The following is a 144,179-nucleotide window of genomic DNA, read 5'->3' as shown; positions in this document are numbered from 1 at the left end:
TCATCCATAACAAACGCTCGTCTAGCTACAACAACTATCAACAATTTCCCCCACACTCTAACTGTGTCTAAAATTGAACGCAAATTGCTTGAACAAAGTTTCTTTTCTTGAACTGTCTGCATGTGAAACTATCTCGTTACTTTTCAGCTGACTATAATATGGTGGTTATTAAGTAAACTAGGGCGTTTGTGCAGATAAGTAATTTTTTTTTTAAATAAATCATTTCAGGAGAAAACATAATAATACATTTACATGCCCTGGCTAAATTAGTATAAATTCCAAAATTTACGAAATATTATACAGTAGATGTGGTAGATGTATTTTTACCACACGAACACACCAAAAAAATCATACATAATTACACTCTGATAATTTTGTGCTTAAAAATGGTGGTTTTAATGCGGAATAGTTGCGCGACAAAGTCTGTATGACAAATTGATTTGTCTCCCTTTAGTTATATATATATATATATATATATATATATATATATATATATATATATATATATATATATATATATAACTCATTTTTTACCTGCTTTCCGCTGAACATTTTCCTTTAAAATAACAACTTTTATGAGTTTTAGGTATGCTGAAAACAAATATCACATTTAATTTTTTCAGAAATAAGTATTTTGCGGATATTAAGCAATGCTATTTCTTAAGTTATTGCGTTGGCGCTTGTGCATAGTTTCTCTGAGTTGTGTTTATATGCACGGTCGCCACCACTACCATAAGAAATTACATTAATTAATATCCGAAAACTACCTATTTGCGTTAAATTCAAATCCGATATTCTTTTACATATTACTCGAAAACCTTTAGAAGTCGTCATTTTAAAAGAAAAATGTTAGGGTTGAAACCGGGTAAAAATTTACCAAAATATATGTGAATCAAAGAAGATAAGTCCGTTTTGTAATACAGAATTAGTCGTACAACTCTTCCGCATTAAAGCATACAACAAAACTAGATATTACGATAAATTCCATTTTTACTTTAATTATTTATATTCTTTTCTCGAGAAAAACCTTTCGTAATTTTTAGAATTTATACTAATCTCGACATGACAGGTAAATATGCAAGAAAATTGTCACCTGGTTTAAAATATCACTAATCCGCACAAGCACCTAAAAATCCTACTGTATCACTCTCTTAAAATAATATAATTCTACCCAATTTCCACCGTCATTAATCCTCGAGTGGACTACTGACCTTGATAAACGATAATTCTGTAAGTAACTGTGGAATTTCCTTCTTGCTACCTACTTCCATGACTTTACTGATATGCAGAAGTCTAAATGTAACGTAAACAAACATCTTGTGAGTTTTTCCTAGGCATAGTCTGAAATAGTAGCGCTTTAGGTTCAAGTCGGTAAATGTAAGTAAAAAAAAAGTTCCTTGTCAAAAAAAGAAAAAGAAAAAAACAAATCCTAGTAGGAGATTGTTACAAGGCTCCTAAACTTAATATTCACGGGCAATATGAGCTAGGACACATGAATTGAGGACAGTGCGAAGGCTGCTGCAACGAAGGTGGGTTCCCTTTACCGAGCTAGAAGACTACTCAGACCTGAGAGTATCCTGTACATCTACAAGGTCACCATTCGTCCATGATGGAGTATTGTTGCAACATTTGGGCTGGTGCATCTACCACTAGCCTCTCGCTCTTGGATAGGGCTCAAAACATAGTTTTAAATCCAAGAGGCCACAGTTTGTCAACTAAGCTTAAACACCTGTCCCATCGCCGCAATGTTGCATCTCTGTGCCTGTTTTATAAACATTTTAATGGAATGCGTTCTGATGAACTCGTTGCACTTTTGCCTCCTCGATGTAAATATCCCCCACAAACCTGCTTAGCAACAAAATCTTACCGCTTCATTATTGAGGTCCTTAAATGCTAGTAAGCTTTCTACTCTAATAGTTTCCTCGAACACCTAGACTATGCAAAAAAAGTTCGCCCCCAACCGGCCACCTTTACAAATGCCTTTTTATGGTATATTTTTTATCACGAGAAATTTCAACCACCTGCCCACCCCCGCGGGAATTGCATTTAAAAATAAACGACTGTTCTTTCCTTTTTCAGTTTCAGAGAGAAAGTTTGTGTTTGCCTTTTGTCTGGCACGTGTCAGCCAAACTCACACCCATACACCAAGACGCTTGGGTCTGAAAAACTAGGCCAAATTTATAAGGCTGAGAAATGCACTTAATTTATTTCTCTTCTTTCTGTTTTATCAAGAAAATAATAAAACAACGTTACCAGCACTTTTTAAAGACCAAACAGCCGCGTTTAATTTTCTCATGAATTTTATAACAACGTTTACTACATTTCGCAGGCAAGCGTCGATGGTGTAAACGGTTAGCAGTTGCCTTCCCAGCAGTCGCTCCGGGTTCGACACCCGGAGGACGTACGCCCAACTTTTACATATATTTTAAAATATGCTGACTACCTATGCATATTCTATTAAAAACCATTGTCTACCCACAGTCATAATCTTCTCAGTATATCTCTTTTCCCGAAATTATGTAGTGTATGTGTATGTCTGTCTGACAATACGTCGCAATAACACGACAAACACTCACAAATATGTTATTTATTAATTTGATTTTTTTTTTCTTAGAATATGTTTTTGAATGACTGTAATTATTCATACGAAAGTGCATTTTTACCTAAATGCGAGTTGGGAATAATTTTCCTTTTACAAAATTAGGGAGTGACTTCAAAACAATATATATATATATATATATATATATATATATATATATATATATATATATAAAATAAAAATAATAATAATGGATTTTTTATCTTCCACCAGACTATCCATTCATGTGTAATCACCTTTTTCTTCACCATATTCCCTCTACTTCACTTTTTTTGTTTTCAAGTAAGATCTTTGACTTCTGCATGCAAAATCCGATTTCGCATTTTGCTAATTCCTACCCTCTGATGAGAAGGAAACTCCGCGGATTAAGGACTATCCATTTATCTAGTGTTTCCTTTTCAGATTAAATATGTTTTTAACTCATTTCAAAGTGTTTTTAACATATTTTATTAACTGTTTGCTCATATATATATATATATATAGTGCGTATATGTATATATGTATATATATGTACACATATATATTCATATATATATATATATGTATATATCTATTTATATATATGCATAATTATATACTAATGTTGGGATGATTAATCGGAAATTATATGCTAGTCTTGGGACTAATCGGAATCGGAATCCAGAATCGGAAAAATCGGAATTTTTGGGGGTATCGGAATCGGAAAAAATATGGTCTAATTTCCGATTCCAAAGCGATTCTTTAAAATTAAAAAAAATGAAACAAGCATAAATTGTTTTTGTTTAACTAGAAGTTGTTCCTTTACAACATACGACTGAGAAGGCCCACAGAATGAGTTATGAATTTAATTTACAGATTTAACATTGATTAGCAGATGTTAATTTATTTTATTTATTGGTCATTTATTGGGAGACAACTTGCCTATTGCCTTTGTAATCGTTTAGCATCTATGCAAAACGCATGTGTGCTCTCATACGAGAGAGTTCATATGATTATTAAGTTGGATCAAGTAAAGATTAGATACCTCGTGGCAGACGAAAAAGATAGGCTAACAATTCAAGGGGTGCCGGTTGTTCGACCTTGACATTGCCGTTAGTTGTTTCTAAACTTACAGATCAAATAGTAAACATATTCGAATGTTTGTGAAAAAGATTTTTAAAAAATATTTACAAAACATTTTCTTTAATACTAAATATTTACAAAACTTTTAAGGATTAAAAAAAGAATTCTATTTACGCAAAACTTTTTAATGTAAGTAATAAAACGAACGTATTTAAACAAAATATATTTAAATAAATGGGTGTTTTTCTGAGTACTTTCTTTTTATATATTTACAGAACTTTTTAAGAAAAAAAAACACAACAACAACAACAATAATAACAATAATAACACTCATAACAATAATAACAATAATAATAATAATAATAATAATAATAATAATAATAATAATAATAAATGGCAAATTTTTACGACGTGCCCCAGCAAACACTCCAACCTCCTATGTTTAGAACGGCTTTCGGAATAAACACCCGCAACCCCAAAACATAACATGGGGAGGTTGGGAGGTATTTATTCCGAAATCCGTTCTTAACACGAGGTGGTTGGGGTGTTTATACTACGCTGGGGCAGGTCGTAAAATAATACCAAATAAGTGAATAAACCGAGGTAATAACTGAGAATTTCGGATGATGTCAATTAAAAAATACATAATTAAAAAAAATGAAATAAAATTATTATAACCAAACTTTTTATGGCAGAAATAAATATAAAATAACTGACTTGTTCGGATTTTTGCGACCAAGATTAATTTTTATGTACAGTGTGTATGTGTGTGTGTGTGTTTATCTTTCTTCGTGCGCTATTAATACAATTCAACATTTATTTAAAGTGTGATGTATGTAGGTAGTCAGTGGAGGAGAAATCATTCTATACCGAGGCAATTTTTATGAATAATAAAATCAAAAGTACCAACAATCGATATTTAAAAAAAAATATATTTTATTCACATATGTTATACAACTTTTATTTTTATAAAGATGAATTGTAGCATCACAAGATACAAATCTTTTTAGAATTTTTATTTTTATTAAAAAAAATTGCTATTTGCTTACTTCTCCATAAAAACAAATTAAGTGCAAGTAAGTTTAGCGTCCGAACATTTCATTTTCCAATGTTTTGCAATTAATATAGGTCATTCATTTTATTTTTTTATTTTTATTATAATTATAATTATTATTATTAGGTTTATTAAAGTTCTGTAAATATATTTAAAAAAACTCACCCAGAAATACACGCATTTATGTGAATATATTTTGTTATATTTACGTTCGTTTTGTTACACAAAATGTTTTGTGTAAATAGAAAAAAAACGTCTTTTAATCCTTAAAAGTTTTGTAAATATTTGATATTAAAGAAAATGTTTTGTAAATATATATTTTTTCTTTTAAATCTTTAAAAGTTTTGTAAATATATTTAAAAAAAAATCTTGCTCGCGAACATTCGAATATGTCTGCTATTTGACCTGTTTACAAGTTTAGAAACAACTAACGGCAATGTCAAGGTCGAACAATCGGTGCCTCTTCAATTGTTCGCCTATTTTTGTCGTCTTCTACGGGATATCTAATATTTTCTTGATTCGTACTGTTATACTTAGATCGCTGGTTCGAAGCTGTCTCGCGAGATTTTGAACTTTGATAATTTATTCTATTGGCATTTTTTCTTTAACTGGATTTAATGATACTGTTCATTTTTTTTTTTTTTTAGTTAATTCACGCTGAAACAACTCCGAATCTTGTAAGTAGACTATCGGTTATGTGTTCCCATGATAAATCAGTTGATTGGGCGGGGAGTTGTTGTTCGTGGTATTGTAATCCTTAAGTCAATGGTTCGAATCCCTCTTGCGAGATTTTGCAGTTTGATAATTATGTCTATTGGCATATAATTTCTGAACTGGATTATTTGCTACATCTAATATTTCATTTAGTTTAACTTTTGAGCCCGTACACATCTCGTAAATACCTGTGCAGGTTATAACTTCTTGTGTTAGTTGAGTTGGTAGAGCGGGCCATTGCATTTGATTGTACTCTTATACTTACTTCGACGGTTAGACTCCGTCTCGAGAGTTTTTTTTTATTTTGATCATTTATTCTATTCGCATTTATTTCCATTACGGGATTAGTTGCTACTTCTCATTTTGTTTTTTAAAGTTACTAAACGTTTTCGTCTTACATAACTTGTAAATACCAACTCCGGTTATCACTTCTCTCTCTAGGTCAGTTGGTGGAGCGGAGGACTGTAATTTTTACTCCTTTCGTCGATAGTTCGAAACCTTCTCGCGTGAGTTTTAGTTCTCATAATTAATTATATTGACATTTATTTCCTTAACTTGATTAGTTGCGACTTCTCATTCTTTATTTAGTTAATTAAGGTTTAAGTCCGCACAAATCTTGTAAATACTAGGGGAGGTTATAACTTCTCCCGATAGCTCAGTTCGTAGAGCGAAGTGCTGTAGTTGGTCATATTGTTATCTTTAGGTCGAAGGTTCTAATTACTTTTGCGATATTTTTAGTTTTGGGACTTTTTTATTGGTATGTTTTCCTTAACTGGAGTAATTTATACTTCTCATTCTTTATTTAGTAAACGTTAACGTTCGAACAAATCTTGTAAATACCACTCTTGGTCACCATATCTCGCGATAGTTGGTAGAGGGGAGAACTGTGGTTGGTGGTATTATTATCCCTAGGCCGATGGTTCGAATAGGTCTCAACGTATTTTTTACTTATGATAGATTTTTCTGTTTGCATTTTTTCCTTAACTGTACTACCTGCTACTTCTCATGCTTTATTTACTAAACTAGCGGGGGACCCAGCGTTGCCCGAGTGTTTGTCTCCGGGACGGGGGGGGGGAGTTTAAAAAAAATGTTATGGTAGGTAAGTAGGAAGGATCAAACCTGGAGTCATGAGTAAAAGTAGGAAAATAAAGTGTAAAAAAAAAAAAAACATCTGCAACGTTAACAGTTCGGCCACCAAGAAAAAGTCCATTCCAGTTGATTAGGAAAAAAAACGACTACGGTAGGTCGGCGCGAACGTCAAAATATAATGTGAATTGTCCAGAACGCTAACCACTACGCCACAGAGCACTGCAGCATAGTTTAGTGATTTTAAATAACTTCACATGAAAGAACTACGAAGCCAAACCGGTGTTCTCTTCTCAACTGTTCCTTGTGAACGATCCCCAAACGGTGTTAAGTGGTGGCAGGGGGAGGAGGAATTTATAAGAAAGAAAATATTTTTCCACTTCCATTGATCTTAACCGATTTTGGCCGTGACTTCTCAGCAGAAAAAGTATAGAAATCTAAGATTATCGAGGAATTTGAGAAATAATAAGCCTATAACACACCTCAGATATTGTTCTGCCATTTGGGCATATTATATTTGCATGAAATATCTTGATTTTTAATCCTATTAATGTCAAAATCAGACGGGAAAAAATGAGTTCATTTTATTTATATAGAGAGAGAAGAGAAGAGAAGAGAAGAGATAAAAGTGAAAGTCTGTACTACTCTTGTAAATACCAGTGCAGGTTAACCCTTCTCGTGACAGCTGAGTTGGTAGACTGGAGGACTGTAGTTTCTCGTAGTGTTATCCTTACATCGATGGTTCGAACCGTCTCACGAGATTTGTATATTTTATATTTTTTATTACCATTTATTTTCTTAACTGTATTAGTTGCTACTTATCATTCTTTATTTAGTTAATTGACGTTTAACTCCGTACAAATCTTGTAAATACCAGTAGCGGATATCACTTCTCGTGAAAGATCAGTTAGTAGAGACGAGGACTGTAGTTGTTTGTACTGTTACCTTTAAGTCAATGGTTCGAATCCGTCTACAGAAGTTTTTACTTTTGATAGTAGTTTTATTAACATTTATTTCCTTACCTGGATTTGTTGCTTCTTATCATTCTTTATTTTATTAATTTACGTTTAAATCTGTACACATCCTGTAAAAGCCATTCTCGATTGTCACGATAGATGAGTTGGTATGTGGTCAAACTTATCCTTACATCGATGGTTCGAATCTATCTCCCGAGATTTTTACCTTTGATAATTTATCCTATTGTCATTATTTTCGTTAAGTTGGTTAGTTCCTACCTCTCATTCTTTATTTAGTCATTTTTGCGTATAAGTCAGTACAAACCTTGTAAATACCAGTGCAGGTTATAACTTCTCGGGTTAGCTCAGTTGATAGAGCGAGGAATATAATTAGTTGTACTGTAATCCTTAGATCGATGGTTAGAATCCGTCTCCGATGTTTTTGCTTTTGATAATTTATTCTACTGGCACTTATTTCGTTAACTGGATTAGTTGCTACTTCTCATTCTTTATTTAGCTATAACTTCATGCGTTGGGACAGTTAATAAAGCGGAGGACTCTGGGTGGTGGTACTGTTACCTTTAGGTCGGTGATTCGAATCTCTCCCGCGAAATTTTTACTTTTGCAAATTTTTTCTATCGGCATATAATTTCTTAATTGGATTAGTCGCTTCTTCTCATTCGTTATTTAGTTAATTTACATTTAAGTTCGTACAAATCTTGTGAATGCCAGCGCCGATCGTAACTTCTCGCGATAGCTCACCTGGTAGACGGAGGACTGCGGTTGGTCGTTCTCTTATCCTTAAATCGATTGTTCGAATCCGTCTCGCGAGGTTTTTACTTTTGATAACTTTATCTTTTGGTATATACTTTCTTATCTGGATTAGTCGTTGTTTCTCATTCTTTTTTTCTTAATACAAGTTTAATCCGTACAAATCTTATAAACACCAATGCCGGTTATCACTTCTTGCGATAGCTCAGTTGGTACAGCGGATGACTGTTGCTTGGCGTAATTTTATCCTTTGATCGCTGGTTCGAATCCGTCAACCGATGTGTTTACTTTTGATCATTTATTGTATTGGCATTTATTTCCTTTACTGGAGTAGTTTTACTTCGCATTTTTATTTGGTTAATTAACGTTTAAGTTTGTATAAATACTGTAAATATCCATATCGCTAATCACTTATCGTGATATCTCAGTTGGTGGAGTGGAGGACTGTAGTTTGTTGTGCTGTTAACCGCAGATCGATTGTTCGAATCCGTCTCACGAGATCTTTACTTTTGATAATTTATTTCCTTAACTTAATTGGTTGCTACTTCTCATTCTTTACTTAATTAATTAATGTTCTGGTTCGTTCAAGACTTGAAAACACCAGCGCCGGTTATCGCTTATCGGGAGAGCTCAGTGTTGTTGGTCGAACTGTTTTCCTTAGGTCGTTTGTTCGAGACGGTCTCCAGGGTTCTTTACTTGCGATAATGTATTCTAGTTGCATTTATTTCCTAATCTGCATTAGTTGCTACCTCGCATTCTTTATTTAGTTAATTAACGTAAACATTAACTGAAATCATGAAAATTGGTCCGTCATCTGAAAAAAATTATAACAATAATATACTTAATTTTCAAGAGTCTACTACAATTTGAAACACCTTTACATAAAAGTTTTCACATTTTCCATTGTCTTAAACAGTTTTAAAAAGCACTGCTTGATTATGATGTAACGAATAAAAGAGAAAGTATTCGATAACAACAGGGAAACTGAACAAGAAACCCTGGTAAATGGGCTATGTGAACAAATAAAAAGCCTGATCAAGCGTACAACTAACAAATAAATTTTACTATATACAAAGACACACATAAATACTATAATATATGTGTGTGCTTATATATATATATATATATATATATATATATATATATATATATATATATATATATATATATATATATACTAGCATTTCAGCCCGGTGTTTCTCGGGTGTTTGGATGTGTATGTTGAGTTTAAAAAAAGGTGTAGTAGGAAGGCAGGCTCGATCCCATACCGCGAAGGAGGAAAAGAACGGGGTGAAAAAACCTGACGTCTATGCTGTTAAAACCATGCCAACCTGGAAGTGACAGATTTTACAATTAAGGCTAGACAATCGAAAGGAGAGGATGACTTTCACAAATATCGGCGAAAAAAAGCGATCCCTCTGTTAAAAAGCTCCCAGTTTAAGGTGAAGATATTAATGTTTTTAGCCAATTTTTCGATATTTGTCGGCTGAATGGTCGCACTTCAAAACGATACTAATTTTGGTAAAATCTGTCGCCTCTGTCAAAAGTTTTAGGCAGACGTGAAAACATACATACCTTTATATATTGTTACCTAAACATTTTCGACCCAAACCAATTAAAAAGCTTGTCGTATTTCTGAATACTCTTGATATAAAATTTCAAATGTTTAGACCAGAAATTGTCTGAGTAATTTGGTAGAGACCGCAGAGGAAGCAGTATCAGAATTTTCAGCCGAGTCGCCATAAGAAACATTTGTTTGAATAGACACCTATCCGTCTATCAGATTATAACAATATGAAAACGTAATTTACACCCGTAAATTTTATTTCAATAAAACGAGCAAAGACCAAATTTTAATATCATAAAAGCTTTAATAGAGAAATAAACAATTTTATTTATTTTTCCTTGGATTTCTTCACTTAACATTTCACGGAATGTCGAACAAATAACACTAGTTGAATCTTACGATATTTATTTTAACTGGCAAAATATCACTTACCTGGTCCACATGAGTAAGATATGCTTTCTTTTAATCTTCCTGTATGAGAATTTATTCATATTTATGTATTATAATCCATGTATTTTTTAAATGGAAGGATTTTTCCAACACATATCACGACAAATCGTGTCTTTAAAGAAAGTTTAAAGAAATCGGATGTTAAGATTCTCACTTTGTTATCTACGGAAGCCTATAAGTGTAAAAAAACACTAATTCAGAAACGTTAGTAATCTCGATATGGGATTATATTCCTCCAAATCTTCCACTTTTAAAGGTTTTCGGGGCGCTGAAAACGGAAATAACCATTTATATATACGGCAAACGAAACTAGTGGTTTCCAAGATAAGAAATTTGACAAATGGTCACAAAGTGGGGGGTCACTTTTCTATAATGATGTGACGTCAAATGGGCACCCACTTTATGACCACATTGCGGGTTTGTTTTGCAACATTGTTGCATTAAATAAAGACACTAAAATATTATCCAGTTAGGTAGAAAAGTAACTTATCTTGTCTTTGATAACATTTATTTGCTATATTTTTGTTTTTAGACCACTTTCTTTTTAATCTATGTGTACAGACAGCCAGTAATAATACAAACGTAGTAACTTTTACTTTATCGCCGAAACATTTTCGGCGATAAAGTGTAGAAATTACCTGAAAAATTAATGTTTTTTACTCAAATAAAGTTTAAAAAGTCAAAATAAAATTTAAATACAACTTTCTCATCAGTTACAGAAAGTAAAAAAATACGTGTAGTAAAAAAAATAAACTCACCATTATTCCAATAAAATTCTTTAAAGACAAGTAAATAAGTCTGATTAAAAGAATGCTTATGGTTTTTCTGTCCGACTTATAAATATCAAAGGGAGATAACTTATCGTCCTTTTTTAATGTTGGCGTGTTTATGCTATCGTACATTAAAACTGGGATCTTTTATTTTTGGATTTACACGGATTACGGAATAACGAGCATATGAAATGTAATTTTTTTTTAATATCTTAAAGAAATACCTGAATTTTTTTATTTATTATACTATAAATCTGCATTATGGGGTATCGTCTTTTTTTATATCGAAAAAAGGAAACCAGGAATTAGATATAAAAATATACACTGACCGAAAAATATTGACTGGAAAATTCTAAACAAAAAATAAGCTTCCACTTAAAAAAAAAAAAAAAAAAAAAACACGTGGTTATCGAAAAAAGAAGGATTTACATTTTGGACTTTACCGGTAAATTTACAGATAAGTGTTCTTTTTTTTTGGTTTTAAATTTGAGTATTTTATTTATTGATGTTTTATCTTCAATTTGTGATATATAAAACGTGTGAACAAAAATTAATTATTAAAATTCTCATAGACATTTCAAAATGGGGGGAGGGTGAATTTATAAAACAAAGTGTGTCTAAAATATTATATTCAGTTTATCGGAAAGAGCATAAAATTTTACATTCACCCTGAAAAGAAACGTAACAATTGAACGAATAGGAAAATTTTGATAGATTTTTAAAGTTTAAAAATTGAAAAATATTCATCTCGTAGAAATCAATTGATTTCACTACGTAACAAAATGGCTGCCTGAGCGCACGCACGCACTTTGTAAACACTGTTTTTTAAAAAATGAAAAATAATATTTCTATTATTTTTTAAACAACTTAAATAGTTTATTTTGGAAGTATATTCTATAAAGAAAATAAATAACGCACTTTAGAAAGAGAAATTACGAGTTTTCTATATTTTATTCGCAGTTTTCTGTTAGGGGTGTCAAAAATTCCCCCAAGATTTTGATACACCTACCGCAGAGGTCCATTATTTTTAAACATTTACTCCTATTATGACCACTTAACATTTATTGTTTTGGGCTCGAATCGAGTTATCAAGTTAGATCCATGTCCAAGGAACCTATATCTATAATTTCAAGTGTTTAGACCCAAAATTGGCGGCGGAGTTTGGTAGAGTTCTCAAAGGTCAAATCGTTGAACTTTCACCCTTTAAACGCCAAATTTGTCTGAAAACCGATCCCAAAGATTTCCCCAAATCTCAGTACCGTGTATATCAAATTTCGAGTCTGTAAAATAAATATAAATGTATGTATGTATGTTTGCATGTCTGCTTAAAACCTTCGACAGAGGCGACGGATTTTACCAAGATCATTATCGTTTCATGTTCGACCATTCAGACGAAAAATATCGAAAAATAGGCTAAAAACATTAATATCTTCACCTTCAACTGGGCACTTTTCTACAGCGGGGTCACTTTTTTCGCGGATATTTTTGAGAGTTATCCTCTCCTTTCGATTATCTAGTCTTAATTTATACCTACGTCACCTCCGGTTAGGCTGTGGTCGTAACAGTAAAGACTTTTCCCGTTCTTTTCCTCCTTCGCGGTGCGGGTTCGAGCCTGGCTTCCTACTACCACTTTTTTTTTGCTCAACACACACATCCAAACACCCGGGAAACGCCGGGCTAAAATGCTAGTATATATATATATATATATATATATATATATATATATATATATATATATATATATATATATATATGTGTGTGTGTGTGTGTGTGTGTGTTAAGCCTGGCTCTGCTCGGCCCCTATGTATTGTTCATAACTTTGTGTGCATATATATATATATACACACACACACACACCCACACACACACACATATATATATATATATATATATATATATGTATATATATATATATATATATATATTTATATATACAGACACATACACACACATAGATATATATGTATATGTTTACCTTATGTCCACGTTAGACCCAAAATTGGTGGAGGAAATATGTAGAGTCTACAAAGTAAATTTTTTCAACTTTGGCCTTTTGGCAGCCAAATTGTCGCCCCTCTCAAATTGAAAACCTGCTGCATGTCTGATTACCCTTCATGTAAAATTTTAAATGTTTAGACCCAATATTTACTGACTATTTTTATAGAGACCGCAAATGTCACATCCTTTGAACTTTGTTTACTTGGTTGCCACATTTACGGCCAAAACAAAATAAAAAGTTTGCCTTATGACTCAATTAACTTTCAAAGGTTTAAACCAAAAAGTTAGCTGAGAGGTAAAATTTGTTAAAACTTAACCCCCAATTTAATCACCTTACATTTATTGTTTTGGGCTCTAATCAAATTAAAGTTTGATCCATCTCCAAGAAAACTACATTTAAAATTTCAAGCGTTTAAATCCAAAATTCGCTAAGGAGATTGATAGAGTCTGCAAAGTAAAATTTTTAAACTGTGACCTCTAAACAGAGAAATTTTCGTACATAACTGATTAAAAATCTTGCTGCATGTCTGAATAAGCCTAATGTAAAATTTCAACTGACCCAAAATTTGCTGAATAATTTGTTAGTGACCGCAAATGTCAAATCTTTTATTCTTAAACGTTTCGAAAACAAAATTTTCGTCCCAAACCCGATTAACAAGCTTGCTTTATTTGTGAATATACTTTATGTAAAATTTCAAATGTTTAGACCGAAAATTGACCGAGTAATTTGGAAGAGACTACATTTGTCATTTTTGTAATCTGCCTCCAGTTTTGCCCCTTTAACATTTAGTGTTTTCGACTCAATTCGAATTAAAATGTTTAATCCATGTCGAAATATATAAAAAAAAATCAAGTAGTTAAACCCAAAAGAGTTTTCAAAGGTCAAATCGTTGAACTTTGGCCCCTTGACAGCCAAATTTCTGGCCGAAAACCTATTAAAAAGACTTTCTCAAATCTCACTACCCATTATGTTAAATCTCGAGTGTGTAGACTGAACATTGACTGAGGAGTTCGGTAGGGAAATGTACACACACAGACACACACAGAGACAATGTTACTTATTTAGATATACTGACAGTACATCCCGGCGTTGCTCGGGCACTATGTACTGTTAATAACTTTATATGCATATGTAAATAAAAAGTTTGTACCCATGTCTGGTAACCTACATCAAAATTTCAAGTGTTTAGACCCAAAATTGGGGGAGGAGTTTGGTAGAGTGTTAAAGCTCAAATCGTTGAATTTTGACCTCTTGACAGCCAAATCTCAGGCCGAAATCCAATTAAAAATTATCACAAATCTCAATACCGCTTATATCAAATCTCGAGTCTTTAGACTAAAATTGGCAGAAGTTTTCTAAAGAATGGTACACACACAGAGAAAGTTTCACTTTTATGGATATAATAGATAGATTTAATCACTCTTAATGTCAAAACCAACATTATTTGCTATTAATTTACTATTACTCTTAACTCCATAGTTATTTACTATTTATTCACTATTAATATCAAACTCGAAAATTTGCTATGAATTTACTATCGTTCTCAACTATAAACTTATTTACGAATAATTCACTAATAATCTCAAACCAAAAATTATTTGCTACTAATTTACTATTACTCTTTTTTAAATCCAAATGTATTTACTATTAATTCACTATTAATATCAAACCCAAAATTATTTGTTATTAATTTACTATTGTTATCAACTTCATACTTATTTGCTATTAATTCGCTATTAATCTCAAACCCACATTATTTGCTATTAATTTACTATTACTCCAAACTAATTCATTATTAATTTACAAATTAATCTACTAATTTACTATTGTGTTTACCTTCGAACTTTATTAATATTAAATCACTATTAATCTCAAACTAAAGATTTTTTGCCATCAATATACTATTAGTCTATACTCGAAACTTATTTACGAATAATTACCTATCAATCTCAAATCCAGAATTATTTGCTACTAATTTACGATAGTTCTCAACTCCAAACTTATTTGCTAATAATTAACTATTTATCTCAAACCCAAATTTATTTGCTGATAATTTACTAGTACTCTTAACACCAATATTATTTACTACTATCACTTCTTCCTAGCTTCGCGCGAGTCTTTTGTACTGTTTATAACTTGCCCAATCTGTGAATACCTTTTTATGCAAAATTTCAAATGTTTAGACCAAAGATTGTCTGAGTAATTTGGTAGAGACCGCAGAGGTAATTTTTTTAAAAACTTTGACCCCAATTTTGACTCCTTAACATTTATTGTTTTGGTTTAAAATCAAAACAAATGATTTATTTATTTCCAAGTACATTGCAAGTGTTTAGACCCAAAATTGGGGGAGAAGTTCTCTAGAATCTGCAAAGGTCACCTTTTCACCTTTGACCTTTTGGCAGACGAATTTTCTGCCTCAAAACTTATTAAAATGCTTGCTGCCTATCTGAATACCCGTGTGTAAAATTTCAAATGTTTAGACTAAATATTGACTGAGTAGTTTGCTAGAGAACGCAAAGATCATTTTTTAAAACTTTGATCCCTTGGCAGCTCAAAATTTCGACCGAAACCGATTAAAAAGCTTGCACTATCTCTGAATACTTTTTATGTAAAACTTCAAATGTTAGACTAAAAATTAACTGAGTAATCTCATAGAGGCTGCAGAGGTAATTATTTTTTTTTTTTAACTTTGACACAATTGTGACCCTTTGTCGGTATTTTCTTCGAGTTAATTTAGACAGTTTGTAGTTTCTTGTTGTGTCGTGAGAATTCGGTATTAATATTTCTCCGAACCTAAAGAGATGAAAAATAAGCTTGGAAGATCGAAAAAGGGACCAACGCCCCTAAATAAGGGGAACCCTCTTGTTCGGTAAAATGAGCCTGAGTAGCCCCGTCGGCATTAATCTATGGGTACGCTTCAAACAACAAGCAATAATCTTGATCCTCCCAGGAGCCGAGAGACAAAGCCTCGTAGTGTAGACGTCCTAAGTCTACCAAGAAAATTTGTAACAGACAGCAAAAAGGCCACTAAAATAACCCAGTTTCTGTCGGATTAATTGTCGAACCTTCTGATATCGGGTCACGATAATTATGTATTTGCATCGCTTCCACCGCGAAGCGATACGTCACAAGTTCTGAAAATTGAACAATTGGCCATCGTCTCAAGAAAAGGGAGCTCTAAGGTCCGGTAAAAGTAAGTTGTGCTAGCTCTATCAGCATTCCCCGCTGAAGCTGCTGGAAACAACAAACGATAAACTTGCTCTTTAAATAGGAACGCAAAGCCTATTAGTGTAGACGTCCTAAAGCAACCAAAAATGCTTGTATCATTTTGACACCAAAAAAGCCGAATAAACCCAGTTTCTGTCGGACTGATTGTCGAACTTTTCAACGTAAAGGTTTCGATAATTCCCAACGAGAGTATTAAAGGCCGGTTATTTAAAATGATTAGAAACGCCCTTTACGAGTGAATGGTTGTTGAATCGTTCAAATCATGTTAAAAATATTTAGGTTTGAAAACAATTTTTTATAGATGGTCTAATGGTTATCGTACTTAACTGACTCTATTAGGGTTTTGGTTTCAATTTAAGCTCGAATATTTTTTTACTTACAAGAAATGAATTGTTTAGAAAAAAATGTAGTCGCATGCATATCTCTCAGTTTCTTTCCATGCTTTTTAGTTGACTTTTAAAGAAATTTAACATTACGTTTAATACCAGGCAACGCTGGATACACTTTCTAGTATAGAATATGAAAAAACAATATGGAAAATTGAGGTTCAGCAAGAACATAATCAAAGGTATCTGTATATATATTAAGACATAATATAAAGTCTGGAAGAATATTAGAAGAATTGAGTTAAAAGAAGACAATCACCAAAGGTAATAATTTTATCGATCTATTTCGCAATTACGTATCCTTTTTTCTTTCACGTAATCAATATTATTTCTCCATTCGTGCTTATAAATTGCATAAATTCTGAAATAATTTAATTTTTGTACAACCGATTCTTGTTACCTCATGAATTTATGAAATTCTGGTTCTATTTTCTTCCTCAGAGATTATGCTGTTAATCAGCACAATAAGTAATGGACATTTATAGCAAGACATATCACTTTGTAAAAAAATCAAGCAATTCAGGTAGTAGACAATGCGGTTGTAAAAGGAAATATAACCATAAGATATACTGTATAAATTTTATCCAGCCTATGACTAACACACTTCAATTAACCGTAATAATCTCTCATATATCTTTGCTGCAGAGACTCGAAACCGTTAAACAGTTAAGTGGATGATTATATATATATATATATATATATATATATATATATATATATATGTGTGTGTGTATATATATGTATATATATATGTATAAATATGTATATATATGTATATATATATATATGTATATATATGTATATATATGTGTATATATATATATATATATATATATATATATATATATATATATTATGGAGTCTCCTGTCGATTTCGATGTATGATGTTTTTACAATTTCGTTTATTTAAACTTGTGTGTGAGTCTCAGATGATATTTCAGTCCAGCCAATAATCTACAAGGAGTCCACAATTATGCAATAGTGTCGATTGTTGAAGAATATGGTTAGGTAAGCGAATAATACAATATTTATTTCCCTACTGAGTTTGACAAAGTGTGATGCTGCATTTTTTCAATATGCTTTTGACATAGATAGACCCTCCCCATTAATTACGATCAGTTTTCGAGGGCAGGGGGGTTTATTTCAGCAGCTAGGAGATTTATTTTTTACTTGTGCAACAGTAATGATCGGTCAGTGTTCTGTGGCCACTATTAAATTAATTATACATCACAATTTTTTAAATTATTTCCTCTTGCATACGCAAAACATGGCGAGTCTAGCGCAACTGTGAGAGTTCTCAATACCACCTGTGAACGGATCCCGCTGCGCCGAGAGAACTCGTGAAGAATTTCCAGTGAAAGGTTGGTGACCTTTCAGGGTCTCTGGTAACAGATATGAACCCTCACACGCGCGTGGTGATCGTCTTTCGCAGGAAATTCTTCGCGAGTTCTCTCGCAGCGGGATCGGTTTGGTGTGCCTCAGCGTCGATTTCACCGTCGCCTTGATATGCTGTATTATGCTGGAACTGAAGAGATTTCATGCACACAAAAATAAAGACTAACTCAGATGTCTCTGTTCTACGAATTATTTCACTCAAATTTACAGAATATAATATAAGATATATAAATGTCCAAGGTTAATTTTCTTACACAACACACTATTGAATTTTGTTCTCCGTGTTTTCGGTAACGACGGCCGAGAAAAGGGGGGGGGGCGATAGCGTCTCTTTGATTAGTGTTAAATTCTCTCGACTCAACAAAATATCCGAATTAACAAAAGCCATACAGCTTTGCTAAAGAGACTTGAAACGGTGAAACAGCTAAATGGATGCTCAACTCACTGATTTTTTGGCGCGAGCATTCGCTTATATTGGAAGGTGATAGGGTAGGTAGGGTAGATTACTAGTACAATCACCAATCAGCACGTCATTCCAGGAAACTCACGATCTAATAAGTGTGTGCTGGTGAATTTTCGAATACTCGCAGGTTTCAGTTCCAACGACCAGAGTGGTCAATCCCTTAATCTCTCGTCTGGCCCCAGAATCGAAATCATATCCATGATGATTTCAAAATACTATCGGATTTGTCACTTTTCCCCAGCAATAAAACATAATGTCTGTTTTACAAAACACAATAAATTCATAACTTAACTCTTCCTTTCAGCCAGATTACCCGCCGCTGCCCGGGCACTCAATAATGCTTAGCAGTAAATATCAACATAGTTGTCCGGTTTTACTCAGTGTTTCGGGGATATTAATCTCCCCCTAATGGGGAGCTCTACTGCTCCCAGAGGCGGTCAGGCCACGCTACCAACATCGCACATAGTAAAAAGGTCAACATTTGCAATCCTGCTGCTTAAACTAACTTCACAATTTTTTTTAGACAACGTTTGTGAAAAACATACAACTATTGAATTTGTCTTCTGTACAATGTCTAAGACTCTGCACCATAAAAGCGTGTTGTGAAAATTACAGCCTTGTAGACATGTATCTACGTTTGAAATCTAATATCCCGAATTTCCCAAAGTCAATGGCGAAGTTTCCCAAAGGCACTGCGGGCTTTTGCAATTTTATTTCTTATTACATCATCAAACGTTCCATTAATGTTTACTTTACTTTCGAAGTAGTTCTATATATTGTCATGACCGTCAAATTTAATGGACAACTCGGGGAACGCATGCTCATACGGGTTCTGTTTGACACCTTCTATTCGTGTCGAGGATAGGGCTGGCTGATGAACACTTTCAGTTTTGGTATGCTTATGGTTGATACTTGCAGGCAGCAGAACATTTTTATAAGACCCTAAACTTCCTCGAACAGAATAGTCACAAGTGCAGTGCAATCTGCGAACAGTAAGTCACAGATTATACTGGTCCTAGTAAAAGTTTTGTCTTTTAACCTCTGATAAATAAAAAGGCCACCACTTGTCCTATATTGACTTTTTTACTCCATGCTCAATTCCAGCACATGCATGTTTCAGCATTACGAAAAGTAGACGGCTAACAGCACACGGCCCATGGCAAATCTTTGTTTCGTGCCGTTAGTGACTCACATATCTCATCATTTGAAGCAACATTTGCGTTCATCCCCCCTGGATATACACACCCACTTGCAACATATTTTCGGATATACCAAGCTTTCTCAACACTTTCCGCGGGCTAAACCAGGTTACAGTATCGAATATCTTTGTGAGGTCCACAAACACCATACACATCTGATTTTTTCACGAACTTTCTCTGCAAACTTTTATTTTTTAAATTCAATTTTCACCCCAAACAAGGCACAGTGCCACTTTGAAGTAGGGGCTGCTATCGGGGACATAAGTTGCAGGGGTATTATGAAGGGAGATTAGTCGTATGATATATGTTCACATTACATTTGAACTTCTGCGTGTCAGTACAGTTCAGAAAGCAGAATCCTGGAAGGGAGTTCAAAAATCTAGCAGTTCTGGAGAAGAAACTATTGGAGTAGAAGGCCTTCTTACACCTAGGGATCTCTACTGTGAAGGGTGGGATTTAGCTGCCTATCCCAAAGAGTAAATCATGGCTATGGTGAAGCGACCTGCAGAGTAAGCAGCACACAGTCATTGACTCCGGATATTATCAACAACAGGCTTTATGATCTGGTTCAAAATCAAACTTTTCATGTACAGAAATACCTCGGTGGTTACCACATACCTTCCTATTACAAAAGAACGGGTCAACCGGAGGTCAACTAGGGCTTTGCCCTGTAAGTGCCTGCTCAGTGGCTGATTAGGAAGGGTGCGTTGGATACTAGAAAGCTGATTGGCTAACTAAAAGAATCAATAGAAGGTGTAGCTTAATCGCCATATATATTTTATAACTTACTAACTAGTTCTACCTACGTATTGAGCACTTTTGAAGTAAATACTTAAAGTGTACGCATAAATTTATACTTTCGTATATTAATTAATGTGAGTAAATGAAGTAGTTATACATGTATATATTTACATATACATATATATATACATACATATATATATATACATATATACATATATATCAGGGGCATGCGTGTATGTTTTTTATCAAAGTTTCCTGTATACATATATTACGACATTATTAACTATGCATATATATATATATATATATATATATATATATATATATATATATATATATATTTGGTGCGATATTCATGTTAACAATGCTCAATGTATGCAAAGTTGATGATTTAAAATATGCTCCTGGAACGTTTCACAAAATATTTAGAACATTTCAACTTTTGGAGAATCAACACCACCCACTGCTTCCTTATTACGCACTTACCGGTCACATCCTAACAAACTAGCTTACAGTATTACCTCACATGCATTTTTAATACCTAACAAAAATTCCATTGTTTGTATCTGTGTCACTTTCCAATGCATTCTCCAAAAAGTTTTCACATGCAGGAAATATATGAGAATTAGTCCCTTTTTTATTATTCTTACTTAGCTTGGACGATTTTTACTTATTATTAATGTACATCACCTTAGTCCTTTTATTACTGCTCATTACTCAAATTGAAAACGTACTACTTTCCGTGTATAACGGCTTAAGCATAAACAATTACATAGGCTTAAGTATATATCAAAATATTTTTTATTCTACATTTGCCTAGCACAAGAGTATGTACAAAAATAAGCTTGTTGCATTACATTTTATTATGGATAAAGGTTCCTTCTGATTTTCTCTCCTCTGATCTTGAGCACGTGATATAATGCGGAAAGAAGTGGCTAGTTACTTTTTATACATCTAAACCAAACTTCTATCTTTACATTATCAACACCCTGCCCCCCTCTTTCACATCAGTTGAAATGAATGGCCCTCTTCTCTGGAGGTGCTCCATGTTTTGACAAGCTTCTGAGCTTGACATTTACTCCTGATCTGAAATGGAGACTGTACATAATATTCGTTGCCAAGTCGCTGGAAAAAATGATGAGATCCTTCTATCGATCAAGTAGATATGTAACTGCTGATGCAATTCTCTACCTATATGAGCCAAGTACGTCCAAGCATGGAGTATTGTTACCACATCTGGGAAGCAGCGGCTAGAAAGTTTATCCTGCCTTAATAGGGTTAACAACAGACTATTAAACAACTTCTTAAGGAGGCTTTTCCCTTATTTTATTCCAGTTTACAAAATTAACATTAATAACGATTACTATGAGATTGTCCCATTGACTACTGTACACTTTTTAATCCTTATACTTGAGTCGCCCCTGAGCCTTGATGAGCGGTGTCTTCTATGTACAAAAGAAACGAAAAAAAAATCAATTATATGCGCAACATTTTTGTGGCATCAAAATACACAATAATATTGATCATTGTAAACTATTTTTTTCCTCTGAACTTTATTTGCAATAAATAATTTTACAATTTCTTCTAATAAAAAAGTGCTGTAACAAAGCTGTACACTTATTGTAACAGCGTGCCCGCGAAGGAAATCGATAGCTGAATAGCGAAAATATCATCAGCAGCAGTCGTTTTAGTGATATGAAAATTAGCAAGTGTGCGCAAGCTTGCATCACAAGGAAAGGAGAAAAAAATGACAGCACATGGTCAGGAGGATAATCAAGCCGGAGTAATATGAACGTGTAAACACGAGAACGAGAAATTGCTGGCAAGTACAGACGTGAGGAGACAGGAAGAGAAATTCTTAAAAATGCACATGATACCCGTGTGCGTAAACATTTTGAAAGATAATCAAAATCGTTTTGTGGGAAGGACCACGAATAATTGCATTCAATTTGTACTTAAAAAAATGTCCACTGGGGTTTTTATTTCTTTTTTGTGTTTGTCCGTTTGCGACGAAGTATCAGACAGTGCGTGGGTCCGAGTGATTGAAATGTATCGACACAGTTAAAGTGTAATGGTCACGTTACAGTACATGTATTACCAATACATTCACAATAAACTCTCATTTATAAAATTACAAATTTTAACTAAAGTGCCATCGCTTATTAAGACCCGGAATGACTCAAATAAAAAAGGTGAACGAGTTTGAGAATTCCTATGAAAAAAACAAAAAAATGATAATTTTCGGTAATTGTGAAACTTGGGTAGTAGTTTCTTATTATTTAAGAGCTAAACATAAAGTTGACTTGAAAACAGTCATGTTATAGTCGTCTGGAGAGCAGCTCCGCCGTATTGTGTCCAACAAACAGGTACATCTTGGAGATAAATTTTCCTCATTTTAGTTTAGTTTTAGGTGCAGATATATGAGGCACATTGTTCGCAGATTTTTATAATTAGACGTGTATAGAGTTCGAATATTCAACACGTAGCATATTCCATGAAAATAACAATATAGCAAGATAGACTCGATAGAGCTGTTCTGACAAAACTAGATTTCGAATCCTTTTTAAACACCGTCAAATTAAAAAAAACGGTAATTTAGCAGCTTCCCTCCGTGTCTTGGTGTGAATGCGGGCTTGTTGCATATAGCCGTTTCACGTGCCTCATCGTGTATTGAAGGCTACTTGGGTATAGCCATACATCAAACGCTAGTTGCGTCTAGCTGTATATGGGGGGCTAGTTTTGCCTGCTCCTGTATGGGGAGTTACTTGTGCGTAGCCGTGTATCGAGGGCTAGTCGTGCCTGGTCCTGTACGGAGGACTATTTGTGTCTACCGGGTGTGGAAGGCTAGTTGTGTCTAAGCGTGTTTGAAGGACTAGCTGTGTCTGGCCGTGTATTAGAAGGCAGGTATGTCTGGCTGTTTGTCGAAGCTAGGTTTATTTGGCCGTGTATGGAGGCTAGTACAGTCTTGTGTATGAAGAAATAGAGATGTAAGCTCTATATGATATGAGATGAGCTTTGAAGAAGATGGGGATGTGAGATTTTAAAACATAATTTGCATATGAAAGGAGTTACTGAGATAAAAAAAGCGAATTATGGAGGATAATGTGTCGCGTGTTTGAGAGCGAGAACACTTCGAAGTCAAGAAATCGAGCTAATAATGTGAATATCGTGAAACTGTTGTCAATTTCATTATTTGAGATTTGCAATATTACTCCATTTTGGATAAATTTTGCTTTCATATAGGTAAAAGATTGCCACAAGAGTGATAGACCGTCTGAAGCGGTTAAATGATCATATTATTATTATCTTGGCAATGGATTTCTCGACAAATCTGGATATTTTAAATTAGTTCATTTGCGAGGCGTTCAGGTTTGCATAATAGATTACATATTCATGAATATATTCGGAATATATAAAATATGATGAGTCAGGAAATTGTTTATAACTAATGTTTATTTACATTAGATTTAAAGATTACCATGTAACAGCCAAAGAAAGTAACATTGTGATAAAGCGTTCCACAGATGGTAATTATTTCAACGGAAAATATATTTATAGAAATTTCATTTGCTATTAAGACTTTTATTATTCTAAGAATTTGCATCCAGTGTACATTATCGGCGTCTGCTTTCGTAAGCAGCTGCATGATACGGAAACACGTAGCCAATTGGTTGTCAGCAATCGAAAACTGTCCAGCACAGCGTGAAATCCGGTGAAGACCATATAATGGTTCAATTGTACTCTAAACAGAAACAGTCATTTCGAACACGCTCCTGTTATATCAAAACACCTTCTGTTGAGTTTATATACCGGGTCTTTCTAATTGTGCGTTGATAATATTGTAATTTAAGTTTAAAATGAAAACTGAAAGTTTAATTGTGCTATAAACAGGAATATTAATTTCGAACAAGCATTTGTCATATAAATAACCTTACTGTTAATGTAATATGCCGGTCCTCTCTGCTTGGGCGGTAATAAGGCTTCTTAAATTCATCTTGTAATGTTAGGCTGTATAAGGTGTTAACTTTAATGGAAATCACATGCTCATTGTTTCATCGAATGTCTCGATAATCTATTATTGATACTTATTGAAGACATTCTATATCTAAAAATGCTTCCGAGCACATTAAGCACATCGTTTCAAATTAAAAAAAAAATATCCGTTCGGTCGGATTGCATAGGTAAATATCTCTCTCTCACACACAGTCGCACGCACTCACACAAATTCATGTTATATTATAATAGATAGATAGATAGATAGATAGATAGATATATTTCTTTTTATTATATACTAGAGAATGCCAATATATAATCGTCTTTATTATAGACTGGATGATGCAATTTCTAAGCAATCAATTGATTTTTTCTCCGAATAATTTCTACGGTCGATTTGGTGCATTCTTCTGTGTTTTTTTTTCTTCGCTAGCTCCATTTGACTTGCGAGGAATGCTGATAAGGATGTTCTTTTTTTAATTCCTTTTTATTTTTCTCACGTTTTTTTCTTGTTTCGCCATTAGAAGTCACGTTTCATTTGTGGCGAAAATCGATATAGTTTTTTTCTTGGGAAAGGTTAACCAGGTTGCATTACACGATACACTCCCACCAATATTCTAACCTGATTTCCAAGTCGAATAACAGAAAACTTGGCCAATTACAACTGAATAGTTCCCCTCGATAACAAGGTGCATTAAGATGGTCTTGTGTATTAGGCATCACAAAATTGTACAATAAGCGACCATTTTCAATTATATATATATATATTTATTATTATTATTATTATTATTATTATTATTATTATTATTATTATTATTATTATTATAAAAGAATGGCAAAACTTGCTTTCTACGACCCCGCTTCCACATACTCAGCAATTCTTCATTTTTATTGATCTAGTCTTCGCTGTTATCTTTTTTACAAATAGTTATTGCTGGCAAATAATAAAAGAAAAAATAATTATCAAATAAACTAAAAGACAATTTGAATAGAAATCATTAACCTTTCCTCAACAAAAAAACAGCATTTTTGGCTTAAAAAAATAGGAGGCGTTACTTTAGGAAAGATCTTTGTATATATTAAAATGGCACAAATATATTTCGTGATAATTGTTCGTCTAATTATTTCAGGAATCTAACTCTGGTATCAATCGCTGAAGCTTTTCTTTGTTGAAACCGTCCTTACGCTGAAACTAAGTAATCACTATACATTTCGAACACTACTTCAGGCATTTCTGAAGTTATGGTACTATGAGGATGTCGATTATTATTATAGCTTACACCAACGTTCCACATAATATTTAAGTCCGTCGGCTCACATGATCCTAATAATTATCTTATAACCAATCTTGGTTTACCATAGATGTGTAAGATGATCCAACGTTCTACCATCATATCCTTCATATAATCTGGCCTTAGCATCCATTTTAAGGACCAGCTCACATTCCATGATGTACTTACATCGAAAAATGAACTTTATAAGTCGAATGATATTAATCTGGCCAATTATAATGTAATAAACCCCATCGAAAACAATCGGCATTAAGAATTGACTTTATAAATATTTGACCTCATAGAATTGAACTATAAGCGGCCATATTGCAATGTGAAGCCAACTGATCGATTTTTAAAAGAATTGTATAAAGATCAGAGAATTAACAGATTTCCATGTAGTTTTACATTGAGTACGTTTTTCATTAATATTACCGACGTAAAATTATTTTAACGGAAATACGGGCATGAATCTAGACTAAAACCACTTATTTTGCTTTATCTACTATTTTGTGATATATTTGCGCTAAAATATATAATGTTTAATTATATAGTGTTTAATATTTAAAATAATTTTAAAGCAAATTTATTCGCTCACAGTTTCTACTTACAGAAAATTAAATCGTAAAAATTTAGCATAAATATTTCCTTTTTTAACGCGTACGTAAAATGACAGGTATTGTATTATTATTCGGATTGTTCGTTTCATCTCACCTGCTCTTATTGAAAAGATTCCCTAAAAAATAACGTGTGTTTAAATCGATTTTTATATTAGACATCATAAAAGTGAACAATAAGCGGCCATTTTGAAACTTAAAGGTAATTACCAGAATTTTGAAATACGTGTAAACGGATCAGGAGATGAACTGATTTTTGTCACAACAGTATTACGGATGTAAACTATCTTAAGGGAACGAAAATCGTGAACATAGACAACATTGGTTACTTAATTCCTTATTGTTGTGGAGGCGCCCACTAATTAGCATACGTGGGTGAACAAGATATAGATAAAGGTATCAAGTCAGCAAGACCGGGAAGCTGTGTTCGAACGCCGGATAAGCAAGACGCATGTACCGGTTGCTCCATGAAAGACTTTAACACGCCCTCTGCCGGACAATCTTCCAACTGCAGTACAATGACACCTTTGTAAATATGAATTATCTTTTCGTCTTAATATATTTGCTTTACCTTTACTTTCTGCGTTCGTGTTGTTATTGATACAGACACAACACTTATAATTGTATTTGTTGAACAATTTTCGTATTAGAGATGTAAAAACATCTCTATATATTTCGAAGTGTTGGTTCTTCCTCGTCGTTGAGCTGATCCACTTGAATATTAAACGTATTAAAAGCGATATATATATTAAGAGGAATTGGCTTATTTAAAATTCTCAGAGACTCAATCCTTGTTGAACTTTTAATACATACACACAAACACGCACACAAACACACACACACACACACACACACACACACATATATATATATATATATATATATATATATATATATATATACCCTACCCCTTTGTCATTGATGTTGGAGAGACTATAACATGCTTCCACGGTTTCAAATGATCTGAAATGAGCAAGGGGAGATTAGATTATTTATATTCCTCATATGTTATAATTCCCCTTTTTAAATATTATTTTGACGTTGTATAATTTTTGTGTTGTCGACAAGGACTATTCTAAGATTGAACGTGGGACAACGTGAAAATAATTTTAAAAAATTAAGAATTCTTGAAGCGTTATATATTAGAACTGATCACCCTACTATAAATTATATTACATTCGAGAAAAGCAATGTGTCAAAATGTCTTATGTAGCGCGTAAGTTACGGATTTTGGTGACAGTGCCCAGGAGCTTGGTGATTTAAATACTCGAATTTTTAATTGACCTATATTTTAATCGACTTCTCATCGACTTTATACATTTTAACCTTCCATCAGCTAACGCAATTTAATTTATATTTTACTTTTAACGTTTTAATTAATAAAAGTATATAATTTGCTCTCTTTGATTGAGCACTATTAACGACCCTTGTTCTAACGCATTTATTTTTTTTTGGATATCTTTCTATCTGGAATATATATATATATATATATATATATATATATATATATATATATATATATATATATATATATATACAGTAGAATTTCGAAATACGGTGGGCCTAGCATAAGTTTATTTAGGTTATGATGTGAAATACGATGTTCTTCGGCCCCTGGTTACTGCATTTGCCTCGACTTACGGTGTCATTTATTATGCTATTTGATTATATACATGTGTATTGTATACTGCATTTCATTTTGTTACTAATTTTTAATGCAGTGTCCCGTCGTTCTTCCGTATATATATATATATATATATATATATATATATATATGTGTGTGTGTGTGTGTATATATATATGTGTGTGTGTATATATATATGTGTGTGTATATATATATGTGTGTGTATATATATATATGTGTGTGTATGTGTATACATGGATTATATTTATATTTAGAACACAGTGAGGAAAACTAAGTGATTTAAAATGTTCTGCTCTAGGAATCATATTATCCGGGACAAACATGTATTATTTATATCATGGCATATATGTGTGAGCTCGTCCCCTATGGAGTCGGAAACGGTTGGGTAGAATTTTCTGAAAATGCAAAAGTACTTGTTTCTGAAGTATTTTACGTAGATATTTGTATCGAAATGCTTCCAGCTTATAAAAAATTTGGTCGTCTTCAAGTTCAACGTAAACAAATTCTTGTTTCACCGTCCCCTTTAGCAATATAATTTACCAAATGTCCACTACTAACGATTACTACAATATAATTTCATTGACTGTTGTACACTCATTAACCCTTATGCTTGAGTAGCCTCCAAGCCTTGATAAGTGATGTTTCCTATGTAAAAAAAATAAGTATCATTTACATCTTCTTTTATATAATAGATACTATTGTAAATGGTTGAGAAACCGACTCCCTCACTGATAGAACCCTTACAGCAATAACTTTAATTTTAAAAAAAATATTATTCATGCAGGGCAACGCCGGTCGGAAACATAAAATGGTTTGTGTATTTGTTTTGCACAATTTTACTTTCAGTTAGCTATTCAGAAAACTGCCCTTTATATAATGAGTTATTTTAAAATTCAATTTATAACATTATGTAATCAATTCTTAATGCTGCAATATCTAAGCTATAAATTTACATTTTTTTACTAGAATATCTTGTCCTTTTGTATTCCGGTTTTAACAACTTGTCCTTTACTTTTCCATGTGTAAGCTTAACCATATTACTTTTCATGCTCGCATTTTTCTATTGTAATGCATAATGTACGTGTGTCTATATGCATGTATGTAAAATATTATTGTATATGTTTCTTCGCATGCGAAAAATCAGTGTAACTTCAGAAGAGAGTATAAGCGTATTGCGTGTGTATGTAGAACGTGTATTCCGAGTGCTCGTCTGTACTTCTCTGAGTAAACATGTCTGATACGCATATAAATCAGCTAGCAGGGCAGTATTTCTAAATTTAAGCCACTTACGTGAGTAATAATGCATCGTTTACATCTTATCAAATACTATGACACCGGATACTATTTAACCCTTATTGTACAGTGGCATAACCTGTAAAATGTGTTTTTAAAGTATGTTACCGATCTGTTGGTCTATATCGACATTGAAATTGCACATGTTTACATCATAGAGGTATTTAAATAAGATTCGAGCCTTTTTTTTACATAGTCATCACCACTTATCAGGGCGGAGAGGCCACTCTAGGATAAGGATTAAAGACTGTACAGTAGAAATTGGACAATATATTAATCGTTAGTAAATGGAAATCTGGAAAATTTGTTGACAACTGGAACGGCTAATCAAGAACTTGTTTACGTTAGACTTGAAGACAACAATATTGTAGTCAGCTTGAAAGAAGTAAAACGGAAGACAATTCCGCAGGCGCGCAATTCTAAGAAAGAAGCTTTGTTCATGGAATCTACGTTTAGGTTAAGGTACAGATAAAGAGTGGGTGAATTATTAATAGTGTTTTCAGCTAAACGAGTGTTTCTTTGAAAGTTTGGCGAGGTGGGACCATAGACTGGAGCTCAGTCGAACACTTTCCATGAAAAAAATACCGCAGAGACAAACTCGCAACATTTCTTCTGTGAGATAGAGGTTGCAGGGAAGAGAAAAGGACATCTCCTACAAGGCTACGAAGTCTATTTTGAACTCTATCAAAGCAAGACAAATCCTTTCTAGCAGCCCCTGCCCAGATGTGGCAACAGTATTACATCCCTGGAGTACCCGGCTCTTATATAGATAGAGAATTGCATCAGCAGTGAGATATCTACTGGATCGATAGAAGGACCCCACCATTTTTCCAGCAGCCTTGATAACAGTTTTGATGTACGAGTTCCATTCAGGATCAGGAGTAAAGGTTAATCCCAGAAGCTTGTCAAACCTTGAAGCCTCCTCAAGACGAGAGCCATTCATTTCAATTGATGCCAGATGTGGATCAGAACGTTGATAATGTAAAGAGAGAAGCTTGGTTTTAGATGCATTAAAAGTAACCAGCCACTCCCTTCCCCATTGTACCACGTGCTCAAAATCATAGGAGAGAGAATCGGAGAGAACTTGGTCGTTTACTGTCTTAGATGTGCTAACATAAATGGTAGTGCAATCAGCATAAATACCTACAAATGATGAACCCATGTGATTTGGAAGATCATTAATGTAGATCAGGAAAAGAGTTGGCCCCTGGATGGACCCCTGAGGGACTCCAGCATTAATACTGTAAGCTTCTGATTTTTGCCCATCAACTACTACTCTTATGAATCTATCAGAAAGAAATGACTTAATAATTGAGAAGACATTTCCAGCTATACCATAGCTAGAGACCTTGTGAAGTAAACCTTTATGCCATACCTTATCAAAGGCCTAAGTTATGTCAAGAACAATTTCCTAGAAAGGTTTCCTCTATCAAGAGATTCGCTAATCCTATAAGATATAACTGTAAGCAAATCTGCTATAGATCTAGCAGAACGGAAACCATATTGTAACGTAACTCCCCATTGATGAGCGTTAGAACTACGCTGAGGTAAATTTGTATTCCCGGGTGACGCCAGATAACCCAAGGATTTAAGATAGAGAAGATAAATATAGATATATTTTAATTCACTGTCAAAATGGATATATTTGTTTGTTTGGGGGTTGGAAGACCGGAGATATTTTGTTATTTGGGAAACACTCAACAGCAGGAAATGCGAGAATGTTAGACGGACATATTGTACTGGCTGAGTGATTGTTGTTGACCTCGAGGTTATGTGATTTTTAGTCTTGAATGGGGTCTCAGATCGTTGGGGCTTAGCGTGATTTGATTGGATGGGGAGTCTTCCACCCCACCTACATCAGTCGAAGCGCTCTAAAATTAAACAGATTGCTCGTTGAATTCGGAGAGAACAGGTCGTATAAACCCGCCGTTCCCTGGAGAGAGGACCCCTCCCACACCATCCATTCGTCCGTCGCTGTCTGTGAAGAGAGTTGAGACTTTGAAAAGAACTTACAAAATCTGAATGAGAACTGGAAAAAAATTGGTACATAATTTTATGAGAATTAAGCTTTTGTAGATAGACTACAATCGTTGTCTTTCTTGCTGCCTGTCGCTTCGATATTCGCTTTCAGCATACCAGATTATGTAACAACCTCCGAGGAGCCTAGACGACACGTGCCGAGAATCAAAAGAAATAAGAGTCTTAGCCATCTCCTCGAGGGAGGCGTTACAATATTGTGTGTCACTAAGAAGGTTATTTTTGCTGAGATAGTTGATTACTTCTGTATTAAACACAGATTCCAGCAACTTACTCATGACGCGAAGGAGACTTATTGGCCTGTACTGAGAGGGGATGAGCGATCACCTGAATTCTTAAATATAGGCCATACTGATGAGATTTTCCAGGGTGATAGGAAGCAATTCTCCTTAAGACAACGTTTAAACAGTTTTGTAAGTATGGGCGCTAGTTCTTGTTGAAGTTTTTTGAGTACTCTAATTGGAATACCGTCATGAGCAGTTGCTTTACTCGAATCAAGGTTTTTGATTAGCTTGGCAACATCACGTAAATATATGCATATCACATAGCGTGTTTTCTGAGACAGGAGGAAATATTGGGGATTGGCGGTCTTGGTCGTAAAGGGTAGAATTAGCTGCATAGTTCTTGGCAAGGAGTTTGGATTTTTCTGATGCTGCGAGATTACCTCAGGTCTATTGATGATAGCTGGGATAGAACACACTCTTCTGTTCAGGATTCTATTTGCTATTTGCCAAAGCTGGTGGGAAACAAGCCGCTTCTCAGCTACTTTTAACTTGACGGACTGAGCATACACCTCTCTTGCATTCTTTATTACTTTCTTAGAATGGTTGCTCGCAGTCCTGAAAGCGGCTTTAGTTTCCATACATCTATTACGTTGGAAGCAGTGGAAAAAGTGATTTCTGTGCGCAATGGCAGCAGCACATTCTGGAGAGAACCATGGTTGGCTGTTGGGTTTTTACTGGAACTTTTTCGAGAGTATTAAACGGTCTATACCTACAATTAAACATTCCGTCAGGTCTGATACTATAGAGGACATATTTTTTAAACATAGAACGCAGAGGAATATCCGATATAAATGTACGGAAGATATTCCAGTCAGCATTAGTGCATCTATAGACTGTACGATGGAGAGGTACGTCTGGGGACTTATTACATTTCATTTTTATCTTAATTTATACAACAGAGTGGTGGGAAGATCCAAGAGGAGACAGAACAGGAACTGAACATAATTCAGGGCAATTTGTGAGAAAAAGGTCTAGTGTACTCGCATACTGACCGCAATTGTCGGGAACATGGGTGGGTTCGTGAACAATCTGAGTGAGGTCATAAGCAATGGAGAAATCATGACAGAACCTCCCCTCATCATCAGTCTTGTTTAGGTGGGTCAACAATTCCACGTTGTGAACATTGAAGTCTCCACATACATGAATGTTTGCTGAAGGATAATCAGATAGGACTAGGTCAATTTTCTCAGCTATGATTTTAAATATAGTAACTCCGCTGTTGTGGGGGCGCTAGAGAGTAAATATAAATGTAGTAATGAGCTAGTTCAACCCGAAAGTACATATAGGATAAGTTAGGATCTTCTCTGGAGATGTCTCTACCATCTGGACAGCCATTTTTAATATAGGCATATATTCCATGCCCATAGCGATTTTTGGGGTCAGATTTAGAAGTTAAGTTAGAGTATCCTTTCATTGCGAACTCATCAAGGGAAATAGCCTGTCCAATGCCAGTTTCACTTAAAAATAAAAGGTCTGGTATAGTCTCCTGTAATTGGGTTTAAACCTTTGGAAGGTTAGTGTAACAGAAGTAGCAATAACTAAAATGAGGGGAAAAAGAGCTTACCTCGGGTACGTCTGTTGTGTCACCGGTTGGGGGGAAAAGAGAATTCCAAGATGGCGTCCGGGGGTTTTTATTAGCGTTTACCCCATGCAACTCTCGGAAAATCACGTTTCTTTCTCATGTGATTATGCAAATAGATAATTCCCGGCCACTATAAAAGCAGGAGGCTCGAGACGAGTCGGCAGTGTCCTGCAAATTGTGTGTGTGGGTGTTTCTGACGATTGGAGTGTGTCTTCTTTTACCACGGTTATCACGGACAGGAATTCCCTCTCTTCTAGAGGTGGGCGATATTGACTATTTTGAAGTTGTACTGTTGCTGACAGAACATTTATTTTTTTTGCCTACTACATTTTTGTTTCAAGCTATTTCGGCCCGAATATGGCGAAGGTGCGGATAAGTAGTGATATTATCAAGCCGTTCTCTGGCGAGGGAGACGTTGTAGCATGGCTGAAAAAAGTGAGACTTGTCGCACAACTTCAGCAGGTGGATGACGTAGCGAGTCTGCTACCTTTATACCTGGAAGGCGATGCGCTGGCCCTCCACATGGAAATGGAGGAGGACGATCAAAAGAAAATAGACCAGCTTGAGGCTCGATTAAAGGAGACATTTACTGATGACGCGTTTGCAGCATATAGAAAAATAACTATGGTTAGATGGGCTGGTGAACGTGTGGATGTGTACGCCAACAAAATCAGGCAGTTGGTTGGATTGGCCGGATTAACAGGAGAAAGCTTAGAGAGACTCACAAAATTAATTTTTGTCACTTGATTCCCTGACACCATCTCAATTGCTCTTCAACAGGTGCCGAACATCAAAGCCCTGACCATGGGGGAGCTAATGTCGAGAGCGAGAATTTTGACGACGACTGGCGAACAAAATCAGGATGTGGTTGCGGCCACACGCTCACCCAACAACAGGGCCCAGAATAATCCTGTTAACGTGACCTGTTTCAAATGCAATGTTAAAGGCCACCTTGCAAGGGACTGCCGAAAACGTGGAACACGGTGTTACCGTTGCGGTGAGAGTGGACACTGTGCTCGGAACTGCTCGGGAAACGAGCAAGGGGAGGACGCATAAGCGCCAGTCTCCTTCCCAACCAAGATGTGAACACGACGCTCCCGGTGATAAGCATCCATGTTGACGGGACGCGATGTTTGGCGCTTATTGATACAGGATGCTCCAGGACAATTTTACATGCAGACCGGTGCCGGTCTTGGAGAAAAACAAACGTAAATGTCAACACAATTGGTGGAATGTCCCATGCGTGCTGCGGTGTTGGAACGGTTTCTGTATCCACTGATTAAGGTGTGTCTGCCAGAGTAGATGTGTTGGTGGTGCATGGCAAGCCACTGGGATTTGACTTGCTTCTAGGGATCGACGCCATAAAAGCTCTAGGAGGTGTCGTTGTCAAACCTACAGGATCAGTGCGGCTGGGCGCCAGGAAAAGTATTAAATGCGCAGCCATTTCTATCGATGAACCAGATTTCACTGCTACCTTTGACCATCAAAACCGAACGTGGACCGCATCGTGGAAATGGTCTGTGGACTCCCCCCCCCCTGAAAGGCTGCATAATCGAGTGTCAGAGTACCCAGTGCCAGCAGAAATTCGTGAAAAATATACGCAGGAGCTCCACACCTGGATAGATAATGGTTGGCTCGTGCCATACCCAGAGGATAAATTGGGACCCCTCAAAGGTCTAATTCCCCTGATGGCTGTGATACAGCAGAACAAAGCCAAAGTGCGCCCGGTGATGGACTACCGGGAGCTAAATCATTACGTAGACGCATTTACGGCAAACGCAGATGTTTGTGCGGCTAAGCTGCGTGAGTGGAGACAAAAAGGTGCTAACGTGTCTCTACTGGACCTCAGAAGAGCATACCTACAAGTCCGGGTCCATGAGACACTGTGGCCATACCAGACTGTGGAAATCGATGGGAAAAAATACTGTCTGACCCGTCTGGGGTTTGGTTTGAATGTGGCTCCCTTGATAATGAGAGCTATTGTCAGCGAAGTACTATCTCAGGAAGAAGTTATAAGCCGCGCAGCATCTGCTTACATTGATGACATTTTTGTCAATGAAGACGTGGTGCCCGCGACGCGTGTTAGAGAACACCTCGCGCAGTTCGGGTTGGATGCAAGAACCCGGAGCAGTTGAAGGACGGTGCACGGGTGCTGGGATTGGCAGTCAGGATGGAACGCAATGAACTGCGGTGGAAGCGAGGAAATGCAATTCCGGAGGCTCCCAGTATTGTTACGCGACGAACAATCTTTTCCCTGTGTGGTCGACTTGTCGAGCACTTTCCGGTGTGCGGTTGGCTTCGTGTGGCTTGCGGAATACTCAGAAGGAGAGTAAGTTTGGTAACGAAGGGCTGAGATGATGAAGCAAGGGACGCCGTACTACATCGTATGATGTTCGAAACCTTAAAATCTGCGCAGCAGAACGATCCGGCACAGGGAAATTGGTGTGTGGACGGCAAAGAGCTGAATGTATGGGTCGATGCTAGCTCCCTAGCAATTGGGGCAGCCTTGGAGATGTGTGAAACTGTGTTGGAAGATGCATGTTGGCTGCGACCTGAAGATGACTCTCAACATATCAACTTGGCTGAACTGGATGCCGTATTGAAAGGCATCAATTTGGCTCTCCAGTGACAGAGCAAGGTGCTACACATAAAGGCAGATTCTGTTTGCGTATACCATTGGGTCTCGGAAACGCTAACTGGAAAGGCGCGAGTACGCACCAAAGCAGCAAGCGAGATGCTTATTAGGAGGCGATTAAGCACTCTTAAGGAGCTCTTGAAAGAGTACGGGCTGACAGTGGATGTGACGCTGGTTCCATCAGCACGAAACATTGCTTACCGACTGACACGAGTGCCACAGCGGTGGTTTGAGGCAATGAAAAAGAAAAACGGTCATGACCCAGTGATAGGCGCGGTCCACACAGACGAGCTGGATAAGAGTCAAATCATGGCTATTCACAAAGATAGTAGACATCCGGGGGTGCGACGCACTACCTACTTTGTCAGGAGAAGATGTCCAACCACGACAAAAGCAACTGTCAGAACGGTCATACAGAAATGCGAGGAATGTCAGTCCATTGACCCAGCGCCAGTCAGGTGGGAAAAGGGAAAGCTAGAAGTTAACGAGAATTGGCAGAAAATTGGAATGGATATCACGCATTATGGCACCTTCCATTTTTTAACTTTAACAGACTGTGGTCCATCGCGTTTCTCCATTTGGAGGAAATTGGCAAGGCAGGACTCGGCAAGCGTGATTCATCAGTTGGAGGCAGTGTTCCTCGAGCGTGGCGCGCCGCATGAACTCCTTTTAGACAATGACACAGCTTTCTGCAGCAATATGTTCCAAGCATTTGCATGTAAATGGGGAGTTCACTTGCGATTCCGTTGTGCATACGCTCCAGCCGGGAATGGCATAGCGGAGCGATGTCACCGTACAGTGAAACGAATAGCGGCTAGAATGTGTTGTCCCATACAGGAGGCTGTCTACTGGTATAACATCACACCGAGAGACGACACATCTCCCTCCACTGCGCCTGCCAACAGGATTTATCAATACGAAGTTCGAGTAAAGGAGACCAATCTCGCAACTGCGTCCCCAGGTCCCAAGAACAGCTTTTACCAGGTTGGAGATCGCGTATGGGTCAAAAGACCGCAAAATCGATGTACCACGAGGTTTGGCAAGGGTGAAGTAACCAAGGTGATCAGCCCTCAGTCGATTTTGGTGGACGGTGTGCCTCGTCACGTGAAGGATTTGCGCCCTCGCCATTATGTTGTTACATCGGAGGAAGAGGGAGACTCAGACAGTATGATGTCTTCTGAAAAGACAGAGAGTATGATGCAGGACGACGGAGAGGATTTTCAGCCATATAATGTACATACTGAAGAAGCGGAGGAAGGACCACCCGTCTTGCCTTTACGAAGGAGTACCCGACAGAGACGAATACTGCCCCCCCTGCCCTGATTGTGAAACACCGCCTATGGAGCAGACTGGTGGCTATAATGGCGATGAGGAGGATGGCAGGGAGGAAGTGCTGCCTCCGGTTCTTCGGAGAAGTACCAGACAGAGACGACTGCCCCCTGCCCCGTTTGTGATCATGAGATCAGGGGGGCGTGTAGCAGAAGTAGCAATAACTAAAATGAGGGGAAAAAGAGCTTACCTCGGGTACGTCTGTTGTGTCACCGGTTGGGGGGAAAAGAGAATTCCAAGATGGCGTCCGGGGGTTTTTATTAGCGTTTACCCCATGCAACTCTCGGAAAATCACGTTTCTTTCTCATGTGATTATGCAAATAGATAATTCCCGGCCACTATAAAAGCAGGAGGCTCGAGACGAGTCGGCAGTGTCCTGCAAATTGTGTGTGTGGGTGTTTCTGGCGATTGGAGTGTGTCTTCTTTTACCACGGTTATCACGGACAGGAATTCCCTCTCTTCTGGAGGTGGGCGATATTGACTATTTTGAAGTTGTACTGTTGCTGACAGAACATTTATTTTTTTGCCTACTACATTTTTGTTTCAGTTAGAACGTAGACTCCTGATGTTGGAGAAGGAGCCACCGTAGTGGGGTTCTACGTTGGAAGTTGGAAATCCGGGTTTTATCGTGTATTTTTTCTTGAAAATTGTCATGCTGAATTTTGGAATTTGGGGACTAGGTCGCCAGATTTGCTTAGAGCAGAACAGAGATGAGAAACTAAGAGAGAAATAGAAACGAAGATTTTCTTATAGAACATGATAAGGTAAAGCCGTAAGAATTACCCACTCATATGGCATCGAGAGACCCCACCAGAAGCTATTGCATGGTCCAGACTCGATCCACCAAATGGCAATACAGCCTCAGTACTTTGCACCTGCTGACAGGACAGCTCCTTAGTGGTTAATCCAAGTTTCGGGTCCGTGACTATCAGGCGGAAAACGTCATCACAGAATAAAACGTTTACCTCCAGCACCCTTACTAGTGACATGGCTACAAGGATAGACATAGAAACAAAAAGAATCCGCCACCTCTGCGGACTGTTCGCGCAAAATACTGCCAACCTAGAATACAGCTTTTTCTTCTCCCTTCGTCAGAAAAATCACTCATTTAAAAAATGAGGACTGAGGGACAAATAAAGAGTAGTGAGAGTAACAGTAGCTGCCGATAACGCATCCACAATGCGTTTTCTACTCTCCATTAAAAAATATTAATTATTGTACTTAATAAAAGTCCAACTGGCGTGTTTTAGGGAAAGTATTACAGGCGTTTAAATTTGTCGTAGACTCTGGAAAATTCAGTATGTAATTGCTATATATTTCCTGAAATCACTGACCAATTTTCATGATTTCACCTTTAAAGGAACCGCTACAGCAGAAACTGTAATACACCTTATTAAAACCTGATTATCACAGTTGATGAATTTCCAAAATAAAATCTGGACGTGAGGACAATTTAGAATAAGGATCTACAATGAAATTCTGTTTTAAACTTGGTAAAAATACTTCACTTACGCACAAAATGCACCGGATTTATTTTGGACCATCTTGCATAAATCTAGCATTAGATTTTAGTTGCATAAAAGATTCAAGGAAATAACGAAGTCTGTGAAGGATGATGAGAACTGTAGGAGTAAGGAAGTCACAACGTCAGAGTTGATTTGTCAAATAAAGAATTTCACGGATAGGGACCGTCATGCGTCTATAGAGACAAAAAGTGCACAGTTCAATGTCAGTATGGTAACTGTACATACAATTATTCGCGAGGAACTGAAGATGCAAAAAATTTGTAGAACGCACCAGTCCACCACTCCGTTCTTGTCACAGACTATATGACTAAGATGGGCATCAAGACAGGTCCTCACCCTCCCTATAGTCCAGACCTTGCTCTCTATAAATTTTACTTAATCCATAAGTTCAAGAAATGTGCTGACCGTTTCGATCAATGTTGATCTCATTAGGTAAGAAACAATCTAAAATTAAATAGCATTAAAAACGTTTTTTAATTTTAGAGGAGAAAAGTATTTTACAATTGAGGAAATGAAAGAGGGTGTGACGAGGATGATTGACATGCTCACAAGAGAATATTTTCATAGGGCCTTCCAGAGTTTGTTGGAACGGTAGAGCAAGTGCATTGCACCTGGAGGAGATTACTTCGTATGGGACTAGAGCTTTATGTGTGTACTATCAATAAAAGTGCCTATACGAAAAAAGTCGGGAAACTTATTGATGACACCTCGCAAGTGTATTTTAAGATCGATTACATAAGTGTTCAATAATTACACGTCTTTTGATATGAATTATATCAAAGTTCAGTAGTTAAGCTCTTGACATAAACATCACAAGAATCTTCGTTAATGATATATAGAGCAGAAATTATTTTCTGCTCAAGTTCGACAAGATTAGCATAAAAATTGGGCATAAACAGCTCATTCAAATATCACAATAGGAAGAAACCATGAAGTTGTCTCTTCATCTCTAATATACTCGTTCTATCTCGCCGAAAGGTTCTCATTTAGATAAATCCTTATGTCCTCTTCAAATAGGATGGAATTCCACAAAAATGAAGTTAGCTTATTCACTGTGACTGAGCTCACTTTTCAGTTAGTCCTAAAGCATTTGATTCCATGGATTTTAGTGACGTAGATGGCTCATAAGGCCTTAAATTTAGCGGCTTACCTTCAGGTTAAATTGAGGCAATCACTAGATGGGTTCGCATGTGTCTTATAATATGTAAGCAATTATGTTACGGTGAGCTTGTAACGTAACGTGGCGCTACACTTTACTTTAGTAATTCATAAAATAAATCTGGAAGGATGAAAGAAAAAAAGAAAATCCGGGTGGGCATTTTTGTTTTTACTTACATAAGTCGTTGATTACCGTTTTCATTTTCCCCTTCTCGACACGCACTTCCACATGCCCGTTTCATCTACCTCGCCTTTCTCTTCCGAACGCACGTTAGATACCACCAACCCATGTTTGCCTTCACTTTCGAATTTGAATACGCGTCCAATCATCAGCTCCTACTGCTAGTACAATCGCTTATTATCTATTCTTCAGCTTCTGCTAATGTTTTCATACGCGCTCATAATCGTAGTGTTACAAGCTGTATGACTGAAAACTTTCTCAGTATGTAGCTATAGATGATTAGATTGTGGCAGACATTTATTAATGAGAAATAGCTAAAGAAACGAGAGTGCATATTTAATGAAAGTAAGGGAAAAAGAAGTAAACACGTATGCGGATGATAGTGTAATTTAGAGGAATGTGGAAATGTGGACGAATATTTTGCATATCAACTGTTTCTAACGCCGGAATTAGATGCAGATGAAAAGGATACTTTCAATTGCTTCATCAGTATAAGCTACACTATCATTCAAACAATCTGTGCTTCTACACCTGTTCGCTTTGTGGATTATTTGGAGTTTGACAAGTGTTCTTCTGCGAAACTGATTAACTTTTCTTAGTAAGATTGATGATGGCCAACCAACCTTTTACCCATATATATATATATATATATATATATATATATATATATATATATATATATATATATATAAGCGAAAATGTGTGTATGTATGTTTGTATGTGTGTTTGTGTGTCCGCTAAAAAACTTTCGACAGACACGACAAAAAATTCACAAACGCGATATCATATTGAACCCCCATCCTTCGCTCGAAAAATATCGAAAAATTGGCCCAAAACTTTCATTTTTTCTTCCCGAAATCGACAATTTTCGACATATGGTGTCAACAAAAACGGTCCTCTCGTGACGACGACCGGTTCTACGCATGCGTCAGATGACGTCATGACCTGATTTACTTTAAATAGTTCAAAAACTGACTAAAGTTCATGTACGTCGCGTTAGCTCAGTTGGTTAGCGCGTTGGTTCGTTATCTGAACGTTTTGGGTTCGCATCGTGGTGTGAGATGTCTTTTTTCTCGATTCTTTAAATTTAAATATTGAACTAGTGTTATTTAAGCCATTTTTCACGTAACGTTCGTGTTTCTATTCTTTTTTACTTCGCTTATCCACCTACGACCACAGACCCCAAAACACCCGGGTACCCACCGATTTTTTAAATTTTAATATCAAAACAGGCTTATTTAAGCCATTTTTTACGTGTTCGTTTTTCTGTTTTTTTTTGTTTTTTCAATTTTTATATTTAACATCGTTCGTTTGCCTTACGTTAGTTTGTTTTTGTGTTTTTTTCGATGTTTTGATTACCCCCCCCCGCTTAAGTTTTAACGTTCGTTTTTATGTTTTCTTTTTTTACTTCGCTTATAACAAACAACCTGGTCATTGGCCTCATTTGCTGAATAGCTATTGCTTACGTCTTCGTCTTTGTCCTCGTCGTCGTAACGCTCTACGACTTCCGTGCGCTCACCTGTCAATTTGGTTCTTACTTAAATAAATTCAAATATCTTTCAGAAACTCATTCTGGCTGGCCGATTTTATTTTCAAACTTCGTCTCAGGGGTTCGGGTTCGATCCTATCAATTTGTACCGCACTGTTTCTTTTTTATTTAAACACACACACACCTCCAAATACCCGGGCAACGCTGGGTATCCCTCACTAGTATATATATAAGGCTGAACGTCTGTGTATGTATGTCTGGTCACGAATAGGCTTCTATATGGTTGACTATTATAGAAAACCGAAAAACCGATCACATATAATGATAGAAGATGCATCGAGACACAGAAATGGGTATGCTGGATCTGGCATAATGATGATTCATTAAAATTGTGGAAATAAAAAAAAATTAAAAATTAAAAAAAGAATTACAAGTGTTTTTAATATAGATGTACATAATAATACTTTAATAAGTATGTTTTAAGGTAAATAGGGATGGTATAATAAAATTGTGGGGTCTGCGTTCGCGCCTGGCCTCCATAGAATGGAAATAGGCACAAACTTTAATAAAGACTTTTCATATCTATCTGCGTAAGTATACTTTGATAATTATGTTTCTGTTTGAAGAAATATGGTATAATAAAATTATGGGGTGTTCGTTCGCGCCTGACCTCCATATAATGGATATATGTCAAAAAGTTTAACAAGGTTTTTTAATATAGAACCACATAATATTGTGACAAGTGTTTCAGCGTGAACAGATATGGTATAATAAATTATGGGTTTTACCTATTTTATTTTTACTTTCATCATATTTTCCTTTGGTTTTTATCCCCCCAAATTCGAAGCTATCTCTTTACAACACTTCCTTTGCATAACCTATAATACTTTCATAAATCAGTCCATTTCCTGAAGGTTGTTTTTGAACCCAGTCAACGAGGAGTACTTTTGCTAGTATATATATATATATATATATATATATTTATATATATACATATGATCATGTATAAAAAAGAATACGAAAAGTATAAAAGCTTATAACTTTTCTTAATTCGTTTTCTATTAGTGACGTGCAGGAATACAAAATATTATTACAAAAGTTTTTAAAATATTGTTTTTACAATTACATGATTTAGACCGAGCCTTCAGTCTTCATCAGTGTAGTGAAAGTGATGAGCATACACGGGGAAAAGGAGACCGGAAGAGGAATGAGGAGGAGGATTAGGAGGATTAGGAGGAAGAGGAGGAGGTATAATCAATGAGAAAGTGCCACGTTAGTCTTCAATACAAATACATATAAGTATGCGCATACAAATATGCACACAGTATATATATATACATAGAAAAGAAAAACTTAAATCAAACAGTAAATAAACATGGCAAAAGGCGCCTATGACTGTCCAATAACGTTAACTCCAACGATTGTGGGTTCATCAGCTTTTTATCATTTTTTTTATTTAAAAATATTTTTATAACGCGTTTGAAGCCTTGTTCAGCTCTCTTCAAATATTTTTATATAAAGTTGTTTTTTAAGTGAAAGGTTGAAATATTATTCTGGAGAACATTTTATATCTGATAACACAGAATTTTTTTTTGAGAGAAATGCCAGTCTCAGACTTTCTGTCACCAATAGTCAGTGTGTTGTGGAGTCCAATCAGAGTTATGTTCTTTTGGTGGGGATGGGGTGTTTGGTCCATTTAGTGAAGATTTTTATGTTTTCATGAATTTCTTTCTTTTTTGATATATATACGCACACACACACGCATACACAATCACACAGAAATACCTATGCATACACACACCCACATATATATATATATACACATATGATGATTGCAACATCTTGTCAGACGAGTGCCACTTCCTCAGACTTTAAAGTCCATGAGCCCAAAAATGAGTTCCATCGCCACAGGACCATTTTAATAGACAAATGCCTGAGGGAGTATCTATACACAGATGATGTTACAGAGGCTTAGCTTTGTAATACAGCTAAGTCTCTCTCTCGGTTCAAAGTGTGTGAGATCCAGTAACAAGCAAGAGCAAGATAGCCAGCAACAAGTTAAACTACAGACCAGCTTAATGCGGGTAATGTCTCCGGCTTTATAGTTTTTTAAATCAGAGATTTGCTTCTTCTATAAAGGTTGCCTTCACCACAGCTTACGGGAGCCCTTTCCACCCCAATACACACATACATACACACAAACACACAGTGCTAGTTGGCCGTTGACCCCGAAAAAGTGTTCATTCACCCTTTGGAGGGTCTTGTTTTCAATCTTTCAGGGAGACTAGACACTCTCCAAGCAAGTCTGGTGGGAGAACCAGTTTAGTCGCCGATGACCCGACTATGAGGCAGGTACTACTGGGTTACATGGTACCAGTAGCATATAACATGACCTGACATACAATACATACATATGTATATATACATCCACACATACACGCGTATACGCATGTAGGCACACGCACACATACTCACGTATATACACAGAAATACATGCAGGAGCACACACATATATACCCACTTAAATATACACATGTACACACACGCATATATCCACCCAACCATAAAAAACTACGCACACACGTACACACACACGTGCTCTCTCTCTCACACACACACGCCCACTATCTAAACACCCAATCTAAATACACATGCATATATGTACTCAGTCACCCAAACATAATTACATACATGCACGCACACAAATAAGATGGAAAATAGGTAATAGATGGTATATACACATCCACATGGACACCCAATCACACACACATACACATACATACACACATACACATATATATATATATACATATGTGTATGTATATATACAAACATACAAACGTATACGCATGTAGGTACACACACATACACACACACATATAGAGAAATACGCAGGGGCACACGCATACACACACATTCATATGCACACATACACACACGCATACATCCACCCACCTATATATATATACATACATATATATACACACACACATACACAGGCGCATGCACCCACCACCCATATATATATATATATATATATATATATATATATATATATATATATATATACACGCACCCACAATTACACACACATATACATACACACTCGCCCCACATAAATATTGGACAAAGTTTTCTTTGTCTTTCCCAATCCAAACACATATGCATACATATACTAAGTCACCCAAACATAAGTACACGCACACACACACACACAAACAAGATTGAGAATATATAACAGATGATATATATACACACACCCACACGCATACACAATCACACACATACATACACATACACACATATATATACATATATGCATACACACACATATATATATACATATATGTATGTATATACACAGACACACACGCATACGCATGTAGGTACATACACACATATACGCATATATATAGAGAGGCATATGCAGGGGCACACCCATACACCCACATACACATACACACATGCTACATCCACCCACCCCTATATGCACATACATATATATAAACACACATATATACACGCGCATACATGCAGCCACCTATATATATACGTATGTATATATATATATATATATATATATATATATATATCCACACATACTTATAAACACGCACCCGCATACACCCACTCACTCACATACCACACACATATTGATTAAGGTTTTCTTTGTTTAGAAAGAATTTCTTTTATTGCGTGTGGGCAGAGTGGTGTATTTTGTGTCTAATTGTTTGTTTAGCTTAGGGAAATGGTATTATACTGGATATGGATTTGCGCGCCCGTGAAAGTGTGCGCGTGCTTCATTGTGCTTGTTTTGTTCCGTGTGTGATGGTGCATATTTGGCTAAGTATGCATGCGTGTAAGTGTATTTTGTGTTTTGCCTATCTATGTGTATAATTATTGTGAGATGTTTAAAACTGGGTTGAACTTTGCTATGAAGTGTTTTTCTTGTGTTAGTAAGTAGAAGTGGTTTTCAGTTTGGAAGATGGGCATTATTTCGAATTTGCCTCCACTGCATGTGTGTATGTGCTATGATACATTCAGGTGTCTATTTTCTGCGATTTTTATGTTGGATCGATGTAGAGCTACTCTATTATTTAGTTTTTTTTGTGCCCCCTATGTAGGATTTATCGCATGCTGCACATTTTATTACATAGACCACATTTTTTAATTTTTTAATTTTGAATGTTTGTACGAGGTTCATGAATGTGTACGTGTTTCCCTCTAATATTATGTCGCAGACTCCACATCGCTGTTTGTTGCATTATTGACTCTTTTTGTTGTGTCTCGATTGAGTTTGGTTAAAATAGGACGATGTTTTTCGTTATCTCTGTGAAAACCTCTGGGTTATTTAATTTGTGTGTGGAGACGTATGTTAGGATTTGTTCTTTGTTCCTTTCTTTAGGGGTTCTTAAATCTTCTACGGGTATATTTATCGCAAGTTGGATCCCTTTGTCTATAAGTTGTGGTGGGTATTTTCTTTTCCTTAGATTCATTCATAGGTCTTTGAGTCGGATTGTCCTAAGATTTTTGCTCGTGATTATTATGCAGATTATACGTGCTAGGGTGTACGGGATGGCTTTTATCCAGCTTTAAGGGTGGTGACTTTTAAAGTGTAGTTATTGTTGGCTGTCCGTGGGTTTGCGGTAAATGCCTCTGATAATATTATTGTCTTTAATCTTTATCAGTATATCTAGGAAGGGTAATTCTGTAGACCTTTATTCTATGGTGAATTTAATTTTGGGGTGTAGGTTTTGGAGTATTGTGTGTAAGTCTGTGATGTCCTCCCATGTGGGTTTCCACAGGATGCAGCAGTTATCAAGGTATTTTTTTCAGGATTCTATAAACACTTTTTTAGTGCTGTGGCTAAATTTTTGTTCTATTTTGTCATATTAGGTTTCTTCTAGGAAGGCTAGTGTAAGGGTTGCGTATGTTGGTGCCATTTTCTTTCTCATTGCTGTACCTAGTGTTTGAATGTAGTTGCCATTGTTGAATTCGAAGGAATTATTATTTAAGATTATGTCTATACTAATGAATGATGAATTGCTGATGAATTGCTTTGTGAATCTAGGGTGTAGTGTTTGTGCGTGTCTGTTGATCCAAAATTTTATTGCTTCTTTTCCTAATTCATGGGGTATGTTACTATATAACTGATATCGTCAAAATGTAACTAATAGTGTCCTTTTTTCTACTGTATGTGGTAAGGTAGTAAGAAAGTGAATGTCGTCCCTTATGTAGTTCTTAACTAGATCTGTGGAAGGTTGTAATAGTGTGTCTATTAAGTTGCTAAGTCTTTTTTCGGACAGGCTGGTTCTGCCACAATGGGTCTAAATGTAAGGTTACTAGGGTTTGGAGGGGTAATATATTCTGAGTTTTTTGTATCGATGGCATGTTTTATTTCGTCGGATGTGTGTATTTTGGGCAGTCCGTAGAAGTTTTTTGTCTTTGTAATTAAATTCATGAGGAAGTCCTTTTCTTTCTTTTTTAATATTTTGTTGTGTGTTGTACAAAGTTTTGTATTTTTTTTTAAATGGTGGTGTTAGCTATGTTAGTACTAATGGGTTTAAAGTAGTGTTTGCCATCTAGTAGTTCTCTCATTTTTATTTCATAATAAATTTTGTCCATGATGACAACGGCATTGCCTTTGTCTGCTTCTTTTATAATTATGTTGTTATTATTACGGATCATTTCGAGTGCTTGGTTTTGCTTGTATGTGAGGTTGATTGTGGTTTCGTCTTTTTTTAGGTTGAGGTTTCAGAGATTTTCAAAGATGGTGTTTAGTTCTTTTGTGTTGTTCTGTTTGCAATGGAAATACGTTGATTTGTTCTTTACTAAAGAATTTTCTGTGTCCCCTGTGTTATCTAGAATTTCTATTAGTCTAAATTTCCGTTCGAATTCTTTAAGGCTCTTTTTTAGTTCCGCTATATTGCTTTTAGGAGTAGGGACAGGATTGGGGGCTCAGCTTCAGTATTTCTGTTTCGTTTTTTTTATTAGTATGTGGATAAGTTGATCATTTTGGGTCTAATTCTTTCTTACCTGGAATTGTTGTTCCGTGAGGGATTCCTAAAAAATGGTGGGATTGTTGGTTTCCTTGTTTTGAGAGGTTGTGTGTTTTAGGGTGTCGTGATATTCCCTTGTAAAATAAGTGTTGTGTGCATTATTGTGACGGTTGAGTGGCAAATGATTGAATGGGTTGTCATTGTATGTTGTTTGTGTTGGATAGTTGGGTTCTAGTTGGTATTAATGTTGCCGTTGAGGATATATGTATTGTTGTATAGGGTTGTGTTGCCGGGGTTTGTTGTAGGGTAGGTTTGTTCGTTGGGATTGGTATTGCATGGGATATTCTAATTGTGTCCGTTGATGAGGGAGGTGTCTTGGGGGTTTGCTTCTTTGTGTGGAATATGAGTGGTGAGTGGTGTAGGCATTGTTTTGAATTATGCGATGTATGTGGTAGTTATTTTGTATTGTGGGGATATTTTGTTAAGGCTTTTTAGTAAAGGTATTTTTGGTTGTTTGTGTTGGCGATATAACGTCTGTGGAAATGGATTTTTGATTGTGTTTGCTGATGTGAGTTGTAATAGTTTGGTTTGTATTGTTTAGGATTGTATATATGGGGGTATTTTTATGGAGACGTATTGTGCGGTATGTTGTCTGTGTTGTGTTTGTTAAGAGCGTGGGTTCTTGTGTAATTTTGGTGTTTTTAATGTGCGTTTTGGTTGGGTTTGCTGTTGTGAATTTATGTATGATATAGAGATATTGTGGCTGATTTTTGTGTGGAGTTGTATCTGTTGTGTGGATGTGTTTGTGTATGGTGTAGTTTTGTTTCTTACATTTGTTATGTGATCTTTGTGTTTGTGGATATTATACGGGTGTTCTGCTGCTGGTTGTCCTTGTTGTAGGTGGTTGCCGATTGTTTACTTTTTTCTTTGTCCGGTAGGTCTTTTTGCCCGGTTATTTCCCGTCCAATGATTTCCCTGGATTTTTACTCCTCTATCTTTGCATACAGATTCCTAGAGTTCCAAGGGTGGTTAGTGTGTTTCCTTAGGACAAAGTGCCTTGATGTTGTTTAATATTTTATTTTCATTTGTTCCTTTGTATCTTGTGGTGTATTTTCTTCCCGTAATTTATATGGAATGAATTGGTTCTCCATCATTAGAAATGCCCTGTGCGTTGATGCGTTGTCGCTGCATTTGACTGCATGGTAAAAAGCTATTTTTCTTTTTTTTAAGGAGGATGATCCAGTTTTGAAGATTCTGTTGTTTGGTTTTTCGTAATTCATTCTGTATATACGGTCTCTTAAAGTATTCCAGGTATTCTTGCTGTGTTTTGATTTGTTTAATGATTTCCTCAATTGTAATTTCTTTCTTATCCTGTTGATTGGATATGGTATATATATATATATATATATATATATATATATATATATATTGATTTATATATATATTAATTTATATATATGTATATGTATGTGTGTATACACATATATATGTATACATATATACCCAAATATATATGTGTGTATACACATATATATGTATACATATATACTCATATATATATGTGTATGCACACACACATATATATATATATATACACATATATATAGACCAATATATATATATATATATATATATATCAGCTTTCTTTTATTAAAAAACTGCTTCACATTAAAATGTGTTTGCCAGTTAGTGAGGTTTTCTGAGTTTTTTAGCTGATTAAATAGAATCCCTTATACGCTATGACATTGGCGGACAGAACGAATAAAAGCAATAAATGGAACGCTAACAACGCAACTGCCTATTGTTGATGATCTTTTTTCGTGTTAGTCATTCTTTTTTTTTCTTTTCAAATATGTACTCGATCAACGAAGTTCCGTTTTGTATTATTTGACTTCCAGGGGCATCACCAACAAAAACAAGTTTGTTTTTCAATTCTTTGTAACTCGTTTCAATGTATCTTGTGTAATTTTTATGTTCTACCAATTAAAATCGCATTTTCTCTTTGCAAATATATAGCCTCACGATTGGTATATATTCGTGAAAATAACCAAGGATTAACACAGTACTAGCCTTGTAAACAAACTTTCGCATGCAGCGTTGAAACGTCGCTCCTACGCTCGTATACTTACACTCATGTACCTGGCTTATACCTCCGACATTATTTCGTGTGGCATCCTGGTCTTTTAACCATTTTCAAGATAAGAGTTACACATAAAAAATCCAACATTCAGTGAAACGATCATTTATTAAATAATTTTTCATTTTTTATTATTTGAATGGTTTCATTTAACTATTAGGCGGTTTATGCACAGTTTCTACATTTTGAATAATTGCATAAGAATTTTAGATTAAAGAGTTCTAGCCTGCGGACATGTTTACATAAGCCCACGCACACACGCATACATATAATATATATATATATATATATATTCATATATATATATATATAATTATTATATGTATGCGTGTGTGCGTGTGTGTGTGCCCCTCCTGCTGCTAACCCTAACCGTACACTCGTGTTCTCTATCATTCAGACTGAGGAAGATCGAAGGATTGGTCGAAAATTATGTGCTATTGGAGGCTTTTGGAGCAATTTTGGAAGAAACATTCTTCTTTTTTTTTCAAAAATACTGTTTGTATTCCTACTCGTAAACACATAGGAAATAAATACAGAAAAGATATAAACATTTATATATTTTTCGTATTGATTTTTTATTCATACATATTTAAATATATGTTTATATATATACATATATATATCATAGGAATTTAAAAAAAATTATTTGAAAAAGTAAAATTTCAAATATATTTTAAATATTATTGTATGCAAGACAAAAAATTAGCAACTATTATAAAAGGTTTGCACCGGATTTGCTAATGGTAATAAACATAGAAAATTGAATTAAATGTTTTTAAAGTTTTAAAATCATTTCAGCTACATTGAATAGAGAAAATTGTACATTGATTCAGCAAAAAAAAAATATGGACCTTCAAATCTAAAGTGTATACTAAATCCTGTAATGAAAACTCTTGGTATTTGGCAGAAAAAAAAACATCCAACGCGTATTGTAATAAATCCAAAGCTGGTACTAATCCGATATATACATATTTTCCAACGCGTATTGTAATAAATCCAAGGAAGCTGGTAATACTCCAATATATTCATATTTCTACAGCTTTTCTTTAGTTTGATTAGATATACGGAAAACCTTTGATTATATCAATCCGGTTAAATTTTTTTTTCATATATCAGTTTCAAAATTCAGTTCAAGTTTTCAATCAATTTGTGAATAAAAACCAAAAGATATCTGTAGACAGGCAAATAAAATAAAATTATAATTAAATGAAAATAAAAATGGAAATAATCAAATAAAATGGAAATAATTAAATAAAGGAATTGTTTATCAAACCAAAGCAAAATAGTCTTTAAAAATCAGATGCAATTTTTGTTATCAAGATTATATTTGTAAGTCAGCACAAGTGAAAATATTATAATGTTGTTAAAATCGCAAAATTTGAATTCTATTCTCTAAAAGTAAGGAAGTGAGAGGGAGAAAGGAAAAGAAGAAAAAGAAAAAGTAAAAAATAAAGGAAGCGTCTAACTTATTAAACTTGAATATGAAATGTCTAAACTGGATTTGACACGATTAAAAACTATTCCAAAAAATATGCGATTTTAACAACATTGTAAGGTTTTCACTAGTGCTGACTGACAAATAGCGCTAGACCTTGGATTACCCTTCCGGGACCCTGTTTCCCCAACTGTACTGACATGCAGAAGTCCAAGTGTAACGTGAACCGACATCTTGCTGGCCAACTCCTTACATAGTACCCCTGAGCTTATGTCCCTGTTAGTAGCCCCCTACATCAAAATGGCGACGGGCCTTGTTTAGGGTGAAACTGTAATAAAAAAATAAATGTCCCCAGTCGCATGTTTATCCCCTTAAAGGGAGATTACAACGTTAGGGGTTTGCAACTCTAGCCGGGAGGTTTCTATGTCCTGCTACATACAGCGCCTGGAATTCCCAAATTTGTCGCCCATTTTAGTAACTTGGTTAACTTCGGTACCGGTGGTTCAACGTGATTATGCCGTATATTAGATAGGTGCTACTTCTTGTGAAAATATTACAAAGTTGTTTAATGAAATATTCATTGATAATCGATTATCTAAAAATCCAATGAATGAATGAACGGACGATTTTACTAAAGTTAAGCCTTGTATAACCTAACATCACCAGTGCATTTAAAAAATTTTATAACCACACAAGCCGAAAGGCTCGACATGTTAAATCAACATTAGGTTCTTTGATATGAAAGGGGTCCGTTCAAAATTAATGCTTCTTTTGAAAGTACATGATGCTTCACTTTTTCAAGATATTATCTATCTATTTTATATATAAAAGTGAACGTGTATCTGTGTGTGTGTCTGTGTGTGTACATTTTCCTACGCAATAACTCATTTTCAGTCTACAAACTCGAAATTTGATATACAGGGTACTGAGATTTGGTAAACTATTTGTGATTAATTTCCGACCAGAAATTTAGCTATTAAGGGATCAAAGTTCAACGATTTGACCTATTAGAACTCTACTAAACTCCTCCAACAATTTTGGGTCTAAACACTTGACATTTTAGATATAAGTTCCTTTGACATGGATCTAACATAATAACTTGATTTGCGCCAAAAGCAATAAATGTTAAGACGTCATAATAGAGGTAAAAGTTAAAAAAATTGACCCTTTTTTTTTGTTCAACATACACCTCCAAACACTCGGGCAATACGACTTTTATGGGTTTGCCGCTATGCTGATTAAGAAACTCTGATTAATATTTTTTTTCCGCATACACGTAGTTTCTCCATATAAAGCCTGTATTATGAACTGTCTATCACTGGCCATCAGATCAGTACGTATGGGCAAAGATCAAATCTAATAAATCCGACCAACACTCCCCCTATAACTTCTTTGTAAATTCATAGAATTTACGCGTATAGATACTGACAGCAACTATCATGATTTAAATGTTTGGCAAATATTTTGAAAGTCACTAACACTCACAAAATGGGATGTCTATTCCGAAAGCCATTTTTTACATTGTAATTTTGCCGATAAACACTTCAAAAGCCGTTCATCACATAGGAATGTTGCTGGTGACGATTACGAAAGCCGTTCTAAACATAAGTAGGTTAGGGGAATCTATTTCGGAAACCTTTCTTAACTTAATGAGTTTGGTTATTGGGCAACAACAACAACAACACAACCACACATGTCTTTTAAACGACGAGAGAAACAGGGTGTGCTTCTACCGGGAAAAGTCGATTAGTGGATTCTGCTAATATATATATATAAACAGGAAATCGTATACGGCATAATAGCGTAATAGATAAGACGCTGGACTGGAATACATAAAGTCCAAGGTTCGGGTCCTAATAACAGTCAAGCTACCCTGAAGAGGTGTAGGGCCCCGAAACATACATGTACGTAGATTGCTGTTTTAAAAATAAATAAAAATATAATTTGTTTACGTTTGGGCAATTTCTAAAAAAAACATCCGATCGCCAAGGTGAAGACGCTAACCTCAATATCGTTTTAAAAAAATCAACAACAAAAAAACTACATACATACATACATATATATATACATATATATATATATATATATGTATACGTATATATATTTATATGTTTTAGTATATACATATGTATATGTATATATATATGTATGCATATATATTTGTATATGTGTATATATGTATATATATATGTATATGTATGTATATATGTATATGTATATATATGTATATATATGTACACGTATATATATGTATATGTATAGATATATATGTAATGTATCTATATATGTAATGTATCTATCTATATGTATATATGTATATATATATGTATATGTAAATAATATATATGTATGTATATATAAGTATATATATTTAAATATATATATATTCCATAACGATGACACATCAATGAGGTGTGTTCTCACTTACCCTATACCCTGGTTGATTTTTCAACCTTACTGAATAACTGAATAAATATCTCTCTGTCTCTCTCTCTCTTTCTCAACCTTCCTCTCTCTCTCTCTGTCTCTCTCTCTGTCTCTCCGTCTCTGTCTCTCTCTCTCTATATATATATCATTGATAAATGTCTTTCTGTCTGTCTGCCTCTCTCTGCCTCCCTCTATATATATATATATATATATATATATATATATATATATAGATAGATAGATACATAGATAGATATGCGTATATATTGTCGCTAAAATCAACAAAAAATATCGACATAACTTTTAAACCACTGAAAATAGATACACCTCTTGCGTAACAGTATACGCCCTCGTTCAGAGTACGTATGGTCCGAATCGTGATACAGTAAAGCTCCTAAGCTGTTGTTCAGCGAAACAGATGTACGTATAGTACTGTTTCAAAATAAAAATAAATAATATATATATATATATATATATATATATATATATATATATATATAACATTTGAACAACGTCGTGTTCAATCACATTATTATTTTTTAGGGATAGTTTATATAGTTTAACCATATATTATTCAAGAAGAAAAATAATATGATTAACCTATATATATATATATAAAATCAACAATTGATAATAATGGCACTGCGCCCAGTGTTAATCAAATGTTTAATAAAATTCTGTAACTATGAAAATCTTCATATATATATATACGGCATTATTTTTGCACCAACCTTAAATATTCACCGGTTATGTATTTTTTAATAGATATGTTTGGGCGATACTTAAAGAAAAGATTCAAGCAAGCACGCCCGCACGATCCAGAGATTCATATAATTATATAGATACCTCGCATAAAGCTCATTTATATGTCATTTGAAAGTACTCCAATATAAAGTTAAGGTACAAGGTTAAGGCTTTTATTAAATTTTAATGTGCAATGAAATGACGTATACGGATATAAAGATGCGAAATCATCAAGTGAAAATTAAAAATGAAACGAAAAAATCAAATATAACTTGCACTTCAAAAAGCGTTATCCTCTTCTATAGGGAAAAAATCTCGCTTGAGGCGGCATTATAGCATTAGTTAAACCATTTAAAATGAATCCATCGCTTGCACACACTTTGACAATCTGAGTCTAATAGCGCCAATAAAAATGTTTTTTTTTTAACTTTAGGTTTATTTGAGGGAATGCACATTTAATTGATGTCGCAAAGTGATTTTAGATCAGAATGACATATTGTAGTTTTATTTTAATATTACGTCAGATTGGCTCTGTTTGTCTGATATTACCTCGGGCATATTTGTGTTAAAATGAGATCCAAGTTAGAAAACTGGTCCAGACTTTCCAAATTGTCTAAATATCAGCTCTTTCGGAAAATAATTATAGATTTAAGGATTAAACATGTAATTTTGAGCTCAAACGAGAGACATTCTCAATTAGTCAAAATGATTGGACAGCATTAAAGCCATCGTTTCTTTTACGCTAGTTTCTATTTCTGCTGATGCATTAATGGATCAACATTTATCAAATCTAAGGAGCATTCGAGGATAAAGGTTAAAAAACCACCTTCATGAAATGATTGTAAACAGTAAGCTGAAGGAGTATTAAATCGACTTGGCTTGATGCAAAGTGTAGTATCTGTTCTTATAGTACACTTTATTTTTTTTCATTCTTGCTTACTAAAGAAGAGATTCTTTAAATTTTCGGCAACTTTTAATTTTGTTTTAGTCAAGAGCGACCATTCGGATGATCTGGATTTTTAACTGCACTTTCCGGTGTTAGTTCTCGTGAGGAGGCAAGTAAACAGGAACGCTATTTCGTGTTATCAATATTCAAGCACAAGGCATACGGTATCGGTCTATTGTATACGAATTATTGAACACAACGTGATATTTTTACTAACAAACCTTGTGTTTATCATCTTATAATAAGGAAAGGCGGAGACCAGCTTGTTTAAAAATATCTATTCAGTTTAGGGCATATATCTCTACAATTATATGAATGCAACTTTTTCGAAATTTCTTAATTTTTTTCATTAACTGCAAAGAATTTTATAACACTTGAAAACTTACGTGTTTTTTGGTTGCTTTTTTTTTGCATGACGTGATCTATGTTCAAACCCCGCAAGTTAATTTTCTAATGTTTTTTCCGTTAACTTGAAAGACGTTTATATAAATTAATTTTATTAAAGAAACAATAAGATCTCAAGAGTGCAATAAAGAATAACATATATTTTGGAATAAGTTACTGCATGGAGGCATGTAAAACCTTCTCCCGGACGATATCACGGATTTCGATGACAATAAAAATATAGGAGTGTAAACTATTTGTTTAACATCATTCAATACTTGGCAACGTCGGTTCTCCCTGCTTCACATATATTTCAGTATTTGTGTATATTAATCCTTTTTGTTCAATGTATCTAAAATATAACAGCACTGCAGGTATAAAAGAAAACATATAGCTGCATTCAAGATTTAAATATTTATTTTCATGCATAATAGATGGCAGAGCAAACAAGATATGAAATCTTCTATGAATTTTCTTCCTATTTTCTTTTTTCCGACATGTTGCAATGTATTTTTTAAATTTTATTTAAGAAAAAAAATCTATTTTTTCTTAAAAGTATATGCATGAAAATAATCGCTATTGACATAATAATAACCGATTCTTTCTGCGTAACAAAACATATTTATAAAAAAAATGTACCGAAATTTATACATGCTAGAGGAGCTGTTTTGCACGGAAAATAAATATTTGGATCATAGAATGTAGCTATACTGTTATTCTTATATAATTTGTACACACACACACGTATATATGTATGTGTGCGTGTATAATGCTTGTATATATATATATATATATATATATATATATATATATATATATATATATATATATGCGTGTGCCTGCCTGCGTATGTGGTTGTAGTCTAAAGAAGCTTTGGGTATTTCATAGAAAAATTATAACTTAAAAAAAGCAATTATTCCCTAGAGATAACTAAATTCATATATCACTTTTGCACAAACACACTTTACGCCATAAAATTCACATGTATTATACGGGATTTAATCAAATAACGTTGATAACAAAATACACCAAAATATAACTGTTTATGAGAAACAAGAATCATTAGCTGTTTACTACGTCGCTGTTTCAAAACATTTAATATCAGTACCGCTGATTTCAGTGTACACCATTAGAAAATATTATTTCTTAATGCAATATGTAAACACATTTCTGTTATCATTTTTACTAATTTACGAGCGGGAGTGGGCGCCCAGCTTTGCCCGGGCGTAAAATAAGCTTAAATATTTTTTCTGTATTTGTCCAGATTTCGTATATGTTATAGAGTCACGATTTCAAAACTAAAAAAAAATAAATATTTAGTTGCAATCAGCTAGAATTTAAACCAAATCTATAACAGTAACAAATATTATTCTGACAAACATAAGCCGATTAAAAAAAAAAAATGCATGTACAACGTGTTTATATATGTTTTTTTGTTAATTTTGATCAATTGTGCACCTTTTATAAACAATTTTTATCGGCTAAAACACCTATAAATAAACGGCCCGTAAATTTTAGATTTATATTTAGATTATAATATATTAAACCTTTGGGAAAGGTTTTCTAATATGTATATATATATATATATATATATATATATATATATATATATATATATAAAATATTGTAATAACTAAAAGAAACATAACAATTAATAATCATTTCTACATGGGCTAAGCTGACACACGTGAACAATCTGCTCCGCGGATTTAATAAAGGTTTTTGGAATTCAGTATAGGTTAATATTTCTATACAAGTTAGAAATCATGTCATCAAACGCATGAAAATTGTTAAACAAAATGTTTTTACTACAGGCTTTAAAATAAAGGTACAAGATTCAATTTGAAATTTATTTATCTTCAAAGTGCACTTTTATAAATTTTACAAAGTAAGGTATAAAATTTTTATACCTTCTTCGTAAAATGTATAAAAGTGCACTTTGAAGATAAATAAAATTCCAAATTGAATCTTGTACTTTTATTTTTAAAGCCTATAGTAAAAACATTTTGTTCAACAATTTTCATGCCTTGGATGAAATGCTTTTCTAACTTGTATCGTATCTTTTTAAGATTATATTTTTTTTAATTTATTAATTTTGATTTAAGAAAAATAAATGTGGATTTGCATGTATTTATAAAAACTCTCCTACTCTCTATTCCAGTTTGTATTTCTCCTTACACCACAACTCATTTTTGCAACCCCCTCTTTGTATTATTACAGATGTGAATATTCTCTCTGTTTCAGTTTGTATTTCTCCTCACACCACAACTCTTTTTTGCAACTCCCCCTTATTCATACATGCCTGATTAATAATAAGAAAATCTGACTTTTTTCACAAAAACTTTAAAATAACTTTTTAGATTAAATTTTTTAAAACGTCTTTCTGAATAGAACATCTTTACAATTTAATAAGGAACATATTTTATATATGTTTCATTAAAATATTCCGTAGATAACGAGAAAAATAGGGATGAAAATTTCAAAAAGACTGTATGACTGGTTACGCTCAATAGTAGTCCTCGCCAGCGAACGTCTTTGTTATTCTATTATTATTATTATTATTATTATTATTATTATTATTATTAGTATTATTTAAAACATTTTGTATCCTGCTCTTTCGCGCGAGGACTAATACGTAAAGTTCGAATAGAACCTAAAGTTACATCGACCGAAATGTTAGAAAATAACAACCAGAATTACGGTATATATATATATATATATATATATATATATATATATATATATATATATATATATATATATATATATATATATATATATACCAGCAGTTCAGCTCGGCTTTGCCTGAATACATGTTATGTATAAATTTAAAATGTTTCGACAAAAAATGGGCTGAGTAGTTGTCTAGATACCGCAAAGGTAAAATCTTTTGGACTTTAACTCCTTGGCAGGTCTAATTTTCGACCCAAACCGATTAGAAAGCTAGCCATATCTCTGCACACCCTTTATATAAAATTCCAAATGGTTAGACTAGAAATGTGCTTAGTAATTTGGTAAATACCACAAAGGGAATTTTTAAAAACTTTGACCCCAATTGTGATCCCTTAACATTCATGTGTTTGGGTTGAAATCCAATCATAAACTTGTATCCCTGTCCAATAAATCTACATTAAAAATTTCAAGTGTTTAGACCCAAAATTAGAGAAGGATTTGATAGAGTTTTTAAAGATCAAATAGTTGAACTTTGACTCATTGATAGCCAAATTTCTGGCAGAAAACCGATTAGAAAGATTTTCCCAAATCTCAATACCCCTTTGTCAAATCTCAAGTCTGTAAGCTTAAAATTGACAGTTATTTGATAGAGAAATGTACACAGACACGCACAGACATTTTCACTGAAAAAAAAATTCAAATCCAAGATAACTAGGAATCTGAAGATGTTTTCATTCTGTTATTAACGGTATCAAGAAGTGTGACTAATTTCGTCATGTTTTGATAAATCGTCTTCCGGTGGTTATGAAATAATTGTGGGCTCTGTTTTCGTATTTCTGTTTTAAATTATGGTAATACAATTGTTAAGCATGAACTATCTTGAAACAGGACACGATTTGGAATTAATGAGATCTTTAGTTTATTAATTTAATTTATTAAAGATTGTGTTTTATTTGTTTTTTAACTTTAATTAATTTGATTGGATGTCACGTTTTATCTCTGTTCTAAACTCTCCCGTTAAGAAGTTTTGTATCTAGTGCTCTTTCAGTGTTACATTTCGATTTTAATTTTAATCTGAGAAGTGTATTGCTCTTCCAAAGCTACTACAATATAATTGTTTCTGTACAATAAACGAAATAAAATTAGATGAAATAGAATAAAATAAGTAAATTCATATTCAATACTAGTAGCTTAGGACGTTAAAGATTGGTATTTATTATTGTTATCTGTTAACATTTCGGAGAAATAATCATTAAAATGCTGGTCAAGGGGAATTTGTAATTTTATTTATTCAACGATATTTGGCGTTTTAATTATCTTAATCGCAAAGAATTTACACCTAATTCTATTATAAGTCATCTCGAGTTGTTTATTTATTTAGTTCAACTTGTTTTATATCTTACTAGGTTTTGAATGTTAGATAGTGTCTTATATATATATATATATATATATATATATATATACATATATATATATATATATATATATATATATATATATATAAGTGAAATTGTCTGCGTGTATGTTTGTATGTGTCTTTGTGTGTACATTTCCTTACCAAACTACTCTGCGAATTTTCAGTCTACTGGTACAGATGCGGTATTTTCCATCCAGAAGAAATTTCTTTAATTTACGACTAATTTATTTTTCGAGGGTGCTTAAAACGGAGCTTACAGTAAAAATCTCAAGAAACGAGTAGTTTCCAAGATATGAAGAAATTATAAAGTGAGAGATGACTTTTCTATATTAATTAAACGTGTGAAGTGGGGGATGTCTTTTCTATATTAATTTAACGTAAACTGAACATTCACTTAATAGAAAAATGGTCATAAAGTGTGTGATCATTTTATGTTAAATTAATATAGAAAAGTGATCCCTTACTTCCTGGAACAGTAATGTGCGACTTTAAAAGCATATGTCACAGAGCGACTATAAAATGCAGGTCATTAGCTTAACACCGAGCCTTCGTTTGTTAAATTCTGATCATTAGTTTCCAATATTTATGACTTATAAAATTGCCCTGGAAGTGGTATATCTATATATGTATATATTTATACTCGTGGCCAAATTGAATATTGAAATGCTTATATGTTTGGTTCTATGGGCTAAAACTACATGAACATTCGAAGGCTTTTAGAAGATTATAAAACTATTCTATAGTAAAGATTTTACGACAATTGATTAAAAGAACCTATACTTTCAATCTAATAAATTATGCCCAAATAAGAATACATTTGTAAATATAGTGGCTTAGCAAGCCAGTTTGAGTTTTGCTGCTTTGAGATGAATTTTGCTTCGGATTTTTTGGCTTGGTTGTCTTCCCTCTGGCCTAGCCAGAGCATTTATATATATATATATATATATATATATATATATATATATATAATAAACCACACTTCTTCTTTCAATAACAAAAATTCAAATAATAACCAGGGAACTTCTGTAACTACACTGGTTAAAAAGCTTAACTCTGCCAATACCCACTTTTCAATTAAATGGACCATCCTAAAAAAAGTTAAGTCTTACACTCCAGGATCTAAGTCTTGTCCCCTCTGTACATATGAAGCTATAACTATTATAACCTCCCCTCAAAGTAGTAATATAATAAACTCTAAAAACGAACTGATCTCCTATCGCAAACATATGTCCAAGTTTAAATATGGCAAATTTGAAATCACATAGCTATTAATTTAACTCTTCAAATATATATCTTTTCCCATAATTTTTATTAAAATCTAATCTTACCTTCTAAGCTTTTTATATTTTTAATTTTATTTGGTTTTTCTTTATTTCTTTGGCCGGTTTCCATCTGCTGTCTCCGTTTTATGGTATATGTATACCTATTAATTAAATATATACATCAACCTACTCATTTTTATTCTATGTATTTGTTTACTTATATTTTACTATATGCATTTACATACACATTTATTTGCCTTATTCCGGAGTTTGTAGATACCGGCCTATCCCTCCCCTTATTTTGTATGTAAGTATGTATGTTTTTGTTTATCTTGTATATGTTTTTGGATATGTGTATATATTTATGCATGCGTGTTTGTTTGTATATATATATATATGTGTGTGTTATTGTATATGTATACATATATTTATATATATTTATATGCGTGTGTGTATGTATATACATGTATGTGTTCATTTGTGTGTCTGTATGTATGTATATGTATATATATATATATGTGTATGTGTGTGTATATATAATTTTCTATTTTTTTTATTTATTTACTTTCATTTTTTTATATATAACAGACGCCCATTTCATAAACTTAGCCATTTATTTGTTCTGATCAGTTTTCTTAATTTAATTCTGGGACTTTCACGTGCATATCTAAGATGACCTAATTATTAACGCTAATTTTCGCGCTTCTTGTCTGGGTCAGTTTGAACTTGCTTTTCAAATTTAAATCTTCACCGCTTTTCGGGTGTTTTTTTTTAAACCTTAATTTTTTGATTCATCCAGCCTTGACAAACGTGTCTTTAAATATTCTCTCCAGTACTTTTCTTTTAATGATTTGGAATTCATTCCATTTGCGCTTTTTTCCAAGGAACTCTGCCTTTTGGATTATTTTGAACCGTTTGGAATTTACCCATTGGATTGAAATTTGAAATTCGACCGTTTTGGATTTTCCCATTTTTGGATTTTTACCCTTCACCAGACTGTCCATTCATGTGAAATCTTTTTATCATTTTTGTTTTGCCTCCTGTTCCCCTTACCTCACCTTTTTTTAACCAAGTACGATCTGTGACTTACTTGTAGTTTCATTAAATACTTTTATATGCTAAATCCGATCCTGCATTTTGCTAATTCCTGCCCTCTGATGAAAAGGAGAGTATTTCTTCGAAACTCCGCAGATTAAGGACTATCCACTTTTCTTGTGTTTCCTTTTTTAAAATTAAATATGTTTTAAACTCTTTTTCAAGATGTCTTTTAACATGTTTTATTAATCATTTGTTCATATATATATATATATATATATATATATATATATATATATATATATATATATATATATATATAATATAAAGCTGAATGTCTCTGTGTGTATGTCTGGTCACGAATAGTCCCCTATATGGTTGACTATTATAGAAAACTGATCACATATAATGATAGAAGATGTTTCGAGACACAGAAATGGGTATATTTTATCTGGCATAATGATGATTCAATAAAATTGTGGGGTCTTTGTACGCGCCTGGCCTACAAAATATGGAAATAAAAAAAAAATTAAAAATTAAAAACAAAAACGTTTACAAGTGTTTTTGATATAGATGCACATAATAATACTTTAATAAGTATGTTTTAACATAAATAGGGATGGTATAATAAATTTGTGAGGTCTGCGTTCGCGCCTGATCTCCATAGAATGGAAATATGCACAAAATTTAATAAAGACTTTTCATATCTATCAGTGGAAGTATGCTCTGATAATTATATTTCAGTTTGAAGAAATATGGTATAATAAAATTATGGGGTGTTCGTTCGCGCCTGACCTCCATAGAATTGAAATATGTCACAAAGCTTAACAAGGTTTTTTAATATAGATCCACAGAATATTGTGATAAGTGTTTCAGTGTAAACAGGTATGGTATGGTATAATAAATTATGGGGTTTATCTATTTTATTTTTACTTTCATCATATTTTATTTTGGTTTTGATACCCCAAAATTCGAAGCTATCTCTTTACAACCCTTCCTTTTCATAACCTATCATACTTTTGTTATATAGCGCCAGGACCCCATAGGTTGGGAACGATCGTAGTTAGCAAGTTCTCCGCTGCAAGAAAACCAAGTAGCCGTCTCTTATTGATCGTCTATTTTGTTTAGTTTTATGGTTGTTATGGTAACGGCCAAGACGGCAGAGTTATTTCCCCTTTGACTGTGCATTTTTCTCTCTCGGGGGTCTTCAGCTGTCATTCGCTTGTCATAATAATGATTCCAACTGAAAGAGAATTAACATGCACACAAAGATCAGACGTAACTCAGCATACCAAATCAAGACGTAAGACACGCTGGCTTTTTATATAAAAATATATTTTGTTTTGAAATTATTTTTCTCGTTCTTGCACATCGAGATTTTTAATAGTTCAAAATTTAACGGTGTGGCTTACTGTCGTTTCAGTGATGGAGAGGGGGTGAAAACGTTATGCTCTCGACAACGCACGTCTCCTATCGGCGTCTCTCTCTTCTCTACCTCCCTCCTTCTCTACCTCGTCTTCTTCTGCTTCTCCTCTGCTGGACTCAAAAATCACCTCTTATATTAGCATGTGTTTTTTGCTTGTTTTTTTCACGCCACGCTACTTGTCGATCACACTACTATCGATAATGGAGCACGCGTCTCCTGGTCACGTTTTGACAATCTTTTGCCGCATCTGACCTAGCGACATCTTGAACCATTTCTCTTCAGCTGACCGACTATTGACTTTATTTATACACGTGAATCCATCTCTCATGCTAACTTCATATACATTCCAATCTTACAAGGAATGTCACGTTTCCTTGTTTTGTAAACAAAAAAAGCATCGTCCGATTTCTCTGTTTACGACGTAATTATTTTTTCGTTTCGACTGGTGGACAATCGATTATTTGATGCCCACCTTTCGAATCTTTTATTATCTTTTTTTTAAAGAAGTTGTTCTTTTCAGTTATGTATCGGATGGTTCCAGCCATCCATTACATAGCACCCCACCATTAACCATTTTTTAAAAAATCTTCAATCGTCTAACGGTTTATCGATATTTTCAATACAATGTTCTAAATGTCACAATTTTTTCGATGGATTCCATACGGACACAAAAAAAATTAAAAAAAAATAATAACCAAAAAATAATAATAAAAAATAAAATAGCAACACAAAAAAGCACAAGGTCTCCCTTCGGTATAAGTGCATCGTCCGCACTTAACGCTGCAACTTTACTCGTTTTACCGAATTGGTCGATTTGTCAAATATTTTCCACTACCTCGGCCCTTTAATTAATTGACTAATTAATTAAATGTGAGACTAACATTTTAATTACTTTTTTTTAAATGTGGGCAGCATATAGTACAAAATTTTGACTAGAACGCCAGAATCCTAAATGTTGGTTGCAACTCCGAACTCCCATAATAAGGATTTTGCCTAAAATCGACAGAGTAACTTTCTTACCCAGTCCAAACATCCTGTTCCGCATTCTTGACCCGCAGCTTGATTATAATTTGAGTTTCCAACCCTCGTGCTAGCCCTACCTACGGTTGGCTGGTCCCTATTATCATAATCAACATCGCACGACCTGGGCACTAAGTTTAATATATCGTCCTCCGATATCTCATTAATTTCCTTAGCCCTTTCAGCCGTCATGCTGCGTGTTATTATTTTCCATTCCATCAACGGGACCCTGTTTTCCTGACTTGGGGATTTCCGTTGATGGCGATAGCTCTGTTGGGGATAATTTTCTTCCTCCCCACTAGAGGATTCCCTATCGGTACTACTATCCTCTACCGGTGCTGACAGGGTAGTTTTTCTACAGCCCTCTTGCTCGTTGGGGATATCCCATTCCTCCAGTTCTGCTTTTCGGAGGTGTTCCCCATGGGCTTTCGTTACTGCCCCTGTCAGTTGACTCCTAATCCTATACGAGACTGGCCCCGTCTTCTCTATGACTACATAATATGGAGACCATCTTACGTCTAGCTTTCCTTTTTTCCTATTATTTTTATAATAAACTGAATCGCCAACTTGAAAATCGACTGCTTTCGTTTTCTCATTAGCCCTATCTATCATTTTCTTCCTAGCTCTCTTTACATTGTTTCTGACTAATGTAAAGGTCCTATGCATGTCCTGCAGAGCGATCTCATGATCCGTAGTAAATTCTACACGGCCTCAGTATGTTGTCTAACGGCAAGACAACGTCTCTATTATAGAGCAAGTAATAGGGGGAGTACTTCGTTGTTTCGCTGACATGGAACCTTACAGCAGCCAGCATCTGGTTCAAGTACATGTCCCACGAACGATCATTGTCCCCTATTGTCTTTGCTAGTACGTCATGCATCGTCCTATGGAATTTTTCTATTTTTCCGTTACTTTGCGGGTGGTAAAATGAGGTGGTCACGCGATCAACATTAAGCTCTTCTAACGCCCTTTTCATGATCCCATTGACGTTCTCCGGTCCGTTATCCGTAAGTAACTGCAATGGTGCACCAAATCTGGAAAATATTTCCTCAATTAAGAGATGCACCACTGTATCTGCCTTTTTATTAGGCACAGCGAAAGCCTCAGGCCAACCACTATACATGTCGATGAACGTGACTATGTATTGATTGCCTGACAAAGTCCTTGGATAGGGTCGGGAAATATCCAATGCAATCTTAGCAAAAGGAAAAGAAGGCATGTCTGTCTTCTGCATTTGAGATAGTTGCTTCCTCAAATTTCTGGTCTGGCATGGGACGCATTTCCCTATGTGTTTGTTCACCTTCTGGAACAACCCAGGCCAGAAATACTTCTGTTTAATGGCGTGGAACGTTTTCTCCACACCCATATGACCATTCTCATCATGGTATTGATTCAATACCTTCATCCTCAAATGTGACGGGATATATAATCTAACTAATGGATCGTCGTCGGGTTGCGATAAATAATATACGATATCGTCCATTATGATGTACTTTTTTCTCCCATCTTGGACGTTTTACCGCTTCTCATTCGTTGCTTTAATTCGACGATCTGACTATCGGCGTTTTGTTCTTTACACATATCCAAACCTGATAGTGTAAGACGCTCGCTTTCTACTGGTGAGTCTTCGTCATCCTTATGAGATACAAACTCTCTTGGTTCAAAACGATTCGAGTTTATCGCACTCATCGTGTAATTCCTATCATCTATTTCTACTAGAGGATTGTCTTCATCCCGACTCGCATTTACCGCACGGGATAAGAGATCCGCACAGACGTTATCCTTTCCTTTCAGGTACTATATGGTGCAATCATAGCCAGCCATACTCAAAGCCCACGTCTGTATTTTTTTTATTCTGTATCGGAGATTTCAGCAAGTACTCCAATGGTCTGTGATCCGTGTAGATGGTGAACGTAGCACTGTGCAAGTAGTGATTCAACTTATTTAAGGCATAGTGAATCGCATATGCTTCCTTCTCTATCGTTGGCCATCTAGTCTGGGTATCTGACAACATGAGATAGAAAATAAATGGGTTTCTCTATCTCCCGACCCTTCTCTGGGTCATAGACCATTTGAGACAAGGATGCTCCGATCGCATAATCGGAGGCATCTGTGTATAATCTGTATCCTTTGCTAGTGTCCGGGTATGCCCGCGTCACCATCTGTGCAAGCTTCGATTTCAATCGATTAAAAGCAGACTGACATGCATCATCCCAACAGAAACGTGCAAGCTTCCTAGTTAACTGAATTAACGGTTCGGCAATTACGGAAAAATCCTTGATAAACCGCCTGTAATAGGATGTCATGCCTATAAAGTATCGAACCTGCTACACAGTGGTCGGGGTCGAAATTGCTTGAATCGCTTTAACTTTGTCCCCATCCGGCTGGATACCTTTCTCACTCACTCGGAATCCCAAATATTGCACTTCCTTGCCGAAAAACTCACACTTCGTCGCCTTTAACCTTAACTTATGCTTACGTAAGCTACCAAGCACCTTTTCTATATGCCTAACATGTTCCTTCTTTGTTTTGGAGAATATTAAAATATCATCGAAATAAGGCACGGCGAATTCTTCCTGTCCCTGTAATACTACGGACATTAGATCCTGGAACACTCCTGGAGCGTTAGCAAGTCCGAATGGCATTACATTAAATTGGAACAGTCCTCTATGACAGGGGAACGCGGTTTTCTCTTTATCCTTTTCGTTCAACTTTACCTGCCAATACCCTGATTTCAAATCCAACTTTGAGAAGTATTTTGCTGACCCAAGCAGAACTAGTATATCATCAATTACTGGTAGCGCTCGGGCATACTTCTTTGTTATCTTGTTCAGATAGTTACCAAACAGCCGATATGTGCTTAATTAATAGGATTTTCATGTTGTTGAACTTATCAAGATATAAGCATATGCAGTCCTATATTATCGAATGTTATGTAAGACATATATTATTGCCCTATCAATGAATGGAAGTTGAATCTGCTATACACACAGTCGCATCTTTGAATATACATGTACACTCATACGTCAGAGATAAGAATCTGCTAGACAATCACACGTATATATAAACTGCATTACATACACGGCACAACTGCACTGGTCCATATAAATATATACCTATCATATAGATAAATTTGTATGACGGATACACTCATTCCCACTATGCAACAATACAATTCTGTGATTTGTTTCAAAGATAAATGTTTGGCATTTATAATTTATATAAAATTTCGGACCCATAGGCCTTGCACCTGAGTCGTATATGATATAAACTAAAGATAAACATGTCACAACCTCTATACATTAAATTAAGATTAATTCGACAATAACAAATTGAATGTTGTTTAAATGGGCTTTTGTACTTGCTTTATCAGTGTAGACAAGGAACTTAACATATTCACGGAGAGAATAATCTAATAAAGTTTAATCGCACCAACGAGTTAGCCCGTTGACAGTTCCGTTTCGTGATAATTATGTCTTAATCAAGTGTTAATTATTTGTAAAGAAAATAAATTTACACAAGTTGTCAAAGCTGCTCATGATGTTAAGCACTTCATGATGAATTGCCGAAAAAAATGAACTCAAACTAACCGAGAGCTGCCAAATCAGCACTTAACAAAAATATAATTTTTAATTCAAAGTTTATCACTTCAAAAAATAGACACCCTATATAAGCTAATATTGTTATCAATTTCGAAAAAAATCTAATAAAAATAGTAAACGTTTTGCTATGGCACAGCACTTTCCTCACTAGTCAAGAAACGTCGACTTCCACGTAGTTTCTATGGTCTTCTTCTCTTTCACTTTTTTCTGGTTGTGTCATTGCATCTCTCATATTGTCAACTACTAAGGGAGTATCACAAATAAAATAAATCAATGCACAAACTCGAAAGAAACTAAAGTTTCAATACATTTTGTGATACTTATGCACTTATGTTTCCGTGCTGAAATAATGACGTTATCATTTTGAAAGCCATTCTTAAGATATATTTCGTTTTACATGAAAACGTGAGTCGAATTATTCCTTTTCTTTGCCTCCCTTGCAACGTAGACGACATACAACATGATGGTCCCGTGTTTAAACAGGTGTACAACCATACAAACATAAGGAGAGACATATAAATAGATTAATAGATAGATAGATGTAGGTGCTTTATGGGAGAATCCACAATTATCTATTTGGATAGAATAATTCTCTACTTATATATGGATATAAAAATTTAACAACATCATGTATCTGGCTAGTAATTTTTTTCAATTATTTGATTCTCAGCATAATCTATCATTTCTGAAAACACTAACTTTTCCAAATGCAGGAATAAAAATCTGAGTAGTCAAAACACAAAGACAGATGTATATCTCCACTTAAAATATCTTTCCAACTATATTTTAAGAAATTTTACAATACTACTTTTTCATGCTGACTTGTAAATCCAGGTAAACATACCTTTCAATGGAACACAATCTTTGAGATACACAGAAATCTAAATAAAACCCACTGCATCTCTGCTGAAATTTAAGTACATATTACTGGTACTTTTTAGTGAACCACCCAACCATACACTTCTATAGAAAAATATGCTGCTAATCTATGGGCATCAAAAGGTGATTTTAAGCTTTAAAAGAAAGTATCATATTTGCACCAGAATGTTAAACAATCAAACTGGACAATTAACTGAAAGAACATATCATTTGCCAGAGATAATTGCAGTCAGCAAGCAGTATAGCTGAACTAAAATTATTAGTGAATACAGACCTAATTTTCTATCAATTTAATTATGAAAGCTTGTGTTGAGATTCTAATTTTCGAAGAGATAAGGATGATCACATTTAATGCCTCGCAATTCTGTTGAGTAAAATACACATTTCCTTGAAGATGATTTAATGCAATAAATGTTATTTCATTTTTTTAATGCGATGCAGTTGAGATTCAGCTTTTCCTTGATCATTTTTATGATGAAGTCAAATGTAAAATTAAATAAATATTTAGCGATATGGCATAAATTGGTGATTTTAATCAAATTTGCTATCACGGTATTTAAGCAGACACACACATATATGCATACATATAGGTGTACAAGTAAGTGTGTGAGTATAACGAAAACAATATTCCTAATATAGATATACGCATATATATATATATATATATATATATATATATATATACATATGCTCGATTAGTTTCGTATTATATAACTCGAAAATGTATCTCCCAGATTTAAAATCTCTTTTACATATATTATATAGTAATTATGAGTTAAATTGTATAAGGATTTGTATATAAAGCAAAAGCTTTTGTAATCTGCAATCAAAAATGAATCTTATAGAATTTAAGTCAATATACCTATTAGTAATGTAATAGTTTTTATTTATAAGACAATATGATGACCCAATATAAATGGAACAATGCAAGTTGTTTTTATTCTTTTAGAATTTTAGATATTACATAGTTATGCATTCTTCTACCTTTTTCTAGTGAGACTACGGAAGAAATATACATTACTGACATACACATGTTGGTTTTCCTTGTAAAAGGAAATGGATTAGTAAAATGACCGATGCGGCGTCCAATCAACATGACCACGGAAACTGTATCAGAAAGAAAATAAAAATATTGAAGGAACACCAAGCGAAAAGAAACAGCTAAACAGTTGATAAACTGCTTCCCCTTTAAGAACGCATCACGTTTCGCTAATATCACAAAATATTTATGAAGGTTCAAGAACAATAAAAGATAGAGAATGGGAGATGGACGTACACACGGATAAACTCATCCAAGAAACACTCACGTAAACACAACCAGTGGTTGATAGTAAGCACTCTCTGATAATGCCCTGTGTGAAAAGTCTAAATGAATACCAATAATAATAATAATCATAATATGATAATAAGACAAAAAAGAACAACGATAACAATGCCAATATTAATAACAATAACAAAAATAACAATAAACGATAATAATAATAATAATAATAATAATAATAATAATAATAATAATAATAATAATAATAATAATAACAATAACAATCATGGAATTTAGCAACAAGGAACAACCTTGCAAGATTGTAGATTTTGTCGTTTCAACAGGCCACAGAGTAAAGATCAAGAAAAGGGAGAACAGAGCAAATACACGGGGACTGGGCGGAGAGTTTAAAGAGATCTGGAAGATGAAGGAAGTAAAGATAACATAGTAAGAGCACCAGGAACAATACTGAAAAACTTCGAAAAATGGGAAACATTGGAATTAGAAAGATGAGAAGATACAGCAGATAGCAATATTGAGAACTGCTGAAATCTTAAGGAAAACTCGTGAATGCGGAGTCAAATACTTATGAGCTACATACACAAACTGGACGTAAAACACAAAGGAACATCATTTTTTTAATAAGCACAATTGTGTAAATTTTAGCCATTTTATCACAAAAGGCACCCCTAGGGGTCTACCGAACTTTTCCCGGAAAATCCGTTCTGTTATTTTTTTTACTCATATCATGTTTAATTTTTGTGCAAAATTTCTAAAAATTATAAGGCATAGTTATATTGAGAAAAGTACGGACAGACGAACGAACGAACGAATGGACAAGGGTGGATTTACAGGCAGGTCCACCCTCCTTTCATCGGGGAAGAAATAATAATAATAATAATAATAATAATAATAATAATAATAATAATAATAAGGATACTCATAATAATAAAATATTAACGATAATAATAAAAGATTCAACAGCACAATCGCCAAAGGTACGATCTGTATCTTGACCTGAAGTACGATTTGTATCTTGACCTTAACTTAATATGTGCATGGAGTACAACGTCCTTGCGGAAGCTTATTGCTATATAAATTTGAGTGAAGCTCAATGGTCATTGCTAGCGAAGAATAAACGGTAAGTATCAGTTGCGTCAAGGGAAATTTATTTGCCAAAATGTGGAGAGTACTTGAAATCTTGTGATACTTGTCAACCAGACCAGGGGGAGCACCATCGAATATTATCATTGAGTAATCTCTGATTAAAACTTATGTGGGAATTCCTTGTAAATAACAACAACAACAACAACAACAACAACAACAACAACAACAACAACAACGATGACGGCAATAATAATAATAATAATAATAATAATAATAATAATAATAATAATAATAATAATGTTGTTGGCGTCCTTCCATCTAGAGAGACGATGGAGAATCGCGCCTGAATGTTGTCATGAGTGGTGGCAACTGTTGCTGCGACTGAGCAGACCGATGCGGGAGCGGCAGATTGCTGCAGGGATACCCTATGTCATGCTCTGTCGATTCTACTGCTGATGCCGTCCTTTTGCGCCTGCTTCTCTTCTCCTCCTACTGTTCATTTCTTCTCTCTTCGTTCAGGCTGATACATTTCTTGACTTTCACGTTCTGCAGCATAAGATTCGAGGTCAACAGGGTTGATGTTGCCGGATTCTAATTCTCTTTTGCACACATCCTTAAATGTGAGGAGTGGCCTACCGATAGGTCTGCTCGCCATACAGGATGTCTTTGAGGATTCGACCTTAGCCAGCGTAGACGGCTCTGATAGAGGAGAGCAAACATGCTTGGAAGATCTGCTTTGGCAAGAACATCTTTGCCGGCCTTAATGATTTCAGTTGGAATGCCATCACCACCTGGAGCTTTACCACATGCAAGGGTGTTAATGGCTTCAGTGAGTTCGTTAGGGGAGGTGGAATATCCAGCTCATCCAGGGCTGGCAAGGGTGGGATGCCTTCAATTGCAGCGTTAGTGACGATATTCTCATGTCATATAGTATTCAGCCCATCTCTCCTTTTGCTTTTTGCAGTTTGTGATGATGTTGTTTGATTCATACTTCAGTGGTGCAGTCTTAACTATAACTGGGCCGATGGCCACCTTCAGTCCCGCATACATTCCACGAATGTTTCCGCAGTCAGCAAAAATTTAGATGCTGTTACATATGTTCAGCCAGTATTTGTTGGCGCAGCGTATGGCAGTCTTCTGGACATCATCATTATCAACAACAACAACAACAACAACAACAACAACAACAACAATAATATTAATAATAATAGTAATAATAATAATACCCTGCGCCCCCCCCCCTGAAAAAAAGAGTAAGACCGAGGAGAGCACTGTCATGGACAAGTGCGAAGAGAACTGGGAGCTTGGGGATGCTTATTGTCACTCAAATTGTAATGAAGACAAATGGCCGCTGCCAGTGCGAAATCAATGGTAAGCGGTTGTTGCGATAATGCAAAGTCATTCGCAAATGTTATTGAAAGAAGTGGAGAGAACTGGAAATCTGGGAGGACTTGTTGTCACTCAGCTTCCAGGGAATAACACAGGTTGTTATCATAGAGAGATCTTTGATGATCTGTTTAAAGGCTCTTTGTGAGCCAATAATAATAATAATAATAATAATAATGATAATAATAATAATAATAATAATAATAATAATAATAATAATAATAACGGATAAACTCATTCACGCAAGATGACCGGATGTTGTACAAGACAATTTTTAAAAGGACTGGGGCCTTGGGGAAGCTTCTTGCCACCCAAATTTCAGTGAAGACCAATGGTCGCCGCCAATGAGAAATCAATTATTAGCAGTTCCTATGATAAGGCAATTCCATCTGCAATTGTTATCCACAAAGGTGAAGAGTGCTGGAAAACTGGGGAAACTTATTGTCCCTCAGATCCAGTGAAGACCACAAGTTGTTCTCAAAGATAAATCTTTGAGGATGGCCTGTGTGACTTTCCTAGTGAGTAAATACTACTACTACTACTACTACTACTACTAATAATAATAATTATTATAATAATAATAATAATAATAATTATTATTATTATTTAAAGTCAGTCTTTCGATAATTATGTAAAAATACTTTATTTTTAACTTGTAAAAATCATCATTAGTAAATTTATTAAAATAACTTTCCCATTTCATTTCGTAATTGCCATAGTTTTGCTGCATCTCTGAAGCAAAAGATCGCATATTTTAAAAGGTGGATGCAGGAAATGATAGGAAATGATATAGCCGGGCGGTTTATCATTTGTATGGCAGCTGAATTCAATTAGAAACTAAAAAAATCAATTCAACTCTCAACTAGCTTTGAGATATATCACTAAAAAAACAACTTTCTGTCTAAAAATACAGGAACAAATAAAAAAGACATCAAATTACACTTTTCTTTATAAATTCTGTAATGTTTTACGTTTGGTATTTTTTAGATGAGAATAAATATATATATTTTTTAATTATTTGAATGGACTCATGTTGCATGTTATTGTCACAGCCTTTCGCCTGATGTAACCTTCGATCTTCCCAAGCTGCATATTCCCAACCACACACAACTTTTCTCTCGAACTCGGGAATACGAGGGGCGTGTAATAAGTAATGCCCCTGACCCACTTCCCATAGTTGTAGAGCAACGAAACTTGGCACAGTTATTAGTCTTTGTCTATATAGGAACCGCCCAGACTTATGCATTTCTCCCATCGTTTGATGCAGCTCTGGAGACCGTTTTTGTAGAACACCTCAGCTTGGTCCTCCAACTACGACGTGACTTCAGAAATCAAGGCTGCATTAGCTGGGAAACGCTTTCCTTTCAAAAACAACTTCATAGCTGGAAAGAGGTGAAAGTCCCTTTCATAATTCATAAAGGTAGTTAAAACGCTTTTCGATAGCTTTGCATTGCTATCTGGAAAATACCTTCACATTTTATGATCATTCCAAAAGAAAAACTCCTATATTTTTTACTCCAAAAGTTAAAACACTTCGAAGACATGAATTATTAAAACATACGAGCTTGTGTGCTTGAGAATTGTTATTCTACATAGTCGTCAGCATTCTCAAGACACTTTTTCTGGTAATTTTATTACGACTATCTCATGCACGTTCATGGTAGTAGTCTAGTACCATCATTATATGAGACGGGTGTATGAAACTGTTCGTCGGTAATAGCAACAGAAAGTGAGTAAGCTACGGCATGGAAATATAAAACAATTCTGTACAAGTACCAGTCGAGAAATCTAATGATAAAATCTAAGAGAAATCTAATGATAAAATATACTTCATTCAATTAAACAAATTTGGTCATTGTATCCAATTTCCTATTTTGAAAAAAAAAACCTAGCTCGTCTTTATAAATAAAACAAATATTTAAAGCAAAATTTGTTTTGTGCATCTATTAAAGTTATGGTTATTTATGTACTCTAGCAAAATCGATGTAAAAAATAATGTTTGCGTTAGCTTTACACTTTCTGAAAAATTTTTATTCTTTAATTTATATCGCGAGTGACTTCCCGCATGTAAGTATTGTCTGTCGAATAAGAACGATAAAACTGAAGCTGAAATAGATTCCTAAACGTACTTGATAAAGGAATTGGAAAAAATAAAAGATAATAACCAGAGGAAAGTTATTATTCAGAGATTGAAAATGCGAGTAAATTATTTTCCTTCGAGATATGCTTAGTTAATTAGTTTCTGTCTCGTCGCTTTTGAGCCTAGCGAATAACATGTGTAATTTAACGAGTAATGCATTATTAAACAAGTTTTGAAGGTTGTCGTTTATGACGTGACCGTCTAGAGGAGCGATATGGCTCCTCGTAACACACTGAGTAAGACCGGGTATACATGCTGTCTGTTAAACGTTGATTGACTCCCAGACAGCGGCGGATGACATATCGAAATGGATGAATTATTGTGTTTTGTAAAAAACAAACATTTTCTATATAATTTTGAAATCCACCTGCCTTGATATCACAAAATCTTATGTATTGCAGACATTATTTTCTATTCATTTATATATTTTTTCAGGTTTGACTACATTTCTGAGCATTTCAACTGCATTTATCTTTCTTTTGCTCTTTTTTTTCTGTTTTTTTTTCTCCAAATTATATTCTGCAGTATTAAACAAACACTGGAAAATACTTTTTCTCAGCAGTATGCACAATTTCTTAACCAGTCTAAACTTAGTACCCAAGCCAAATTGCTCTACTCTTAACCAGCTTTTAAACGGGTTAAATTAATACAAAAAAAAACAACAAAAGAAACGACCTGACAAATTGAAAGTTCCATTTGCCTATCGTATAAAGGTAAAGCTCGAATGCTCAAACAATTCTCTATCGAGGTTAGATGAAGCCAAAAAGAAAAAAAATATATTTACGCATAACTATGTAAGGGAAGATTATTTTCAAATATTCTCATAAATTGAGAACGGAGTAACAGACTTATATTAAGTAGATATTTATAAGTCCTTACATTTTTATTTTATTTTTCTCTATTTCTTTATGTATTTATTTATTGTTGTTTTTTAAATGGAGAGTAGATAATACACTGGGGTTGTGTTATCGGCAGCTCCAGTAACTCTCGCTTCTCCTTTTTTGTCCCTCGGTCCTCATTTCCAATGAGTGATTTTTCTGACAAATGGTGAAGAAAAAGCTGCTTTCCAGGTCGGTAATACTTTGTGGACAGTAGCCTGAGATGTCGGAAATTTTTCTTTTTCTATGTCTATTTTTGTTGTGACGTCACTAGTAAGGGTACTGGAGGTAAACGTTTCATCAGGGCAGAAGACCCTAATTTACCTTATATGTGCTTCCGGGTTGCACTTGCTTACACCACCGCATTCATATTTGCTCTCTATCGCCCCCACAACAGCGGGGTTACTGTTCTTAAGAGTATATCTGAGAAAATTGACCTCATCCTGTCTGCTCATCCTTCGGATACCATTCACATTTGCGGTGACTGCAATGTCCATAATGTGGAATGGCTGACCGACCCAAATAAGACAGATGAAGAGGGGAGGTTCTGTTATGATTTTGCCATTGCCTATGGCCTCACTCAGACTGTCCATGAACCCACTCGTGTGCCCGATAATACTGGTCAGTATGCAAGCCTCCTAGACCTTTTTCTCACATCTTCCCCTGAGCTATGTTCATGTTCCGTTCTATCTCACCTGGGATCCTCCGATCACACAGTTGTATAAGTTAAGATAAAAATTAAATGTAATAAGTTTTCAGATATACCTCTCCACCGTACTGTATATCGATACTCGATGGCTGACTGGGATAGCTTCCGTACATTCATATCTGATCTACCTCTGCATTCCATGTTTAAAAAGGATGTATCCTCTATAGTATCAGACCTTACCGAATGGTTAACTGTAGGGATAGACCGATTCATACAATCTAAAAAATTCCAACAAAAACCTAACAGCCAGCCATGATTCTCCCCAGAATGCCACTGGCATTACGCACAGAAATCACTTTTTCCATAGCTACCAACGTAATAGATGTACTGAGACTAAAGCTGCCTTCAGGACTGCCAGCAACTACTGTAAAAGAGTAGTAAAAAAATGCAAGAGAGCTATATGCTCAGTCCCTCAAATCCAAAGTAGCTGAGCAGCGGCTTGGTTTCCACCAGTTTTGGCAAATAGCAAACAGGCTCCTGAACAGAAGCGTGCGTTCCATCCCAACGATCATCAATGGACATAAGGTCATCTCATCAGAATCAGACAAGGCCAAGCTATTCGGCAGGAACTTTGCAGCTAACTCTACCCTCTGCGACGAAGGACATCAACTCCCCATAGTTCCTCCTACAACAGACAACACCCTATCCAACATACAAATATCTGTGCACGAGGTCGCCAAACTAATCAAGAACCTTGATTCCAGTAAAGCTACTGGCCCAGGCGACATTCCAATTATAGTGTTGAAAAAGCTTCGACCAGAACTTGCCCCCATACTTACAAAACTGGTTAAGCGTTGCCTTAAGGAGAAGTGCTTTCCAATACCCTGAAAAACCTATGTCTGTATTTAAGAACTCAGGTGATAAATCATCCCCCTCTCAATGCAGAACAATAAGTCTCTTGTGTGTCATGAGTAAGTTACTGGAATCCATATTAAATAAAGAAGTAGTCAACCACCTCAGCAGAAATAACCTCCTTAGTGACATGCAATATGTTTTCCGTTCTGCTAAATCTACAGCTGATGTGCTAACAGGTATATCCCATAGGATTAGTGAATCTCTCGACAAATGCTTCCTTTCTAGGGAAATTGCACTTGACATATCAAAGGTCTTCGATAAGGTTTGGCATAAGGGCCTACTTCACAAGATTTCCAGCTACGGTATAACTGGAAATGTTTTCTCAATCATTAAATCAGTTCTCTCTGATAGGTTCATAAGAGTAGTGGTTGATGGGCAGAAATCTGAGGCCCACAGTATAAATGCTGGAGTCCCCCAGGGGTCCATCCTGGGCCCAACTCTCTTCCTGATCTACATCAATGATCTCCCAAAACACATACTAAATTAATTCGGTTACATCTATGCTGATGACACGACCATCTACGGCAACACACCAAAGGCCGTAAATGACTAAGCTCTCTCTGATTTCCTCTCCTCTGATCTTGAGCGCGTCGTTCAGTGGGGGAAGAGATGGCTACTTTTAATGCATCGAAAACCAAGCTCCTAACTTTATATCATCAACGCTCTGTTCCTCATCTAGCATCAATTGAAATGGATGCCCCTCGTCTTGGGGAGGCTTCATGTTTTGACAAACTCCTGGGTTTGACCTTTATTCCTGATCTGAAATGGAACGCTTATATAAAGTTTGTTGCCCGGGCCGCTGGGAAAATGGTAGCATCCTTTTAGCGCTCCAGAGGATATCTCACTACTGATGCAATTCTCTAGCTCTATAAAAGCTAAGTACGTCCAAAGATGGAGTACTGCTTCCACATCTGAGCTGTAGCTTCAACAAAACAGTCTATCCTGCCTTGACAAAGTACAAAATAGACTTCGTGGCTTAGTGTGGGATGCTCTCTTTTCTTCCCTGCAACCTCTCTCCCACAGAAGAGACGTTGCGAGCCTGTCTTTGGTTTATCATTATTTCCATGGCAGGTGCTTGTCCGAGCTCCAATCCCTGGTCCCCGTTCGCCAATCCTTCATGATAAACACCCGTCAAGCTAAAACCCCTGTCAGTAATGTCCCCCACTCTTTATCTGTGCCTAAATCAAAACGTAGATTCCATGAATGTAGCTTTTTTTCTGAGAAGTGCACGCCAGTGGAATTCTATTCCGTTTGCCTGGATCCCACTTGACTACAACTTGGACGTCTTCATGTCCAATATAAACAAATTCCTGATTAATCGCCCCCTTAAGTAAGACGCTTTATCAAATATCAAATACCCACTATTACTACGATATTATCCCATTGATTATTGTACACAAAATAACCCTAATCCCCGAGTGGCTTACGGGCCTTGATAATTGGTGATCCCCATGTAAAAAAGGCATATATTTTATTGTTTAAACAAATGGCAGGAAATGTCAGAATAATGTGGAATGAAATCATGCACTTGTTGGCCTTAGGCACACTTGCTCAGATTTGATAATGTTGACCTTTTAGGGGTGTGGGAGTGGAAATTGGGTTTTAATTCCCCGATAGACAAGTTGTCGCAGGCCTGGCAGAGATGCACACACGCAAAGAGTTGGAAATTCGCAGGCCGGATTTTGTAGAATAAGCCAGACTTCCGGGGAGAGAGACCCCGACCAAGAGATTTCACCCCTATCCGACCGTCGTCACCGCCGCCATCGTAGAGAACAAAAATAAGATTTCGGAGAATCTCGATGTGTTTGCTGTAATCAAACTGAACGATGTGTATATGTTAAATCTTGTAATTTTTGTGAAAATAACATTTTCGTAGTTAGAACTCCCGGAGTCTGTTTTCCTTTTCTGGCGTGCGTGCAAGCTAATTGATTTTCGGCAGAATCGACACGAAACCTGAGACGCTGAGAATTTATGTGAAGATCTCCCGGAAGAAGATGATCACGACCATTTCATTTTCGATGAGATAAGAGACCATTTGCTGACCAGGGCGGGAAAACTTACAGTTTTCTCTTCAATTTTATTATTCGTCGATTTATTTAGAGATACTGTGTAAGGTTTTAATTGTATGCCATAAAGCATCCACACATTGTATATGGTAGTCTCGCAAAGAAATCAAAAACAAATTCGACACAGCTTTTATAGTTGCAATAAAAGACAAAGGTACTTCGCACATTTTTTTTATAGTTGAAATAAAAGGCAAAATTACTTTCCAAACTACGCCTGCATCTTGGTTTTACAAGTCATTTAGCTTCCTTGCCAGGCGGGATTTACAAATCCTTCTCGCCGGCTCCTGCTTCGCCTCCTGCTTCGCCCCCTGCTTCGCCTCGTGATTCTTTTATGCTCCGCTTAATGTTCCATCTATTCTTCCGTTGTGACGTTACTTCATGATTCGGCTCGGTCATTTGCATATGTGTCATGCTGCTGCTACTGCTACTATATACCCATCAGCTACTCTGATACAAACGGAAAAAATATCAAACGATTGCATGTAATCGTATTAGTACATATCTTGATACATAATTACAGTTTTCTCTTATGGAATATGAGTAGTACATTATCTGAGACACCGCGTGTTTTAATAGCCTTTGATCCGTTACATTTACTCTGAATAAATTATTATGATAGCCGTGGTTATCATATTTGGAAGATATATTTGTTACTATCCTGATTTCCATGGAGACGTTCAGCTGTATTAGGTTCGTAGTAGATCTTTCTTTTTGAACCGGCTGGCATCGCTGTCTAGGAAAAATGAAATTGTTGGAAAGAGACAGAGATAAAGAGAGAGAGAGAGAGAGAGAGAGAGAATGGGACAGAATAAAAAAAGAAAGAAAAGATGAAAAAGAAAGAAAGACTGTATGAACATAGAAACGAAAACAGGTCTAGTTCAAGATTGTTTTACTTCGGTGATCAAAGAGGAATCAATGTGCTCACATGTTTATGCCGTATATGATTATGTATAGTTAAATAAATGCATGGTGGAGTGATAAAAGTGCCGCCCGAAAGAAAAAAACACACTACAACTTTATTTTAAAACTTTTATTTAAAAAAATCAATTCAGGTTATTTGATTACGTAGCTGCCTTCGGCCTTAATCACTGGCTCGATACGAGTCCGGAACTGGGAGCATGTCTTTTTCACAAGCATCGGCGAATGTACGGCGGATGGAGGCGATTAGGTTGGCTTTGGTCTTATGGGAGATAATCTTGGTGATATTCTCGACATATGACGAAACGAAGTAGTCAAGCAGGTTCATTTAAGAAAGAAGGGTACAAAGTCGTAGCACTCGTTCTGAGGCCAAGCTTGGTTATTTTTGAACTTGTAGATCGGCGCCGAGTTCTGCTGGCAAACCAAGGGTTGGCCAACGGCCAAGCGATTGCACCAGTGGACCACTACACTCTTTAGCACATCTAGGTACAATTTGGTGTTGACTTTACAGATGTGAGGTAGCATGATGTTTCCCTCACTTGAAACCACACGAAATACCATAACTGTGGCCGGAAACCTTCTTTTTATCACCATGATCACGTCTCATTTGTCCGGATTTGCATTTTAAGGTTGTTGGCAATGGTGCGGTTGTCATAACTATGATCGGTAGAGATCAGGAGTTTTACAGCGGCACATCTCGGATCTCGCTTGTTAAACATTGTGACACTTTCAGTTATGATATAAGGCCCATATATTGAGATTTGTACACAACTCGCCTACTGCGACAAAAATGTAAACCGGTTCTCATCAAATGGAAATGAAATAATGTTGTCTTTTCGAGGACGTCAATTTTATCGTTCCCTTTAGAGAAAGAGAAATAGATAGAGAAAGTGTGAAGAAACTAGAATATAAATAGAGTACGAGAGAGAGAGAGAGAGAGAGGGAGAGAGAGACGGACTGTGTAGCTGGACCTTAGGACTTATCTTGCAATTTTCCAGGAAGAAAACTTCTCCCTACTCCGTCATCTTACAATTACATATTTATCACTAAGTTGTTACTGACACAGACGGAAACCTCGTTGTGTATTTCTAGAATGCACTTAGTTTCACAGTTTCATCAAACCGCCAACCAATCTTTTGTCTAACATCCTAAAGAGAATATACATCGTTATGGTAGACCATGTAAATAATGAAACAGAACACGGATGCGCGTATGACGGCAGTATCATCATCATCATCGTCGTCATCATCATTACCATTTTTTTACCATAGTTTTAGTAATTGTTGTTGTTGTTGGTGGTGGTTTGTTGTTGTTGCAACCGTTGTATTTGTAATTGCAGTAATAGTTCAAACTATGGTTGGGGAAAATACAGAATGTACATATATTTTTTTATTTAAACCGTGTTCCGTTTAACAAAGTTTTTGCATTTTTAGAAGAACCCAGAGGGCTGGAAACAGTAATTAATTTATTACTAGATTTACACAAAAAAGATTGTGTGCAAGGCTACACGACAGAGAGAAAGAAGGAAAAAGTAGATTATGCAAAAAAGCAAAACGTGGCTAAATAGGACAGGGAGATAGATGTGACGCAGGCGTGGTCTGAAAGCAACAACGAAAGATGTGTTGTAAACATATCCAGCCAAATAAAGTATCAAGTCTTCGCAGAATTTGAGTGATTGCAATAATCTTCTACACTTCCGGTCGAGGAGTGGATTGTGGCAGCCCGTCTCGGATTTTCCATCAATTCAAGACATCCGCTGTCATTTTCTGTAGTATCAGCCGATATTTGTCATTTCTGACTATTTTATTTTATTTTGTGCGCGGACGGGCAGGTTATAATAAGCATAGGTAAGTCTGAGCATGAATTTGTACATCATCATCATCATCATCATCATCATCATTGGAGAGAGGTAAAAATATTAAAAAATATGTTTTTATATATGTACCTTACGGTTTCCAGTTTTTTTTTAAATAACTTAAACAGTCTATTGCATGTGTCCGTCTCCGTTACACGGATTATTTCAACTCAATTTCCTATTTCCACACATTTCCTTTCATATGTCTGGTATAGTCTTATTCGCATGGAAACGGCGAGAGTCAAACAATAAGGAGCTTTGGATAGCATTATCTCACTACAACTTCGAAATCTATTTTACCATAGAATTTTATACCTATTTTTGCCTATCCTATGTACTAATCCTATTAATTACTGCACTCGTCAACCTTCTTGATTAAGACAATACTGCAATAGAGAGGCTATATCAATCAGACGAAACTACAGGTCCCACTTAATAGTTAACAAGATATATAATAAAAATGAAATAAATCATCTCCCACATGTCTTACATTGACGGGAAGAGACAGTGGCTAATCGGTTTACGATACGGATTGACAATCTGCGTGTTCGAGGTAAGTTCCAGTTCAACAAACCAATTTAACTAAGGTTTGTTAGTTACCTCCGTGTGGTACAACCTCTTAGTAATCAATACCTTTCGAGAATAAATTGTAGCTAGAACGATATCCGGAGAAACAATGCATTTGCTTCGTTAGCAATATATTAAGGAATGAATCTAAACCACAACAGCAACAACAGCAGGAAGGTAATGGTTGCTAAGTAGTTAACAACACTGACTAAAAAGCATTGTAGAGTAAGTTCAAATCAGGTCCATTCCAAAGAAAAACTTTCACCTAGTTTTATTGACAACCTCCACTTGTCTCCTCTCGTAAATAATCGATGTTCTTTAATAAAAATAGTCTAACTAGAAAAATATACAGGAAGCGTCTGCAAACAAGATGCATAATTTATTTGAAACGAACGAATAATTTTCAGCAAAAAAACAAAAAAATAAAAAAAAATGCGACATCGACGTTAATTTCTCGGTTGATAAAGATCCCATTTGCATAGAAATTGATTCGATGCCACTCTTACTAACAAACCCACCCAACTCTAGACAATTCCTCCAATTTTCATTCTCTTTTACATTGTTTCATTGTTTTAGTTACAGAGTTCAACGGCAATAATAATTTATAATTTTATATTTATAGATTCCGGATTTCTGATAACAAAAACGTATTCAAATTCTCAACCGATTTATATTGTTAAAACTATTTTATTTCTCAATTTTTTTAGTTCAGCAAATTCACAGAAACAAAAGATCTTTTTTCTGGGGTTTACACTTGATTTCTAGATGAAGTGCAGAAAGATCGAGTGTCCAGTAAACATCATGCTTTTTTCCTCAAACGCTAAGAACGAAAACAGCGAAGAGTGTTATTTTTCCACTCCCAAATTGACCACTTCTGTTGTTGTTTATCATTATTGGCTTTTCTGATTTTTACTGTATTCCAGAGCAAGAATTTATCTAGTCTAGTGACTATCAAGCTAAGTGCTGTTACTTAATTTAATATCACTAGATTAAAATGCACCATTTTTTGTAAAGCCAGTCTAGTTTAAAAGTCAGTTTCAATAGTTTTCCTCTTCTCCGCCTACGGTTTTTATAAAGAACTTAAATAGTTTATTGAATTATAGTGTCTGTCTCCGTAATACGCCTTCTTTCAACACAACCTGCTTTTCCCTCGACATTTCCTTTTATGATCTCATTTGCAAGAAGACCGCGTGATCGTTTTTTTTCAAGTGACCGAACCATACAATGCACACACCAACACGATATTCAAGTGAGTTATGATTTTATCTACAGTCAGAATATATCTTAAGGGAGCAGTGCTAATTTGAGCTTCGTATATTATGTTTTTTTTTAGATATTTCATTATAGTCTAAAACTATAATTTTGCACTCCACAATTGCGCACGCAATCTAATATATAAAAGGTTATATGTCTGTCTGTCTCTATCGATAGGTTAATATTCTATCTCTTCCGAAACTCAAAGTCACAAAATGGCGCTAGAAACCTGAGATGATTGGATCTTTTAATGGACCGTCCTTTTATGGGTCTTTAACGGGGTTAAATAGTTGTAAAGGGTCAAAATGAATAAAAATTGAAAAAAAACATCGTTATACATTTTGTACATTCATCTTAGTTTATTTTTATGTTTATTTTAATCAGTTCATATGCACGTCACGTTGGTATATTGATAGCGTCACACACTTTTAATGCTTCAGTTTTGTTTTTGGTTTCGATTCTAGCTGATGGAACACATACACTTTTTTTTACTTTTGAAATTACAACTCTATAACAATATATATGAAATCTGGATAAATTAAAATATCATATTCACGCGTGTTTTACGACCGAGCAAGCTATATTATAGTTTATTTTTATTGTTGTTTTTTCTTCTAAATGTTACTGGCTGTTAGGATAATAATTCTTCTGGTCTGGTCAGCAAATTGATATTACTTAAGGTTACATAATTGGGGGAAGGTGCAACATTTTCGGTATGATTTAGTATCAAGGAAGGGAATCTTATTTATGATTTTGTTATCAGGTTTTTGTGAAAATTTGGTAATGGTAGAGTGAAGTATCCCCATATCACCTTCTCGTGATAAACCTTGTACAAAGAAAGCGAATGGACTGTAATAAATAATTCGAAATCTTGCTTTAGCTTGCATTATTTGAAAACAAAATAAAGCTATAAATGTTATGCAGCATTCTCTACGTAAAGTGGCAAGATCGGATATAGCTATCTTCAATTCTTTTGATTTACCCATATTTAAACAGGAATTTATAATAACTCCCCCTTTGATTAGGAAATCTATGGATAAGTAAAAGAAAAACAAATAGAATTACATCCCCTTTAGAGTTAACGTAATTAATTTAAACTTTAAGAGCGTTTCAACTTTATACAAAAATTAAAACACAACTGTCAATTTACAAATCACAGCCTAGAGAGTGGATATATATTACTCCACTGAAGATGAGTTAGACACTCGACATGACGTATGGAATAGAAACAATCAAAAGTTGGAAAAAAAGGAGATAAACAAACCAATCAGGTAAATAAAATATATTATTGAATCATTTATTATTTATTTATTTATCTACTCAGGACGACTGTACATTCCTGCATGTTAAGCCTTAAAACTGCCTTTTATCCGTTAAACTAGATTTCAGCAAAACCACGACATACTTCTCATCTTCCATCCTGTTTTGAATAAAGGTTACAATACTAATTGACAGTTTGGGGTCTACTAGATAAGAGATTCTCTTTAGAGGCATATCTAAGAGTGAGAAACTAGTGGATTGTGAACCAATCCAGATTTGACAACAATATTCTATGTATTGCCGAATCATGGTGTTATATAGCCATTTGATAGTAACAGGCGTGAGAAGTTTTCAAGCATAATAGAGCGAACCTATCTTTGCTGGAGCATGCTTCCTGTGCTTCTAGCATGAGTAATTATTTCTTAAAAGTGAGATATGTATTCAATTTTGAGCCAGGGAATTGTAAAAAGGAAAAGCAAAACCCTGTTGTGTATTGGATCTTGATACCGAGAATTGTGAAGAAGGAGAAGAATGTTCAACATAAATTCTTAGGAGACGGCAGAATACTTAACAATGGACAAGCGTGAAAATTTTCCAACTTAATTAAGCCAAGCCTCGTGGCAATGTTTCTATGACTTTTACTTATTCAGGTTTCATGTGTATGTTATGCCCAGTGCTTTAATGGTGGATACTCCTCTAAGTTAAGGTGCTATTAGCTCCGGTAATCAGTTCTTATAAACAGGTTTCTTATACGTGTTAATGGAAACGAGGCATGGCTCAGTAGTAATAAATGTTATCCTTTATGTATTTTTTCTTATTCCATTACAAACTAGATGCCACTTCCTAGGATTCAACCATCTCCTTATATATATATATATATATATATATATATATATATATATATATATATATATATATTCTTTTTGGTCAAAATTCTGCGAATACATCCTCGTGCTATTAGCAAATATACTTATCTCGAAACCAATTGCACCAGAGCGGTCAGTTATTGCAATAAATAAAGGTAAAGGGTTACAAAGAAGACAGAGAACGAGAATAAATAGGAAAATACGCCCCGTGCCAGAATTATATACAATCGATATTTTTTGTTCTAACTACGATAGTTTTCAATGAAAATTCGCTAAACTTCGAACGTTATACTGCAACAGTAAGGCATGCGCAGATATAAAATTTTAAGCTGATATGCGCAATAGCGAGCAAACGTCATCCATTTTGATGACATGTAGTTTTTCCAGCGTGCGAACTTTACATAAAAGATTGGACGTAAAGGTGCTTTAATTCAAGCTGAGAAGACTAAAATTGTTCAAAGACTCCATAATAAGATTTCCACCTTAGTAATTGCCAAAAATGTACAACGCGATCATTGTACAATCAAAAAATATTGTACTAACCCTCAACTTTGCAACAGAAGTACTGACAAAGGATAAAATTCGTAAGAAAACATATCTATCACGTCGAACAATAAGATAAAGAGAGAAGTTCGCCGTAATCCACTTGAAACTAACAAACAAGTTTGTAGAAAAGCTGGCGTTCCTGATCTGCCCAAATCAACTCATTGCCGTATCATGAGGACGGTTGCAAAATTTGGAAAGCCAGAAATTTGCCCTCAATTGAAGGATATCCACAAGAAAAACAGGATGAAGTGGGCAAGAGATTACATGAAGGTGAATTTTCAACCTGTTTTGCTCACCGATGAGTGCCGAGCGACGCGTGATAGACCCGATGGGTGAAGGGAGGATTATACTATAATGAGAGCCTACATCCCCAAAGGATCAGGTGTCAACAAGGAGGTGGTGGTGTGATGTTCTGGGCTGCAATCATTGGCAATGAGCTTGTAGGACCATTCAGAGTTGCAGATGGAGTGAAAATTACCGCCAAACTCTACATTGACTTCATTAAGTAACGCTTGGAACCCTGGCAGAAAAAGAAGAATTTAGCATTCAGGAAAATTATGGTATCCATGCATGATTATGCACGGTCTCATTCTGTAAGGATAGCCACTGAATATTTTGAGAGTTTTTGCCAGACATGGGAGAATAAAGCGATGATTATCCTGTTCTCCAGATTTAAATCCCATCGAAAATCTGTTGATCATCTTGAAACAAAATATTTACTCCGGAGGAAGGTAGTACAACTGAATGGATAACCTCTGAAATGCTATTCTGACTGCTGCCAAAGACATTTCATCAGATGAAATAGAAAATTTGATATCTTAGATGGACTAAAGGTTTTTTGCTCTTGTCAATAAAAATGGCAATTATATAAGATATTGTACTATGAAACCATATTGAAGTTGTTTGTTCTTTATTATTGTTGTTCTCAATTTACAAATTCCTAGAATAATCAATGTTTCGATTATCTTTTAGCACTTCGCCATATTTTAGCATTGGTTTGCATATAAAACTGGCGCGCTGAAAAATTGCAAATCACCAAAATGACTGACAATTCTTGATTATTGATCAGATAACCTTACAATTTTAGATATGCACTTATGTTAGTGTTGCCATATAACGTGCTAAATTTCCAAAATTTTAATTGAAAACTATCAGAGTTAGAAAAAAAATATCGATTTGCATATAATTCTGGCACGGGGTGTATTTTTAAAAAAAATGTACAAAAGTAAATTTTTCGTCTAGCTGATAAACAACCTCGCTTGGTCGACCGGATATAGACTCCGCATTAATACCTTATCTTCCGGTGTTTATTATGTATGGACCAGTTCATTTGTCGGTAACGGAGGTAGTTAAGGCTCAACACTCCCCTCCGAAAGGTGTGTCAGTATTTCTGTTTTTATGGAGGAAGACGATGAGTAAGATCGTAACATTTCCTTTTTGCCAGAACGTCTTAAATATCGTGTGTAACTTGGACGACATTACTAGTAAAATTCGTTCCTGAAATCAGAAAAAGCGCTATTTTATATCGAATGAGGATTCTCCATATTGTAGACTAATAGAACGGTTTTATGTTCTTTAAATTTTGACAGTTGAGCAAGAAAAGTTTGAAGATTTTGAAAATATTTATGAAGTTATTTAGTAAAAGTCAATTAATTAAATTCTTTTGATTAATTTCTAATGATTTCAATTTAGTAAATCAGCATAAAAATTCCTTGTTCTCAGTAAATGTTTTTCTTTATTTTTTTTATTATTTTCTTGTGTTTCATTCAACTGCGAATAGTTTACTTTTCTGAATTTTTTTTGGTAATCTTGAGAATTCTCTGTGTGCAGGAATAAAGGTTTCCTTCAGTTTAGTATTTTTAAAGGTTTGATATAAGACCATTAAAAGTTATTAATTTATGCGGGGAATTGTCCATTTATCTTTAAAATATTTACAAGCTGTGATTTTACTATTTTATTTAAAAAATTATGCCATTTGTTTGCTGATTTTTCTCCTTTTCTACAGATTCCTGAAGTTGGCTTACAAACAAACTTTTAGTCAATCTAAATTGTTGCTCTTGATTTTTGTAAAAATTTAAAACAATATGGCAGCTGCTGGCCTCCTCATTTTTTGCAAATATAATTTGCTACTGAAAGCACTAAAATTAAAAAGGTTTTTTAGCGCACTACGAAAACGAAGTTTCTAACTCTCCGCCTAAAAGAAAAATTTGATTAAGTGACTACTGAAAAAATATTATTCAAGCAGCATCCAGAGCACTACTTAAAACATGTTTTTAAGCCCATAGTAGATAATTATTTTTAAGTGGTTAATAAGAAAAATCTCGAGAGGTTCGAGAGCACTACTGAATGCCTTAAATAAAATTAAGGACGCCTCCAGCGCAATAGTAAAAACAAGTTTCTTACCGTCCCTCGTCCGAGGAGAGATTATATTTTTAAGTGATCAGTGTAAAATATAAAACTCAGAACGCTATGTAAGCACTAAACAAAATTAAGAAGTCACCCATTCCACTAATAAATTATTTAAACGAATGTTAATAGAATTTGGGTCCGCAGATAATGACTGGGCCGTAATTTTGATTTTGTTTGGTCATTTTTGTTTTTTGATAAAACTGATTTTACTTTTTTGCAGAGAATCGGTATTGGCAGTTCATAAATCAAATTCATGTACTCCATCTGAGCCGAATACATCCGACGTATTTATTAATACATGGATTCAATCTTTTTTTAACAGTGTAAAAATACTCCTTCAAAGTTAATTTTTTTGACAGTTGATGTTTTGACGTTTGATATAGCATATTTACCTTTTAGCAATTATTCTTGCATTTGCTATTGATTTTCATGTTGTTGGACGTGTAGTTTTATTAGTTGTTCTTGTTGGGGCATCTGCGATCGTTCAAGATTTTACTTTTAGTGAAATATCGCTACTTTACCAATTGATGTTGTTTTTCATCTGTGCGTTTCTGGTGTTAGAACAATTCTCCTTGTTGTTGCACATATAATTTTACTAATTGTTGTCGTTGTTGTTGCGACTGTTGTATTTGTAATTGCAGTAATAGTTCAAAATATGTTTGGAGAACGTCAATAATACAGAATGTACACATTTCTTTTTTTATTTAAACCGTGTTCAGTTTAACAGTTTTCGTATTTTTAGAAGAACCCAGAGGGCTGGAAACAGTAATTTATTTATTACTAGATTTCCACATAACCAATGTTGAACTTAACAGTACTTACCGTTTTAATCTCAAGTTTTATTCACGATTTCTTTTAAAATAATACTGTTTCCTCTATAGACAATATTTTTTTTCATGGAATGGGAAAAATACGTACGCGGCCCAGAAATGTTCTGAAATATTTAACAGTGACGGCAGAACTAAATTCATCGAAAATCCGTATCTCTTTTTGTAGTGCCAACTCATTGACGGTTAACTGTAGTGAACAACCAAGAAAAGGCAAAATACACATTTATAAATATTCTTTTTCAACTGCTTTTTACGGAATCTTTTAATCAGTGTTAAATACCTTGCATTCGTTTTGTCACGAAGGTTCATTTAGTGTTTAAAAAAAGCTGGGTTTTTGTTATCCCCGTCAATATTTCATGTGCAAACGCCGGGGGTCTAGTTTTACGTCGAGCTAGTAATTAATAATTTTTTCAATATGAAAATGTTGTTTTGTTTGATTTTTCATCAGAGATAGATACCCGCTTAATTTTTCTTGAAGTCTGGAATACTTTCTTCCCCAGTGTAATAAGGACATTCGGGTTTTCTTGGTAAATTCTCGAATTCTAGTTTCACCACTGTAATACAGACATCGGCGTATTACAACTCATGTTTCCTTCATCATTTTTTTCGAAAACTCGCTCACCAGTCTTATAACCCTGTTTAAAAACTAACAAGGAAAACAGGACTTGAGATCAGAGTAGCAAATATATCAACATACATACAAACGTGTGAGTTGTCGTTTAGCCGTCCCAGCAGATATCGACTTTGCATTAGTGCTTTGTATGCCATTATTTATTATGTATGGATCAGTTCATTCTTATGTACCACAGGTAGCCTCGGTAAAATATTTATGAAAATCAGGAATAATAAATTTCGAAGAAGTAAAAATTGTGACACACCTTCAATTGGTTTATATGTCACTCTAGCCAGTAAGTAGATATTATTTTAACTAGTATGAATTTAAGAATTGTTACGTTTACTACATAAATAAGATAACCTAACGGCAAACGAAAATAGGCAATAGTGTAAGTGAGATGAGATGGGTCAGTGCTAAGTGTCATAAACAAAACACCGTAGAAGCAGGTGTGGAATTATAAGATAAAAGTTACATCATGTGTTCAGGAAAGAGTTCCAATTCAGTTCGAGTAGATATCCAAATCAATAATTCCTAGTTTGTTTATCGACAATTGTTTTGACTTCGCAAAATATTAAGTAAGAAGGAATTAGATTTAACCACTCTTTAGAAATAAATTAATTTAAGCCTCCTTTTGTCTCTTCCCTTTTGATCGAACTTTTTTTTTTGAATAACACATTAAGAACAACAACACATATTTATTGTTTCATGCAAGATTTTAACTTGTCTGAGTGAAAAAGCCGATCAGCAACCACTGGACGACGCGGCAATACAAGGAATAGCTAAATGGAAAGGCAATGATCGCGCATGTATGTAAAATGAGTATTGTAAATTGATTTGGATATTGATCGCTCCCTGGCAAAACCGCATAAGGACAACCAGTGGTCAATTATGTGAAAACACTATGTACTTTCTTTCGTTAGACATTTAGTTTTAATAAAAATATGTTATGCTAAGATGCACAGCCATTAAGCACAATATGGATCATTATTTTGCGGCTGCTGACTAAGGATGAATGTTACATTACTTTTTCATAAGAGAAATTTAAAATTGAGAACAAAATTAAAAAGGCATCCAATTAATTTAGTAATTTTTTAAAGTTTCGTTGAACGTTGAAAATATTTTAATTTTGCAATTTTTGTAGTTTTTTGTGAATTCACAATGTTTTTTAAAAAATTATTTTATATTTTTTCAGACATGGAGACCACGATTCTTTAAATGCTGTTCTGTAAGGCATCATCATTTGATGAAAATGACATATTTATGGTGTGTTTCGCCGTACAATCCTCTTGGACATGAATTGTGGGGTTGGGGAGGGGCTAAGGATTGATTTTTCATTAAATATTCGCGTCGTAATACCGCCCGAATTAAATTTCATGAGACAGCCTTCATGCCATGCTGTGCCACTGCCTTATGTCGCCTAGTCGGATATGAACAACATCTTCAATCACACCAGGTCCACTTTTTTCTCCAGTATAGAATGTTGTGACATCGTGGCAGTCCCACAGGAAACCGGTTAACAGTCAAAGTAGGCATTAGATGCCAGCGCCCCCTGGTTGTCTCTGCCTATGGACGTTTCAAGCGAAAACGTAACATGGGCTTCATCACACATAAATGAAGTAATAGAGGCATCGCAGCTTCTGTATTATTATTTTATGTGCTCGGGGACATACCTTCCCCGAATTCCTATGCAATCATTGATTTATGTGGTGTTAGGTGTATGGAGAGCAACATGCAAGTTTTTTTATATTGTGTTGTAATTGCATACATCCTTCTTTATTTTGGGTTTGCGAAATTTTTTGTCAGATAGCCTTTTCTACTTGTGGGTCACCATTTATCAAGATTCGAAGCCCACTCAAAGAAACGGATTAATGAATGTAAGGTTGTAGTGTGGTAATCGTTAATACTGTAAATTGGGTAGAATTTGATTATTTATGGGGATGAACATGTTTTTATTAAATTAGGAAGCAACCATGTTGTATGCATCCGTAAAGTAAGTCAGTAAGACAGTGCTCCACATCCAAGCAGTTCTGTTAAAGCAGCTTAGTTCATGGAATCTGCATTTAGATTTAGGCACAGTTCGAGGGGAAAACGTATATAATGGTTGTAGCTAGTCGAATGTTTTTTCTGAACGTTTGACAAGAGGGAACCATTGATTGTAGTTCCGTCGAGCAGTTGCCATGAAAATAACGATTGAGCTAGGAATCATTTCTGTTTTGTAATGTAGTGGTTAGTGATAAAGCTCTGTCGGGGTGAGTGTCTTTTTTTATCTTTGTAGTTGAAAGAGAGAGAGATAGAGAGAGAGAGAGGGGGAAGCGAGAGACAGAGGGGAAGAGAGAGAGTGAGAGTGAGAGAGAGTTCCAAGTAGTGACGATCGGGATATACAGGAAATAAAGGGCGTTTAATGAAGGTAATCAGGAAGCTAATTAATTAAGAAAGGAAATGTTTTTTTAGTGTTGTAGAGCGATGAAAATATTTAAATTTTTCATTTTTGTAACTTCTTTGTGAATTCAAAATATGTTTTTTATCAGAGAGAAAGTGACTACCGTTTTTTTCCTTTGTGTTGGAATTGTTAATTACTCAATAAAGTATTAAAAATAACGCTTCAGTTCAATCTCGAAGGATAAGGGATACACCTATAAAGGTGATTGTGTGTGTAATAGTGACGGACAGTTGAACAATAAAAATGACACTTCCCTGAATCGGCACTGCTTGTGTTTAGTCTAAAGGAGAAGTTCAGGACCACTTGAAACAATGAGAGAGCACATACAGCACATGAATTTTCCAATTTTAGTTCTACGAGGGTCAACGTTGCATAATTTCGTTGATCTTATGAAAACCGGCGCGTCAACCTTATCATGGCGTATACTAAATCATTAAATTAGTGGTGCAACGAGTAATTTTCTGGCATTGTAGGACACATTTAAAGGAGGATTATTGTCAAGAATTATACCGACGTGAAATCTAAATCTATCTATATTTCTATAATGTGTTTCTTTTTATGTATTGATATTCATATTAAAAAGTTTTTTCCTATTTATCTGAAAAGAAAATACAACTGTGTTACATATGGGTTGTGGAATTGCATGCACCTTAAAAAATCTACTGAATTTTCATATTCTTTTAAACATTAATTATTCCCTACTAGCAGTACAGCCCGACTTTGTTTGGACCCTATGTACTGTTAATAAATTTATATGCATATGTATATATATAATAAACAAAAATTTCAAGTTTGTAGACCCAAAGATTAGCGGAGGAGTTTGGTAGAGTTTTTTAAAAACTGAAATCGTTGAACGTTGGCTATTTGATAGCATAATTTCTGACAGAAAAACGATAAAAACATTTCCCAAATCTCTATACCCCTTATGTCAAATCTCGAGTCTTTAGACTAAAAATTGGCAAAATAGTTTGCTAGAAGAATGTACACACACACAATGCAACTTTTATAGATATAAAAGATAGATAAATTCACCATTAATCTAAAACCCAAAATTATTTGCTATTAATTTACTATTGTTCTAAACTCCAAACTTATTTACGAATAATTCACTCTAAATAATTCAGATAGGGTCCACATACTTTTGAAGTGTCAAGGTTTTTATGATAGCATGCACTTGTTGGTTAGTGGGGGAATTGTTGAATGCCCATTATTTACTACACTGTTGTAGGTTTGCCGAAGTCACGAGTTTCTAATTTCTGTGCTTCGATGCGTTTTTTAGTGGTTTCAGCAAATTCTCTTTTAGCTGTCGCTATATCTTTCTTAACGTTACTTCTAGCTTCTATGTACTTCTGTCTGTTGGAACTAGATTTATGAAGGTTAAATCTGCGGTATGCATGCTGCCTTTGAGCAATAGCAGTTGCGCAAGTCGAGGTAAACCATTGGGGAGAGTGGGGCTTGCTATAAAATTTCCGTATGGGGACATGTGCTTCAATTGCAGTTTTGAACAATTCAGTGGTCTCATTTGCGCATTGTTCAGCAGGAAGAGAAAAATATTTTCCCATGGGGCATCTCTGATAAGATCTCTGATGGCTTTCCAGTCAGCCTTTTTTTTTTAATATCTCGTTGTTTTGAGCACTGACTCTTCAGTTTTGGCTCTAGAGTTTAGGGCGATTTCAACCATTATGACTGCATGATCAGCGTCCCCAAGTGGGCTGTCGGCATTTGTTATACAATCATCGGGAACTGTGGTAAAAAATAGATCTAGAAGTGATGCGTGTTGTTCTTGATGATCAAGGGAACGGGTTGGTAATGTAACCATGTGTGATAGGGAGTGAGATATATTATTTTTATGTAATGTTCTTAGTATTTTTCTGTTATAATAAGGGGGTCTGCTTATTTATTTATTTGCAATCCATTGACATTGATTGGCGTTTAATAAAAAAGAAAGATACGATAAAAATTTAATTTAATTTTGAAATCCTATCTGAAATGTAACATCCGGCGTTTTTACAGTGCACGCATCCTATCCTGTATAAACGCTGGATATGTCTTTGTAATAAATAATTGTTTATCTTATCGGCCACATAATAATAAAATATATACAGATATGTTTTCGATAAGTGAACAATAATTTACTGTCCTCCATTACCGATTATTTCATATATATATACATTCTAGCCAACTATCGTAATCCAACAGTTTACTTTTTTCTGTGTTTATTTACATTTTTATCCTTTCCGTTTTATTATACATTTTGTCTCTTTTTTGTTATACACTGACTGAGCTCCTTTACTGCTTTTGTTAACAATTATTTACTTAGTATTTGTTACCCCTTTTTGCCTCATCATTAAACTCGCTAAAAATCGATTTACAAAATACGTTTAATTGGGGGCGCGTTTAAGCTTCTGCAGTTTAAAATATGATCTAAGCAACCATTTTCAATTAAGATTTAATTATAAACCAAGCTAAAGTGTAGAAAATTTAGCAACCGAAAATTATAAAAAGCAAGAATACCCCCCACAAAATAATATTATACAGTACAATTATATTATCTAGCAACCTACAGACAGAGGGAGACACGGAAATATATATATATATATATATATATATATATATATATATATATATATATATATATAGATAGATAGAGAGAGAGAGAGAGAGAAAGAGATTCAATCATCCTATCGGCAGAGAGAGATAGAAACAGAGAGAGAGAGAGAGAGAGAGAGAGAGAGAGAGAGAGAGAGAGAGAGAGGTGAGAGGTATTACAACAATGTAACGAATTGATCTCATTTCATTACCACACAATCATTTGCTTTAAACTGAATAAAACAAGACCAATATACATTACCACAGTATCGGCGGCTAAATGGAGGATTTTTGTTTTTAGGCTATCTATTGCCTCTAATTTATTTTCTTTTTCCCCTCGCTGCTATGTTTTTAATTTTTTTTTTTTTGCGACTGGTGATTGCTCAATACCCTTACTATACTGCCGCCTTCTTGACATTCGGGTAGCCGTTCTTAGCATGAGTCTGTTCCGAAAGCCGTTCTTACCATGTGTCTGTTCCGAAAACCGTTCATAACATGAGGAGGTTGGGGGTTGGGGGCAGCAGCAGCAACAACAACAACAACAACAACTGTACTATAATTTTTATCGAGGCGGGCAACGCCGGGTAACGGGTACTCCTAGTAAATTAATAAACCGTGTTTTGTAACTGAAATTTAAAACAAAATACAAAATTTTATGACAAAACATTTTATATCTACAATTTTATAATAATATTAGCAAATTTACTCAGTTGAAAAATACGCAAAAACATAATTTAATCAATACAGACTTCTTATTATAATTATAAACAGAAATGCCGTAGGTATTAAACGCATGATATTTTTTTTTTATCAAATAAAAGTACAATGAAACGGAAAGAAACTGAGACATGTGCATGCGAGTATTATGTTTTTTTTAAAAAGGTCACTCTTGTAAGTGAAAAATTAATCGCTGAGATCAAAAACAAAACCTAAAGATAGTGAGTCAAGGACAGTAACCACAAGACCAGCCTTACTCGATCTTTAGAAAATGTGTTCAAATATACTTATGCTTAATATAGCTAATCTGTCGTGTGAACTATTCATGTTTGCGCTTTCGTGAAACAGTGTGCAACAGAAAACTATCCGATAACCCCACGTTTACATTTTTACAATTTTTACTGATAAGAAACAGTTTTTTTTCCGGGTGAAAACCAATGTAAAAGTTTTCCACGTGCCTGAATGTTCTATATACCAAACTTCCAGTGTGTAGATCAAAAGTTCGTTGAGTATATAGGTTAAAAGTTGGTCTCAAACACATACTCTTACTTTTATAGATATATAGACAACAGTTATTTTCAATCAGTAATATGTTCGTAGTGTAAACATGTGTTTAGATACAAAAGTAAAAGCAGTAGTCACAAGTCAAAATAGTTATAGTATGAATAATATGCGTATGCAATACACGTATGTGAGTATTCGGAAACGTGTCATTGTGTATGTGCATTATTCACATAGAAATCACCACTTATCAATATCCTGAGGCTATTCTAGGATAAGGAGTTATGGGTATAAATTAGTCAATGTGATTATTGCGTGGTAAACATAAGTAGTGGGAATTTTGTAAATTGGATTACTTAGGAGGAGGGTTTATCCTGAATTTGTTTACGTTGGACTTGAAGACAATCAGATTGTAGTCAACTAGAAAGCAGTTAATCAGAAGAGAGTTCGACAGGCGTGCAGTTCTAAGAAAGACGCTTTCATGGAATCTGTATTAAGGTTTAGGCACAGATAAAACGTGTGGGAAATTATTGATAGTGGTGTTGGCTAGACGAGTATTTTTCGAGAACGTTTGACGAGTGGAGACCATAGATTGAAGCTCAGATGAGCACTTATCATGAAAATAACGATACAGCAGAGATAGGTTCGCAACGCTTTTTTGTGGGGAAGAGGTTGCAGGGAAGAGAAAAGAGCATCCCCCTCTGAGCTTCGAAGTCTATTTTGAACTCTTTCAAGGCAGGATAAGCTGCTTCTAGCAGCTCCTGCCCAGATGTGCAAACAGTACTCCATCGTTGGCAATACCTGGCTTTTGTATAGGTAGAGAATTGAATCAGGAGTGAGATATCTACTGGAGCGGTAGACCTTGTTCTTGTTTGTGGGGGTATGCTGATGTAAGTAGCAGCTCGCATATATTTGCATAACTGTTGCTAGTATCTACAAATATGTACGAAGCTTTGTATGTGAATCATTGAAGTCTTCTTTTCGCCCACCTTTGCCAAAGGTTTCTGATCCTGCAGGTATTGAGCAGGCATTTTTGTGTTTTTCCATATAAGTGTGACCTACTGGATGAATCTGGATAAAGCTGATTTTGTTAGGCAGTTCTATTAGTTATTGGCTTATAACTTTCACAGTGACTTCTTTATTTTAACGTTTGAAAGGATTTTGATTCGTTGAAGATACCTTACGCTAACTCGATCATGTGAAACTTACTTGCTTTGAAGTGCGACGAAAATTGCGAAGAACGAAAGAGTGTGGCAATTAGAGATAATTGCTTTTTAGCGTTTGGAAGGATCGTTATGATCAAAATAATTTTTTATTGTGTGATTCGATCTTATATGCACTGGCGGCATTTATTTATAGCTTTCTGCTTTTCGACATGGCGTACCCACTTCATAACCGCCACTTCAAAACATCTACCGAATACAAGAAATCATAATTGATGGCTTTACGCCGATAGAATCTCTTAAACTAATAGAAACGTCAGAAATAGACACTACATCCGTAATGTCTGAAAAGAAAGCAAAGCTGCTGTAAGAAAATATCTTAGGGGCTCACGAATACCAATACGAATATTTCAAGGAGATTACTAATCTCCATTGTTATTTTTAATCGACATGACCCAGGCGAACCCAATATTAAGGAAATGTCAAGTATAATATAAGTTTTCCGATTTGCAAAGTAAAATAAACCAAGTAGGTAGCAGGATAACTTCACATAGTCCGCGGAAATAATGAAACAGTATACGTTATCTCAAATGTCAGGATTTGTAAAAGGGATATCGATTTTAGAGTTGGCTTTGAACAATGTGCAAACATCGCCATTAATTAGAGATGGGTGGAAAATTACTAAAGACATGTTTTCTATCAGAGAAATTGGCAAAAAATTGATATATTTATTGCAATAGAAAAATGCGAGCATGAAACGTAATATGTTTAAGTTTAAACATGGAAAAGTAAAGGAATAGCTTTTAAAACTAGAAAAAGAAAAAGAACAAGATATTCTAGTAAGAAATATAATAAATTTATAGCTTACAATATAGCGGCATTAAGAATTCATTATATTGAATTAAAAAAAAACAATTTAATGTTGCAATATTTTATAAATTTATTATAATTTTACTAGAATATCTTGTCCTTTTCGTTTCTATTTTTAACAACTAGTCCTGTACTTTTTCATGTTTAAGCTTAACCATGTTACTTTTCATGCTCGGATTTTTCTATTGTAATCCATAATTTCTTCAGGATTCCAATAAATTCACTTGTTCTTTGTTAAATTATTGTCTTACTTTCCCCATAAAAATATATGTAATAACAATATACGGCACTCGTCTGCTTTCAATAAAACCCTACCAATTATCTCCCTTTCGTGCTTTCATTGTTTTTCTGTTTCACTTGTTACTTCACCTTCTTACATCTTTTCACGATTTTAAACACTAGAAAATTCATCATGCCTTTTTTTTTACTGAACGAAAATTGAAATTCTTTTTCCATAATATAGCTGAGAAGGTGATCTATAAACTGTAATAATTGTTTGAATTTTGGTTAAAAAATGAGTGAGCTGCGAAAATGATGAAATTGCCACTTAACCATATATGCAAACACGGTAGTGTTTGAATGATAACGTAGTATATTTACCTACGTACGTACACACGTGTTTTACGGTTTCCAGCTTATGTCTTATTCGATCGGGAGATTCCATTTATTAAGAACATGGTAGAAAACATCCCACGATCATTAAATTATAGTATATAAATACGCTCATTTAATGTATATCTTCCGTCTAGGGATGGTATAATGATATCATTGGGATTCCAATCATGTCTGGAAATATATAACCGGCTCCTATAGAGATCTTGGAGATAAACAGTAATAACCAAATATATTCCTATACTACAATGACCAGATTACTTAGAGAAATACTTTTACAGTTTTAACAAAAGGGCTTTTAACAAAAGGGCTATTATAATGTTGCGAGGTCGCTATTCGCGCTGAACGTCCACAGAATGCCCAGCATCAATATATTACATATAAAAAAGCTTCTGTGGAATTTCCATGGGTGTAAAATAACTGTGATTCTACACTACAGGTGTAACAATATTTTACGTGATTCGCAGGTTACGCAAAGTATATGTTACTAATAGACTGTCCGGCGTTGCCCGGTCCTAAACCATGCTTTAATATGATGTTTTTATTTATGCAGATTTCGTATTTATTACGCTTATAGAATTAATTCTGTATTGATTATTATTTTTAATAGAAATCGCTCGGGTCAAGACCTGAAGCCACTTGATGTAAGGAGCTAAAATACTACTTATAAGTCAAATACTAACCCACAATAACCGTGCGATGGATAGATTCAACCCATGGAAATAACGATTTGTCAGAAACAATGATCATAGAATGTGAGAACTAAAGGAAAAATAATAGAAGTGAGGGTTACAAGGCTTCTAAAAGTAAACTTTTATTCCTCTTCTTCTAGTTCTTCTTCTTCTTCTTCTTCTTATTATTATTATTGTCATTATCTTTGTTATAATTATTATTATTTCTGTTGTCATATTTTCAGTCTGGCCGTTGTTATTACCGATTCAATACTGATAAGACGATCATAACAAATGACCATAGGCTACCAGCCTCTCTACTTCTCAGCCTTCCACCACTTTTACAAGGTTCTGACCTTTCCCAACAAAGCAATATTCTATGAAGTACTTTACTATTGCAATTTCACACAGGCTGTCACCGCCGATTTCTATTTGAGAACTTCCTGTGATGTTTTCTGACGTCTAAGTGACATTTACTCTACTCAAATTTCCCCAAATCGCAACCTTTTTGAGTTTTTTATAGCAACGACTGTCTTAGATTAGCTTTTCGTTGGTAAGGCCATTAGTCGTCACTAAAATGCGAGTGGAAAATACTTCCTCAAAGTTCCAGTTCTCCTCGCACTCATCCTGTGAAGGTCTGGTAAGTACTCCTCTTCATCAGTGTTTTTATCCTTATCGACCGTCTTCAGTGACTTGATGTGATATCAGTTTTTGGGGTGAGAAAGGTTAAATCACAATTATACAGTTTAAGTTTTCCTGATTCTGTATGAGTCTATTGCATATTACATCTGTAGCAGTATCTATGTCATTATTGCGTGCGTAGAAAATGGGTATTAATCCCCGCAATCAAATACCTTTCTTAATATTTAGGCGTTTTTCATCATTTTAATCCATTGTATCTTCTTTGTCATTCCTCTGATTTAATATCTTTGATTTCCTTTTCAGCGTTTTTGGGATTGTTTCTCGTACTCTCACTGTTATTAGTGTTAGGAGAGGCGCACAATAAGTGATGCCCCTGCCCCACTTTCCATAACAGTAGAGCAACGAAATTTGGCACAGTTATTAGTCTTTCTCTACATAGGAAGCACCCAGAATTATGCATTTCTTCCATCGTTTCATACAACTCTGGAGACCGTTTTTGTAGAACATCGCAGGTTGGTCCTCAAACCACGACGTGACTTCAGAAATCAAGGCTGAATCATCTGGTAAACGCGTTCCTTTCATAAACAACTTCATGGCATGGAAGAGGTGAAATCAGAGGGTCCAAAGGCAGGATAGTAGGTAGGATGGGGAAGGACTTCATAACCATACACTCGTGCTTTTGATCTGGCGACATGCGAGTTGTAGACCGGAGCGTTGTCCTGCAGGAGGAGGGTGCCTTTGCTGATCTTGCCCCGGCTCTTGATTTTGATAGCTTTCCTTAATTTCCTTAAAAGTTATGCATAATAGGCTACTGTAATTGTGGCACCCTTTTCCAGGAAATCCGGCATCACTACTCTGCCCTGGTTCCAGAAGACTGTGAGCATGATCTTGCCAGCGAAGGGTTGCACCTTTGCCTGCTTTGGAGGTAGTGAGTCCAAGTGCTTCTATTGCATTGATTCAGCTTTGGTCTGTATCATAGGGATGGACCCATGTTTCATCTTGTGTAATCAGTCTTTTGACAAACATTGACTCATCTTCTTGGCACATCTCCAAATTCATCCTCGAGCACTCGACGCGTTCTCGCTTCTGGATTGTTGTGAGCAACCTGGAAATCCATCTGACAGACACCTTATGCATATGTAATTGGTCATAAATGATAGTTTACACAGACTGTGCACTAATCTTGACATCTTGGGCTATTTGGCGAATAGTAATGCACCGATCTTCCAAAATGGATGCCTCAACTTGACGGACAGATGCCTCATCAATGGCAGAAGTGTGGCGACCAGGTCTGGGAGCTGTTTCCAGAGACTTCCGGCCATGTTTTAATTCACAATGCCAGCGTTTTACAAGGTCATATGATGGGGCATTACAACCATAAGTTTTTTTCATTTCATCAAAAGTCTCATGTGGTGTACGTCCTTCCAACTACAAAAACCGGATCACTGTCCGATATTCAACAGGCTCCATTTCACAGCTGACTCAGTTCAAACACGTGTAAAACAGAAACCACAATTAGTTTAGAGCTGCAATTTGCCACACAACCTGTAGAGATATAAATCACTGCACATGCAAAATTTCAGCTAGATAAGCTAACTGCAAATGGGCCAAGGGCATTATTAATTGCACGCCCCTCGTATCGTGACTTTCTTTCCTTTTCAATATTTATTTGAACATTCCTGTTAAATCTGTGTAATTTATCCGCGTCTCTATCTCCTTGATATTCACTATATGGTCTGCTAGATTAGCGAAATCTACGATCTGGTAGAACTTTAAATTGTTATAAACTAATATTACATCCGATATCCTTGCTGGTGTTATCTAACCATCTATGACCGGTCGAAAATTTTATCAGTAACGGGCGAATGAGAGGTAAATTAGAGTTGTTATTATGTGAGCAATCCCGGCTACAGCGGCTTTCTGTGTCCGACTTGCTAGTTAGACACACAAAATACAAGAAATAAATTCGGGAATGAGGAGTTTGATAATATTACTCATGATAATAATATTGTTTTGTGACGTGAATCGTTGCATGATGTTGACTAACAATTTCTTGTTTCGATTTGACCTTGAGGTCAAAGTTTTCAGATTTCGCCGTGATAAAAACTTGCCTTGGGGAAAATCAAGTAACTACTTTGCACAAGTGATTTGGCCAATTAACTAATCAGGACGAATAAGAGTATGACGTCATGCAAGAGGATTGGTTGGATAAAAAACTCAGACTCACTAAACCTTACCTGCTACCTTCCTATGAAGGATGCGTAAAGCGATTTTTCGGGCAGTCAAAAGCAGGAATTTCCAGTAAAATTTTAGAGTCAGTGCTGTCCATTACCTCTTTTTGACCGTCGTATATGATGGTCTGTGTGAAATTGCAACAATCAGAAAAAAAGTTTAAAGAGACAATCGATTGACGGAAAAAAGTCTCGTTTGCATCACTGTTTAAGCAGTCTGCTAGTGGAAGTACATATAGATTTTTTTTCCGTGTTCTTCTGTTCATAATTGTAACAATACAATTTTCCTGTAATCAGAACTTTTTAATAATAAATCCATAAAAAGGAGATCCAAAGATAATGTCTGGAGTTTGTTATTGGTCGCGTACAGAATGCGTGAATTACCTTCAAATGATTGCTTCCAAATTGAAGTAATTTCTTTCAGCAGACAACATGCAAAATGAGAAGATGGCAAATATAGCGCCCGTGAATTTGGCTCGCCGCGCGTGTCTTCCGTGGAGACTTTGAGTTGTGTATTTTGGATTTTAGATTTTTTAAATAATTTTTTTATTTTTGTTCTTTACTTGCAAACCACTATTGAGACAAGAAATACAGGAATTTTGCACAAACCCCTTCATTGTAGAACCGATTGAGACCACGCTATGCAGCTTCCGTGGTTATTCGAATCAGAAACACCTAGAATTACACTTATGTATCGGAGAACATTACGGCCTTCACCGTGTTATACGTGCATGGATTTATATATTTGTATATTTATGTCCCATAAGATTTTGTGAGTTTCGTTTACAAGTAATGGTTTTACCATTATCTATTCAAGATTCAGTTGTTTACATAAATTCCAATGTACTGCCTTCCCTACTTGATCTTGCCTATTCTTCTATTCTTTTGGGGTTAGTTTTCTGAATTCGTATATTACGAGGTGTTTTATTTCGTCCCTTTGTCTACAGAATCATAATTTGTTTTCTTGTGTTATGCAGATATTTGCTTTAATATGGTTGGTTCTAATCGCGTTATTTTGTGCGGTTCTCATTAGTGATTAAGTTTCTTTGTTTAGCTACTTTTTTCGTAGCCACGTGTCCACGTGTTTCTCATCTTTTTTCATGCTTAGTTTTTTTTCGTGGCATTCACACACCTTTCTATACAAACCAGTCGTCCGCCTATCTTCTGGTTGTGTTTAATAGTGCCGTTTGTCGGTTTTTGGTTTTTGCATAAAGTTTCAGATCGTCTTATGTTCATTAGGTTGTTGATTCTTTAATCCGTATTAGCGAACTTCATTCGATTTGCTATTTTCTCAGGATATTGTTTGATAGCATTATGACTATAATGAATAGTAGTTGTAATAGGGATTTTTTTTTAATCTCCATTATGCATCAGCTGTCAATTTATGTCTCCATTCTATTTTAAAACAAATTGATGATCTTATATTTTATACATTTTCAGGCATTCTATTACTCATGCTTTAGAGATCTTTTCTTACGCTTTCCTCTAGCCAATCCATTCCATAGCTATGTCTTGTTTCTACTTTTCACCTCCTTCAGGAACGTTGGGTTTTTGTATAGTAGATCAGGTGTTCATATTTTTCTCTTATCAACATCTTTTCTCTTCCTCGGAAAGTAGTCCAGGATTATTAATAGAATAGTAAATTTGTTGTCTCATATGTATTTTTATTATTGTCTTCCTAGCAGGTAACTACATTGTTGACCTGTAGTTGCTATGTGTAGTTTTTTCTTTGATTATCAATTTTAACACTTCTGCTTCATGGATACAAATTTTCAGATTTTTAATTAACCTTTCATATAGTTTCCTGAATTTTCTGTGAAGTCCGTCGTTACCTAGTGCTCTTCAGTTGCCAAATTTCGAAGGGTTCTTTTCAGGCTTTCTTTACTGATTTGATTTCATGTTTCTTCTTGAATTTGCTCTAAATCGTCTTTCATATCTTCCAGACATTCGGTTTTTTATTGAGATTTTTTCACTATAGCCATAGCTGGCTACAGTATATTATTATTATTATTATTATTATTATTATTATTATTATTATTATTATTATTATTATTATTACAAAATTTAATTACATACATGCAAGAAGAACATCACCGTGGTGCAATTAATAGAGGTATTGAGTCTATACGGTTTCAAGTAAGTATTGTTGTAAGATAGTTGTTTAAATCCTACCCAAAGCAATTCAAAGTATTAGTTGGTCAAAATGTAGTGAAAGACACCAACTATGAACGGCGGTAATTACTTGACATGCGGTTACAAGACCAAGAATTCATATCTCATCGCGGTTAATCACCGGAAGGAGGCTAGTGGATGAGTTGCCTGAAACATGGTTGACCAACAACAACTGTGACGATGAAGATAACACTCCGCTAAAAGGATGAATGCATAACAAAACTCTGCGATCGCTTATTAAAAATATTAGGGAACCTTCGAGACGGGTTCGAACCTAAGAATAAAAGCCACATGCTACAACTTAGCTATCGCGAGTTAATGAGGGCTTTACGTTATAATAATTCAGTTATTATGTTTCATACTATCTTCAGTGAAAAACCGGTTAAGTGCCTTCTACATAAACAGCTACCTAAGAATACGAAAACCTGTGAAAGTAATTAAATAAATAACCACCTAAGAATGAATGCCTGGATGTAATTATAGCCAATTTGAATTCCGGCCAATTGTAATTAGTTTCAAAGCTTACTTAGTACAAGTGTGAGTTTCTATTTCTATATGTTCCATTTTTCGTTCATCTTACAGCCTTAATATATCCTTATAATGTAAATAAGTACAGATCTGCTAAGGATACGTCCATCTAATGTACACGTTTATCGCTAAAAATAGTTTGTGAAAAGAAAACCAAAGACATCAAGTAGCATACTATTTCAAACGCAACTGTGAAAGACTACAAATAGTTCAGAATTAAACGTACAAGGATGACAATAAAAGGACATCTTCAACAAGTTTAGGATGACAACTCGATAAGAAATGTTTTGGTTTATAAATTTTACCAATGTCAGAAGCAGAATATATAATAGGTTTGTTTGATCTGGCAGAACGGTGGTTCATAAAAATTGTGAGGTCTGTGTTCGCGCCTCGCCCTCAAAGTATGGAAATAAAAAAAATAAAAAAAACGTTTGCAAGTGCTTTTGATATAGATGTACATAAGAATACTTTGATAAGTATGCTTCAACTTAAATAGGGATGGTATAATAAAACTGTGGGATCTGCGTTCTCGCCTGCACTCCATGGAAATATGGCACAAACTTTAACAAAGACGTTTTATATCTATTTGCGTAAGTATATTTTGATAATTATGTTTCAGTTTGAAGAAATATGGTATAATAAAATTATTGGGCATTTGTTCACGCCTGACCTCCATAGAATGTAAATATGTCACAAAGTTTAACAAGGTTTTTTTAAATGGGTGAGGGTCCGCAATAACACCTTAATTTTAATTTTAATTCACGTTAGCTTTTAATTATTTTTTTCGTTGAGTTGAATCATATTGTGTCGAATAAATTTACCTCATACATTCATGTTCCTATTAAGTTAAAAGTCAAAAATAAGTCGGAACTTTAGACAATTATCGACACAAATTTTGTATAACTCTGTTTTTTCCTTCTCCACTTGCACGTGGCACTCTTTCGAAAATAGATAAATAGATAAATAATAAAAAAATAACAACGTTACTTGTTATCGTGTCAAAAGAAGGAAAAAATCCTGTTCATGTGATTACGTATCTTTTTTAAAACATTTACATAACCTATATCTGTTTAAGCTTTTTTTGTCAGTGTACTAGAAGAAATTCAGTTGATTACAACTCTTTCTGCGTGTTCTTTACATTACAATAGTAAAACACTGAATCCGACGGCGAAATACTACACTGTGCAATACTGTAAGACTGAAATGAAACTGTTCTGCATGAAAAGGCCGCGATTTTCTTCTTATTCATATTTATATCGATTCTTTGCTTTAAAAACTAAAATAATTGCGTGTTTACTTTTATAATATCCCATTTTGCTCTTTCGGATTTTTTTACTAAAGTAAGTAAAGCTTCATTATTTTTCAAAACTGTTTTTGCTTCTTTGTTTTTCGATATTTTGTTGATATTATTTAGTAAGAGAATTTAGCAGAAAAGCCAACAAACGACTACCCGAAAATAATAAACATATAAGAAATAAATGTTTCCATAGTCAATAAAAGTTCAGTTCATAGTTTTTTTTTGTTTTGAAATAGTTTGTAGTGCTCTTTACTTGAAATAATTTCAGAGAGTCGAAATTAAAACGATATTTGAGCCGATAACCTCTTAAATGAATGTTTATATAAACTACACATGCCATAATCGAATATTCCTCAAGCACAAAATAACGGAAAACATTAACTATGTTTATAAATATTCCTTACGTTGACGGAACTCTCTTAAATTGTTAACACAGAATGCTCAGGTGCCCCTCCTTCAAATTGAAAAGGGCTCTCCTTTTCAAAGTCATTGCCATTTTGATTTTTTTAAAACGGGTTCGTGAATTAAAAAAAAAATTACGAACTACTTAAAAATACAAACCAATGAACTTTTCTACCATAAAAATAGCTTCTATTGGCTTTGGGAACATTTATTTCTTGTATATTTATATTATATATATATATATATATGTATATATATATATATATATATATATATATATATATATATATATATATATATATATATATATATATATATATAGCATTTTCTCTTTGTGAGGAAACATCATTTTGTTGGTTACTCTTGCCTACGAATGGAAACAAAGTTGATATAAAAAATATATTTTCGCGAAAATTATCTTTACTTTCATCATATTTTGCTTGGGGTAAAATTTTAAATTGTTAAAACCTATCTCTTTACAACACCGCTCCATAACCTACTATACTTTAATCAATGGTCCATTTTATAGTCCATTATCTTTAGGCTGTTTTTGAACCCAGTCAACGACGGTACATCTGCTACTATATATATATATATACATATATAAAGGGTAAGATATTAAATAAAACTATTGCGCAATGGATTTTTACATTTTATTTACATTTTTTATATTCTCCATTACACTCTATTATATATATATATATATATATATATATATATATATATATATATATATATATTAAAAAGGTTAAATTGTCTCTATGCATGTGTGTCAGTGTAAATATTTTTCCCAACTAAACTACTCTGACAATTTTCAGTCAACAGACTCAAGTTTTTACGTAAACGATATTGACATTTGGGTACATATTTGTAATAGATTTACGGCCAGAAATTTGGCTATCAATTTGGTCAAAACTCAACGGTTTCAAATTTAAAAACTCTACCAAAGTTCTTCGCCAATTTTGGGTTCAAAACACTTTAAATTTTATATGTGGGTTACTTGAACATGGATCAAACATTTTAATTCAATTTTAAGCCGAAAACTATAAATGTTAAGGAGTCAAAGTTTAAAAAATATACCTTTGTGGTCTCTACTAAATTACTCAATTATTGGTCTTAACATTTGAAATTTTATATAAAGTGTATTCAGACATAGGGCAAGCATTTTAATCGTTTTTTTTTTCAGAAAATTTGACTGCAACAGTGGTCAAAATTCAGAAGATTTGACATTTGCGGTCTCTAGCAAACCATTCAGTCAATTTTGGGTCTAAATATTGGTCATTTTAAATAAATCGTATTCAGACATGCAGCAAGCATTTTAATCAGTTCTTTGGCGGAAATTCTGCTGCCACACGGTCAAAGTTTACAGAGTTGACTTTTGCAGACTCTACCAAACTCCTCCGCCAATTTTGGGTCAAAACACTTGAACTTTAAGATGTAGTTTAATTGGACATGAGTTCAACGTTTGAATATATATAACACATATGGACATAAAATTATGAACAGTAAATAGGGCCCGAGCAAAGCCGGGCAGAACAACCAGTGTATATATATTACAGAACATAAGCCAAGCATCATAACCAACGGTTTAAAATTAGATATGTGTAATAGTTTATGGTTCAAAAATATTGATTCTCTGCAGCCTCTGTATACATTTTTTTACTGAGGAATCACAACTTATTAAGGCCTAGCGACCACTCGAGGATAAAGCTTGAAGACTGTACAGTGATCAAAAGGACAGTATCATAGTAATCATTAAAGGCGTAAATTTCATAAATTGGATTATTTAAGGGGAACTGCTCATCAAGAACTTGTTATATTGGACTTGCAGACGGTAATCTTATAGTCGGCTGGAAAGCAGATAAACGGAAGAGAGTAACACAGGTGTGCAGTTATAAGAAATAAACTTTTGCTAATGGAATCTACGTTTAGGTTTAGGCACGTATTGTGTATGTATGTGTGTCTCATTACCTGTCATCCATTGAAACGGTATGTCCTATTATACTATTGATATATAATAATATAACATGACTTAATAGGAGTAAACAAGTAAAAAAAAACTTTTCACATCAGAATAGGATGTTTTTTTACATGGTAGTCACTACTTATCAAGGCCCGGAAGCCACTCGGGGATAAGGGTAATTGCGTGTACAGTAATCAATGAGATAATATTGTAGTAATCGTTAGTAATGGAGATTTGATAAAGTGTCTTACTTAAGGGGCGGTTTATCAGGAATTTGTTTATGTTGGACTTGAAGACATCCAAGTTGTAGTCAGTTGGGAATATGCAAACGGCGTAGAGTTCCATAGGCGTGCACATTTAAGAAAGAAGCTTTGTTCATAGAATCTAGGTTTTGATTTAGGCAGAGATAAAGAGTGGGGAAAACGATTGACAGTGGTTTCATCTAGACCGGTGTTTTTCGTGAAATATTTTCTTTCAATGTTTCTCTTAATTGTTTGTATCTTCTACTATTCATTTGGTAATTTGGTGATCTGCGATCTGTTTTTTTTTTTTTTGTGGTATTAGTTATATCTACGATTGCTACGTTTTCACTAACGAGAAATCAATACACCATGAACTAAAATATTTCTACACAGATGCGACCAGCTGTGTCTATACTATCTGCCGTTGCTCTTCTTTATCGTCACCGATTCATAAGGGGCCGCATTTCCTATTGGTCGTCTGTTGACTAAGGCGAATAAAACTTCGTGTGCAGCAAATACATGAGGAGACGTACTGAGATTTTCAACGTTTTCTTGGGGGAAGAAAATAAAGTGCTCAATAAGGAATACTTCATTTCTGATTTTTAGATGAGTTTTGGGGCTGGTATTATTTGAATAAATCGGACTACTGTATTCATCTTGAGTGTCATTTTCAGAGCGTTTCGGTCGATATAACTTCCCACCTCCATAGTGAGACAGTAGTTAAAGTTCTTAAAATAATCATCTGTGAAAGTAATGTTCTCATTACGGTTGATATTCAGTTTTCAGTGCGAGCGACCGAAAAATATAATTGTGTACTTCATAGAACCTCTAATCAGTCATGGCTCACGGAACCAGAGCATGCTACCCCTGAGATATAAATAAAGGGTTCCGTTAAAAATTTTGTTCAAATGAGAAATAATCTTGAATCTACTGTTTGAGCCTAGCAACTCTTGACAGACAATGCTCTTTTTGTTGATCTATTTCTTTCGAATGCTCCTTTTTGTATGTAACATTTCGCTGACTTCTTTCTATCGTGAAGAACAGTAATACGTCGAAATAACTACGAATTCGTTTCTCACACTATCACAACAAGTATTATATCTTATTATAAGAATATTCGAAAATAAGGCTTCCGCAAAGGAAACTTGCTCTCATATTCTTGAACAGGATTGCAGGATTGGTTATTTTAAAGCCAAATTTCGGGAATTCGACGGGGAGGATAGTCGTCGTAAACTAGTTCAGCAGTTGAACAAAGATATTGATCAATTTACCTTTATTACGTATTTTCGTTAATAAATATTTATTAAACCGTTACTGTATTCTTCCTTGTAAATTATTCAAATACAGAAATATTTTTATGATATGCGTACTCGTCAGGGGACGAACGTGTCATATTCAAAAATCACCGGAAAAGATAATTTAAAGAGGACTAGTCTGCCATGTGATTCTGCTGTATACATGAAACAGTATAGCATTGAATGAAGGATGAACACCTATCATTTAATATCTTGAATCTGTGTGCATAAAGTAGTAGAGTTTATGTGTGTGTATCTGTGTGTGCAACTCTTCTACATCTCACACCATTGGATCGATCATGACTAAACCTGGCGTGATGTTGGTCCCAACCTAGATATGTACACACCATTTTTCAATGTTAAAGTCAAAGGTCAAGGTCTTCTACAACCCGCTCCACTAGTCCGATCATGACCAAACTTGACATGATGATGGTCTCAGACTTCGGGATGTAGAACGCCATTTTCGAAGGTAAAGGTCAAAAGTCAAGGTTATATCCTGTGTATGTACACTTCTGCAAGCCACACACCTGGTCCGATCATGACCAAACCTGATATGATGATGATTTCAGACTTAGGTATGGTGAACACCATTTTTCAATGGCAAGGTCAAATGTTAAGGTTATATATGGTGCGGCTCTTTAGAAACTCTCCCATCTAGGGAGGGATAACACCAAGTTGAGATCCGTTACTCTCCTAGCGGTCGCCACCATTGTGCTGGTCAGATTCTTTGTGAATTTTAATCAAATCATCATCCTCCACCACATCTCAACCAATATTCATAGTTCATAGTTGATATTTCAGTCACTTCAGGAGGTAGTTACAATTTTTAAACACATTACGCAATAGTTTCTCTTGCAATATCCCCTTACTGCCACTGAGCGTACAGCAAATTTCCGCACGAATCGCGGATATATTTCTTATTGAAAGTGAAATTAAATTAAGCCTGTCATATTCGAGAGTAGTCCTAATAATAAAACCTCCTATTTTCTAAATTCTAAAAGTTAGTAACTACCATTCTTAATACAACTTTGCCAGCAATAAACGATAGGTATGCATAGAGGTCTGAACGCGTTTTCTCATCAGAAGGCATTCAAAACGTAAAGCTGTTATACAGTTTTCATTATTATTATTATGATTATTCTTGTTGTTGTTATTGTTGTTAGGAAGTCTTATTAAAAGTGAGTCTTAGAGAGTCTTATTAAGAGAGATGTTGCGTTCTGTGTTCGTGTTATGAAGCGATTCATATATATATATAATGTTCATACTTAGAAGTCTAGTAGAAGCCCTTAGAGTGAGGAGACAGTGTTGAGACAGTCTTAGTGTTCACATTGTAGATATGAGATGTAGAGACATTGTGTATGTGAAGACATTTTAAAACACAGGATACATAAGGCATATAATGACAATTTCACTTTACCTTTTGATAGAATTACAACACTAAGACGACGTTTATAAAAACACATGATGATACGTTTATTTCTTCTTCGACCGGTCGGTGGTTTTCTTAGTCAGGAATTCAAAGTTTTACATTGTATGTTTCAAATGTGACCGTCTTTCTTCCAGACGTTCGACTGTCCATTTCTGGACTCCAAACTGTCGATTGTCGTCCTCAGACTCTCCTGCTTAACTCTCAAGTTTCTAACTATATTGAGAACTTCTCATTTTCCATGACGTCATACCCATGTTAAAACATGTGTCTTCTTTCACGTGTTCTGAAAATGCGTGTCCAAAACATTTTTCCTTTGTTTACAAAAGGAATTTAAACCTATATTTTCAGTAACCTATATTTCCAATATGTTAAAAACATGTTTATTAAATTATCCTATAGTTGCATTCCTCAATTCAATTTTATAACAGAATTGACAAATGCACATTCCTTTTCTTAAAACTATTTTATCTCTAAGCTAGACAATGGTTTGTTTTTACATTCCGTTTTCTAATTCTCTCTCGTAATCTATTTCTAAACCTAAATTACGAGGTTCGAATTTCGTCTATTCTATTTCATCTTTACATTTAACTAATTCCCTATTTTTATACTTACATAAAAAAGGGGACAGCCGTTATCATGTAACAAAGCCTCTTATTTTTTAAACTCGGAAACTTGAAAGGATACTGATACAAGAGTGTTACTGGTAAAACGAGCAACTTTTTTTTTGCTCTAGAATTTAATTTTCTACGTTTTACCATTGTGAATATAACTTTTTCAGTGATAAACGATGATTGTGAATTCGTGTCCTAAGTATGTTTTGTCATATATATATCGTTTTTAAAGTAAAACCTCCTATTTTTTTAACTGGAAAAGTTGGAGCGATAGGTTGACCAAGAGCTGTGAAAGACAGATGCTGGTATCCTTAAGTCGAATTCTTCTGGATTCTTTGATAATTTTTGTTTTTATGTTTTATTTAATATTTCATTACCTTTTGTGTATTTAATTGCAAAAAAACATGGCTTTTACTTAAATGTTGATTTAAACGAGTTGCTTAACACAATTTTTTTTCAGAGGTAAAAGAAGTGGAATTTTTCATGCATTGATAATAATCATATATAGTTTGCAGAATTTGTTTAAGATTAAAATCTCGCATCTACCATTCCATAATTCATCGATTGTGTTAAGAGAGGTAAATAAAAATTAATTGAAAATATATAAACTTTACACGTTTTCACATGCTTGAAATTAACGTCACACATTTTCGAATCAAATATTTTCACATCATCATCATCATCATCGTCGTCGTCGTCGTTGTCGTCATCATCATCATCAAGACCACCAAGAATACAATCACCACAACCACCGCCGTCATCATCATTATAATATACATTTATTTTTTCATATATCTACCTAAATATATTCAGTTTACATAGGTACGCAATATTGTAATAACGTCCTCATCATCATTATAATAATAATCATCATCACCACCATTATCAGCTGCATTATTACTACTAATACCACCACCACGACCATAATCATCATCGTAATATGAGCGGCACATTACATAAATTTTATATATGCCTACCCAAACATTCTGAGTTAACAAAAATACACATCATTGTAATCGCCGTCGACGTCGTCCTCGTCGTCGTCGGCGTCACCATCATCATCATCATCATCGTCATCGTCATCATCATAATAATCATCGTCGTCATCATCATCATCGTAATCATCGTCACCACTATCATCATCATCATCATCATCGTCATCATCGTCATCATCGTAATCGTCATAATCTTAATCATCGCCGTCATCATCATAATCATCGTAATCCTCGTCGTCATCATCATCGTAATCGTCGTCGTCGTCGTCATCATCATCATCATCGTAATCGTCATCGTCATCATCATCATCATCATCATCATCATCATCATCATCATCATCATCATCATCGTAATCGTCGTCGTCATCATCATCGTTATCGCCGTTGTCGTCATCATTATCGTAACTGTCGTCGTCGTCATCATCATTATCGTAATTGTCGTCGTCATACTCAAAATGAATTTGGATCGCTTTCTGTGTCCTGTTTTTTTTTAGGCCTTATCGATGTCTGCCATTCATAAGCGCCACACTAGGCACTGCGGGTTGATGACGCTATTTGCTTATAGCTAGTTGCCCACATCTAACACCTGCTATCCCTAAATACTGGACCAGACTCAACGTCGCTTTTTTTCGGATATCTAGTCTGTGTTTAAACATCTTTATGCCATAACAGTGTAGAGAAAATAACGAAAATATTAGAGGAAGAAAATCCATAGAATGGAATGAATTACTTACTATTCTTTCCCAAGGAGGGGGCAAATATTCTCTAATTGAATAGTTCCAAGACATCAAGTCTACCTTGCTTCTTGTTCACATGCCTGGAGAGTTAACATAACAAGCCCTTCCACTCGTGTCTTTTCCCATAATTATTGAAAATACGGCGATTTTACCATTAAACATTAAATGAATTTACCTGAGGCTTGAATATCAATTTATCTGGATGCTTGTAAACAGAAAGGCATTTTACAACTCTGCAGAATTGGGATAAATAACTGCGTGAGGCGGAATTGAGCCAGTGAGTCAACGATAGCATTTGTATTGATATCGAGATGTGATCTGCACAATGTAAAAAGTGAATGATTTGAATAACTGCTCGCGTTCTTTCCTGGGTCCGTTGCTGGTGACTCTCTGCTTCACTTTAAAAACACGAGTTTGACTCTTGACAGGAATGTGTATAATGGGTATTTTCCAACCAAAAAATGTAATTTGGAACTCTAAAATTAACAGGTTTATATCAAATTACACACTGACAAGAAAATGGTAAACCAACACACATGCACATTGTCACACTAACTATTACTTAGATACACATATCATCCATACTATGACTATAGTGACATACACATCCCCATACTTTTTGACTTTTGATGAAAGTGACTTTACCCAACAGAGATTTGCATGAACACTTAGCGATTAATTTTTTTTTATGTTATTATAAAGTTATTAATACAAAATATTTTGTTAAAGAGATTCGTTTTTCTCAATATTTCATTTACATAAATTTGCTTGTGTTTTAGTTAGTTGACTCTAATATTCAACGTTTGATCAGTTTCTATTTTAATATATATGGATGTTCATTTGTAACACGCACATTGTCCCTTCATCATAACGTCAATTTAATAAACATCTAGCAGGCCGCCCAGTGTTGCCTGGTCGTAAAACTGGTCGAACCGGTCGCAAATTTTATATTAATAATTATAGAAACAGCTATATATATATATATATATATATATATACATATATATATATATATATATATATATATATATATATATATATATATATATATATATTACATTGCCCAGAATGATCTTGCGGAATTTGTAATTTTGATTTCAAATTATGCATTTTCAAATAAGTTTTCGTTATAATAACTTTACTTTATATATCACGTTAAAGAACTTTTTCCCTTGATTTAATAACTTAAATGACAATCGTTTTGAAAGTATTATGTAATCTCTCAGAACGTTGAATACAAGATAGAAAAAACGTAAATTTGCATACTTTCATTATTTTAATTCAAGCTCTGCAGAAAAGTTGGCGAAACAGTTCGCAATATCAACGAATCATTTGGCCCAGGGACCACTACTGAACGCACATCACTATGGTGGTTTAAGACATTTTGTGGAGGTGACGAAAGGTTTACGGATGATGAGCGTAGTGGTCGGCCATTGTATTTTGACAACGATGTGGTAGAAGCTTAGTCGGGGCGAATCCACGCACATCTGGTTGTGAACTTGTTCCTGTAATAGACGCAAGGTATACGATTATTTCCAAGAACGTGAGATAGATTTGAAGGACAAAAACACTTATATTACGATTTAAACGACAAGCAAAATAAACGCCATTATAAAGTGCATCATGTTACTTTACAAAAACGATTCGATTCTGAACCGGGTTGTGACTTGCGACGGAAAAAGTTGTTTACGAAACCTTCGACGCTCAGCTCACTAGTTAAACGCCGACGAATCTCCACGAACTTTCTGGGGTCAGAGTTGCACCAAAAGAAGGTCATGCTGACTTTTTAGTGGTCTGCAAGGGGTCTAATTCTTGACAGTATTTTTAAATGCAGGCGAAACCATTACGGCGGCGAAGTACTTTCAACAATTATATTAAATCAGAAACTTTGAAAACAACATCCAGCATTAGTCAACAGAAAATGTGCAATGCTATTTCACGACAATACCCAACAACCGTCGCTAAACCGACCCTGCAGAAGTTAGCTAGGAAACTCTTCCTACTCCGTCAGACAGCTCAACTAATGACTACACCTATTTTGAAGTATCTCGACAACTTTCTGTGTGAGAAATGCTTCAAAAATCTAACCGATGTAAAAAGCAAAAACAAACATTAAGCGACTTTATCGCTACCAGAACGCAAGAGTTTTACGTTACTTGCATAAATACACTTGTTTAGCGTTGATTAAAATGTATTTTCTTTCTTTGAGATGAAATATGTTCCCTCTGAATTTAAAAATAAAAACAGTGAGCAATTTCTTGTCAACCTAATACTTCAGCTACAGTTGGTTGAAATATCATTTAAAAATTAAAAATACAAAAATGGGGATATTATTAAATACGAAGGCTATCAAAAAATAAAAACAAAAATAAAATATAAGAGTGGTAAGTCCAACTCATTGATCTTTTTAAATAAGTAAGTCCAACTCATTGATCTCTTTAAATAGAGATTATGTGTTTATCCATATATGTATAACTAGTGTGTTTTTCCGTCTGAAGAGTAGCTATTTAGAATATGTTGAAATGGTATAATATTTAAAATTGTCTAAATGGTTATACAACAATTGTAACGCATGAGAAAAATACGCATTATGATGTTATAATTGCGTATTTTTCTTGATGCTTGCGAAAATATTCTATGCATCCACGATTATAAAAATTGATAACCATGATTCTTAAATAAATGGGTCGATTAATTTTTACCTTAATTTATTAGTATATCAACATTAGCAGAATATCAATATATAAGAATTTTAGTTAACAATAACAAATAATTAAGAAATTGCAACCTTTTAATGCATAACAAAAATTATATAATAAAAACGAGAATAGCCGGAAAAAAAGTATTGGACACATTGTTTTAAATTATATTTTGTTATTATATTTTTATAAATAATGCAGGAAATTGTCATTTGCATTTTAATTTACCGACCGTATTATACGTTTTAGACGTTTCTCGATTGTTGTAGACCGTACTCTACGTCGTTGGAAAGTACTGGAACACGCTAGTCACCAGTATGCCATCACGCGTGAAGGTTATCAGGATGAGTAAACATAAAGAACTCTATCAAGTCGTCCGTGATAAGATTATTGCCGAGCACAAGAATGGAATTGGTTGTTGGCGTATATCTGCTCAATTCAAAATCCTTGTAAGCACCATAGGAAACCTTATTAGAAAATGGAAGGTGCATGACTCAACCGTCAACCGTCCGCGGACCGAAGCTCCTCGCAAGATGTCGGATCGAGCAGTGAGAAAGATTGTACGAAAAGTTCCGCAGCAACTGAGAACCACACGAAGCGAACTTCCGAAAGATTTAGAAGAAGCAGAGATAGTAGTAACGAAACCAACGATTAGTAATGTACTCCGACGTAACGGTCTTAAATCGCGTACACCTCGAAGGATACCATTACTAAAAAATGTCATGTTAATGCTCGTCTGGAGTTTGCAAGACACCACTTATTGAAAACAGATGATTACTAAAAGAATGTGATCTGGTCCGATGAGACGAAAGTGGAACTTTTCAATATTACCTCTGTACGTCGAGTATGGAGAAGAGATGGCACAGCGCACGGTCCCAAGAACACTCTCCCCACTGTAAAGTTTGGTGGTAGAAATGTCATGCTCTGGGGATGCTTCTCTTCAAATGGTACTGGCCCACTTTATATTATAGATGGAAAAATCAATGCAGTCAAATATCGGGAAATTCTTGAAAATAATCTCTTGCCTGCTTCCAATGCGTTAGGTATGCGACAAGGATGGATCTTTCAACAAGATAATGATTCCAAACATACTGCTAAAATAACCTCCGATTGGTTCGTACAGAACAAAATAGATCTTCTTAAGTGCCTCCGTCAGTCCCCAGACTTAAATCCTATAGAAAATCTATGGAGAGAGCTCAAAATCATGGTCCACCAGCGAGATCCACGTAATATTCAGGATTTGAAGAAAGTATGTTGAAGAGTAGGCCAAAATCTCGCCTGAACGTTGTAACTAATTAGTTTTGTCGTATAGAAAACGCCTCGAAGCTGTAATAGCCAATAAGCGTTTTCAACTAAATATTAGATTAACTCGTGTTAGTGTGCCCAATACTTTTTTTCCTGCTATTCTCGTTTTTATTATATAATTTTTATCATGCATTAAAAGGTTCCACTTTCTAAAGTTATTTGCTATTGTTAAATTAGTAACTATTTCTTGTAAAGTTTTCGCGTCATTCGCTGCATGAAAAATGTGTAATAAAAGAATAATGGTATGTGCTCAGCACTTATTTTTCCCCAGTGTATATATATATATATATATATATATATATATATATATATATATATATATATATATATATATTGATAAACTTGACACCGGTTCTCGTTTCAAGCACCGAAGTTAAACAACGATAAGTCTGGAGAGTACAAAATGTATAACCAGTTGATAATAATAGTCACAATAGGTATTGAACCAGAACGTAGAAATTTATAGGTTAGTATCCGGTGGCGCGTTTAAACAATTAGGACAGATGCAGGCTCAGTTTTCCTTAAAACATGTATCAAGGAGAATAAAAAAGTTTTACGTAAAACCTTAGGTCTATTGTATGCTATGACTTGTGGCAGTTATTTGAACCGACTGAAATTGACATTCGGTTCAAAAGTTATGGCTGGTCTAACACTAAGACTTCTTCGACTAGTAAAAATAATCATATCTGGGAATTTCGCATAACTTATCTTTCTCAACCTCATATGTCGGGATTCAACAGGAATCTTTGTCTCTTATATTCCCTCTCTCTCTCTCTCCCTCTCTCTCTCTCGTACTCTCGTAAATATATGTATACATATATATATATGTATATATATAAATATATTATATATATATATATAAATGTGTGTGTCTGTTTTTATGCTTAAAGTTCTTTATATATTCAGATACATATTCATTGAATTTTATTGGTTTGTTTTGTTTTACTGTAAAATAATGATTTTTTTAGTTACTTTTTACGAACACAGTAATTTTGAAGAACGTTTTTATATTTCAGTTCTGTATATCTTTCAAATATTTATTCATGGAGTTAGTTTTATTGTTTTGTAGACAGATATTATTGTCTTTTTTGATTTGGCCGAATATGATTGATTTTTCTAAAGATAAAAGGAAAACAATAACATCGATGTTAGGGACATTTTTAGGAATGAAACCAAAATCTTAAAACAACCTGATCTGAAAACACCAGATGCCCTTACAGGTATAACACTTCAAACCAAAGACAGTCTAAAGCAATTGCAACTACGGAATAAGTCCGCATTTCTCATAGCTCTCAAATAAGGGCCTTACGACTTTTATGTCTGTTCAAGTCATACCCAGAACTTTTAAGTTTTCTAATCAGCTGAGATTAAGCCTCTCTTACTTTGCACACGAAATTTACATGTGTATACATCATTATTCTTCATTGTATTAATAATATGTTAGGATTTCAATTAAGCTTACCTACTTTGCTCATAAAAATAAATTTGCATGCATTATATTTTAAGCAAGCCGGCCACACATACGTCACATGTATTGACTAGAATATTGCATGTTCATATACATGTTACTATTATTAACTATGCCATGTTTATAGATCAGAATTTAAAATAAATATATGTAGCCAAAAAAAGTCGTAAGATTACATTTATTGGATGCCTTTTCACCAAAATATTGTTCAATTCTAATGTTTGAGCGATTATGAAAAGTTCTAGTGGACGGCTCCAGTGCATCTAAAACCAAGCTTCTATTTACCACTCATCGACGCTCTGATCCCCGTCTGGCATCGATCGAAATGAATGGCTCTCATCTTGGAGAGGCTTCATGTTTTGACAAGCTTCTAGGTTTGACCTTTACTTCTAATCTGTGATAGAACACGTATATCGAATCCGTTGCCAGTGCTGATGGAACAATTGTTGGATCATTCTTCTGCTCCAATAGATACCTCACTGCTGATGCAATTCTCTACCGATATAATAGCCTAGTACGTCCAATGATAGAGTACTGTTGCCACATCTGGGCAAGAGCTGCTAAAAATATTATCCGGCCTTGACGGAGTTCAAAATAGATCGCTAGCCTAGATGGGAATGCACCTTTCTCTTAGCTGCAACCTCTTTCCCACATAAAAAACGTTTGGCATCTGTGTCTGCTTTATTGTTATTTTTATGGCAAGTGATCGTCTGAGCTCCAATCCATAGTCCCCCTGTCCTTACTTTCCCGAAAAATACTCGTCTAGCTGAAATCACTACCAATAATTTCCCCCACTCTTTATTTGTGCTGAAACCCCAACCGTAGATTCCATGAACAAAGCTTCTTTCTAAGAACTCCACTAGGTGTGTCAGAAAGTTCGTGAAAAATATTGGATAATTCCACCCCGTCTTTCCAAGCTTATAACTCCTAGAAAAATGTAATTCAAACCCTAATTTTTTTTTCAATTAAAGGAGCAAGGACCAAGGTTTCATTAAAACGGATACTCTAATTTAAGAGCTAAATCTGACACGCAAGATCGCCATGGGCATGGAATATGTGCCTACATTAAGGATGGCTTCCCGTGTGGCAGGGATATCTCTAGAAAAGATCCTAATTTACCCTATATGTGCTTCAGGGTTACACTTGATAACACCACTGCATTTATATTTGCCCTCTATAGGCCCCACAACAGCGGAGTTACTATCTTTAAGAGCATATCTGAAAAAATAGACCACATACTGTCTTCACATCCCTCGGCTTACATCCACATCTGTGGTGACTTCAACGTCCATAACGTGGAATGGCTGACCCATTCAAATAAGACAGGTGATGAGTGGAGGTTTTGTCATGATTTTGCCATTGCTTATGACCTCACTCAGATTGTTCGCCAACCCACCTGTGTGCCCGATACACCCGGTCAATATGCAAACCTCCTAGACCTTTTTCTCTCAACTTCCCCTGAGCTATGTTCATGTTCCGTTCATTCTCCTCTAGGATCCTCCGACCACTCCGTCGTATCAGTTAAGATAAAAACGAAATGTAAGAAGTCCTCAGACGTACCCCTCCACCGTACTATATACCAATACTCTATTGCTGACTGGGATAGCTTCCGTACATTCATATCTGATTTACCTCTGCACTCCATGTTTAAAAAGGAAGTGTCCTCTATAGTATCAGATCTGACCGAATGGTTAATTGTAGGCATAGACCAATTCATACTATCTAAAATATTCCAACAAAAACCTAACAGCCAGCCAAGGTTCTCCCCAGAATGTGCTGCTGCTATCGCGCACAGAAATCACTTTTTCCATAGGTAGCTGATCAGCGGCTTGGTTCCCACCAGTTTTGGCAAATAACAAATAGGATCCTTAACAGAAGTGTGCGTTCTATCCCAACCATTATCAATGGACCAGAGGTCATCTCCTCGGCGTCAGACAAGGCCGAACTATTTGCAAAGAACTTTGCAGCTAATTCTACCCTATGCGACGAAGACCATCAACTCCCCATATTTCCTCCTATAACACAGAACAAGCTATGTAACATACAAATATCCATGCATGAGGTTGCCAAGCTAATCAAGAACCTAGATTCCAGTAACGCAACTGGCCCTGATGGCATCCCAATTATAGTGTTAAAAAGGCTTCAACCAGAACTCGCTCCCATACTTAGGAAACTTTTTAAGCGCTGCCTTAAGGAGAAGTGCTTTCCGACTCCCTGGAAGACCTCATCAGTTTGCCCTGTATTTAAGAATTCAGGTGATAATTCATCTCCCTCTCAGTACAGACCAATAAGTCTACTGTGTGTTATGAGTAAGTTGATGGAATCCATATTAAATAGAGAAATAGTCAACCACCTCAGCAGGAATAACCTTCTTAGTGACAAACAATATGGTTTCCGCTCTGCAAGATCTACCTAGGCTTCCTTTCTAGGGCAATTGTTCTTGACATATCAAAGGCCTTCGACAAGGTATGGCATAAGGGTCTACTTCACAAGATTACCAGCTACGCTATAACTGGAAATGTTTTCTCAATCATTAACTAATTTCTCTCCGATAGGCTCATAAGAGTAGTGGTAGATGGACAAAAATCGGAGGCCTGCAATATAAATGCTGGAGTCCCTCAGGGGTCAATCCTGGGCCCAACTCTCTTCCTGATCTACATCAATGACCATCCTAAACACATACTTAAATCATTCGTTGACATCTATGCTGATGACACGACCATATACGGCAATACATCAAAGGCTGTAAATGACAAAGTTCTCTCTGATTCTCTCTCCTCTGATCTCGAGCGCATGGTTCAGTGGGGGAAGATGTGGCTGGTTACCTTTAATGCATCAAAAACCAAACTCCTATCCTTACATCATCAACGCTCTGATCCCCATCTGGCATCAGTTGTGATGGATGGCTCTCGTCTGGGTGAGGCTCCGTGTATTGACTAGCTTCTGGGTTTGACCTTTACTCCTAATCTATAATTGAACACGTATATCAAGTCTGTTGCCAAGGTCGCTGGAAAGATGGTGGGATCCTTCTACCGCTCCAGGAGATATCTCACTACTGATGCAATTCTCTATCTATATAAAAGCCAAGTACGTCCAAGGATGGAATACTGTTGCCATATCTGGGCAGGAGCTGCTAAAAACAGCATATCCTGCCTTGACAGAGTACAAAATAGACTTCGTGGCTTAGTGGGGGATGCCCTTTTCTTTACCCTGCAACCTCTCTCCCACAGAATAGATGTTGCGAGCCTATCCTTGTTTTATCGTTATTTCCATGGCAGGTGCTCGTCTGAACTCCAATCTCTGGTCCCCCCTCGCCAATCTTTCACGAAAAACACCCGTCTAGCTGAATCCACTGTCAAAAATGTCCCTCACTCCGTATCTGTGCCTAGATCAAAACGCGGATTCCATGAACAGAGCTTCTTTCTTAGAACTGCACGCCTGTGGAACTCTGTTCCGTTTGCCTGCTTCCCAGCGGACTACAACTTGGATGTCTTCAAGTCCAATGTTTACAAATTCCTAATGAACCGCCCCCTTAAGTAAACACTTCATCAAATCTCCACACTAACGTAATATACTTGCAATAACCCTTATCCCTGAGTTGCTTCCGGGCCTTGATAAGTGGTGATCACTGTGTAAAAAAAACAGAAAAAAATGAAAAGAAACAAACAACATGTTTTATTTTACAAAAGGTTTTAAACTTCGAACTTTACAGATAAATTTCTAAAAAAACACTATTTTTTGTTTTAAATTTGAATATGACCGTTTATCTTCAATTTGTGATGTATAATACTTTGGTGAGTAAATGCATTATTTACTTTTTAATAGAAATTTCACAATGGAAAACGTGAATTACTTCGACCCCCTGTCTGTCCAAGCGTATAACTACTCGAAAAAATGTAATTGAAGCCCTATGCTTTTTTTCAATTAAAGGAGCAAGGACCAAGGTTTCATTAAAAAAAAACGAAAAACAAACAACGTGGTTTAAAAAAAAGGTTTTAAACTGCGGACTTTACAGGTAAACTTCTAAAGAAACCCTGAAAATATCGTAAAAATTGAATCAATAGAAAGATTTTGACAGATTTTTTTAATTTTAAAAATTGTTAAATACTGAGCTCGTAAAATTCAATTAATTTCATTACTGTTTAAAAAAAATCTATTACTTTTAAAATAACTTTAATAGTTTATTTTGGAAGTATAATCCATAAAGAAAATAAACAACTTACTTTTAAAAAAGAGATTACGAGTTTTTTATATTTTATTTGCAGTTTCTTGTTAGGGGTGTCAAAAATTCCTACAAAAATTCTGATACACCTAGAACTGCACACATGTGGAACTCTGTTCCGTTTACTTGCTTTACAGCTTAATAAGATATGCTTGTCTTTAAGTCCAACTAGAACAAATTCGTGATGAGTCATCCCTTTGAGTAATCCAATTTATCAAACTTCCACTACATGTTCACTTTGACAACTGTACACTAACTAACCATTATCATGGAGTGGACTCCTGGCCTTGATAAATGGTGACTTCTTTTGTAAAAAAAAATTAAACACCAGATTAATAAAAAAGAAAATGCTTAAAAAATGTCATAATGCAAATTATCTCATCCAAGTAGGTAGGATAATTACTTATCTAGCTTTTGGTAACATTGCTTTGCTGTATATTTGTTTCTCTCATCTTTTTCCGTTGTGAAAATCTGAATAACAAATACCAAAATTATATAATCATTAAATACATTGTATTTGTTTCATTTTGTTTATTAAAAAGAATGTTTCCAAAATAAAAAATAAGACTCATTAGTTCCAATACAGATTCCCATACACATTTATATAAAAGTTTCGGTATTTTTTTGGTCATGTTCGTTCTTAAACTTAAGAACTTACTATTTTGTACCATGATTAGAGGAGGTGAGCGAGATTCCTGTTTGCATTACATTTGAACTTCTGCAAACAATTACAGTCAGGGAAGCAGTTAATAGGAACTTTTAAAGTCTAGAGTCTGCTGGAGGAAGGTCTTAGAGCAAAACGCTTTCCGGTATCTATTTACACTGAATGTGTGTTGGTTTTCTTGTTATACAGATTTGTCTAGGTTATGCATGGCGGGGGGTTACACGTGCTATGCGTTCATCGTAACGCATTCCTGATTTCGATTCCGATTACGCGTTTCAGTTTAGATATCTTACTATTTTAATGTAACTGCTTTTGTCAAAGAAAAGCTGGCTTTTAAAGTATTTGAAACAAAAAATAAATAAAAATATTAATGGTAAATTGATATGCTCTCTACTCTTTTTCACAGATTAAATAATTATGTACTCTAAGATTATTTTATTTGTGAGGTTCGACTGAATTACGATCTCTGGCTCTTTTATTACTATATTAGCAGTTCATCCCGGCTTAGCTTGGCCCCTAGGCAGTGGTCATAATATGTCCTACGTGTGAATACGCTTTATGTGGGATTTCAAAAGTTTAGACCAAAATTCGTTTGAGTAATTCCGTAGAGACCGCATTTATTATTTTGGTCTCAAATGAAAACAAAAAGTTTTACCCATGTCAAAGTAATCTACATCTAAAATTGCAAGTCTTTAGACCCAAAATTAACAGAGTTTAGTAGAATCTATAAAGATTAACTCTTTCAACTTTGACCTTTTGGCAACCAAATTCTCGCCCCAAAACTAATTAAAATGCTTGCCGCGTGTCTTAATACCGTGATGGATAAATTTCAAATGTTTCGACGCAAACGTTGCTGGGTAGTTTGCTAGACACTGCAAAGGAAAAATCTTTTGAACTATGGCCCCTTGGCGGTTCACATTTTCGACCAAACCGATTACAAAGCTTGCCCTATCTCTGAATACCCTTTATGTAAAATTTCAAATGTTTAGACCAAATATGGTCCAATCAATTTCGTAGAGACCACAGAGGTCAAATTTTGTTAATCTTTGACCCACCTTTTGACACCTTCATACTTATTGTTTTGGGCTCAAATCGAATAAAAATAAATAATCCATGTCCAAGTAATTTATATCGTAAATTTCAAGTGTTTAGATCCAAAATTGGCGGAGGAGTTTGGTAGAGTTCTCAAAGGTCAAATCATTGAACTTTTGCCCCTTAACAGCCAAATTTCTGGCCGGAAACTGATTAAAAAATTTTTTCCCAAATCTCAAAACCCCTTATGTCAAATCTCGAATCTGTAAACCGAAAATTTACGGAGTTATTTAGTAGGGAAGTGCACCCCCTACACACACACTTTCACTTTTATAGATATATTAGTATGTTTTTTTTTTCTGAGTCTGTATAACAAAGGGTTTTCTCTATTTCTCTTGAGAAAAAATTAGCTTCGTAATGCAATGGTCAAACGAGGTTTTCTTTCTTTTTTTTCTTTAGCATTTCTATTGATCTGAAAAACTAGTTTAATGTATCTTGCATTTATGTATATATATATATATATATATATATATATATATATATATATATATATATATATATATATATATATGTGTGTGTGTGTGTGTGTGCATATAAAAGTGCAAAATATCTGTCTGTGTACATTTCCTTACAAAATAACTCTGTCAATTTTCAGTCTACAGACTAGAAATTTGATATATAGGGTATTGAGATTTGGGAAAATCTTTGTAATCCGTTGAGGCCAAAAAGTTGGCGGTTAAGGGGGAAAAGTTCAACGATTTGACCTTTGAGAACTCTACCAAACTCTTCAACCAATTTTGGGTATAAACAATTGAAATTTTAGATATAGGTTATTTGAGCCCAAAATAATAAATGTTAGGGGGTCATAATAGGGGTCAAAGTTAAAAAATTACCTATGCGGTCTCTACCAAATTTCTCAGATAATTTCTGGTCTACACATTTGAAATTTTACATAAAGTGTATTCAGAGATAGGGCAAGCTTTTTAATCAGTTTGGATCGAAAAATTGAGCTACCAATATATAAATGTATGTATGTATGTTTGCATGTCTGCCTAAAACTTTTGACAGAAGCGACGAATTTTCACAAGATCAGTATCCTTTTAATGTTCGACCTTTCAGACGACAAATATCGAAAAATTGGCAAAAACATTAATTTCTTCACCTTCAACAGGCCACTTTTCTACAGAGAGTGGTCGCTTTTTCCGCCAATATTGTCGAAAGTCATGCCCTCAACAATTTTACAAATGCCTATGCGCGACCATGAAATAGGACGGGTTATTTATGTTATGAATAAATAGTTTTGAAAAGACCTAATTGTTATCGCATTTGACTCGGTGTCTTTAGGTGGTTTCGATCTCAGCTCGAATATTTTTTTTTTACTTTCAAGGTGAGGTGTTTAATAACATATGCACATGTTTCAGTTTTTTGCGAATTTGTTTACCTCATTTTTTTAGGAAATTTAACGTTATGTTTAGTACCATGCAACGTCATGTACATCTCCTTTATATATATATATATATATATATATATATATATATATATTGTGTATGTGTGCGGGCATGAGTGTGTTAAATTTAATTTAATTTCTGTCTGATTTGTGTATGTTTAAGTTCCAGAAATTTTTAAGAATGTATTTGTTTAAAAATAATGTTCAACATACTAAACACTTTAAGCTCACAAAGTGGAAACATTTTTAATGCTTGTTTAGTTTTTCAAACCGACAGCAATTGTCAATAACGTCGGTTTTTGGTAGATGTTATTAAAAGAAGCCAGTATCTCCATACAACATTATGTGATAGTATAAAGTAGTAAAATAATATGAATTAAACACGAGGAAACATGGTAGTTTAGCAATCGATATATTAAGATAGTAAGCTCAGTCAGATTTCACTGTTTCTATGTAAAATTCAGATGATCTCAATATTCATATATATACACTACTAGCAGTGGGACATGACATTGCTCGATATTGAATGCGCATCATCCAACGTTCTACACTAATTAATTTAGAATACACATTAATTTATTAAGGCACTTTCTGTTGATTTTAAACGCTAGTCCCTTCTGTTTGTGCAATGAAAACATTTTCACGTGCACTTGTGATATTAGATTGTATAAGCGTGTTAACTTTGGTTACAATCAAAATGTTCCGTCTTTAATCTGATAATTTTGATTTTCGATATGTTGATTATGTGACCCCGGGAAGAGACGTATAAGATGCGTTGCACACACACAGATTGATATATTTGATGAATGCGGGACTTTCTTCTACTTTCTAATTGAATGCATAATTTGACCAGAAATATGCGAGAGAATATCGGTTAAAGATTGCGACAATAGACAATACGAAATATTAAAGATTTCAGGAGGAAATAATGTTTATATAAATAGAAACAACAAAATACATACTCTCAGGATAGAAGAATCTGACAGATTCTTCACCACCAAACATCATCACACCTTCTATGCGCTTTCTCTGATGTTAAAAAAATCGTCATAACTAAATCTAAAACTGTTGTCAGTGTAAAATAAAAACAAAATATTATTTTATTGATCAGCTGCGAAATGTTTTACTTGCTGTCAGCCTGTATACATCGAAGATCAGTGACAAAAGTAGATTTAGCAATTATATAGACTGAAAACACATTTGAACAACCAGCCGCAACGAATATAAAACAGAAATTGTTATTTAATCACAGTATCAAAAAGTCTATACATTACATAGCTGGGAGGACATGGAAGAAATTTCATGCTATTTGGTCCGGAAGTCCTCTGTCTTGAACTGCTGAGTGCTGCGACAATATACAACATAGAAACACATTAGATCAATGAGACATACCTGAAACATTTTTTTTTACATGGGTTATTCTGAGGAACACCAGGAAAACTATTTATATTTAATACATATGAATTTATTTAATATTTGTCCCAGAGTTCCCCATCCGCCTTCCTTACGTGTCTACATACTTTTCTTTGTCTAGCCTCGCTTCAGGCTTTTGGTGTTCGTACCAATTCACGTCTGCACGGTTTGCCGACAACTCATAGACTCTCAACTCTTATCTTTGACCTATCAGTTCCAGTGCGCTATCCGCAAAAGGACACGTTCCATTCATTAGTTCCGATGACGAATGTGATCCAAATACACGTCTCACTAACGCATGACCTATGGTCACGTATGCACACTTCTCAATGTCAATCTACCATATATTTTGCTGATATTTAGCTAACCTAATTTTCGAAACATGTTAGCCAAAACTTAGTTTTACATTCTAGTGACAAGTTTATTTCTCTAAATAATAATTCATAATATCAACTATTTTTAGCCAGATCACTGACTGTTGTCCGTCTAATATCCAACATTATAAAAGACATTCTGATACAACACCAATCTTAGAACATGCTGAGGCACTTAAAGTACATTTGTCTGAAATCAAAAAAATCGACTCTGCCGTTTCGCAGTCCGTAAGGAACGAACATTCACACAGACACAGACACACACAAAAATGTCTTCCATACATAGAAAGAGATCTGATATTGTTATTTAAACATATTTAAGAGTCCAAGTTTGAGGAGAAAACATTCAGACATTTTCACTAAGCGTCTTGACGTACTATCTCTTGGCAATTTTCCTGTGTTCCGACGGAATAACAGAAACAAAGACGTTCAAGAAAATGTCTTATCAGCGGGCTTAAACTTGATTACTGATCAAAGTTTTTCAGTCTCTGATAAACGCACGGACCGCACCAAAATAATTGAAATTTATGAAAAATGACATTGGAAAACGGGAAGTTACGCTTATTTTAAGACAGGAAAGACTCAAATAACTTATAGTTTTTCAGAACGTCCATTTATATTACGCGTTTAACAATGGGCATGGCATTTACAATTAAAGCGTAACATACCAGCAATAGTGGTATTTCAAGCATAAGCATGGCAGACGAACGGCATTGGTATTTAGACTTAAGCATGACAGACTAACATAATAATATTTAAAACTTAATCATGACCAACAAAGGGCATGGTTATTTTAAACTTTAGCGTGAGAGATAAACGATAATGATATTCAAACTTAAGTATGTCGGAGGAACGATAGTGTTATTTAAAATTAAACATGGCAACTCAAATATACTGATATTTAAAACTTAAGCCTGATAGATTAACAAGTAAATAATTTAAAACAGTAATGGTAGACAAACAAAAATTATATTTCAGACATAGGCGTAACATATAAAAGGTAATGATATTTCAAACTGTAGCCTAATAAACCAATGATAATTATATTTCAAACTTAAACATCGTAGATCAACGATACTTATATTTTACACTCAAGTGTAATTGACCAAGAATGATGTTTCCAACTATCGCTTTGGCAAATCACGAAAATGCTTTTTCAAACTAAATCATGAAAAACTTACGAAAATTCCTGTTTAGCCTCAAGCGTTACACAGCGTGAACTATTATTTAAAATTTTAGCGAGGAAAACCAATACACATTATATTATAATAAGACGTGATTTTTTAGTTAAAAAGGGGGGGGAGAGAGAGAGAAAGAAACGAACTGTAGAACATTTACAGAAAATCCTATTTTGCATGTAAGAATGACAGATCGATGCACGATATTTAAAACTAAATTGGAACGAGCCAGTGTCAATTCCGTTAACATAGACTAAAAGAAGTTGACAATCGAACACTTATCCTTACTAAGCAATTAAAATATTTGACATTAAGTGGGGCAAACAAAAATTATTTTTGAAATAAAGAATAACATATTGACGAAATGACGTTTAAAACTTAAGCAAGGCCGATGAAATTGATATTTGATACTTAACGGAGCAAGTCTATTGAAAGTGTTATATCATATTTTAGCATAACAGACCGAGAAATGTTGTTTTAAACTCAAGTCTTACAAGCCGATATAAATTCTGTCCAAACTGAAACTTGACAGATTGGCGACAATGATATTTAAATATAAACTGTGACAGGCAATCGAAAAATTTATTAAAAATATTTAACGTGACAAACCAAAGAAATGTTTTAAACATTATCTTTCGACTGATAAAATCATCGACGTAGTTCAGGTGGTCTTATAGAACAAGGTAATCTATCTGCGTATCTCGAGAATCTGCAATGAATTACTGAACGAAACCGTTTATTTAACATTTAGGAGAAGATTGCCTGGGTACGTCCCACATGATTGCATGAGGAATTTAAGTAATTCACAATTGTATATTTTATATGACTCAAATGCGTCGCTTATAAGTAAGTTGTACATTGTACTTTATCCGAGAAAGTTTAACGATACATCTGAATATAGAGGAAGGCCATCTCGGCTAGAATATTGTGCAAATAACATTCAATATAAGAACAGTAGTCAGAAAAATACAATTAATGCAAATTATATACCGTCATCCCAATTCAGAAAAGAAAATAATAGATGAGACGTAAGCAAAACAGACAGACAGAAAATATATTTTAAAATTAAGACATACGAATATGATATTTGAAATTTTTAATGTGACAGATCCACGAAAAAGATATTTTAAACTAACAGCGGCATACTGAAAAATAATATTGCACATTTACATGACACAGACTGGCGATGAAGTACTGCTGCCACATCTGGGCAGGAGCTGCTAAAATAGCCTATCCTGCCTTGATAGTGTACAAAATAGACTTCCTGGCTTAGTGGGGGATGCCCTTTTCTCTTCCCTGCAACCTCTCTCCCACAGAAGAGACGTTGCGAGCCTGTCTTTGTTTTATCGTTATTTCCATGGCAAGTGCTCGTTTGAGCTCCAATATCTTGACCCCTCTCGCCAATCTTTCACGAAAAACACCCGTTTAGCTAAAAGCACTGTCAATAATTTTACCCACTCGTTATCTGTGCCTAAATCAAAGCGTAGATTCCATAAACAAAGTTTTATCTTAGAAATGCACGCCTGTGGAATTCGCTCTCGTTTGCCTGTTTCCTATCTTACCTACAACTTGAATGTCTTCAAGTCCAACATAAAAATAATCCTAAAAACTGCCCCCTTTAGTAAGACACTTTATCAAATCTCTATTCCTAAAGATTACCGCGATATTATCCCATTGATTACTGTACACGCAATAAACCTTATCCCCGAGTCGCTTCCGGGCCTTGATAAGTGGTGACTACCATGTAAAAAAATAATTGGTAAATGAAAGAAGCTGTGAGAAAATGATATCCATGCTTTAATGAGAAAGACTAGCGATAAAGTATTAAAAAAAATATGGGAGACAGATGGATAAAAATGTTATTTCATACTTAAATAGGGAAAGACGGACAATAACGATTATTTGAAACCCCAGTTAAACATACCGTATAATATGATACTTCATATTACAATCGAGACGAACAAGACATATGATATTTGAAAAAAGAGATGCAAACTACAGAAAATTATATTTAAAACTGACAAAGGACATTCCGACATCTCGACCGAGCAACAGCAGTATAAATAATTACGTGTTATCGATTTTAAATTTGGAATCAGTAAACTTGCCCCCCCCGCCTAAAAAAAAACAAATTGCACGGTTAAGAATTCAAATACGTCGTCATTTGTTCTGCTCAGAATTTATTGTCTTAATAACAAACAATAAATATTTAAATAGATTTTTTCGAAACGAAATAATTATACAATGGATAATACGCGTTAAAAACTGAATTTTTCTTGGGCCACAAACTTCCATTAAGCTGTTCTTTTTTTTACCTAATCCCATTTTAAAATTGCTTAAATAAGAAAATAAGGAATTTAGTTTTTCTTCAAACATCTTTGAATATAAAACATTACTTCATACTGGTTCATCGTTAAATAGTTAGACTTTCGACCCCGACTGGTTCATCAATTAATAGTTAAATGTATCTCCCTTGGTTCATCATTAAATAGTTAAACCCTTCTCCTCTGGTTCCTCATTAAATAGTTAAACCCTCGACATCGACTGGTTCATCGTAAAATAGATAAACCCTTCTCCTAAGACTATGCGATATGTTTTGCAACAGCCTGACATGACCGTAGCCACGTAACACCCAAAGTGGCTTGAGTAGTTGGCAGTCTTTCTGACGGTTGAATACGGATTCGTCTATTCCGACGGTGTGCCCTGACCACCACTATGCCGAGTATGCCTGAGGAAATAATCCTGGATTCTATCGCTTATAAAATTCTTCCAGTCTCATATGCTACGCGCAGACACTTCCCCACAGATTTTTTGAGTTGCCATATCGTAGGCCTACAGGTAAATGAACCTTATAACGGTGGCGATTTGAAGCTTTGCTTGCTGAAAAAAGTGTCTGTCTTTATGGAGGTCAACTGCCGGCATTGAGTCCGTATGCATTTCCACCCACATACATTCTTGACCGATCCTCTTTTGTCGATGATGCACTTCTCGTAACAGGAAGCGAGGGGTTTTGTTGCATCAATTGATTTCCTTTCTTAAAAGTAGGATACGACTTGTTCCGACGTAATCAACAATTTTTCCAAACTTGATATATTCACTGTTGTAGACAGTTTTAAGAGAAAGGTCTGTTGTAGGTATTTTTAGTGAATTTTGTTTCTACCAAATTTCTTGCCCAAAAGTGCCTCTGTTACTTTGCAGCGCATTGAGTGGCTGATAGCCGTATAATGTCAATCAACCCGGAGTGTATAGCGTTATGCCCCGACCAAAGCCGATTGGACTTTTCATTTTTTACAAAAAACTCGGCATTTATCAAGTCCATAGGCCACTCGAGGATAAGGATTCAAATGTGTACAGTGGTCGAAAGGACAATAGTAATCGGTAGGATTGTAAATTTGGAAAATTGGATTTCTTAATTGAAAGGCTTATCAAGAACTTGCTTACGTTCGACTTGAAGACGGTTATGTCAGCTAGAAAGGTAAAAAAAGACAGTTCCACAGGTGTGCAGTTCTAAGAAAGAAGCTTTGTTCATGTTTAAATTTGGGCACAGATAAAGAGTGGGGGGAATTATTTTTCAGCCAAACAAGTGTTTCTCGTGAATTTTTCGTGAGTGACTGGACCATAGATTGGGGCTCAGACGAGCACTTGCACTGAAAATAACGATAAAACTGAGACAGGCTCGCAATGTCTCTTCCGTGAGAAAGAGGTTGCAGGGAAGAGAAAAATGCATACCCTACTAGGCAACGAAGTCTATTTTGATTAGCTTCGCAACATCACGCACGGATATTTGTATTTTGTATAGCGTGTTTTCTGATACAGGAGGAAATACGGGAATTTGGCGGTCTTGGTCGCATAGTGTAGAAATAGTTGCAAAGTTAATGCTGGTTCAAATTGAGCGCAAGAACCTAAATGCTTTAAGCAAAGTGTTTTGAACGATGTAACCTCCGGCATAGTTCAATTGAATTTTATCGAACCCGCGAATCTATCTGTGGATCTCGGGAATCTACAAGGAATTTCTAATGGAGCAATTTATGTAATGCAAAATAGTATGTTTTGTATGGCTTAAGTGTGTTTCTTAGAACTGAGTTGCACGTAGTATTTTGTCCGAGAAAGATTCACGAGTTCGACAAGATACAGTTAAAGATTATCTCGACCGTATTATTTAGCGAATAACACTTAGTCCGAATAATCAAAGCAATATAAAATAGCGGCACCTGTAGAGAAGTCCACGGACGACTAATGCATATGTAATATATTGATGTTGTCATTCTGTAGATATTCAGCGGAAATGGAGACGCTCTTATATTATTGTTGCTATTTTGCTAAAACTGCAAAAGTATTTATACAAGCAAGCAGTGACGCCAAGCGTGGCCATGTCGTAAAATACGCTTAAATATGATATTTTGTTTCTTACAGATTTCGTATATATTATTATAGAATAAACGTTCTATCGAGGTTTATATATTATAAAGTTGCGATTTCAAAAATTAAAAAAAAATATCTATGCGACTTGGGTTCACCAGTTTGGATCGATACTAAATCTCCAAATTATATATATATATATATATATATATATATATATATATATATATATATATATATATATATATATATATATATATATATATACACATTCCGGATTGAGGTAGTTTCCTGTTTAGCGACACTGATGAGCTCGATCCGGGTCTAATGTACCACAAACAATAACACACTCGCTATCGTATCAATACATATATATATATATATATATATATATATATATATATATATATATATATATATGTATATATATAAATATATATATATATTCTAATCTTAAGAAATCAGAAAATGAAATAATATATGAAACGTAAGCAGAAAAAAAACCGACAGAAAAAATATTTTTTAATTAAGAGAAAAGAATGTTATTTTAAATTTTAGTGTGACAGATTCATGAAAAGATTTTCAACTTACACGCGACTGACTGAAGAAAATGATATTTTACACGTAAATGAGTCAAACTTATAATAACGATATTTAAAAGATATGAGGGACAGATGGAAGAAAATGTTATTTTATACTAAAATGATACAGGTTGAAGATAATGATTTTGAAAAATAACGGAGAAAAACTGTTGCAAAATGTTTCAAACTAAGAAAAGTCTTTTGTAAATAATTATGTGTTTCCGTTACTTGAGTTTCTATCAGTAAGCTTTCCAAAAACAAATTGCACGTTTTAGGATTACAATACGTCGCCAATTTTTTAATGCACAGACTCCATTGTTTTCGTAACCGACAACAAAGATATAAATGGATTTGTCGACACCCAATAATTATACAATGAATAATACATGTTTTGAAAACAAAAGATTTTGTATTGAAACAACAAACTTTCATTAAGACTTTTTCCCTAATCATAATTTAAAATTATTTTAATAAGAATAATGGCTTTTCTTTAAACCTTTCTGAATATTAAACGTTACTTTCAAATTCTCAGCGCTGTCAACGAGGCACTGGGCAAATTTTCTCGCAAGCGACTTGCTCAAATGTGTATTAAATAAACATTCGCACGTCGTGTTACAGTGCTCGAGCTGCTAGCTTATTTATGAACAAACAGTGAGCCAATATATATATATATATATATATATATACATATATATATATGTATATATACATATATATATATGTTTAGCAAAACTGGTAATTAGGAAAAGCAGGAAAAAAGTGTTCAATACTATATATATATATATATATATATATATATATATATATATATATATATATATATATATATATATATATTAATGCCGTTTTATCTGCTTAGTTACACATGTTTCGGTTAATGAATCCTATCAATTCGGTAACTAAAACATGTGTAACTAAGCAGATCAAACGGCAATATGTATGCATACATATATATTATTTATTTATTCGAATGTAAACAGTACCAGTTGGTCGCTACAACAGTCATCTGTTTCAGTCAATGTGACTTCGTCATACGATCCTGAACCATTCAAAGCTATAAACAAATAGAAGAACTAAGCTCTTAAAAATAACTAAATAAAAGACTATAAAAGTTGCAAGCTCTCTAAAAAAAAGAAAGATAAAAATGGAAAACCTGTTTTCATACTTTTTGGAAAAGCGTTCAGAAATGTACTACAGCTTTATATATAGACGATATATATTTGAAATTTATAATATGGGACGTATTTTACTAGAACAGAGGTTGTGTTAGGGGATGAGGGAGTTTAACAGAATAACGAGTTTTATATATATATATATATATATATATATATATATATATACACACATATATATTTATATATAGAAGGAGACAGAGATAGATAGATAGATATAAATATGTTCTCCGCTAAAACAATAATATTTATCAGTAAATATTATTGTTTTGAATAAACACAAAAAGCGCTCCTGTTTTCTAAAGTACTACTAGGATCAGATACCACGTCACGGGCTATCTCCTCCGTTCACACATGTAATTTAGTAGAAACCGTTCCTCAAACAGACAAGCCGACAAAATCACTTCTTAATATATGAATATATATGTGTTAATATATATATATATATATATATATATATATATATATATATATACATGCGTTTTATTTTTATTACCGTATTTTTCTGTAAAGTTACATTATTGTTTCGGCTACACTACCGTTTTTGGGCCGTCATGTAGCTTCCTCGGTCTTTTACAGAAAAAAAATCGCATATTTACTCTATAACAGTATTGAGCACTTTCTTCAGGTTTTTATTAATTACCATTTCTACTATCTATCTATCTATCTATATATCTATATATATATATATATATATATATATATAACACGAGGGGCGTGCAATAAGTAATGCCTCTGACCCACTTCCCATAGTAGTAGAGCAACGAAACTTGGCACAGTTATTAGTCTTTCTCTACATAGGAATCACCCAGAATTATGCATTTCTCCCATCGTTTGATGCAGCTCTGGAGACTGTTTTTGTAGAACACCCCATGTTGGTCCTCCAACCACGACCTGACTTCAGAAATCAAGGCTGCAACATCTGGGAAACGCTTTCCTTTCAAAAACAACTTCATGGCTGAGAAGAGGTGAAAGTCAGAGGGTGCAAGGTCAGGAGTGTAAGGAGGATGGGGTCGGACTTCATAACCACATGCCCGTGCTTCTGATCTAGCGACATGCGAGCTGTGGACCGGAGCCTTGTCTTGCAGGAGAAGGGTACCTTTGCTGATCTTGGTCCGCCTCTTGATTTTGATAGTTTCCCTTAATTTCCTCAAAAATTAAGCATAATAGGTTGCTGTAATTGTGGTACCATTTGCCAGGAAATCTGTCATCACTACTCCGTCCTGGTCCCAGAAGACTGTGAGCATGACCTTGCCAGCGGAGGGCTGCACACTTGTCTTCTTTGGAGGTGGAGAGTCAAGTGCTTCCACTGCATTGACTGGGCTTTGGTCCCCTGGATCATAGTGATGGACCCAGGTTTCAATCCTGTGGAATCAGTTTGTGAAAAACTTTGACTTATCTTCTTGGCGCATCTCCAAATTTATCCTCAAGCACTCGACGCGTTCTCGCTTCTGGAATGGTGTGAGCAACCTGGGAATCCATCTGACAGACACCTTATGCATATGAAAATGGTCGTGAATGATAGTTTCTACAGGCCCTGTACTAATATTGACATCTTGGGCTATTTGGCGAATAGTAATACGCCGATCTTCCAAAATCGCAGTCTCAACTTGACGGACATGTGCCTCATCAATGGACGAATGGGGGACCAGATCTGGGAGCTGTTTCCATAGACTTCCGGCCTTGTTTGAATTTACGATGCCAGCGTTTTACAAGGTCATATGATGGGGCATTATCTTCATAAGCTTCTTTCATTTCATCAAAAGTCTCCTGTTTTGTGCGCCTTACAAATACAAAAACCGGATGACTGCTCGACATTCAACATGCTCCATTTCACCCCTGACTCTTTTCAAACACCGATAAAACAGAAAGCACAATTAGTTCAGAGCTGTAATTTGTCACATAACTCGTAGAGATATAAATCATTGCACATGATAAATTGCAGCTAAATCAGACAACTGGAAGTGGGACAGGGTCATTAGTTATTGCACGCCCCTCGTATATATATGTGCATATAAATCTCTCGCTTTCTCTCTCTCTCTCTCTCTCTCTATATATATATATATATATATATATATATATATATATATATATATATATATATATATATATATATATATGGCACTGTTTCCTAATGCCACTGTGTCTAATACATTCTGCAGCATGGCCGAGTGGTTATTTGGCCATGTGCGTAGAGATACAAAGAAACGCCTTCTTATCTTTCCCTTTCCCAGAGCTGTCCCTCTTTCTGTTCAGGCCGTCATGAGGTAAGCACCATAATTTTTGTCTCTTCGTAAACGAGGGGGAAGCACCCCATCCCTCCAAACTAGTAAGGATGGATTAGTTAGCTTTAAATTGTAAAAGTTTTCTGTAATACATATTGTATCTAATGTAAAATAAAATAGTTAGTGATGCTCCATATATATTACAATTGTGTCGTGTGTCGTCTTTCTTGTGTCTGCAATGAATGCCTTCATAAATGCCTTCATTGAAACAACGAAGCGGCCCGGATGATGTAGAAAAGATATACCAGTCAGAACGCAACCGAGGTGAAGAAATCATCTTAAGAGAAGGAGCCACACAGCACACCAAACATGTCAGGTATGCTTTTCTTCTGATAAACCCTAATGCCGACCATCTTCACATCTTCCCGAGACCACTTTAAGACATTTAGTGTAACACGTGAAGCCAGTCACACCTCAGTGACCGACTGATCGTGTTATGAATGATGCACTATGACCAGGATAAACCACTAAACAAAAAAAAACACTTAAATAAAAAAAAAACTTCAGAACCTGAAAAAAATGTTTTTGCACCTACAAAAAGAAAAAAAAATGCAAACGAAAGATCGATTAAAAAAAGTATTTTAAATACCCCTTCGGAAAAAAGTAAGAATATATCCTTCTACACAAAGAAAAAAAAACAGACGAAAAAAAGTGTCTCTAAATTATGCAAAAAGAGATATTAATATTTCTTTCTCTCTCACGCTCTCTCTCTCTCAAGATATATATATATATATATATATATATGTATATATATATATATATATGCATATTTTTGTGAAAAAAATCCTTCAAACAATGCTCGAACAGTAAATTTAAAAGAAAGAAAAAAAAAGAATACCTAACATTTTTTTAGTTTGATCTTTGTTTCAGATCTGAAAAAAATAGAACTTTTGCTTTAATATTTCGTTTTGTGAAGTATGAAAAGAACTCATAAGTCATTAACAATGCATTTATCATCTGTTTCATGTGTTGTTTTTCATGTTATATAGCAATTAACGCAGAAACATAGGTGGAATTTTTGATTTGATAATATCTTTTTATTGATTTTTTTTGTCTGCTAAAAAAAAGAAAGAAAAGAAAAAATGTTATTGCTAAAAGTTTGGATTACATAATATGAACGTTTTTTGTGTGTTAGCGCCTTACTAAATTGATAAAAATATATTTTTTTTCTATTTCGTTATTTTTTTAAACTCGTAGAAATGTTTACTCCACCGGGTTTAGCTGTCAATCATATTTTTTTAAACAATAGGCGCACTGTGGAAGGATCAGTGGAGATGACCCCGAAATGGTCCCCTTCACTCACTCTCACTCCCTCTCCTCTTGCGTTTTAGTGCTTGTATAACTAAACCCCCATGGCGGGTTGCAAGAGGGCATATAATAACGAATTAACTTGTTTTTTCTAAATTTTTTACCAACTTTAAAGAACAAAAATGCTCCTTTTTTATTAAAAATAAAAACAGAGACATTTATTCAAACAACACGTGAAGTACTTTTTTGAAATCTTCAAGTGTTTGCAAAATCCAACTGCTATATGATTTCGTTAATTTTTTTAAGAGTTCCCTGAAATTTTCATAGCTTATAAAGAAAAATTATGCTATTACATTTCGAATATTCTCTGAATTTTTCATGATTTCTAAAGAAATAATATTTGACTCACGAAAGAAATTTTCCTGAATTATAGATAATTTTCAAGGAAGAATTATTCGAGCGAATCCTTTAATTGGAGGTTTATTTAAAATTGGACCGTATGATAGGGGCCCCTGAAATATTGACCAGGAGTGTTTACGAAAAGTTGAATTAATTCTTAAGAAGAAAAAAAATTCTCAGTCTGGAAAGATCTCTCGTCCATTGAAACTTTACTTTTCTCAAGCTGTTAACTATACAGAACTGGCCATTAATATAACTCAGGTGTGGTGGGAGTTTATTAATTCGAAATAACTTTTGAGAGTGATCTTAGGAAGAGGTTTTTTTTAATAATAAACTAATTACTTTGAAAAAAAAGTTAATTAACATGAAAAGTTTCTGAATTCGAAATGACCTTTATAATGGTCTATAAGAAGAAATGATTTTTAACAATGAATTAAATAACTTTAATGTACACTGAATTTTAAAAATAATAATTACGAAATGAAACAGTTTTGGGATGTCTCCGAATCTCATTGTGAAATGTACATTGATTCAAAATGAATTTTCTATGATTTTTTGAGAAAATTGTTTTTAAAATAATATATGAATTGCTTTAGAAAGAAGTTAACACTCGGAATTTTTAATGGTCCTTTTGGAAGAAAAAATGATTTTAACGATGAACCAAAATACTTTAAATCATTTTTAAATTTTGGAATGAAATGTTACTGATCTTTTGTAAAGAAAGTTGTTTAGAGAAAAACTTTTTAAATGTACCCTGACATTTGGGAAAAAAGTTAATTGCGAATGTAATAGCTGAAATGCGTTTGCATGGTGTAAACAAATTCTAATTGTGAACGAGGTGCTCTGAAATGATTTTTAAAGATGTTTTCTTTTTTAAGAAAAAAAATGTTAACACCCTATTTCATTGATTTAATGTATACCAGGTTTCTGAATTGTTTATTTTGTGAATTTTTTTGCCCTAATTGAGTATTCCAAGGCATGAAGGCTGAATGCCCTTTTTTAATTAATTCTTTATATAATTAATAAATATTCCGTGGGGATAGTTTTTATTGGTCGTTCGCCGGCAGACTCCTTGTTCTAACCGAATTAAATTGGATTAGAACCTCTGAAGACCGAGGTTTAACTAAATCCATATAGGTCGGCGTCATGAGGTCACGTAACTCCGACTTATTTAAAATACATTATGCTGGTTGCTGAAGAGAGCGTAAATTCAGTTACTGACATAATAACTTGAAATACATATATGTCGGCGTGATAAGGTCACGTAACCCCGACTTGATTAAAATACATTATACTGGTTGCTGAAGAGAACGTAACTCCAGTTACTGAAATAATGTTATAAGTTGATGCAGAATAAATTAAAAAACGTATAGGTCGGCGTAATGAATTCACGTAAAATCCGGCTTTGTTAAAAATCATTATACTGGTTGCTTAAGAGAGCATAAATCCAGTAACCCAAATCATGAGGTCACTGCCTCGGTAGAGGGCGAGGATGATTACCCTCTCTGGTATTTGAAGCAGTATACCAGTCTACCAGGGGCCTGGTGAAAAATTAAATTGCTTCACTGAGTTCCTGACGGAACGTAGAGCATAGAGACATAGATCGCTGACGGTTGGTTGACGTACTATCCACGGAAAATTAGGAACTTCTGAAATTTATGAATACTCATAAATTTCGGATTGCATAGGGAAGGATGTGGCACTAAGAAATAGTGCCACTGTTTCTAACACATTCTGCAGCATGGCCGAGTGGTTATTTGGCCATGTGCGTAGAGATACAAAAAACGCCTTCCCATAATTCCCTTTCCTAGAGCTCTCCCTCTTTCTGTTCAGGCCGTCATGAGTTGAGCACCATCATTTTTGACTCTCCGTAAACGAGGGGGGGAGCCCCCCTCTTCCTCAAAACTAGTTAGGGTAGATTAGTTAGCTTTGAAAAGCCTATTTTCCAGTTTTAAATTATACATTTTTTGTAATATATATTGTATCGAATGTAAAGTAGAATATTGATGTTCCAATATATTACAATTGTGTCGCGTGTCGTCTTTCTTGTGTCTGCCATGAATGCCCTCATAAATGCCTTCATTGAAACAACGAAGCGCTGCCGAGGATGGAGAAGAAAATTACAGTTCCATTTGGTCGATGTAACCTCCGAACTTTCTTCAGGTGTATCTTGTCGAACTCGAGCATGTTTCTGTCAAACTCGGGAATTTGGACGGAATTTCGAGCGAAACCCTTCATTTACTTCACGGGAGTAGCGTAGATGTGTTCCGCCAGCCATGACTGAAAAAGGTCATATAGGTGTATATTTTCACACTCAAGATTAAAACAGTAGTCAGATAAATCCAAATAATACCAATAAACAATTCTCATCTCAAACTGTCAGAAGGGTCAGTTCACAACATATAATAAACAATACTCGACCTAAGATTGAAAAAAAAACAGAAGCTAAAGTGAGTTTAGTAAGATAACCTAATGGTTATCTTGACACTATCTTTAAACATAATTATTCTTAACATCAAAATAGCAAAATATTATGTGAACAATTCACCATGTGCATTTGTAATACAGTTGGTAAACAGATACACATCTGATTACATCCACGTAACAATGTTTGAATGGTGACTCTTAAGATGCGCTATTTTTCGGATGAAAAACGACTAACAAGTTTTTCACATGTCCGGGTATCTTATATACTAAATTACAAGTCTGTAGATAAAACTTCGTTTAGAATATAAGTTGAGAAGTGTCCTCACATACGTATTCTCATCTTTATATATATATATATATATATATATATATATATATATATATATATATATATATATATATATATATATATATATATATACTAGAAGATGTACCCGGTGTTACCCGGTATTAAATGTGACGTTTAATTTCTTTACAAAGATAAAGTAGAAAAGCAAAGAAACTGAGACAGGTGCATGCAAGTATTATATTTTTCTAAACAGTTCATTCTTGTAATTAAAAAAAAAATTGAGCTAAGATCGAAACCAAAATCTAAATACATTGAAATCACTGGTGAAATAAGTATGATAACTCTTATCATAGACCCTTTTATGATTACCTACCTTTTGTCTTCTAATCCCATAATCCCTTTTCCTCTTCTGTCCCTAATAAAGTATACTTTTCTTTATACCCGTCACACGCGTGTTCGTGTCCTCCTTCAAATATTTGTTCCAGTTCCTTTTCTCTTTTCACTGAAATTCAATTCGCAACAGTCACGTACGTTAACCATTAGAGGAATTTACCCGAATTTTTTAAACCTCGCGAAACTGTTGACGAACATATAAAAATCCGACGACCAACAAGTAGCAATTTCTGAATTTTTACCCCCTTAGCAGCTAATTATTTTGGATGAAAACTCACTATAAATTTTTTTTACATGTCTGAATACGCTAGATACTATATTTTAAGTCTGTAAATCAAAACATTCTGTGTAGGATATAGGTTGATAAATGTCTTCACACATATATTTACTTTAATAGATATATTAGAAGATAATTATTTTCATATTGTACAATCACATAGTATTCGCTTCCCAAATAAGATCTGCCTACGGTTAACTTACCTAAGCTTTTACAGGGAATGATGCACCTTCTTGAAGTGATGTTACATCAAGTAACAGCACAAACTGGAAAATCACCCAGACTAGAAAAATTCTTGTCCTGGAATCCAGTAAGACTAAGAGACCAAAATGAAAGTTGTCCTACATATATCAAAATGGTTACTTGGGAGAGGAAAATTATGTTCCCATTTTATTTACTAACTCAGTGTTTGAGAGATAAAGGACTTAAATGGAACATTCGAATACCCACGTATCTCATATATAGTTCA

Source organism: Euprymna scolopes, chromosome 30 (genome assembly GCF_053919585.1).
Source record: "Euprymna scolopes isolate OS-2025 chromosome 30, ASM5391958v1, whole genome shotgun sequence".
In the NCBI taxonomy this organism is placed as follows: Eukaryota; Metazoa; Mollusca; class Cephalopoda; order Sepiida; family Sepiolidae; genus Euprymna; species Euprymna scolopes.
The sequence above is the reverse complement of the archived record's forward strand: the minus strand, read 5'-3'. Positions refer to the sequence as shown.